Genomic DNA, 144,179 nt, shown 5'->3' on the forward strand with positions numbered 1-144,179 from the left:
CATTTGGGGTGTTATGTCTTCCCAGCATCTTCAACATATTGAGTCTATTCCTGCGGACTATAGGGAGTTGTGTGACGAACTTCTTCATGAGATCATGGCGTTCAAAGCACAAGAGGATTGAACCACTTCTCAGGGTGAAAATGTCCCTTGAACACTGGTTGGAGTTCTGGTTCTAGTCCCAAGGTGCATGGGATGTAATGGCGAGAGGCGCAGATTGCCAATGCCATCTCGCGGCCTTCATTCTCTACTTTGCATCTCACTTTCGTTTCCCTGGTCCTCTCAATTACGGTCTGCGCGGTTCCTTAGTACTGCTTACTGTGCTTGCTGCATATGGCCATCGATTTTCTCTGGCCTCAATGTTATAGGGTTATCTCTAAAAACAACTGGATGGCACTATGCAACAATTAGTGGACCCGTGCAGTAAGAGCCTTGTTAGCTGTCTCTGTGCCATTTCTCTGGATGTTTTTGTGCGAGTGATTTGAACTCGACGTCACCCCATGCCGTGTTTCACGTATCCGGGTTCCCATTGCTACTTTGTGAGAAGGTTTTTTACGTTTGTAGAGGGAAATGTTGGCTTCAAGGTGCTAGTCCTAAGAATTTTAAGATGGATGAGATCAACATGAGGTTGACTTTACTAGACGGGTTTTAATGGTGGATGTATGCTTACTTAGTTCGCAATGCGATTCCCTTTTGCGTTGGCATATCTATTCTTGTTGGCAGAGACCAGCAATGTGCGGTAGATATCAACAACCCTATTGCAGGTATAGTCTAATTGGTCACATGGCTTAGGGTGGTGGCTTATCTAGATCGCTCGGGCGAAACGCAAACGGCTGCCTATTGCACAGACCGAGTGATGCGCCAGTTTGGGTATGACGACCTGGGTGGCCAGTTTCTGCAATCTTCGGGAGAAGACATCTTTTGGGTTCATCGCCATGATCATGCTTTCTCGGGGTGTTTGCGTCTACTGGTTGCGGGGTTATTGAGGGTGCAGGGTTGTAGGGCTCTGCAATTTTCTTACCTATGCGCATTATTTGGGCGTTTCCAGGAGATAGTCAAGAGGTCCCTACAATTCCATCCGTCTTTGGCTTCTCCGAAGGGTCATGCTGCAAATCGAAGGGATGCTCCCCCTGTTGCTTTGTCGCTATCACCTGGGAAGATGAGGAATGGGCATAAAAGGAAGCTATAAATGCTTGAGGAGGGTGTGAGCAGCCACCCTCCCGTTGCGAAAAGGCCGAGGTCTGTAAGGGTGCCACATTGCTTTCAACCTCCATTGGCGACACAATTGGGTGGTTCAAATGCGGCCCTGTCGCGCATTCAGGAGTGATATGACGGGCGTTAGCAGGAGTTTCCATCAGCACCTCCTGCAGTGGAGACTAAAGCGACCGTGAAATCGTCAGATTTGCCGATTGTGGTGCCCTCCTTTGAAGGAACTATTGTTCACTTTTCTAGTGGGCAAATGAAGACAAAGGATCCCCCTTTCCTGAAGCGGGATCTCATAGATAGTGCTTTGGCATGTGACTCCTGCTATTATTTTCTACTTTTCCTTCAAATTTGTGTTATCGCGCTAAATCTGAGTTAGCACTCTTTGCTTTTCCTACTTGTACTCTGTAGAGGATGATGGCACACAATTTGACAGGGAGATTCTGGTGGTTCCTCCGGAGCAGTCAACGGGAGTCCTGGTTAACTCTCCTCATAAGGTGAACTTGGTGAGTAGTTTTGTGCGTATGTTTATTTGAATTATTGAATTCATTGCATGTTGTGAGGACTAACTGTTAAACAGTCTTTTGTTTTGAAGCGGGTAGACTGCAATGAGGCTCAACCTGATGAAGATATCACGGAGGTCGATGAATTGGGTCAAGAGGTAGGTTGTTTGTTCATCGTTATCCACTTTGTTGTCCTGTTTGAAGTCGAAACTTGTTATGACTGATCGTTTGTGTTTGACTTTATCGCAGGTACCTTTCACTGAGTATCCTCCCAGGGTGCCAGACACGCCTTTCTTTAGGCGTTTGGCAGAGGAATTGAGGGCGATGCAGCCCCCCAATCTTAGTTCAAGGGTTGTCGAGGGCGTTGCAACTAACAACATCATCCCTGATGCTTTTGGAAAAGGGGTACGATCGGCAGATCAGCCGGTTTTGAGGTCGGTAGCCCGATGTACAGAATCAACTACTGTCGTTATTGCCGATGTTGAATCCCCCGTGAATGCATAGTGTAGAGCTTCAGTTGAACCGGCATCGCCCATCATAATGGGTGGTAACTCTAAGGCTATGCATGATCAGTTTAGAGATGCTGATGTGATGCCTGAGGTTGATCTAACTGTTGAGTCAGAGGACCTCATTGTGGCAGGAGCTCCTAGACTATTGCGATAATCATGACATCCCGACTCTTTAATTCCCAGTTATAGACCCAGTTGTGGTTCAAGGTGATCGCAAGGGTGTCCAGTACAATCGCAAAGTTTATATGAACTGCTATATGCTCTGGGTGGCTGCTGGAGGGGAAACTGCATCCTGAGGTCATGGGTCCTATGTTGAACACTATTGCCATGCTGATGAGCCAGGTGATGACCCACCCGACAAAGGAGCTATCATGGTTTGACTTTGATTGCTGGCTAGAAGCTTGTCGAGGTTTTTCGTCAATGTATTTCTTCATCACACAGATCGCAGAGCGTGTTGTCACGTTTTTCCATGCCTTTTGGAAGGCTGGTCGGGACATACCGCAATCTGATTTGTTTCATTCAATGAAGGATGTTCATCCAGCACCGGACGTAGTCGAAGCGAGCGTTACTAGTCGCAGATAAGATTAAGAACCTTGAGGACGAGTGCGCGCGATAGAAACAGATCTTAGCAGATTATGAGGTAGAGTTGGATGGTCTGAAGAAATTTAAAGAGACTACCCAGGTGTTAGTGAGCATATATGTGATACAGGAAGAGTGGGCCAAGTGACCATTGATTGTGGTGGATTGTATTGGGCTATTCTAGAGTCTTCTACGATATAATGTGCATCTGTGACAGTTTTGATTTTAATTTTGGCAATTTTGTAATCTTAATATTGATGTAATATAAAGCAACTTTACGTTTTTGATAATTTTGTCAAAAGTTTCAGATTATTCGCTCTGTGTGTTTGTCCATATCGTGGCACGAGTGTTGTATGCTTTTATTCTATAGTGTATGACCTTAGTTCCAATCAGATTGATGTACTTAATGTCATTTATTATAAATGAATAAAGTGCATAATTGATTCATGTTATTATGGTGTGTTTCTATGTAATACCTTTAAACTGGACACTTATGAGACTCGTGGTTGGGGTGGCTTGTCTCAGCTGCCAGGGTTAGACCTAAGGTACATGTAGTATGGGTTTGCTTAAACCCTGAACTGGACCAAATTCTAGTATTGCCTTGGACTTTGGAGATAGATAGGCAAAACTGGATTGTTACACCTGACCCTTAGACTTCAATAAAGTACTATACTAGGTGCCAGATTGGGCAGTCTTTGATATGCCAATCAGTGAGATCCTTTACTGGGTCAAAACCTACGTTTGTTGGGGTAGTCCGAGAATTCACCTGGGTGGGTGATCATAGTGATAGGATCAGCCCCATTGTCGGACAAAGTGAATGACCGGAGAATGCACACTCTCTGATGGAAACCTAAACTGCCGGTAGTAGATACCAAATGTGTTTAAAATTTGTTTTTGCAAAATACATTAATATGGAGATATACTTATATGTTATGGTTTCAAAAATTGTTTGCAAAAGGTTTTAATTCCCAGGATCCAAGTGTGTAGAGAGTGTAGCACTGTATCATGCAACCGAGGGAAAGGTCCTCTCTTGTCGGCCAGTGTATGATCATTAAGGGCTGAGAGGTTAAGTGTAAGATCATTGTGGGTAATACCTGATGGGCTAATCTTGCATCTACCCACAGTCCTTAGGCCTTCATAAGGTGGCTGGATCAATGGACCATTTAGTGTAAATGTTGGGCCCCTTAAGAGCCCATGGTGGTGGACTCAGGGGTTCAATGTGTCCTACAGTGATTTCGGCCAGGCCTTGTAACAAAGGCTGTGCAGAACCCATGTGGTTGATGTGTACATCAATGCTATGGTCCCACGCTCTACAAAGAGAGCCAAGTTAGCCAGCATATTAAAGGGTAAGTGAGCTATGTGTCTTAATAAGCCTAAAGCCCATTTCGAACTAGGCTTAAGTCAATTAATTAAATGGGGTCGAAATTTGATTTATAACCTGATCAGGATTAGCTGGAGGACAAGATAAGTCTTATCCATTTGAGAGTCCGAATCCAAATATTGTATTTGGATCAAGAAACAATCTCCTAATTGGATTAGGAGGCTGATCCAAAGTAGGTTATAAGTAGGGGGCAAATTCCTCAGTTTATACACAGTCAGCAACCTACAGAATACTTCCCTAGTTCTTGCCGCCCCTACCCAGTTTGATTTCCACCTTGGAGCTAGTCATGAAAGGTTCTTGATATTGTTTCTTGCTAGAAGAAACAATTTAAAGTCATACTCACCAGCCCTTGTTCAATTCTTGTTGAAGAATTTAGGTTCTTGGTGAAGAACCATCATGATGATCCTGCCTCACCATACGCTGTGTCATCTTCAGTGGATTTGGGTTTTGGTCTTCTCTTTGGGCGTGAACACCTAAGTTGAGAGTTAATGTTACTTCCTATCAGATATATCACTCTCTTCCCTTTTGGTTTTAGATCTGGTCTGGTTTTGGTTCAAAAACGAACCTTGTAAATGCAATTTTCTAAATTAGGGAATACGATTCCCGAATGGGAGAGAGAAATTTTTTGAAATTTCGCCCAACCTTCCTGTAGGGTTCGGCCTTCCAAATGATGGATCTCCCATCCCTTTAGCTTTGTCATAATGCGTTGGGTAGTCAAGTGATGCTATTGTGAAATGTTGTCATGTGGGTTGGCATAGACTGTGTGTCAAATAGCGATATAATGAAAAAAAAACTTATTAGCAACACGTTGCTTTTGGCTTTCCCGGGATTGGGTGTGGGCATATTGTCGCTTTATCACAAATCATCAAGGGCACGAACACTATGAAATTTCCTCCTAAGGCGTGATCAGGAGGGGTTGAGCCCAATAATCTAATGTGAAGTAGTTAATCAAGGGCTTATGCTTGTCTCGAAATGTTATTAGGCACGAAATATCACCAAGACGAAGAGGCAAAGTGTGAGACTTGCCTATGTCTTGAAATGAATTTGTGGCTACCGTGGGAAAATGTAGTTTTGATTATCCTTTCTAGGGCTACATGGTGCCGTATCTTAAAAGAGTGAGGTCCTTAATGAGTTGCCACGGGCACTCGGTTTATTGCAACCAAATTTTGGGAACGTAGGGTGTTGTTTGTAAGTGGAGTGTCATTGTTGATGTTGGGGTGGGTGTAGTTTGTCCTCCTGGGATTTGTTACTATTAAACGGAGTATCTCCGTTTATGGATTTGGTAGGATCATACTTCCTACAAACGGAGCCCCCCAATGGTTGCACGGATACATGTCCCTGCCTGGGGTTACCAGGGCTTTGTCTGTGACTGGGCTTGTCTAGGCTTGTCTGTGTCTGGAGTTGTCAGGGCTTATTAAAGTGCCTGGGGTTGTCGGGGCTTATTGGAGTGTCCGGGGTTGGCGGGGCTTATTAGGGTGCCCAGGGTTGAAGGGGGCTTATTTGGGTGCCCGTGGATGCTCGGGCTTCTTAGCGTGCCCGAGGTTTCCGGGGCTTATTAGTGTGCCCGGGGTTGCCGGGGCTTATTAGGGTGCCTGGGGTTGTCGGGGCTTATTAGAGTGCCTGGGATTGCTGGGGCCGCCAGGGATTATTAGGGTGTCTGGGGTTTCCGAGGCTTATTAGGGTGCCCTGGGTTGCCCGGGCTTATAAGGGTGCCCAGGGTTGTTGGTGCTTATTAGAGTGCCTGGGATTGCTGGGGCCGCCAGGGATTATTAGGGTGTCTGGGGTTTCCGAGGCTTATTAGGGTGCCCTGGGTTGCCCGGGCTTATAAGGGTGCCCAGGGTTGTTGGTGCTTATTAGAGTGCCTGGGGTTGTTGGGGCTTATTAGGGTGCCCAGGGTCGGTGGGGCTTTTTAGGGTGCTGAGGTTTCCGGGGCTTATTAGAGTGCCTGGGGTTGCTGGGGCTTATTAAAGTGCTCGGGGTTGCCGGGGCTTATTAGAGTGCCCAGGGTTGTTGGGGCTTATTAGGGTGCCCGGGATGGTCGGGGCTTATTAGGGTGCCCGGGATGGTCGGGGCTTATTTAGGGTGCCCAGGGTTTCCGGGGCTTATTGGAGTGCCCGGGGTTGTCGGGGCTTATTAGTGTGTCCAAGGTTGCCAGGGCTTATTAGGATGCCCGAGATTGTCGGGGCTTATTAGACTGCCCGGGATTGTCAGGGTTTATTAGGGTGCCCAGGGTTGCTGGGGCTTTGGGAGCATGGTTAAACAGGTTATAGAATCAAAGACAAGATATTTTATGTAAACAAGTATGTGGAACATATTGGAACAAATTGTAGTGTAACATTCATTTAACTACTATCACAGTGTACAAGTACATGAAGTCTTAATCGAAGGGTGAAAAGGAAACAACTTCAACGCAATCATAATTCTTTCAAGAAGGAAATGGACTTTATCACAGAGCAAGTGGGTAGTTAATAAAGATTCCTAGATAATAAAACATTGAAGATTTTTTCATAAGGTATTTGTGGAATTAGAGAAGCACAAAATTAATCAAAGTAAGGTTTCAACTAGTTGCTGTTAATGGTTTAATCCTCTCCGCCTGTGTCTATAGTTTTTAATACATAGTAGCCTGAAGTATGGGCTTCTTTTATTAGGTATGGCCCCTCCTATGTTGGGTCAAAATTTCCAGCGAACTTGCCTTGCCGAATGTTGAGAGCTGTCTTTAGTACTTTATCACCCTCTTTTAAATTCCTGGGCTTCAGGTGTCTATTGAAGTTTCTGGCTAAGGCTTGTTTGTACTAGTTCTGTTTTTGTGAAGATATGTCTCTAGCTTCGTTGATTACCTTGAGCTTGTTTGCAACTAATTGGTCCATGTCCTCTGTCTTGATCTTTTTGCCCATCGCAAAGGCTTTCCTAGCGAATACAACTCTTATCTCTATCGGGAGTACTTCTTCTTGACCATACACCAAAGAGTAGGGTGCCACCTATGTACTCTTTCTGATAGATGTGCGGAAGGCCCAAAGAGTTTTTGACAACTTGTCTGCACAGTCTTTTTGATTATCGGCCATGGTTTTGCTCAACATCCTGAGTAATGTTTTATTAGTGGCCTCTGCCTACCCATTTCCCTATGGGTAGTATGTTGTACACGTTCAAGTCTTGCACCGTATTGCCCTAGGTGGTCATGGACTCCTTGATTTTTGAGGGACAGGTCATTATCCGTCAGTATCCACAATGGGACTCTGAATCTATGGACTATATTCTGCCTTTGGAAATTTGTTATGTTGTCGGCGCAGATCTGTCACAGGGGAGTGGCTTCTGCCCACTTGGTGAAATAGTCTATAGCTACTATGATGAAGCAATACCCTCTGGAAGGTGGGTGTATCTTGCCTATTAGGTCTACCCCCCAAGTATGGAATGGCCAGGGCATGATGTCCGGGTGGAGACCATTGGCAGGTCTATGTATCTTTTCACCATGTATTTGGCATTTGTGACATCTACGTACATGTCATTAGGTATCTTTCATCATGGTTTGCCAATAAAACCCTAAGTGTAGGATGTGATTGTGTAATGCCAGTTGACCTTGATGGGTTGCAAGTTCAGAACTATGGGCTGCCTCTAGCACCTCGTTGATCACTTCACTGGCCAAGCATCGCAAGGGTTTACTTGTGTGCGATTTCCTGTATAGCATTCCATCTTGGAGGTAGAATCGCTTGACTTTAGATAGCAGTTTCCTCCTCAGCGTAATGTCAATGGGCAACATGTGTTCCTTTTGGTGTTCTCTATATATCCTTCTCCAGTCCTCTTCGCATATATATATATATATATTTACATTAGATACACGTGCGTAACACATGCCCTCCTACTAGTAAACAAGGTTTAAATTTTTGATACAGGCTGATACGCCGATATGTAGGGCTGCAAGTCGGGCTAGGTTAGGTCAGGTTTGATTGGAAGTCGTGATCACGTGCCGTCCAGCTGATTCTTGTGAATGATATGGTTATTTGGAAGAAAACTGTTGATTCTGCTCCATCCTACACTGCGCCATTTTTAGTGGGAGTAGTCTTTGGTTCCTACCTTGGGCGTGAACACCTCCATTGGGAGATATTGTTTCTCCGTATCAGGTATATCTCTCTCCTGTTTCTGTTTTCATATATGGTTCGATTTATGGTTCAAGATTGATCATTGAAAATGCATATTTTATAAAACAAGGAATGTGATTCCCAGATGAGGGGAGAGAAAATTTTTGAAATTTCGCCCAACTTTTCTGCAAGGTACGGCCATCCATATGATGGATCTCTCATCCCTTCACCTTTTTTCTCTTTGAAACTGGTTTAGAGGGGTTGGTTTAAGGCTAGTCTACCCCCTGAACCAGGTCACACCCCGATACAACCCATGTAAGGGCGTATTGTTAAGCCAATTATACGATATTATATGCCCAATACAAGTCGTATGGTATAAAAAAATTGAACCTTGCTAGTAATATAAAAACACTATGATATGGTAAGGAAGGTTTAACATGATATACATAACTATGGCTAGCTTTATATTAGGATTCTATATATTAATTATTCCATTGTTTTTTTTTTCTTATAAGCCAATGGGCATCTTTTTAATATCTTTAAAAATGGTGTTAATTCCATCTTGCCATATGAGGTATTAAATATTGTTTTTTTTTCCTATTTAAAATATTTTTTTTCTCATAAATAAATTATATTAATTAGATCAATATCCAATACTTTAAATAATATAAAATTCATATTTAAAAAAATGACCTAAAAACAAAACTTCAGTGTGTCCATGTAATAAATAAGCAATTAAACTATAGAAGTCAAATGAATTAATACCATAATTAAATAATAAAAAATATATAAACAAAAAAACATAAATTTTATAAAACTTTTAGATACATTATTTTTATTAGTATCATCATCTAAGGTTGTCGTGAACACTTATAATAACATATAATAAATTCCTTTGCAGATTTATAAATGATAATCGGGTGAGACACGTAATGACGGGTTTAATGAATTTGGAAACGGATTTGGACTTAAAGGGTGAGCGGGTTTGGAAACGGGAGGTCAATTATCGCGGGTACCCGACGCGTTGCCATCCCTAGAATTGCAACTGCAGCAGACGACACGACCTTGCTAGCGTTGCTTCATACATTTGTGCGCTTTCGTAACACAATCTCCGTTTTCTACAGATACGTATAGAGAGAAAAAGACAATCGTATATACAAACTCGATCTCTGCTCTATCTCTCACATTCACCATTTTCCTTTCCCCCCTTTATTATTATTTTGCGTTATATTTTCCTCTTCGTCCCTCTCCCTCTCACTGATACCGACTGTGTCTCTCTTACATGTCGACGGATCCAACTGGAAATTAGGGCAGAAATCTATCATAATCGGTGCCAGAATCTGAAACGGAGATGTAATTTCATGAGGAGATTAGTCTGATTAGAAATCGAACCGTCAAATTTGTAGAAATTTCAGTTACTTTCAATATATTTCGAGGGTTTTCCAACGGAAGCTTTCACACATGAAGGATCCGTTCGATCGAACCAAAGTAGTGCTGCGGCACTTGCCTCCGACGCTCTCGCAGTCGGCGCTTACGGAGCAAATCGATGGCCGCTTTGCCGGCCGATACAAGTGGATTTGTTTCCGCTCCGGGAAGAACAGGTTAGGGTTTCGCGTTGTCTTTCTTTTGTCGTTGCCTTTTAATCTGATTATCCATTGTTTTACTATGCTTTCCCCTTTGTTTCCTGGTCTTTAGCTTCGTTTAGACTCGTTAACAATTGCGTTTTTATTGTCGAGTCTATTGCGTTCTGCTACCATTGTTTCCAGAATCCTTTGTTTGCTAGAAATATCATCAAGGATCATTTGTATCAGAACCGAGTTGAAGTTCTTTAGTTCTTTTCCTGACTATCTAAACTAGGAACTCAAGTAATGCAACTTTGTTGGATTCTGTTTGCTATGCTGGAGCTTTTCCGCCAAAGACGATGTTTGCAGTTGGGAAATAATTATTTTAGAAAAAAATTTTTAGTTTTGCCTCTATTTCGTTCTCATTGTCCATCCTTTGCTTTTTAATCATAAAACTATCTCATGGATATATAACTTGGTTTTGATCTTAATCTTAGGTAGTTGTTTAGAATCCTGAAGTTAGAAACATGTATCCATACAAATTTAAATACATTAATAAAGAGTTAATGCAAATACTATACTTTCTTTCAAACAAGCAGCATTTATTAGAGAAATTGCACTTAACAGATGTTACTGAAATGATTTTGCAGTCAGAAGCATCAGCGATATTCCCGAGCATATATTGATTTCAAGAGGCCAGAGGATGTTATTGAGTTCGCCGAGTTCTTCGATGGCCATATTTTTGTTAATGAGAAGGGTAATTCAATGAAATATATTCTTCCTTGCTTTAAAGGTTTTGCTTTTTAAAGCATTTTCTCTATTTATTTGGCTTTTGAATTGGTACTAAAGCTAAGCCACTGTTTTTGAGAGGGGGAAACCTGTATTGCAGTAGGAGTGAAACATGGTTGACAAAAAGTTATGGGATTTGAATTTGGTCTTATGGTCTGATCTTATCTTCTATAAGAAATTGTTTTTTGTTATTTCTTTAATATGACTGGGTCCAAATGGTTGATGTAATTTGCACAAGTTGCAATTTTTTTTGATCAGCAGAAAGGAAATTTTATTTAATGAAAAATTAGGAATTACAAGGCCTGGGTGTAGGTTCCACCCCAAATCAACAAAGATTACAGATTTTCCCAAAACATTTGCCATCTTACAGCCCCTTATTTGGCCAGAAAATCTGCCATTCCATTCACTGTTCTTCTTATCCACTTAAAGAAACATTTAGTTCCCTTGTTAGGCTTACAATCTCCCTGACTTTGTACTGGAATACCCAAGGAATCTGGGAGCTTTTTTCTGGTCCATGAGATGACTACTTGGGAATCCCCTTCCACCTCTAGATTGTGGAAGCGCTGTTGTTTCACAAGCCTTAACCCCTGCAGTAGACTAACCAGTTCAGCTTTCAATGTATTGCTATGCTCCAAGGGTCCTGAATATAGAGCCACCTCTTATGTTAAATATTTCTCTTTGTCACAATAGAACATCTTTGAGTCATCTAGTGATTCCTAAAAGCTTGGGTGGTGATTTCCATTCTTTTTGATAAAACCATATAGTTCAACTTTTATGCAAGTTTACAATTTTTAACCACTTGTCCTTTTTTTTTTACCCTCGACCCTAGGTTCTCAGTTTAAGACTATTGTAGAATATGCCCCTTCGCAACGGGTTGCGAAGTCATGGTCCAAGAAAGATGGTCGTGAGGGAACAATATTCAAAGGTATTTGTTTACTGAGCTGTTTATCCGGTTATCCCTTAATGTAAATTTCAATCTATTTTGTAGTTTATATGTTCATGGTGGCTTATGAATGTCAGCTGTTTTATTTTAATGACAAACAGTTTTTTGATGAATAACTAGATCCTGAATACCTGGAGTTTCTTGACCTTATTTCGAAGCCAGTTGAAAACCTTCCTAGTGCAGAGGTACAATTGGAAAGAAGAGAAGCAGAACGAGCTGGTTAGTTGCATTTCTACATTAAATATGCCCACATTTTTTGATATCTAGAGAATACTATCATCAGGAGTTATAAACCATCCTAAATAGGAATGCATAAATAGATGTTGAGATGACGGTTTTATTTTAATTTTGTTGTTTTATTGCTTTTCTAGGGGCTGCAAAAGAGGTTCCCATAGTTACGCCTCTGATGGATTTTGTTCGCCAGAAAAGAGCTGCTAAAGGTGGATCGCAGGTATATTACATATAGTATGCTTTTTTCCCCACTCTTTTAAGCTCTTTTGGTTGCCTTTACATTACATACATGAAGTCAAATGACCACTAAGAAACATGAAAAATTTAGATGACACATTTAATTTATCTTTTACACAGAGTTCTACATTGTGAATATATTGCGATTTTCTTTGAATCTTTAGCCAGAGATTCATAAAATTTTGAAGAAGTAAGGTGCCATTTGGCAAGTCTTTTTTGAAAGATCTTTTGACGGACCTGACAACCAAAAGACAGTGTGAGCTTTTGCATCAAGACCTTAGCAGCCTAAATACCGTTGGTTAAGGCATGTATTCCCGCATGTCTTTCCGCGCAAAGATGCAATGAAAAATGTTGAAAGTCTCTATTTGGAGCTTCCCAAAAATAGCCCAAAACGGGCTTCGTGCGTCTTGTCGGGGTGACATCTTTTGGCGACTAGATCTTTTCCCAACCAAACAGGAAAAGACCAAAACACAGGCTGTCGGACTTCTAAGCAGCCGGCAGCCTGTACGGAAAGACGCACCAAACAGAACCTAAATTGAAAAGCCCGAAAGGCCCATTTAGCAGCTTCTGGCTTTACGAGGTGGACAGCCTATAAGCAATGTTTGGGGGAAACCCATGAAGCCCAAAATAGCTGTCTTACAGCCAGAAATATGGATTCCCACTAAAGCTTCTTTGGTAGCTTCTTCAAATCAGCTCAGTTAAAGCTTCAGCCCTCCCAAGCGGGCCCAAAAATTAAAAACAAGAGATAGAAGCAATGGAGGAGCTGCTTGCAAAATGAACAATAGTGGAAGATGTTGGGGAATTCAACAAAATGTTCCTTGTACATTCTCATTCCTTGGGAAAATGATCCTTGGGAATATATCCATACATTTATTACTGTACTTCAGTTCTATGTGCTCTTTTATGGACACAAATATAAACATCTAGAATAACTATTTATATCTATGCTCCCTGGTGCAAATGGAAATCTATTGTCTTGGGCAAAGTTAAATTGACGGCAGTGTATCTCTCTTGGATGTGATGTAGTTTCCAAATCCATGCATTTCCCGACCATGAAAGATATTGGTTTGGTCATTCTAGTCAAAGTATGGATGGCTTTGGTTGTTGTGCCCATTGCTTTCATGCATATGCAACTTAGTGGCCTAATTTACTTTGATGGGTTATTTGGTCTTTGTATAAAATCCTAGCTAATTTTTTTGAGAGTGACTATTAAAATTTGGGATTTAAAGTCCATGGATGAGGTTTGTTAACTCGATTTCATCTTGTTCATTTGACACTTTATTATTTGAAATCAAAGAATAAGCTCTGCTAAATCCTCATGCTTCCCCTGTGACTCCTGCAACAGTGTCAAAATGTCCAACAATTTTGGTGCATAAATTACACCTGGATCCCTGGCTGCTTCTCCAACCAGTGTTTTTAAAACTGTTATTTTGTTTGATGAATGAATGATATTTTATTAAAAAGAGATAGAAATAGTACAACACCCTAAGAGGGTTTTCAAACCTATTGTTATGGTTGGTCTGTTTATATATCACCTAGAGGAAGAAAAACTAGGTGGTTGACTTCAAACCTTGGAAGTCTTAAAAACTATCGACTTGGTCAAGAACCATTGACCTGGATGATTCAACTGTTGAACTGTTTAAATAATCTACTGGATGACAGTTGAGTTGCAATTTCTAATTTTTTAATTGAAAACCTATTACTAACTGAATAAAATAATAAACCCAACCAACACAAATACAAGTTGGGCCAGCAATTGCCACAAACTGTTTTTTTTTTTTTTTTGATGAATGAAGATAATTTATTAATCCAGAAATGAGGCAATATAGGAGACCCAAGAGGAGGCACAAGTTGTTACCTCTTCTAGCAAGTATTACATCAAATTAAAAAACAGAAATACCCAGAAATAAAATTACAGAGCAGCCCAAAATAAACGTTCCCTTGAAGCCCCTTGCTTAGCTAACCCATCCACTAAGGTATTTGCTGATTTTCCCACCCAAAGAGAGGTAACAGTCATGTTTCTTGTGAGCCAGTTGACTTTCCTTAGCAGGTCTCTGTGTTGCCACATAGCTGAAGCTGGGTCTGTCAGCTATCCCACAACAATCTTAGAGTTTCTTTCAACTACCAAGTGCTGAACTCTTAATTGTTCTGCAATCTGAATACCTTGTACTGCCTCTAAAATCTCAACTCTATTGGAGTCTCCTATTCTCACGGGGCCTGAAAACAATGCTAAGATGTTGCTCTCCTTATCTCTCAGCACCCCTCCTATCCCCGATGGGCCTGGGTTTCCTTGGCTGATTCCATCAAAGTTCAGCTTTGCCCATCCTTCAGGCGGAGGCATCCACACTACTGATTCCCTGTCCTTCCTTGTATGGCTGTTAGCCACCGCTATCCAGTTTCTCCAAATACCATCAAAGGAGAATGTAAGAAATAAGTCCATAGTTCTTAGCCAATGAATGACCCTAGTCAAGATACAATCCTCAACAGCCTGAATGCTTCTTTCCTTTTCCTCGAATACCCTTGTATTCCTTTCTTCCTAGATTGTCCACAAGGCGGCTGCTCTAATACATCTCCACACCATTTTTCCTTTTTTTGTAGGCCACACAAAAAAGGAAGGATCAAACAACTGACTTAAGTCTGTGGATAGATTCCACCTGCTCCCAAACAAAGAAAAAATCCAACTCCAAATAGAAGTCGAAAAGGAACAAGATACAAGTAAGTGGGAGCAATCCTCATCACTAGCCTTGCAAAGTACACACCAGTTAGGGGACAAACACAAGGAAGGCCTTTTCTTCTGCAAGCAGTCCAAGGTATTAATCTTTCTATAAAACACCTCCTAGCCGAAAATAATAATTTTAGGTGGAACCAGTCTAGACCATATCTCCTTGGTTGGAAAACCCCACTGCCCTAGGGAAGAGCGAAGGGATTTAAAAAAGGAAGCACAAGTGACGTAGCCTTTTGGATGAGGGGACCATAATCTCACATCCAAACTAAGAGGGTCCAGAAAGACATTACCAAGAGACAAGAGATTTGAAACACTGTTAAGTTCATCATCCGTCAAACCTCTTTGAAAGCCAAAGTCCCAACTTAAGGAAGAGGGTGAAGTAGGAGATTGGAGAAAATGAGAGATAGCTTTTTCCTTGTTAAGGGAAAGGGAATAGAGAGATGGGAATTGGTCCTTAAGGGCAACGGTACCCACCCAAGTGTCTTCCCAAAATAAAACAGAGATATCAGAATTGACATCATACCTGACAAAGTTGAGATATTGAGGGAGGATACTCTGGATTGCTTTCCAAGGAGATCCCAACGTAGCTTGACATGATACACCTGCATCCGATCCATTTTCCAGTCTACCATGTATGCTAGCTATCACTTCAGGCCACAACCTCTCCCTTTCTCTAGGCCACCTCCACAACCATTTTCCTAAGAGAGCTTTATTCTTGAGAGGTATCTTTCCTAATCCTAAGCCACCTTTCCTCTTTACTCCTACAAACTATTTCCAGTTGATTAGGCGATCTTTCTTTTCCTTCTTTGGATCCCAAAGAAAATTTCATATTATTTTCTCCAACTTCTTAGCCTCCCTATTAGGAATCCTAAAAATGGAGAAAAAATAAACTGGTAGATTTGCTAGGGTAGCTTTCAATAAAGTCACTCTACCCCCTATAGAGATGTAGTTCTTTTTCCAAGAAGACAATCTTTTCTCCAACTTCTCCAAAACTGGGGTCCATAAACTACTCTCTTTTGGGTTAGCCCCTAGAGGGGAGACCTAGGTATTGCAAGGGCAAAGAAGAGATGGGACAACCTAAACAATCTGTCACAGACTGAATAATCCCCTCATTCATATTAACACTTACCAGACAATTCTTATCCAAGTTTATCTTCAAATTGGAGACCTTCTCAAAGTGTTGTAGTAATGCTTTGAGATTCCTCACTTTTTGCCTGTCACCCCCTTCATGATATCGTCAACAAATTGTGGTGGGTTACCCGGATATTGCTCCTTCCTATCCTCCATCCACTCACTTCCTCTTCCCTATATGTCTTAGAGATTAATCTACTGAAGACATCTGCAACTAAGGAAAAGAAAGGGGAGAGTGGGTTACCTTGTCTAAGGCCTCTACAAGCTAGGAAAAAATCTTTGACCACCCCATTCACCAATATTGAGTAATGGCAGGAGCTAATACAACCCTTTACCCAATTGCACCATGTATCTCCAAAACCATAGCACCCAAGAACCTCTAGTAAAAAACTCCAATCCACAAGATCATAAGCCTTCTCTAAGTCTAGCTTACATGCAAAACCTTGGTTCCTCGACTTTCGCATGTCCTCCACACACTCATTTGCTATTAGGATCTGATCTATTATTTGCCTTCCCTACACGAAAGCACCTTGTGCTTGACTAATTATGGAGGGTAGTACTACTCGAATTCTTAAAGACAACACTTTGGCCAGGATTTTATAGATGTTTGTCACCAGACTAATCGGCCTATAATCCTTAGGGTCCTTTGCATCTATCTTCTTTGGGATTAGGGCTAAGAAAGTGGCATTACTTCCAGGGCTTACCTTTTTTTATCTGCAAATTCCTGAAACACCCCAATAAGATCTTCTTTAACCACATCCCAATAGTCCTGATAAAAAGCCATTGTGAAACCATCTGGACCAGGTGCTTTGGATCTATCCATTGAAAATATCGCTTGTCTGATCTCTTCTTCACTGAAATCCCTTTCTAGCCACTTTACTTGTTCTTTAGATAACCTAGTCCACTCTAAATCTTCCAATGTTGGCCTATTATTCAATGGTTTCCTATAGATTGATTTGAAATGTTCCACAATCATTCTTGCTATCTTATCTTGATTTGTGACTTCCTCCCCATTCACCTCTAACTTAGCCACGAACTTTTCTTCTCCTCCCATTCACCAACGCATGGAAAGTTTTGTATTTCCATCCCCTTCTTTAATCCATTTGTGTCTTGACTTTTGCCTCCAAGAAATTTTTTCTCTCAGAAGAACCTCTTCCAAATCCTTCTTTAAGTTTCTTCTCAAAGTCCTTTCTTGCTCACTCATCATTCTTTGGAATCTAATTCCTCAATCCTAGACACCAAATTAATTTTTTGCTTCTCTATTCTTTCAAAATGTTCCCTATTCCACTCCTTGATTTTGGATCTCAACCTTTTCAGCTTTTTGTGGAATCTCACTCCCTTCCACTTCACCCCTCTTACATCTTCTTTCCACCAATCCCCAATCAAGTGCACAAAATCCGGGTGAGTCAACCACATATTTTCAAATCTAAATGGCTGTGGACCAGAGGCTATTGTTTTAGAACTTCACTGGATAGGGCAGTGATCAGAAATGACTCTGGGTAAGGCTCTAGCCATCAAGTTTCTCCAATGGTTGTCCCATTCTTCATTAAAGAAAAACCTATCTAATTTCAAACAAAGTGGGTTTTCTTGGAAATTAGACCAAGTAAAATTGGTTTGTAAGAGGGGTAACTCCTTTAGACCACAAGTATTAATGAATTCATTAAACTTTCTCATGCTGGTTGTAACTATTCGTTGGGGGTTGTTAGATTCATTACAAAACCTAATTACATTGAAATCCCCCCCAAGACACCAATGACCCTCCCATAGACCTCAAATGCCATACAATTCTTCCCACATCTCATTCCTTTCTCTATAAGTGTTTGGCCCATAGACATTGGTTAGAACCCAGGTGAAGCCATCCCCCACATTCCTTACCTTTAAAGACAGAAAATCTCCCTATTAGCTCCTCTACTGATTCTACAGTATCCTCCCTCCATAATGTTACTAGACCTCCAGAGGCTCCCCGAGGAGTTGAAGTTCAACAAACTCCTTTTGATTTCCATACACTTTTGACCCACCGTCTATCTGATTCTGCCAACTTGGTTTCCTGTATCAACACTATGTCCGATTTCTCTCTTCTTAGTAAGTCTTTAATTGCCCTTCTCTTTCTTTCACTTCCCAGTCCTCTCACATTCCAGCTGATGATCTTCATTGAACACTATTTTCAACAAACCCTTCCCAAAGGACTCCACCTTACAGCAAAATCTTTCTTCTTTCCCCTCTCCCACTAAATTCAATATCACCCTCAATATATGAAATTAATCTTTCCACTTCTGATCTTTTTTTTTTCTTTTTCCTTTTATTATTCCCCTCATTCTTCCTAGATAATAATGCATTAGCTTTAGCCACCTCTCCCCCCAAATTGGAACTTCTGTAGTAGTCCTTCTCTTGAGAAGTTGCTGCTCTCTCCCTTTTATCTAATTCCTCCTTCTCTTTGTAGTCCAACAATGCGCAGATCCTCTCCCATATTCTCTTTAATTCCTACTCCTGTCTCTCTCTAGGTGCCACTTCTTCCTCTCTCGGTTCACTCTCAGAGTTGCTATTCCCTCTTCTCTTCTCCCAGCTGGAACTTCCGCTTGGGATGCTGGAGTATCTGTTTCAAGCACAGAAAACACATTAGTAACCAAAACTGAATGGACAGTCATACCTTTGTTGTTGGGGACTGATGGAGCATCAATCATGGGAGGGGGACTCGCAAAAGGAGGTAGGCCTAAATCTGTTCCCTTCAATTGAGCTTGCCTTAGAGAGTCTACAGTTGGATTCAATACCCTGTCTGCTTTAACAGTTAAACTATTTTCCCGTGCTGCCCTTCATCTGGTGTCACATTACAGATCAATGTGTTAGAATTTTTCCCTACCGACCTCATATCCTGTTTTTCCTGAGCTATTGGATTGACTTCCCTTGCGAGTGCAGGCAGCACCTGAACCGCAACCTTTGTTGGGCGATCTAGAAAATTCACAAAGTCTTCCTCAACTATTTGTGAGTCATCTTCTTCCTTATTCTCTTGAAACAGTACCTCCGTACCCAAACTATCTTCATCAAAAACATTCCTCGAGCTACTCATGTCGATACTCCCTAAGCTTACTGTGTTGTCTGAATCAGTGTCGCTGGAATCTTCCTCTTTAGAGCAACCATACTGCTTACTCTCCTCTGGTTCACTTCGCTTGATACACCTCGGGTTTTGTTTTTCCGGCGACACCTGGTTAATCTCTCTGATGCAACCCATTCTAAAGAGATTCTAGGATTGGCGGAGTTTGCTCTTCGTGATTTTCGGGTCATTGTGCTCAACGAAGAAGACGAAGATTGTGCTTACCATTTATCGACGCCACCTGCCTGGTCACATGACCTTTTAAAACTTCCTTGGGTCCCTTCAATGGGCTGGTAAATCGCCACAAACTGTTTGAGCACCACTAGCTTATGATCTGACATAAAGAACGACAGAGCTTCTTGTATCATTTCATCTACATGCTCCTCCCAATCTCCAAAATAAAGAAATCTGTCTAACCTTATTAGACTAGGTAGATATTGCCCATTTGTCCAAGTAAGGGGCCGTTTGGCAAGTCTTTTTGGTAGCTCTGACAGTCAAAAGATGCATTGATCTTTTGCACGTAGATCTGAGCAGCCCGAAGCTAGTTTGGCTACCACGCGTCTTTCTGTGTCTTTCCACACAAGAATAAAGCGAGAAAGATGCAAAAAGTTCCATTTGGAGCTTCTCAAAATCAGCCCAAAATGGGCTTATCGTGTCTTTTTGGCGCACCGACTTTTGGTGGCTAGATCTGCTACGAACCAAATGGAAAAAGACTGCAGCGTGGTCTGCCCGACTTGTAAACAGCCAAAAGACGGTGCGGAAAGACACGCCAAACAAGGCCTAAATCTGCAGCCATACTGGAGGATCAAGTAGTCTGTGCCTCCTGATGAAATCTCCAAACCTCCTCATTCCCAAACTTTCTCTCCCATCCCTTCCCCCCTTCATCTCCCCCATTCTTCTTACTACGTTGAAATTCTCCTCAGGCACCAAGGGCCCCTTCTTTTGGACCATATATCCCAAATAACCACCAAACCACCTAAGAATCCCATTGCATGCACCTCCACCCATTCCCCACTATTGGAACCCCAAATTTCACTCTTTAGTATCAAATCAAAAGCCTCCAGCTTTGTTTCTTACCATAATACCACTTTAGGAGCATGTTTTCTAATGCTTTCTTCCCCCCTATTGACCCCTCCCTTCGCTCTTTGTTAGTTACACCCTCTTCTTTCGTTTCTCCTTCCTCCCACACCCCTTCTTCACAATAGGTAGCTTTTTTAATGTGTTCTTCCCTTTTGCTTCTCTCAAATTGTTCTATAGCGTTCTTTACTACCCTTTCTCCTCTTAGAAAAAATAAACCCAATGTTTTACCAACCTCTACTTCTCTCTCCACCAGCCTATCGATATCCACCCCTTCTTCTTCACAATAGGTAGCTTTTTTAATGTGTTCTTCCCTTCTGCTTCTCTCAAATTGTTCTATAGTGTTCTTTACTACCCTTTCTCCTCTTAGAAAAAATGAACCCAATGTTTTACCAACCTCTACTTCTCTCTCCACCAGCCAATCAATATCCACCCTTCCTCTTATTGTAGGTTGATCTTTTTTCCAATCTCCTCTTTTGATTCCTGGATTTTTTCCTTCTTCCCCAGCCCTTTTGCACCCTTTCTTCGCCTCTCATTCCTTACTTTTCTTAGTTCTTTTCCTTCTGTTGTAAGTTCTACTATTTTTCCCACACAGTCTTTTCCTTTTTAAACCAGTTCCCCTCACCTCCTGTACTTCTATGTTCGACCCCTCACAATCTCCTCCAATGTTCAAATCACCCTCACCCAGAGAAAAGAGATGGGGAAGGCAGAGAAGATGAAGTTGAAAGAAGGCATAGAGTTATCTGTCTTACCTCATCAATCGATTGTGCAATGGGACTTTGAGAATTCCCAGTAGCTGCCTCAGAAGACTTTCCTTTCTCACTAGTCGTTGCAGTTATTTTAGTGGGTATAACCTCCCCCACTGAGCTCTTCCTCTTTTCCATGCTACGATTCTTCGATTGGACTGCGACGAGGCCTTTGAATGAAGATGGACAGGTTCAATGTCAGGAACCTCTATCCTGCTTTGATTTGGAATTGAGGCCATGTTTTCCACTATAATAATTCTTCTTTTGAACTCAACCGACAACTTCTTAAGCTAGTGGGCCCCACCCCATTCTTTTGAGCAGCCCAACTAGTTGTTGCCTGTTCCCCAACTCCTCCATGTTCACCCCTACTCCCGAATCTTGAACTCCCTTTGGTTCACTCACCTTACCTGACACTTGTCTTCTCACCCGAAAGTTTCTATTTCCCTCTATCCACCTGTACTCCCCTTTTGACAAGTGAAGCTAGCTCATCCTCTTTTCCTCCCTGCAACCTTTTGACTCCCCTTCCTTCTTTGGCTCTTCCCCTGCTCTGCAACTGATACCCCCTTTGTCTTCCATTACCCCAATCCATCTCCTTCCACTCCCTTTTCTCCGGATGATCTCCTGTCCACCACGGCCTCCTCATCCCCTGAAAAGAACCATCAGCCCTTCAACTATTAGTCTTAACTCATAACTTTCTCTTGTGTAGTCCAGAACCAATTTTTTCTGGAATATCAGTTATGTTTTTGACCTCGGCTAGGATCCGATCCTAGCCATATATCCAATTTCTACCATGTGCACAGGAAGTAGCAATTTCTTCAAACGTGACGATACTCCAAGCATGTAGAGGAATTCCAACAACTCCAATCCATGCCATGTGCTTCGCTCTTACCTTATTTAACTCTCCAACCGCCGGGAACCACCAATCCAGTCTTAAGTCAAACTCCTTCACTTTTGTTTGTTCAGCTTCCAGCACCCACTCTGCGAACTGTCTGCTGTGGAACATGAGCAGCAAGACACCTGTATGCATTTCCCTCACTCCCATCACCTTCTCTCTTCCCCATTCTAACATTGCCCAAGTCTCAAAATCTTTAACCTCCACTTCTCCTCCTACTACCCTTTCTACTAAACTTGCATGTAAAACTTTCATCCTTTCTTCCATTTTCTCAGATTTCCTCACATCCACTACAACCTTTTTTCAGAGCACCTTCCCTTCTCCACCTTTTCATCTTTACTTGTGGGATAGGACTATTCATTTCCTAAAACAAAGAGTTTGCTTCAATGTTTGAGCGATCATAATGAATAAAGGAAGTAAAATTATAATTGGTCTCACTGCTAGATTCCAATCCCCTGGTTAAAATTTCACCAACCAGAGAAGAGGAAAGGTATAACCTCACCACCAAAAGAAGAATCTCTCTAATCAACCATAGACGGTTTTTTGAAAATCTTTCAATGATTGCCTTCCAAAAAGAATTTTTTATTTTTCTAACAGTAAGCTTAAGTATTTTAGAGGCCATGTTTTGACCTCACAACCGGAAACTACTACACATTTCTCATGATGTTATAGGTGAATCCCCAAAAAAGTTGCACACTTGCACTTTGATATGTTGATTTTAATATGGGAAATTTGGAGGATTTGTTGACCTATTATCTGTTGACATATTATCTTTGATGAAACCCTTTGAGAATAACAAAACTCTCCTATTCCTAGTGGAATCTCTGAAGAATTTGGAAGCATCAACTATCAACTTGCCATGGGGTTTGATTATTGTTGCTGCCAAGGATGGGGCCGAGGGCAACAAGGTAACTTTGCTTGTGTCCGAGGCCAATGAGTCCAACCCGAGAGTAGGAGAGGAGCACACGACAGAGGCCCCGAGTGTTATCCTAGGGGCAGAGACTTTGACGGTCAAGTTAGTCAAGTGCTTGGAGAGGTGTTGGACCAGGCTTGAGACGAGGGCTCAGATGAGGTCACTCTAGAGCAGGAATGCAAGAGAGCAAGAGTGAGCAAGATGGATTTACCTTGAGCTGGGCACCCCCTTTTATACTTGACCTTGCCATGGAGTGGTTGGAGGTAGTTAGAGATGAACAGACATGATCTGATCTGGCTGATGCCACGTGACGCAATCTGGGTCCTTGCCACATGCGCTTACATCAATTATGATCTTTGATGGGTCTCAAACTTGAGTTTGGTCTTAAATCACTCTTTTCTTGACACAGTTGCATTAGGGATTTGGAGGGATGCCTTTCAATCTGTGGAACAAATTGACTTTCATGACTATAGGAGACCTATGCAAGTGCTATTTGGAAAGCAGACAAAGGGTTGTTAACCCTTAAAACCTTAGGATGGCATAAATAATAGTGAAAGGAGGAGCAATCAAGCACAAACCAAGATTGATTGAGCTATTCTACAAAGGGATCTAACACAAGCTTTGGATTGCATCATTAGTTGAAGGCTTGTTAGATGGATCTATCCAAGGTTAGTGATGATGAGGACAAGAAAAAAGCAATGGCAAGCCCCTTAGAAAAGGTGCATGCGTGGTGCGCCTTGCACCTCAGCTCGGGTGTGTGCCTTGGCCAGTTGGTCCAATAGTGTGCCTTTTCAAGTTAAGTGGCTGGGAGGGCGTTTGTCTCTGGATCCCCAACCAAGCTCCTTGGCAAGCCTAAACAAGTTGATGTTAGGGTCCTAAATTCTTGGCCCATATATAAAGAAATTGGTTTTGTAATTTTAGTTGTAGTTCCTTTTCTTTTATGATTAGGAAACAAATGTTGTTTGAGGAAGAATATCTTATATTAACAAGGTATAAGAGAACAACACTAACCAAAGGGCAGGGGGTTCCCCATCGAGAACAATTCATTGTAGCATTTGGTTATTAGAACTCAAAGTATCTCTAGGAATCTCATCCTGAGGAGCCCTTGGAAAGCCATCATGTCTGTCTTGCCTACATTCTCAATTATTAGTGTTGATCCCCAATGTAGAAACAGGGTGAAATTCTGGGAAGATTTGTGGTGGGGAGGGACCCCTTTTTGCCCCACTTATCCTCGCCTTATAGTCTGTCTTTATTCAAAAATAAAACCATTGCTGACTTGGCTGTCCATGGAAATGGTAATCTTTCTTGGAATCTGGGTTTTAGGAGAGATTTGACTGGCTGGGAAATGATCTTGCTGGTTTCCTGCAAAATATCAACCCTGCCTTCATTCCTTTTTCTGGGAAAGACGAGAGAATTTTGGATCCCTTTCTCTTCTCGTACTTACTCTGTCTCTTCTTTTTTTCAAACTCCTAGATCCTGCCCTTTCCCAGTCCCACTCCTCCTTTCCTTGGGAAATCCTCTTGGGTTGGTCCTTCCCACCAAAGCTACTCAAAGACCATCCCATAAGCCCCTTATTGCATGGTTTTTCTCTTTATTTGGGTGCAGGTGGAACCCCTTGCCAAATGTACAAGGCTTTTTCGATTCTTCATTTGTCAATTGGAGGAAGAGAAGGGAGCGAATTCTGTGAGGTGTACAAGGGCAGCAGTTGCTGGACAATATGGGAAGAAAGGAATCAAAGAATTTTTCTGACTGATCCATTTGGTATAGTCTTTGAGTAGCTGTGGTGATATTTCCACAAATGATTTGCTTAAGAAGTGGAAGGAGGTGGCTGATTCTTCTCTTTCAAAAGCTGTTATCAGGCTGGTTTGGTTCCCACCTCCTTGTGGGTTTATTAAGTTGAATTTTGATGGTAGTAGTGAGGGGAATTAGGGCCCTTTAGGTATTGGAGGTGCTTTTCGGAATGAGGAGGGAAGAATTATTGCTCTCTACTTGGGGCCAATAGACGTGGGAGACTCATTGAGGGTAGAAGTAATGTCTGTAATCGGAAGGGATCCAAAAGGTGAAGGAGCTGAACATCAAAAGATTGATCATCAAAGGGGATTCAAAGTTGGTTGTAAACTGGCTTTGAAGAGAAGAGATTGGTTGGTGGAAGTGTGGAACTTTGTCAATGAAAGAAGGAAGTTCAAGTGTTTAAGACAAAATATAGAGATCAAGTTGCAGTTGGTTAAAAGGAGTGTAAATTCTTTTGCTGATGCCTCGGAAAAGCAAGGGGTGGGAAAGAATCAACTTTTCTGGGCTGTTATGTAATTTATGTAATCTTCTGTTATCTTGGAGAGAGCTAAGAGAGTTTGTCTCTCTCCGAGGTGCTTCTTTGTATCTTTTTCCATAATTAATGAAAATTTCTGGTTATTGATAAAAAACAAAAAAATCCCCTTGTTGCATAGAGCTTTTCCTGTTTTCTTACAACCCATTCCTTTCCCCATAGTTAGTAGGTCCAACATTTGTCAGCACTGAGTTATATCTATCTTCAACATTCTTGAGCTTAACTGATACTATGAATCTCCTTAGTAGTTCCTCTAATGATTCCTGGTTTCTCCTTCCTAAGAACTTCTTTAATTTTGACTCTCTAACTTACTCTTCTTCCTTTTCTCCACTCTTCCTGCAGTAGACTCTCAACTCAACATTTCTAATTTCGACTTCCAATTTATCTGCAATTTTATCAATTTGATCCAGTGATTTAAAAGGCACGCCTAGGCGCTCAGGCAAGGCGCATTTTAAGGTATGCACCTCACCTAGGTCCTAGGTGCAGCACTTTCAAAAGGTGCAGGCCTAGTGTGCCTAGGCGTGTGCCTGCTGTGCCTTGCGCTTTATCCCAAGCGTGCACCTTCTTAATTTTTTGCACCTTTTGTTCTTTTTGGAACCTAATGGGCCCCCAACCAAGCTCCTCGAGGTAAGCCCAAACAAATCCATGTTAGGGTTTTAAATTCTTAATCCTTATACAAAAATAAATGATTTTATAATGCTGTTCATTCATCATCCTAGTAAAATATCTTCTTCAATGGCAATTTACTTTATAAAATCATTTATTTTTGTGTAAGGATTAAGAATTTAAAACCCTAACATGGATTTGTTTGGGCTTGCTTTGAGGGGCCTAGGTGGTTTGTAGAATCAAGAATGCAAGATGTTTTACATCACATTAGCTATTTGAAGTAATGCAATTGAAGGGGACAGTGGCACCTTAAAAGTTAAATTTTTTGTATGGGTGGCTGCTTTGGAGAAATGTCTTTCCAAAGAGATGCTGGTAAGGAGAGGATTTATCTGCAATGACCTGAGGTGCAGCCTTTAGTGTGGGGACGGAATCAGTTAATCATCTGTTTTTACACTGCAAGTTTGTCTAGGAGCTACTTTACAAAGATTCTGATGATAAGTTGGTGCATGCCTGCCTCAGTTAAAGCATGCTTGGAGGCATGGCATGTACTAGGGATGACAAAGAAAGGAAAGGTTTGCTGATAAAAAAAAAAGAAAGGGAAGGTTTGCTCGTCCTCCATTCCTTTGGCAAGTCTCCTCTGAAGCCGAGGTCAACATGGCCATAGAGTTTGTTAGAAGTTGGTTGTCTATTTGTACAGATTTTAAAGATGATACATCTGATTGTACTTTTTTGAGGATGGCCTTTTTATTAAGGTCCTTCTGGTTTGTTTTTTGTACAGCTTCTCATTGTACAAAGGACCTATTGATTAATACTAATATACATTACCTTTGCTAAAAAAAAAAGTAATGCAATTGAGGAAAAAAATAAATTGTAGGCTTTACTTGCTTAAAAAATGTTTTATATGTTTAACTTTATTTTTAAATTTTCATTTGAATGCACTTTACAGTATATGCTTATGTATTTTAATTTTTGATAATACATTTGATTGTACTTTTTGAGGATGGCCTTTTTTTAAGGTCCTTCTGGTTTGTTTTTTGTACAGCTTCTCATTGTACAAAGGACTTATTGATTAATACTAATATACATTACCTTTGCTCAAAAAAAATAATGCAATTGAGGAAAAAAATAAATTGTGGGCTTTACATGCTTAAAAATGTTTTATATGTTTAATTTTATTTTTACATTTTCATTTGAATGCACTTAACATTATATGCTTATGTATTTTAATTTTAGATAATACATCTGCTTGTACTATTTTTAGGATGACCTTTTTTTAAGGTCCTTCTGGTTTGTTTTTTTTTGTACAGCTTCTCATTGTACAAAGGACCTATTGATTAATATTAATATACATTACCTTTGCTAAAAAAAAAGTAATGCAATTGATTATTGAGGAAAAAAATAAATTGTGGGCTTTACATGCTTAAAAATGTTTTATATGCTTAAAAATATTTTAATTTTAGATAATAGGTTTTTGAAAATATTTATTTTGAAATTAAGCTTATATTTTTATTTATATTATGATTAGTTATTTTTTAATATTTTGTTTTTGCATTTTTGCCTTTTCTTATTTTTTTGGCATTTCTTGAATTTTTTGTATTTTTGCCCCATTGCAAATTGCCCCTTGTGCTTTTTTTTTGTGCCTTGCGCTTTTAAAACTCTGATTTGATCTAATTCTTCTTCCATTCTCTTTCGTCATCCCCTCCATCCTTTGACTCTGGCTTGTCCTCTGATCTCTCACCATCCAGTACTTCCATGGCCTCCATCTTTCCATATACCTATTTCTTTTTTAATTCCTCTAGCAACTCAATTATTAGCTGCCAAATCCACTCAGCCAGTTCATTATCTGTTTCATTTGTCTTATGATAACCAGTTGTTTCCACCATCTGGTTCTCAGACGCCTCATGGAGAATCATCCTGCACAACTTGTTATAGGCATAGGAGAAACATTAATAATCAAAGCCAAATTGACACAAGTACCTGGAGACGTAAACATAAGGCTACATCTGAGGTATCAAATGCAATAACTTCTGTCTGGGCAGAAGGGGCATTTTTATTCTCCTTTCCGTTGGTATTCTACTGGGGAAATTCCCACAAAGTTAGACTATTCTCATTTGGACCAGCATGCTGCTCACCCCTTATTGGATTTCCTTCATTTGGCCTTTGGTAAGAGTTCTGTTCCATTATATGAATATCCTGTATTTGATGGTGAACCAGTATAGGTTCCTCCTCTCCCTGGTTCTTAGCTACGTCTACTTCTGTTGTCATCCTCCTCCAGGAACAACTTCTCTCTGTCAAGCTCCCTCGTCCTATTAGTTTTCACTCTCCCAATACTTCAAGTGTTGCTGGAATCGTAGCCACAGTCCAAGCATCATTCTTCCTTCTTCCCTTTGTCTATCATAGCTGGGATTTGGCTGATTGGGGGAACTACTTGTTTTGGAGTTGCAGGGCTGCCAAACCAAGCTCATTTTGCCCTTCTTTGTACGTTTCTGCTGCATTTGTTTTACACCAGGGAGAGTTGGGGTCAAAGTAGAAGATGATAGACTGTGTCTGTAGTCTCCCAATATCCCCAAATTCCTTGTCACCATGTGAGAGGTTAAGTGCTCATGTGGGGGGGCTAGTAGTGGGCCTCTCAATATTTTTTAGAGGTATTAAGGTTCACATTTGGCCCAACTTGTTTTTTTTTTTTTTGATCAGCAAAATGAGAATTTTATTCAAAATACAGAAATACGACAGATAGCAAGCAGACATTGCACCAACAAATGTTACAATAAAGCCCAAACTGTTTAGCTAGAGAATCGACCATCCATTTGCAGTTCTCCTGATCCATGTGGTCGGGGCATTAATTTCCCTTGCTATGCTTACTATCTCCCTTAATGGATGTTTGTAGATCCAAGGAACATTACTGCTTGAATTGGTCCAAGATATCGCTGTTTTTGAGTCCCCATGTTGGTTATTAATTCAGATGATGTGGTGTCCACCGAAGTGGATAGTACAATTGAGTATCATTTATCAAAAAAAAAAAATAGTACAATTAGTATAGACAATGCTCAGGAAACTAGACCGGGCATAGAACCAGAGAAGGGCGAGGTTCACGGGTCAGAGGTTCAGTCGGGGTTGAGTCGTGATGATGTGGCATATACCATATATATATACACTACAGGTCATGTAAATACTATATAGAATATATTTTATAACTTTTAGTATATTTAAATGTGGTAGTTAGATGGCAAGTTCCTTAATTTTTAAAGAAATGATGGGTTTGCGTCTCTGAATTTACATTTTATTTAAAATAAAGGTCAGTGTAGTGACTTCAATGTTACCAGGTTTATAGAAGAAAATAAAGGTCAGTGTAGAACAAGGGCAATGTGGAACTTCTCAGACTTTATAATCAGTTATCAGTTGGTAGATTCACCTCTCAGGTGCAAAATTTACTTGGTCCAACAATCAGGAGGACCCAATTTAGGTGAAGCGTGATAGATTCTTAATCTCTGCTGATTGGGAGGATAGATTTCTGGGTACAAAGCAAGAAGCTTTACCGCCCATTATCAGATCACTGCCCTATTCAGTGGGCTGAAGTTCAAGCGGAGGGAACAAGTTCATTTGTGCTGGCCAAGAAACTAGGGGAAATTAAGGCTGTCATAAAAATTGGAGAATAGGAAAATCCGTTTTGACAGAGCAAAAAAAGATAAGAGTGCCTGGAGCTGATAAGGAGTTGGATAAATTAGTGGAACGGAGAGTGCTTTCTGAAGAGGAGAGAAGAAAGAGAGATGAAGCAAAAATCATCTTTGATAAACTAGCCTGTAAGGATGAAATAAACTGGCGGCAGAAAGCAAAAGTGAAGTGGCTAAAGGTGGGGGCAAAAACTCCAAATTTTTTCATAGGATGGTTAATGCACGATACAGAGTAAACAATATTAACAGGCTGGAATTTGATGGTCAGATAGGGGAGCAGCCGAGTGAAATCCAAACCATTGCCACAAAGTTCTACAAATCTTTGTTTTTGGAGCCTTGGAAGAGCCCGACCTCTACTTGAAGGGATACAGTTTAAAATTTTAAATGAAGCTGAAAAAGAGGATTCGGAAAAACCTTTTTTGAAAGACGAAAATTGGGAAGCTATTAAGAAAATGGGTTTGGATAAATCCCCAGGGCCTGATGGATGAACAAATATTTTTTAAAAGAAATGTTGGAATGTTATCAGAACTGATATCTTAAAGGCCTTTTCAGGAATTTCATGAATCTGCTTCTTTGGTGAGAAGCTTGAATGCCACTTTCATTACTTTAATTCCAAAGGTGGAAGGGGCAATAAACCTCAAAGGCTTCAGGCCAATAAGCTTGCTGAATAGCTTCTATTAAGCTTCTTGCAAAAGTGCTGGCTGAGAGATTAAAAAAGAATCTAGGAAGTGTAATTTCAGAAAATTAGAGTGCTTTTGTTGGGGGAAGACAGATCTTGGACAGTGTTTTAATTACCAATGAAGTGATTGATTCAAGTAGGGCAGGAAAACCATGAATTCTGTGTAAAGTGGATCTTGAAAAAGCCTATGACCATGTTAATTGGAGATGCCTAAATTTCATTTTGAAAAATGAACTTCAGCCAGAAGTGGAGAAACTGGATGAAAGTATGTTTTTCTTCACCAAAATATCCTGTTATAATTAATGGAAATTCCTCTGGTTCTTCAAAAATTCAAGAGGCATTCGCCAAGGAGACCCCTTGTCACCTCTTCTTTTCCTTTGTGTGATGGAGGTCCTGACCCAATTCATCAATAGTGCGGGACAGTCTGGACTTTGGGAGGGCATTGAAATTAATCCAGGGGGTGAAGTGGACAGTTCCCAGTTACCTTTCTTGGTCTGCCATTGGGTGCAAAGTTCTCTTCTACAGCAATTTGGGAGCCAGTGTTGGAAAGACTCGAGGGGAAATTCACTTCTTGGAAGGCAAAATACTTCTCAAAAGGGGGAAGAGTGACCTTGATTAAAAGTACTCTTGCAAACCTGACAACCTATTATCTATCCCTCTTCCCTATCCCTAACTCAATAGCTAAGAGAATATAAAAATTACAAAGAGAATTTTTATGGAAAGGGTGGGAAGATGAAAAAAAAATTCATATGATCGCTTGGGATCAGATTTGCACCCCATGGAATTCAGGTGGTTTGGGGCTGAGAAGAATTAAAACCTTCAATACAGCCTTACTGGGAAAGTGGATCTGGAGATTTGGAGTGGAAGAAAACTGCTGGTGGAGGGAGGAGACTCATTGCATCTAAATATGGTCTACAACAAGGGGGATGGATGACTGCTATCAATTTGCCTTCCGTCGGATGCTCCATATGGAAAGCTATAATGAAAACACTTTCTAATGTCCTAAAAGGAGTGGGATTCAAGTTTGGAGATGATGGAAGAATCTGCTTCTGGAAGGACAAATGGCTAGATGAGGGGTCTTTGGAAGGGAAGTTTCCTCTCTAAGACTGGAAGTGGAAGAAGTTGTGAACTTGCTGAGTAGCCTAAATACTTTTCCTTTACACCCCAGTCAGAAGGCCAATGCATCTGGAATTGGACTGCTGATGGAAAGTTCTTGGTTAGGTCTTTTGCTGAAGGTCTAATTGTTAAATGGCAACTGACTTCCCATGTAAACAGATCTGGAGCCTTCAATCTCCATCCAAAATCAACTTCTTGATGTGGGCCTCAGCATTAGGGAAATGCCTAACAAGAAGCAACCTGGCAAGAAGAGGTACCAGTTTAGATGACCTTAATTGTGGAATCTGTGGTCTTGACAAGGAATCTGTTGACAATCTCTGTATTCATTGCAAGTTTGCTTGGAACATCTGGTCTCATTTCCTTGATGCTGTTGGTGTTTGTTGGGTAATGCTGGGCACAGTAAAGGATCTGTTTAAAAGCTGGTACTTTCCGGGTTTGTCAAAAAAAGGCAAATACATTTGGAGAGCTATGCCAGCAGCAGAAATCAGCACTATATGATCTGAGAGAAAAGACAGAATCTTTATAAAAGAGAAGAAAGAGTATGAGGTGTTAAATCCAGTATATTATGGCCAGACTTGCATCTTGGCTCTCTATCCTCCCCTTCTCAATGTCATTCCATGGGATGGCTGACAGATCCAGCTTCAGCCATGTGGCAGCACAGAGGTTTATTGAGGAAGGTCAATTGGCTCACAAGAAGCATGACTGTTACCTCTCTTTGGATGGGAAGATCAGTAAATACCTTAGCGGATGGGTTAGCTAAGCAAGGGGCTTCAAGGGAATATTCATTTTGGGCTGCACTGTAATTTTATTTCTGTCTATTCCTGTTTTTAACTTGATGTAATACTTTGTTAGAAGAGGTAATAGCTCGTGCCTCTTCATGGGTTTCCTGTAATGCCTTAATTTTCTGGCTTAATAAAATTATCTTCATTCATCAAAAAAAAAAAAGGAATGAATGATGGGGTAGAGCCCTTGATTCAATGTAGAAGAGATGATGCTCTATTTAGCTTATTGAAATGGACAAATGCAGAAAATGAGGCTTGTCGTGATGAATACCATGATTAAGTCTACTAGTTAGAGCCTTGTTATAGTATAGCTTATAGAGATTGCGCATGTCTAACTTAAGACCTGAACCTCCATGGAATATCTTTCTGTTTTTGTAACCAATATACTACTGTTTGGCAGCAAGTAAAATGGTGCTGTTATGATCTCTAATTACTCCCAAGTCTCCCTACACCAAAATCCCCCAGATTACCAAAGTTACAACCAATGTTTTAAACTCTAATTTCCCATTTGCATTTTTGAGGTTTATATGGATTTAGTGACATGGGTGGGTCGTGAAAACTGGTTGGATCATTGAAACTTGGCCAGTTTCCAATGGTTCTGCCAGGTTTTGACCGATTCTTCCGGTTTTTTCAAAAATATTAAAACCTGGGTTTAAAGAAACCTGAATGCTTTCCGGTTCTCAGATTAGAACCTGTCTTTGTGTTGGCATTGTAAATTAAATTTTATGTTTCTTTTTCAACTTAAAAATTATCTGCTGAGTTTTTATTTATGATTTGTGGCAGAGGTCATTATCTAATGGGAAGCTTAGCAGACGAGCCACAGGAACTTCACCTGGTAGTTCTGGGTCAAGTTCCACCAAAAGGGGTTCTGAGAAGAGAAGGGTCTCCACCTCAATGGTATGAAAAAAATTATTCTTATATTTGTTTTTCATATGTACAAAAATTGTTATAATGGAATTGGATGTATTAATACGTTTGTTTTTATTATTATTTTTTATTTTATGACGCCGAGTTCATATGCTTTTAGAGAAAACTTTTATTTAATATTTTACATTATTATTGAAAGATGTGACTATCACAAGGGGTGAATTTGCTGTTCAAAAGTTACCTAAGTAGGGTTTGAGAACCCAATAATTTGCTTAGGAGAATAGCAAAATTGCATGGGAGAAGACATGCTTTTCTCCTCAAGATTGATTTTGCGATTTGAACCAGATCATATTAGACCCAAAACTACAAGAAAGAGATAAAACTCTTCCTGATAGAGTGATCCTCACAAGTGTAAGAACTGCTGTAGAGTTCTCGTCCAAGAAATCAAGCTACCCTCTCTAGTAATTCAATCAAATTGAAGATGGTGCAGTCTTGGTTATTGGACAGCTCAATCCCTTGAGATTACACCATTGTATTGAAGCAACAGAAGAATATGGGAGTTAAGCTTATATAAGGGAAAGGAGATTAAAACCACAGAAATAATAAGAGAGATCTCATACTAGATGCTACTCTCAATGGCTAAACAAGTAGAGGAAGGTGTTCGGTTGAGTCTTAAGTTTTGAGAATGGTAAGTGTAGGAAGAATGAAGTTGGTTCCCAAGGATTATAGGTTTTAGCCCAAAGAAGGCTCTCATCCACCATGCTGTCAATAGTGGCATCACTTTTGTTTACGCCTCCGAAGTCTACGATTCCTTCAAGTCCACCATATTGATCTTTATTATCAGCATTGGATCAATGCCTGAGTTCCCATTCAAGTGTAGGAAGAATGAAGTTGGGTTCCCAGGGATTATAGGTTTTAGCCCAAGGAAGGCTCTCATCCACCATGCTGTCAATAGTGGCATCACTTTTGTTTACACCTCCAAAGTCTACGATTCCTTCAAGTCCCGTATTGATCTTTATTATCAGCATTGAATCGATGCCTGAGTTCCCATTCGAGTCATGGTTAGTCATTTTTCAAATTTTACTGCTACAAATAGGAAGAGTTTTGATGGAAATAGAGAGACACCCAGTTGGAATTTTATTTTATTTATTTTTTTCTGGAGAGAAGGTAAAGTATCATTGTATTAATATGAACAAAAAATTTTCAGCAAGATGATGTACTAAGGGAGCAAGAAAAAAACTGTTCCCTCTAACCTTTATCCCCACCCTGCTTTACATACAGCTTATCATGTACAAAAAAGGATTCAAAACCTACTTGACTAAATAGCCTTTGACCAGACAACCAAGAAAACGTTTTCCCCACAATTTTCTGAAAAGTGGAATCAACTGAACTTATCTTTTTCTTGAAGACCCAAGTGTTTCTTTCTTTCCAAAGACACCAGAATACCACTGTTGGGGTTAGATTCCAGACTAATTTTCCTCTTTTACTTGGTTCTTCCACCCTCCAACCCTTTACAAAGTCCTCTACTGATCCTGGACAACGGTTTTGCACTTCAAACAAGTTGGTAATTCTGTTTCAGATCTCTGAGGAGTAACTGCAAAGTCTGCAATGCATCAAAAGGTGATCCACTGTTTCCAGTTGTCCTTCGCAAAGAGTACAGCTAGTTGAATCCAGAACAGCACCTTTCTGATAGATGTTGCCCCTTGTAAGCATAGTTTTCAAGGTGCCAAGGCATGGTTAGGCTACAGGGGACTTGTTGAAAACATAGATCCTAGGGTAGTAGTTCCCTAGGTACCATAATCATATTTCCTTAATAAAATTCAAAAAATAGTTTTTATAAGAAGTATAAGGCTCATATTTAAATATAGAAAATCAGGATATTCATGAGAAGAAAAAGAAGGAAAATAAAATTCAAAAAATACAGGGGCTGAACCCTTATTTTTGTTATAGGAAAAGAAGAAAAAAATGTGTTGATCAGATAAAACTTTAAGTTCTTCCTTATTGGTTCAGGTTTTGAAGTGTTTGAGGGTTCAATACAGCATTTAGCAATGTTTGTGTTGATTAAACCCTAATAAATAAGAAAATAATAAAAAGAAATTAGTATATAAACACACAAAATGATTATTCTAGTTTAATAATGTCTATTATTAATAGACATTATAAACACACAAAAGAAATTATAATCTCAAAAAAGAATGAACAAAAAAGTATTTTATAGTAGGAAGTAAAAAGCTGCTTGGCGATTTGGTAAGGCAATCCTCAATGGGCGCCTTGTCGCCTAGGTGTCACCTTGACAACTATGCTTGTAAGTAATCTGTTGAGGTAGGCTGGCACTCAGTTGGAATTTCAAATTTAATGATTCATATTTTAGAGAGAGGTGTTTTGTAATAGATGGGCGAAGAGGTCCAAGTTTTTATTTGACCCAGATAAATCACACATAGTCATGTGTTGAGGGACACTTGAATACCCAACCTGTAATTTTCATCTTCTTGACCCCATTGTGATGCACAACAGATCATCCTGTTAGGGTCAATTAAAGGGCCCTTGTTGTTATCCAAAATATTCCTTGGAATTTTTTGTGAATACAAAATAGAATTCAACATTTGGAATGGCAATACTTTCAGCTGACATAGTGTCCAGTGTTCCCCTTCCCTATCTACCAATGTAAACTAGGAGATGAGGGGTGTACCTCGGTTAAAAATTGATGAGGCAGAAATGATTTTCTCCGTTCGAATTCTATTGATGAGGCAAAAGGGATTGATTTGTTAAACTCACAGTTTTATGAGGCAAAAACGTTTGATTTGAAAAATATTAGGTAGAATAAAAACCATGGAATCTGTGAGGGAGGAACAGAAAATATTATCTGTTCCATACCTGAGAGAGCCTTCTGCAGTTTTGAACATTACCTCTGTGTTGATGGCTCAACTTCATGAAAAATGGAAAGAATGGTAAGAAATGGAAAGTAAAAATGGGAAACATAGCAAGAGTAACACATATACTTAATTTGGGTTATCCAAAGGGGAAGAGATGGAGGAAAGAGGCTTGCCATGTGGCGTGGTTTAATGGGATGGCTGGGTGGAAGGGATGACTAAGAAAGAATGAATGAGAGAGCCAGGAATGGGTAAGGTAGAAAGGAGAGAGAATTTAAGGAGGAAGAAGGGGAGGGTGGTTCACGGGGACTACTTTGCGTTATATATAGTATAGATTATCATAATCCTCATGAAATAAGTATAAACCCTATATTAGAAGATTGAAAATCAACATATTTATGAGAAGAAAAACAAGAAAGGAAAAAGTCCTAAAGGGTTGACTATGTCACTGATTTGTGTGTTAATTGAATCCAAACAAATAAGAAAAAAATATAAAGAAACTAGTATGAGAACAATAATATTAATATATAAACCCATAGTATAATAATTTAGTCTAATAATATCTATTGTATTACTATTTTTTTCTGATAAATGATTGAAGATTTATTCATGATAATCAGAATGATATTACAATTCAGCCTGCCCAAAGGAGAGGCACGAGCTGGTACCTCTCCACAACAACAAAAAAGTACCACCTCAGACTAGGAAAAGAAAGTTTACAGTGCTGCCCAGAATAAATGTTCCCTTGATTCCCCTTGTTTAGCTAACCCATCTGCTATGGTATTAGCTGTTCTACCCACCCAATGATAATTAACAGTCATGTTCCTTGAAAACCAGTTAGCTTTCCTCATAAGATCCCTGTAGCACCAAATAACTGAAGCTGGATTTTTTAACCAGCCCACGACGACTTTGGAGTCTCCTTCAATAAGCAAATTCGGTACTCCTAACTGGTCTGCAATCTGAATACCTTGTACTGCCGCTAGAAGCTCAGCTCTAATGGAGTCTCCTATACCCACGGAGCCTGAGAATAAAGCTAATATATTACTATCTTTCTCTCTTAGCACCCCACCTATCCCTGATGAACCCGGATTTCCTTGGCTGCTACCATCGAAATTCAGCTTTGTCCAGTCTTCTGAAGGAGGCACCCACACAGCTGGTGCCCTGTTCTTCCTGTTACTGCTACTAGCCACAACAATCTAGTTCCTCCAAATGTCATCAAAGGAATGTTTTAAAAGAATCCAATGATCTCAGCCAATGGATTGCCCTGGTCAAAATGCAATCCTTTACGTTCTGAATATTTCTCTCTTCTTGGAAAATCCTCGCATTTCTTTCTTCCCAAATTGTCCACAAAGCAGCAGCTCTAATGCACCTCCACATTGTTTTACCAATTTTTGTGGGCCACACAAAGAGGGAAGGGTCAAAGATCTGATCTACGGCAACAAGATAAAATAAAAATTTAAAAAATGTTATTTAGTGTTTTATGTATAAATATGTGGGCTTTTGGGCAAGGTGACCATCCAAGAATGCCTTGTTGCCTAGGCATCGTGTAGTCCGAATATATGGAATTATCAAAAGAATAGAAAACATGTGTGGTTGTCTATGATGTGAAACAAACTAAGTAACCACTTGAACAACATAAGATATTTTTGGTCTAGTCATAGTGAGATAAATTAGACTACGAATTGTCTATATAGAGTAGCATTAGGAGGAGGGTCACCATCATCCTTGGATAGCTTAAAAATTAACCTCAATAGGAATATCCACTTGCTTACCATCTGTAGGATTAGTAAATTTGACCAAGTTGATTGCATACTTTTGTTAGTTCATGAAGTACCCTTGATAAGTATGAGTCCCTTCTAAATTCAAAAAGTAGGTTAGATGACCAAGATCTTTCATCTTGAAAGACTTACTCAAGAGCTCCTTTAGATGAGCAATCCCATGATAATCATCTCTTGTAATAAGGATATCATGCATTTACAAAAGAAGAGTGAGCCATGGGGGTTGTCTCAAAAGTAAATAGAGAAACCATGATTAGCTTTGGACCAATAAGGCATTTATGAGAAGCCTTACCCCTCAAGAGAAGCTATACAAGGTGTACGTGGGGTGGTAAGGTTAAGTGTGGTGATCTCCTCGAAAGACGAAGAAAGGTCGAAAGTTGTTTGGGTAGTGAAGGTAAACAGGGATCTCAGAATAGATAGAATCGTGTCTCGATCACAGTTTATTCCTCCTTTTATAGGGGGAGACCTTGAGGACATAAAGGCTAAAGGGAAGGAGCCAAAAAGGGGTTTGATTTCTGTTAGGAAAAGGGGATCTTCGATTTGATGTTGGTTGCTAGGACACAGTTGGGTGGTTTGCCATGTGTCGCATGAGGTCTTCCTAGGACGAAGTTTCGTCTGAGGATTCTCATGGTACACGTGCGCTACTTCCCCTCGTGGGTCTCCCGTGTCGACATGGCATAAATGACGTGTTTTGCTTAGTTTACAGGGTGTCTCATCGTGGGTTCCTTTGACTTGTTGCAATCTTGCGACGGTCCTTTAGTGCATCGCAGGTCTGTGATGGCCCTGAGCTCATCGCAAACCTGTGATGGGTTATGGGATCATCACAGGCCCTCGGTGGCTTCCGTATTGTCATGGGTGTTTTTGTCATTCTGGTTTGATGCCTTCATCACGATCACAGACGTAGTGAACCACATGTATTTACAATTAGTCCCCTGCTTATTATTGGGTAAGAGTATTCTTATCAATAAGCATTCTTGCAGTCGGGGCGTTTTCTTTGCTTCTTTTATCGCATGTTTTGCCATTGACTAGAGGGCTATAGCTGAAGTGAGGGGAGGTAATTTTGAGTTTTGTTTCGTTCGAGTGCCGGTTATCTCTTGAAGTTGGGCATCGCGTGTTGCTTTCATTTGATAGTATATTTGTTGGATGCCAAGAGTTCGTGGATTCTTTTCTGTTATTCATCTGCTGTGGAGATTGAAATTTTGAAAACAAGGAAAAAAAAATCTTGCTAGTGGTGTGTTTGTTTTGGGGTGCATTGTTTGTTAGGACTGGTCGGCTCTTATGATTATTAGCCCCCTTGTTTCTTGATAGGAAGCCTTTTGTTAGGAGACAAGTTTGTTGTATGCGGTTAGATTTGATTTTTTTAGCCCCCATGTGTCTTGGCAAAGTGCTTTCTATCAATAAACACTTCCAAGTGCCTGTTTGGTTACCTTGTGTAATTGGCGTTTGTTAGGTATTGATTCCAGCTCCCAGTGAGTGTTCAATTTTTTCTATGGGCGAGTATTTGCTCTGGCTTGGGTTTGATTTTTAGCCCCCCTATGGCTATTATAATTTGGGAATTAATGTTAGCGTATACCATTCGTCCTTCCCTCTACTCATAATGGAAACTTCTGTGGGTTGATGTGCGGCGTTTTTAGAGGTTAATCCTCTTGTAAATGGGGGTAGTCGGCGTCCGTTCGTTCTATCATGGAGGTGCCGTTTTTACCATTGACACGTTTGTGTGTGCGTTGTTTAACCGTCGAGTCCCGTAGTGATTGTGGGTATGTGACGACTCCATTTATGTTTGATTTTTGTCTGTCCCGCCTTTTTGAGGCCAGTTTAGTAAATTTCCTATTATGTGGGTGTTTCATTTGCTACTGAAGCGACGGTGAATGCTTAGTCAGCAGTGTTGGTGTATCGTGTGATATGATTTCGGGCTCGATTTTTGAGGGGTGATCCTGTTTAAATGCCTTTGGGGGTTTCCCTTCCTCCGAAGTTCTCATTTTGCTTCAAGTGTTTGCCTCCGTTGCATGTTTTTCTATGGGTTCTAGTTCTGGTTACTGCGTTCTTCATTGAAGGTTTCACGTTTCGTTCAAATGGCGTCTCGCAAACAGAAGAAGTCTAGTCAGCCTGGGTGCCCCTTCATTGATTGTGTCAGGGAGATGGACACAACCAAACTACTGTTTGAGTATGAATTTGCTAAGGTTAGCGACCTCGGAAAGGGTTTCTGGCCTACAATGCCGGTGCCGAAGGGGAAGGATGACATGTTTGATGCTGTGGAGGGGAATGAAATCCTGTGTTTGTATGGTTGTCCAAAGCACAGTGTTTCGTTTAGGTGTTTTGTACCCCTTCATTGATTATGTTAGGGAGGTGGACAAAGCCGAGCTACTGTCTGAGTATGAATCTGCCAAGGTTAGCGACCTCAGAAAGGGTTTTTGGCCTCCAATGCCGATGTCAAAGAGGAAGGATGATGCATTTGATGCCATGGAGGGGAATGAGATCCTGTGTTTGTATGGTCGTCCGAAGTGCAACGTTTTGTTTAGGTGTTCTAAGCCAAGGCCAGATGACTCCAAATCTTGTACTAATTTTACTTCGTGGGCTCTTTCCATTCTTGACAATCCCATGTATTGCTGATTGTTGCATAGTGTGGGGCTCCTGGGGTTCGTTGACTGTTTTATGAATCTCCCCGGTAGGGATGGTGCAAATTATGTGTGGCCATTGTTGTCGCATTGGTGCTGTCGTACCCACACATTCTTTGGCGTGTTTGATGACTTTGGTATTATTGTGGAGGATGTGTTTAAGTTGTTGTCAGGCCCCCCATGGGTGTTTAATGTTGCCTCAAGTCCGTGATGGACTGGGTATGTGATTGGTGCATTGTAGTGGTTTGTTGTGGTGTAGTCAAGTCATGATCTTGATCTATGGCTTGAGCCCCCCACTAGACAAGTCATAACCTGTGCTGTTTGGTAGGGTGAACATTGCCTCTTACATCTTTGTTTCTGTTTGCGATGAGCGACTCGAGCAGGATACGATTTATATGCTTGTTGTGTCATGGCCATGACCCTGTTCTGTTGTGTATTGTTTGGTTGTTTGGGGGTAGATGGCTGCTTGCGATCTTCGTACCTTCTATGGATTTTGTGGTTAGGTTTGTTGGAGCCTTCTTGGCATTGTTGATGATGAGTCGTCGTGCTTGGGATTGCCGAGGGATGTAAGATTGTGCTTGGGGTTGCCATGGTATGTAAGATTGCTCATGGGATTTTCAGAGTATGTAAGATCACTCCTAGGGTTTGCCAGGGCATGTGAGATCTTTCTTAGGGTTGCCAGGGTATGAGATTGCTCTTGGGATTGCTAGGGCCTTCCTAGGGTTGCTAGGGTATGTGAGATCACTCCTGGGGTTGCCAGGGCATGTGAGATCGCTCTTGGGGTTGCTAGGATATGTGAGATCGCTCTCGGGGTTGCTAGGGCCTTCTTGGGGTTGCCAAGGTATGTGAGATTGCTCGAAGGGTTTCTAGGTTATGTGAGATCACTCTTGGGGTTGCTAGTGGCTTCCTGAAAACTTTCGCTAGTGCCCTGACGACGAAGTCTCTGCATCGTGCTGCTTGCCCCTTGTTTGTTGAAGAACTGTTGGAGTTCGGTGCTCTGTTCGAACTACTATTATTAACATATCTTCGTCTTCGCTAGCTGGCACCCCGACCACATTGATGTTGATCCCCTGTGAATGTGCTGGGAGGGGACTGATTTCTATTTGGGCGGGCTTCCTCTTGACATAGTCATCTAGCTTGACTTTCTGTGTGAAAAGGCACTGTAGGGTGAAGCAGTCCATGAGATCATGTTTCGGTGACTGGTGGAAATTGCACCAGCACGGTCCGAGTATGTTCTTCTCTGGGTTGATCCAGACTGGTGGTGGCGGCAGGTTGATGACGTGATCTTCCACCAGGTTATTCATGATCATGATCACCTCACTCTTACTGCAGGGGAACGTTAGTGGTGGCGGCTGGGGCAAGTTGTTTCGTTGGCTATCGCTACAATAATATGGCGTTGGATTGGGTACTCTCGTGCCGTGGGGTTTGCGGTCTACCTTTACGCTTCTGGCTTAGTGTAGGGTAGCCTTTACGCGACGGTGGTTGCTCCGGGGGCAGTCACTGTTTGCGTTGTCCTCTTAGCGCACTTCTAGAGTTGACTAAAGGTCTTGACTTCCACATTTTTAATGTCGATTCTATAGGTGGGGTGCATCCCTTGTATGCATCGCTCTACAAAATCTTTTTCCGTCGTGTGTTCCTCTAAGACCGAGTGGGTCAGCTTCTAAAATCGCATGACATAGGCCAGGAGGTCCTCGTTGGCGTGTTGCTTCGTGTTGCGAAGGTCGGCCATGGTCAGTCTCCGCTCCAAGGTGAACAATTTAGACAACAATTTCTTCGTGAGTTCCGCCCACGAGTTGATGCTTCCTGCCATCAGGTTGACGAACCAGGAATAAGCCAATTTGGTTAGGGATTTGGAGAATTCTCGGACTTTTAGGTCTCCATCAAGAGCGAATGCGCCTAGTGCATCTTCGAACTTGTTGACATGTTCCTGTGGGCTCACCTTTTGCCTGTCATACTAGGGCCACTATTGTGGAGGGACGTAGTTGGTTGGGTAGGGCTTATACAAGATGCTGTTGGAGTATGAATTTTGTAGGGTAAGGGCCGCCCGAGTCCTGTTCTGGTTCTCCTCTATTAGGACTTGGTCATATTCCTTGATTTCCAATCGATTGACTGGTGCATCAATCATTACCAGGTTGCGTGCTGCCGCTTGTGTTTGTTCAACAGCAGAATGCTAGGTTCTTTGGGCTATAGTGGGTATAGTTGGGTGGTCGGTTTCGAATGAGTGCTGTTCAACCGCAGCCAGGGATGGCTAGGAGGGGTTGGTGCAAGAGGGTCTATAGGGGAGAAAGGAGGATGTTCGGGTGTTGTCCGACCTTTGTAGTAGTAGCTACAAGGTGCTTCTCATCTCCACTTGCAACTACTCCATTTGGTCGAAGCGGGACTCTATGCTATAGACTTTGTGGGACAGGATGGTGATGTTCGTTTGCTCTGCCGTTTCTTGGTTGTCCTGGTCTTAAAGTTCTATGTTAGAGTCATCGAGGTTCTCATGTTGCTCCTTTGGGATGGGGGCAAGATTGATTCTTCGGGCAGCCATTCTCAGTGATCAAGGACGACAACCAGAGATTCTAATGTAAGTGGGGTGATAAGGCTAAGTGTGGTGGTCTCCTCGAAAGATGAAGAAAGGCCGATGGTTTGAGTAGCGAATGTAGATAGGGATCTTAGAACAGACAGAACCGTGTCTCGATCACAGTTTATTCCCCTTTTTATAGGGGTGACCTCGAGGCCCTAAAGGGAAGGAGCCAAAAAAGGGGTTTGATTCCTATTAGGAAAGGGGATCTTTGATTCGATGTCGGTTGCCAAGAAGACACTGTTGGGGGTTCGCCACGTGTTGCATGAGATCTTCCTAGGACGAAGTTTCCTTTTGTTTGAGGATTCTCATGGTACACATGCGCTACTTCCCCTTGCGGGTCTCTCGTGTCGACGTGACACAAATGACGTTAGAGCTAGTTTGATGTGTTTTACTTAGTTTGTGGGGTGTCGCGCTGTGTGTGCCTTTGACTTGTTGCAATCTTGCAGCGGTCCTTTAGTTCATCACAGGTCCGTGATGGCTTTGAACTCATCGCAAAATTGTGATGGGTTATGGGCTCATCGCAAGCCCTCAGTGACTTCTGTGTCGTCATGGGCGTTTCTTTCATTCCAGTTTGATGCCTTCATCGTGATCACAGATGTAGTGAACAACCACATGTACTTACACAAGGGTCTCAAGAACTCATAAAGTGTGTGATGAACCCTAAATTTAATGAAGGCTATTTGAGTCTAAAATATGGAAGTCAAGTGTCATCGAAAACCTCAAGTAACTGGATACAAAGGGTCAGATCTTCCCTAGAGTAGAATAGCTGATCCATACCTGTGTCACAAGCAAGATTTGCTAGGGAATCCACAACCTTATTTTCTTTCCTTGTAGAGGCAGGCCATTTTTCCAGAGAATGCCCTAGTAGTTGAAGAAGCTAAAAGAATGTAGTGAATTTGTGCTTTCAATTTTTTTGGTATTTTGTTGCCTCTTTTGTCCTTATTGGGGCTGCCAATTTTTGTTGATTTTTTTCGGTATTTCAAAGGGTTATACTCTAAGGCTATGTTTGGTTTGAAGGAAAAGGTAGGGAAACCTATACGAGGTTTGTAAAGGTTTCCCTACTTTTTCCCTCAAACCAAACACAAACATAAGATTTTGTCTAAAATGATGATCCTACAGTGATTGGATGGGCTTTGTGGTTCTCTTTTTATTCCTTTGGTGTACATGAAATGTTTTGATCAGAGTAGAAAAAAGAGGTGATACTGTTAGGCTCTCTATTTGTTGGTGGTATGTATATCATGTAGTTTTTGTTTTGGTGATTTTCTTTTTAAGGATGTGGAGATGCAGTTAATTGGTCTCGGTCCCATTGGTTATTATTTTTATTGTCTTGTTAATTTTTAGCTTGTCTTTCTTTCATTATTGGTGACAGGGGTATTCCTATTATTGTATACACTTTTAATTAATTAATATAAGGACAAATTGATTCTGCGCCCCGTTTTTCTCTCATTCTTTCTGTCTACTACCTTTTTCTTCTTCTTTGTTTTCTCTTTTCTTTTGCTTTTTTCTTCTACTGTTTTGCTTACCAAAATAGGTCTGAATACTAATGGTTACAACCTACTAAGGACTATAGTAGGTTTTGTAAGATGAGTGGGATTTTAGTTAGAATGCAAGTGATGATTATAATTCTCAGAGAATAGGAAGTATAGGAAGAACATGACCATTATGTGTGGTGCTTACTTCCTATTTCTAGAAAAAAGGTTGGTATGGTTCTAGAATTATATACCAATCTTCTTTTTTGAAATGACACTTTTGTAAACCAATCAATGCAAAAGAGGCTGTTCTGTTTGTGGTTCATTTCTTGAGCGATGATATGAGAGCATTGATTGTATGATTCATTTGTACATGTACTTTTCACTATCTACTTTTGATGGTATGGTCAACATCAAAATGGCTATGTGAGACACACCATACAACTGCCATGACTTGCTTACATTAGCAAACCATGTTTCCTAGTGGAGAAAGCAATAAAAAGTAGTGTTAATGTTAAACAGTGTATGCCCTTGGCTCCAATCATATTGATGTACACAGATATTGAAGAGTAATTAAAGTGCATTATTGTTTCATGATCAAAATTGGTATATTTTTGTCAATTACTTCTTAAACTAGACATTTATGAGACTTATGCTAGTTTAGAATGTTCTTAGCCATTGGATAGACTTAGGGAGTTTATCCTGACAAGGTTAACACTAGTGTGTTGCCAAATTGGTGGAGCAGTTCGTGTTTGTAAGAAACATTGAACCCGAATCAATTTCCAATTATGCCCTGGACCTTAAAGATAGATGGGCAAAACTGGGATGTTGCACTTAACCTAGACTTGATTATGATATTGCACTAGGTTTTGGATTGAATTGTTTTTGATGTGTCAACCGGTGAGATCTATAAAGGGTCAAATAATTGGGCATGTTGGGGCAATTTAGGAAATTACCCGAGTTGGTGATCATAGTGATAGAATCGACCCTTTTGTTACACAAAGCGAATATCGGGGTTTACACTCTCTCTGATGGAAACTTAAACTACTGGTAGTGGATTTCAACTATATTTGAAATCTGATTTGCAAAATGTATTTATATGTTATATTACTATTTTATGAAAAATGTTTGCATGCAAAAGGTTTTAATCCCGGGATCCATCTGAGTAGAGAGTGTGACACTGCATTTTGCAGTCAGGGAAAAGATCCTTCCTTGGTGAGTAGTGTCTTGATGATTATGGGCCGAGAGATTAGGTGTAAGAGACCATTACAAGGCTGATTACCTGATGGGCTTCATCTTACATAAGTCCATTGTCCTTGGGTCTTCATAGGGTGACTTGATCTAAGGATTTTTTATATATAAATGTTGGGCCCAACTGAGCCCGTGCTGATTGGTTCAAGGGTTCACTGTCCAAGGGCAGTGAATTTGTCCTAACCTCTTCCAGGGGTGGGGCCGAATGCTTATGCACTTGTGTAAGACTTTTGTTGGTCCCATGCCATACAATGTTTAGGCCTATATGGCCTTGCAACACATAGGAAAGTGAGCCATTAAAGAAATGGGCCTATGTCCCATTACTAATGACATGGGGAGAATTTCGGTCATGTATATGGGTATGGATCACCTATTCTTCTAATAAGATAGAGTTTATCTATAAGGATGAATTCTACTCCAAATCAGATTTGCTTTCCAGCTCCTAGTAGGACTAGGAGAGTTCTCTATATAAGGGAAGAGAGGGATGGACAAACCAATGCATTCTCTACTCTCTCCAGCTCTCTTTCTCCTCCCTTGCGTTTGTGGACTCTGTATCAAGTATGATCAGAAATTTATTTGGGTTTCAAATCTGGTTCGGTTTAGTGCAAGATCGATCCTGAATTTTCAGATTTCAAAATCATGGGGAAACTGGTTCCTGGGTTGGGTTTGAAAAGTATTAAAAATCCTGTCAGTCTAATCTGATTTTTAACCTTTCCAACAGTTCAAAAATGGCCCTTTTGCTGGTTCTGGAACCAACAGTTCAAAATCCAGTCAGTCTAATCTGTTCGTGAACCAGAAGAAATACTAACACTACCACAAACTGAACACCCCCTGGATTGATGCTGATGATGTTTTATGGGGAAACAAGATGATAAAACTGAAGAGAAGGATGTTTCTGGTTTTTTTCCACTAAAGGAAACTTTCCAACAAGTATAAAAGTGTATTTGAAGATGCTGGTTGGCAAATTAGTTTAAATAGGAAAGAAGTTGGGTTGTTTTTGTTTTTGTTTTTTTTTTATTTTTTCCTTTTCTAGAAGGAAGTTTGGTTTATTCTTTTTGGTTGGGGGAGTTTGCTGCAAAAGTGTTTATTGAGTTAGAATAGAGAGATGTGCAAATGGAGATTAATTGTAAAGATAAAGATACATTGAAAGAAGTCACTTATTTAAGAGAGGTTCCTTGATAGGGTGGATGATGAGGAGGATTAGGTGGTCAGTGGTGGTTATATTAGGGACTCAGTGTCAGTGATTTCATGTGGGCATTGAAGATATGAGAAGTTTTAGGAGGAAGGTTTAATTTCTGAATTGTTTTGATTGCTGGTTTGCGTTTGTTATTGTGGTTCGTTGTGAGTGTTGTTTTCTGGAGTACTTGGAATGAGAGTAGAACTTTTCATGTTTTGCTTGTTGGTGGGCTATCACTATTTCTGGAGAGGATCATTTCTGGTTTAAAATTTGAAGCGGCTTTTCTTTCTCTTCCTCCCCCTGTTTGTTTTGGTCTAGTTTGTTGGTTGGCTTTTATGCATCTTCTTTGTAATCATATGTAGTTTTTACTTCTTTGTGATTTTCTATAACTTGTTCTTATATTCTCTTTGTATTTTAATGAAGACTTTCTTTAAAAACCATAAAAATGGATCTGCAACATATTTATCATTAATTTCCAGTTCTATTATAAGGAGTGCAGAGAATTAGTAACTTAGATAGGATAGAAATATAGAATGCTATGTAATATGAAGATAGACATAGCTATAAAGTTTGAATGCCTTGTGTTCGTGTTGACCTGATGAATGTTGACTTTGTATTTATTCATTATTTTCAATTATAATTTGGTTATTGGGTAGTTTTGAATACAAGGATTCCTTTGAAATAGTCAATAACTCCATTTCTACTATGTCTGCATATTATTTTATTGGTGATTTTTTTTTGAAATAGCCTATTGTATATTTGTTACTTCGTGTGCCTTCCTATTATTCATTGCTGCAGTTGCTAAATCTGCATTATTCTCCCTTTAGATATACTTACCTGATGCCAAGGAAGGGCCTAGTCCACTTTGGTGGGTTTGTATCTCTTCTTATGTCACATTTTTACCTTGAAGGTCATTTAAATGGAATAAGGACGTCAACAGATAAGGTGGCTTCCAAGCCAATAGAACTTGATAATCACAGAGAATGGTAGAAATTATATCTAGTAAAAAGGATAAAAAACCTGGACTTATTTCATTGACTTTCACTTTGCATTTTACCTCATCTTTTTTGGTGAGTATAATGTTGTGGTGATATCTTGCTTATGGTTATACCAATTACCGTTGGGGTACATTGTTTATCTACCTGTTATCTTTTTGCTATATCTTTATATATTTGCTTTCTGGCTTCCACCAGTCCATTTTCTTTTCCTTTCTTCTCCTTTCTTAGTTGGTATCCTCAATTGTTAGTCATGTGTTCTGGACATCTGGTGACTACATGCATAATCTATGACAGGATATGTTGATGAAATAAGGTTGTTTCTTACTCCTTTTTCCTGTGTCAATGACAGTATGTCCTAAGGGACAGTGTGAAGAACACAAGTGGAAAGGACAAATCAACCTACATTCTAGTGCCTCGGCGAGAAGATCAGGAGCTGACAGATAAGTCTGTTTCTTTGGTGATTGCAAGTGGAACAGAAACAGCAGAAGATGAAAAAGGTATGACTGGGACCTAACGCCTCTAAGGGGACAGATAAGTCTGTTTCTTTTGTACATTGTAGATGCAAAAGAAAACTAGCAAATGAGGTTTGTTCTAAATAATAAGTCAAAATGGTTTAGCCAACAGTTGTTCTGGGCGCAACTGTAACTCTTGTTTAATATCAACATTCATGTAATCTCTGTTGTAGTTTATATATTTTCTGTTTGGAGAGGTGGCACCTCGCGCCTCTAAGGGGATTTTCATGTAACCAATCTTTGAAATAACGGAAGATGATTTTTTTATAAAAAAAAAAAACAATTTTATTAAGTCATGGAATTGCTCGAGAGCATAATGGTTTCCATCTAACTCTCTTTATGGGCCAATTTTATAGCTAAGATTTTAGTTTCTTCTGTTCCAGTTTTAAAACTCTATTTACTTGGACATTGGCATTTGTTTTCAAAATTACTTAGTATTGAATTATATTGTGGAGCCATTTTTTGATCATTAGGAATTGACTTTACTGCAAAAATTTAGGAGAATTTACAGATCCAACCTATCAATTTTCTAAAGTCAATTGTCCAACCTATCACACTTTGACTTAATTTGTTCTAACTATCAAGTCAAGAGGTTTAGCTAACAAATTTTATTCACGGTATTGCTTGAGAGCATAATGGTTTCCATCTAACTCTGTCTTCATGGGCCAATTTTATAGCTAAAATTTTATTTTCTTCTGTTTCAGTTTTATAACTCTATTTACTTGGAAATTGTCATTTATTTTCAAAATTACTTAGTATTGAATTATATTGCGGAGTCATTTTTTGATCATTAGCAATTGACTTTACTGCAAAAATTTAGGAGAATTCACAGATCCAAACTATCATACAAAGAGTTATTGGCAGGCAACTCAAGAGTCAAGACCTCAACATCCATAAGCTAACAGACATTAAATAATCAAATAACCATTACAACTGTTTCCCCTGGACGTGGCATCCTTCCATTGCCCAATCCAGTGAGGCTGACTTCCGGGTTCTTGCTAATGTTACTACTGAAATTTTGTGGTTGCAAGTACTGCTCCGACACCTGGGTTTCGATCTCTCTTCTCCTGACACTTGGAGCCATTCAGTTCGTGAGGAGAAATTTGGATCATTCCCCCAGCACATTCAGTTCATTAATACATGAATCCAACATACTAGTGAACCTACAATGAAGGAGGTGGTTGTGGATTTGTCAGGAGATATCTACGATTGTCTCAAACTGCTGGATAGGAGTTTGGTGGGTTCCGTGTTAGAAAAATGAGTTGTGGAGTGGTAAGTTAGAAGGCCACTGATGCTATATTGGCTTGGGTTGTTTTCTTTCTTGAGGAGGAATCTCTGGCTAGCGATTCCAAGGAGATTCTTAATGAAGGATAGGTCGGGGAGAGGATGAAGGAAATTGTGATTGGTGATGCTGAATTGGGAAAGGTTTTAGGAGATGACGATGGAGGAAATGAGGATTACCACATGGTTTGCGAATCTTCCCAGGTAGAGTGCTCTAAGGCCATTCACAGTCCTGAGGAAGTGGTGATAGGAAAGTTTGGTGTGAATTTAGGAAGGTGGAGGAAAGCAGAGAGTGATGTGATCACAACTGAAGAGGTGGCTCCCAAGAAATCTCATGGAGCATGGAATACACGTTGTTCGCATTACCAAGGTCTTTTCTTGGGTGAAACTTGGTTTGGTGGGGGCAAGGCCTATAAAAAATTACAAAAAGGTTTAAAAGAGTGAGGGAGCAAGACAACAGTGCCAACAATTGTTGATGTTGGAGGTATGGACTTTCAAGTTAATAATAGTGCGGTTTCTCATATGGGAATCTTTCAGCATGAAAAGGACAATAGAATTGACTTCAGTTCTGGAGCGAGAGATCTTGATAGAAGTCTTGATGATCGGGTGGAGAGGTTTGGAAAGCTTCCTATTGAGAAGATTGCAGAGAAAAACGTTGTGGTTGGCAAAAGTCTTGGCTTGTTTATTTGGGAGGAGTTTGCTGGGAATGCCTTTGAGGAGTTTGAGAGGAGGGAAGAAAGTGGTAATTGGGGAGGGAGTAAAGATGTGGGATGAGGATATTGACAGACAGGAGGATGTGTTTGAAGGGGAGGGTTAGGAATTGGTTGCCTGGGCTTTGTGTGGTATCGAAGCTTGTGAAGGTGAGTGGGGGTGTCTGAAATTTGGATCTTCATTTTGTTGGTTGTCTTTAGTCTTGTGTCATTGGTTGCAAGTTTGTATTAGTGTCTTGTTATCTCTCTTTGGTGATCTCTTGTCACCTTCCTTTCATATTCTCTTTTTCTTTTAATGAATTTCTATTTAAATTTCCAAAAAAAATCTGGCTAGACCGTCTGCTACACTGTTAGCAGGCTAGGAACTGAAAGAGCAATTCAGATTGATAGATAATACTACTGCTTCTATGATTTGATTTTTTAAAACCCCAAAGTCCATCTCATGATAGAAACCAGATGAATGCTACTTGTCAATATCCTCTCTCAACTGTTCTATTCCGCTCGTATTTCTTTTTCTTTGCAGATCTCTGTCCACTAAGAAGAGCCTAGGATTAAGCATTTAAAGAGTTTCCAGTCCTTGCTGGACAGGAATAGCGTAATGACATATTGCCATAGCCCAAAGTAATTTCTGAACATTCCCATGCGTGACTGGCCTGGATTTCCAATAGAACTGGCATCAAAATTCAGCTTATCCTGAGCTGCTGCCCATGCCATACAGCTGATCGATCTCTGCGGGGAGAAACTAACCAACACCTGCAATTATGTTGCAGAGTTATCAAAAGATAATAATTCACAACCCATTCATATTCAGAATATTCACCTGCTAGGTTACAAATATGGTGTTTTTTGTTTCAATTGGGCTTAGTCTATCCTGATAGCTTTCTGCAATGCATTTCTTGGGACTTTGGACACAGGAAAGAGCAATTGCCTGAAGATTTTATTATTGCAATCTTTGGCATCTTTTGCACAAAGTGCTGCTCTGTCTTGAACTTACATTCTGACATTTGACACCCTAAGATTTACAAATTCATCAAGAAATGACCACTTGGACATACAGTTATCTGGATTTTAATTCACTTTTTAATCAAGACATAACAATTGAAATATATTGTTTTCTATTTTGCAAAGACCAAATTGATAAATATATTTTTTTTTTTGCAACTTGCTATAATGCAGACTCTGACTTTGTTTCTCAAGAAAATTAGAGCTTTAGTTATGGATCTCATTCTTTTAAACCAAAAGAATATCATTGATGGGAAAAACAATAAACAAGATGGATGCTCCTAAAATGTGGAATGTTTGTTGTCAAAAGGATATTATTGCATAAGGTGAAACTGTGAAAGAGAAACTGAAACTGTGGAATAAGGAAATGATTAACTTTATCAACGAGAAAGCTGCTATGAGATCTAAAATTGAGAAGATGGACAAGTTAGAGGCAGCAAAGGATATGAGTAGAAAGATATCAGAGATGGCAACTTGAAAAGGAATTGAATTAATCTTAGGTCTCGTTTGGTTTGTGGGAATAGGGGTCTTGAATCGGAATCGCTATTCTGATTCCAACTATTTGGTTGGGCAGAATTGGAATCCCATTCCCATTCCTGCTGGAATGGCCTCCCTTGGGAACGAAATCAAATTCCTGTTGATTCCAATTCCCATTCCCATTCCCTTTCCTGTCTGAACCAAACAGACTACGGGAATAGACTGTTCTGATTCCGATTCTGATTCCGACTGCTAACCAAATGGACCCTTAAAGAGGAAGTAAATAAGTTGGAGGCAGAAATCAAGGTGCAAATGGATCAAAGAAAGTAGGAAAATTTCATAGTTTTTTTTTTATCCACTCTAGCAAATGGAGAAGAAAGAAAATCCCTCTCAAGATTGGTAATATATGCAGTGGAAATAATTTACTAGGTGGAGTTATGGTAAGGGGCCATTGCTTGGTATAATGGTAAAATTTAAGGTTGACAATTTCGAGTCTGAGGGCTTCCACTTTGAACAAAAAAATACCAAAGGTTAGGATCAACATTGGATAATGGCCTTTGAGGTCCATCTTGTGGTTGTTTGAAAGCATGGTTTGCAATTTTAATATTGATTGACCCAATGGAACCTTCACTTGTGCTTCTTTCTTCAAGTCCATCTCTCAACTTTCTACTCACCAACCCTTTCCGTCAAAAGAAATTTGGTGTAGGCCAGTTCCCCAAAAATTATGGCTTTTTTTTGGGAAGTTTTCCACGGGAAAGTAAACACTTTAGACAACCTACAAAAGAGAAGACCTTTTCTTTGTATTTCTCCTAATTGGTGTATCCTCTGTAGAGCTCACGGTGAGGATTGTTACCATCTATTAGTATCTTGTCCCTTTTCTGTAGACCTTTGGGCTTGGCTACTTTCGTTGTTTGGGGGTAGTTGGAGTCTACCAACAGAAGTTCACATGCTCTTCAACCATTCTACCTTTTATTGGCCTACAAAAATAGGGAGAATTATGTGGAGATGTGCTCGTGCTGCCTTGACTTGGACTCTTTGGGAAGAAAGGAATCTTAGAATTTTTCAAGATAAGGAAAGGAACAACCAAGATTTGAAAGACTGTGTGTTAAACAGGGCAATACATTGGCTGAAGACCTTGGAAATCTTTCATCAATTATCCTTTAATGACATTTGGAGAAATTGGTCAGCAGTAGCAAGGTGTTCATCTCTAAAGGACAAATCAATTACAAGTTGGTCTCCTCCACCCGAAGGCTCAATAAAGTTGAACTTTGATGGAAGCAGCATGGGTAATCCAGGATTATCCGGAGTGGGGGGTGCTTTGAGAAATGAGAAGGGAGAGAACACCTAATAATCGGGAATTCCATCAGGGCTTTTAGCTGCTGTACAAGGGGTCCAATTTGCAAACCAGCTGGGGGTACAACACCTAATAATCGAGGGGGATTCCAAAGTGGTGGTGGGTTGGTTGAAAAATTCTGAAGAGGCTATGTGGCGATACAAGAATGAAATGAAGAAATTTAGTTGGTTGACAAGGAATATGTTGGTCACTGTACAGTGGGTGGGGAGATCAGCAAATACCTTGTCAGATGTGTTAGCTAAGCAAGGGATAAATAGGGAAGAATTATTTTGGGCTCAGTTGTGATTCTTGTTTTTCTTTCCTAGTTTACTTGTAAGTTTCAAGGAGGGGCTGCAGCTCGCGCCTCTCGTTGGGATGATGTATGAACTCACTCTAATTTGCTTCTGAATCAATAAACTTATTATTATTCATCAAAAAAAAAATTTTGATATTGATTGACATTTTGCCATGCAAACATTGGGAGTCAACTTTAAAAGAATTTCCGAGGATCTGGATATTTGGAGTGGAGAGAAACAATTGGAGGATACAGTTGGAGCTAAATACAACACAGACAGAGGAGACTGGATTACCATGTCCTCTCTCCCCTCCTTAGGTTGCACCCTATGGAGGAAAATAATGGACATTCTTCCTAGTTCCAGCAGAGGTTTATGTTCTAAACTAGGGAAGGGTGATGATGGCTTTTTGGAGAGATCCGTGGTGTTCGGAAATACCCCTCTGGCCCTCTATCAGATTTATTCCCACAGTTATTTCAGTTAGCTGACCTCCAAGATGCAGTGGTTGCGGACTGTTATGAGGCATTTGGTAATTCTGTGGTATGGTGTCCATTTAGAAGGAATTTCAGGATTGGGAAATTGCAAACCTAGCCGAGCTACTTGAATTGATCTCCCTCCAGCCCCTGGATCTGCTCAAGGAAGATAGTTGGATCTGGACTAATAGTACAGATGGCCTTTTCTCAGTCAAATCTTTTTCCATTCACCTGTCGGAAAGTAACTTGGAAGTCATGCCTGCTTCCAGAATTTGGAACCCGACCCTCTCCCTCAAAAATCAATGCCCTGGTGTGGGTTGCAGCTTTAGACAGGTATTTAACTAAAGCCCATCTATCTTAGAGAGGGATTCAACTCCAGGATCAGAGTTGTGTGATCTGTGGTCATGATGTGGATGATAACAGCCATATGTTTCTTCACTGCCCTATTTCTGATAGAATTTGCAATCATTCTCTCTCTGTGCTGGGCCTTTCTTGAGTTATGCCAGCCCCAGTGAAGGAGATGTTGTGGAGGTGGGTGTTACAGGGGCTGTCAAAGATTGCTTCTGCTGTGTGGGTGTTATTCCGGCTGCAGTAATCAGTACCTCCCAGTTGGGGGCTACTTATATCTGCAAGGACCTGGAGGATCTTATATCTATTTCTTTTGGAAAGCTGATTTCTTGTATATCGGCATCTGAGGGGATTCAGGCCCTCCCAGTTGGGGGCTAGGATGAATTTTAGGAACTTATCTTCTGTAATCTTGCATTGATTTGGCTGCTCCCCTGCCAAGTTGTTCTCCTTGGGGGGTCCCTTTGTACTATTATTTCTGTCTCAATAAAATTTACCTTACCTTTTCCCAAAAAAAAAAAAAAACTCTCTGTCTCGCTTTTATTCTTTATTTTTCCATCTTCTCTTCTTTATTTGTGTCACTTTCCATTTTGACTTGTGTCCTTTCTGCTACTAAACATTTTGATTAGATTGAGAATTCAGTTTTGTAGTCGTATGCAGTTTTCTTTTTCTTATTTCTTTTTTTTTAATTATAATGACTTAGTGAGTGAATCATGTTAAAATAGTAAACTAATCATCCAATCGCTGAATCCTCATTTGTTTTTTTTTTTCAGGAAAAGGTTTATAAAAAATATGGTGATTTTAATGAAATATCATAATGTTTCTGATGATATTCTAAAATTTTTACACCTTAAATTTATATTCTATCAATCAAATTTTAAATACTGCAAATGTATCAGCAAAATATCAGAAACATTAAGAAAAAAAGATTCTTGGAAAATTCCATGTCGCCCCCTAGCCAATTGTGGAAACTTTGGATTCGTAACCAAGGTAACTGTAATCTCCAATCTAATTGATTTCAGTGCCATTTTAATTGAGTTCAATTTAATACGCACTAATAAACTAGAGATTTAATTATTAATCTAATGTATTCAACCAATGTGCCAGAGGGTAGTTTGGTACTTGAGAATATTTTAAGGTACCATATAATTGACAAGGTTAAAATTGTTGTGGAGAAAGTTTAAATATATCATGGGGCACATGCTTTTTGGCAAATTGAGAGTTTCTGTAGTTACCAAATAATTTGAAGCAAGTCCATAGCAATTTGAAAAACCTGGGGTGGCTATTTGTTATTACTGGAAATCCTAGGTGTATTTGTAATTTACCCTTTTTGGGTGTTCTGTATATCTTTTCCTTCTATATTTTCAGTCCCTAAAACTGATGGAGCTATTTCAACAGCTACTGGTTCTGCTGATACTGGAAAGAAGAAGGTCCTGCTTCTGAAAGGGAAAGAGCGAGAAATTCCTAATGTAATCTCTCCGTCTCTGTTTCTCTCTCCATTTCTTACAACTTTTATGGTTAAAGGTTGCTTACTCGTCCATTGTGTGATTCAGTTATTGGCAGTACCTTGTTTTTTCCATATTTTTTGATGAAAATCTTTTAATACTTGCAAATGTCTTAATGCCTTGTATAGGCGCCTGAGGTGGGTGTATCACAACAACAGAGTGTAATATCTCCAATAAGAAACTCACCAAATTCAACTGCTTTCAAACAGAGCCAACGGCGTGATGTTAGTGGAAGGATGATCAGAAGTATACTATCAAAGGAAGCACGCCAGGGTCAATCAACTACAGCAATCCAATCTGATCAACAGTCCCAGACCATGAATTTAGAGAAGGAAAAGCGCCCACCTCGGCCCACCACAATGCGTTCTGTTTTGAAAGATCACCTTTCTAGCATTTCACAGGCTGCAAGTAGTTGTGATACTGAGATGAAAAGGATACAAGACGATAAGGTTGCTGTGAATGATGTGCATGGAGTTTCGTCAGTGAACGAGAAGCAAGAAAAACGTGCTAGAAACAAGGATAGACCTGACCGAGGAGTCTGGACACCTCTTCGTCGTTCAGATATATCACATGCCAGTGATGATTCATCATCATCCTCCTTTTCTGGACCCACACAAGTGCTGTCAGATTCTTTAGAAGGCATGACCATAAATCAGCTTGTGGCTCCTGGAGCTGGTAAACTTGGGGATGATGTGTTGGATGAGCCAGAATCTGGTAATAAATCATTTTTTCCCAGTGGGAAAGCACGAAGCCAGGAAGCATCTGTTCACAATTCTCGAGTAGGACGTGGTGGCAATGTTTCTTCTGCATATGATTCTTGTAGTCATGAAGTAAAATCTGAAATTCACCATGCAAGCAAAGGTGAAGTGAAAACCATTGGAAGTGGTCGGAGCAATTTTTCTTCTGCAGAGAACGGTTAGCTATGTTGTCAAAACCATAAGCTGAATACAATTTTTGAGTATAATTCTTTTAAGACAGTTGGTTTTTATGTTCTTGGTTGCAAGTGACATCTGCTTTATTATTCAGGTTCACATAGGCAATTTAGTCGCCGTGGATCAGTGCATGGAGGGAAGGATATTGATGGAAATTCCCTTAGTACGAGTGATGGAAAGCCTTCCAAAAGGGGAAATGCTACTGGCTATGGTTCCCATGAGGTGTCCTTACAACATATAATTTCTGTATAACATGCACCAATAATTTTTCTTTTTTATTACTTAGTATTTATTCTTTTACTTCCTTTTAAGTGGGAAATCTCTCTTTATCTTGTCACCTATTGTACATATATATTACCCCCACTTTGATTGGGCAAAACATGTTATTTTTGTTTCTAGGTTTTATTTTATTTGGTTAATTGGCTTTAACTTGCACCAAATTTTCTTGCAGAAACAAGTATGGGTTCAGAAGTTGGGTTCTGGTTCATAGTACTGTTAAGCTTGTAAGTGTATTTTTCTTTATGAATTTCATCTTTTTATCTTTTTTATTAATAACAGAAAATTTCATCTTTTCATGAACGAGAATTCTAAAGTTTGTCTTTAAAACAGTCATTTAAATGCATTGAAGTAGTCATGTTATTTGATTATTCATTCCAAGAGTATGTCTATTTTTCTATATGTGAATATAATCAGTAAGTTTTTCCATGATTGTCTCACTTCCAATCAAATTAGTATTATAGATTTTTTAATGGTCTGGGCAGGATAATTCTGGAGATGGTTAATTGTTGGATTTAAGCTTAGCCTCTTTCTCCTTGTTTATTTTCTGAACCCTGGTGAAGGCAGGATTTGATCCCGAGTCTCTGCTACAACTAACCTGAGACCTTACCAACTGAGTTGGCACCTAACATTTTATTAAAGCATGATTCTCACACTCTAACTCAGTTCTCTTCAAAGCCTCTCTCTTGATAACAAGAAAGAGAGGGAACATTATGTGGCGGTGCATGAGATGAACAACACTTTATGGAATGGATCAGATAAGCAGTTTTGGAAGTTATGTCAATAAAGTAGTGCCATTGTTGTCAAGGTGACACCTAGGCGGGCGCCTAGGCGACAAGGTGCCCTTGGAGGCTCGCCTCGCCTGGTTGAAAAGCAGTTTTGCATACTGTGTAATAAAATACTGTTATATTGTTATTTTTCTGAGTTATAATTATAAAATAGACATTATTAAAGAAAAATATTCATTTTTTTTGTGTTTATAAGCTTATTTCTTTTTATTATTTTCTTATTTGTTAGGGTTTAATCAACACAAACATTGCTAACTGCTGTATTGAACCCTCAATGACTTCAAAATCTGAACCAATAAGTAAGGGAAAAACTTAAAATTTTGTTTAATCAACACATTTCTTCTTCTTCTACTTCTTCTCCTTCTTCCACCTTTTCTTTTTTTTTTCTTTTCTTATAACAAAAATAGGGGTTCAGCCCCTTTATTTTTTGAATTTTCTTTCCTTTCTTCTTTTTCTTCTCATAAATATGTTGATTTTCTTGACTTAAACATGAAGTTTATAATTTTCTTATGAAAATTGTGGATAGTTATTAAAGAAAGTTGGTTATGGAACCTATGGAACTACCCTAGGATATGTGATTTTTACTTACAAAATCCATCGCCTAGGTGACTAGGCAACAAGGCGCCCCCCTGTCGCATGGCCTTGCCTTGGCGCCTTGAAAACTATGGGTAGTGCATTGGATTAAGACCTTAAAAGGATTTTTCTTAGATTCAGCAACGGGCCCTTGGGCTGTAGTCTCCTTTTGAGGTGGCCTTACATACATGCCTTTTAAGGTGATAGGTGTTCTCCCTTCCACAATGGTAGATATCCCTATCATACAACGAAGGCCTTCCATGCAATGTATGTAACATTCATGGGAACAATGTCACACCAATTAGAATTAGGATAACTACCATAAGAAATAGTAACAAGGGCTTGTTTAGTTACCGGGATTGTTGTCTTAACCTAAGCAATCTTGTATGGTTGTCGATGTGGTTGTGGTGCCAACTTTAGCCGATCCACAATGTCTTCAGAAATCACATTTATACTACTGCTACAATCTATGATAAGCTTACAATACTTGTCTCCACTCTTTACTATAGTTTGAAATATTGTTGTATGAAGCCAATCTTCCTTGATTTCTTTCTTTGGGGATGCAAGAATACACCGAACTACACCAACATAGTTGCTTTCTTCATCCAAATTATCATCATCATCAAAGAACTCCCTATTTGCTAATGTTGTTCATTCATTCATCTTAACAAAATATCTTCTTAAAAGGCAATTAAAATTATAAAATCATTATTTTTTGTGTTAGAATTAAGAATTTAAGACCCAAACATGGACTTGTTTGGACTTGCCTCGAGGGGTGTGGCACAATGGCGTACATAGAATCAAGAATGTAATATGTTTTACATCACATTAGCTACTTGAAGTAATGCAATTGAGGAAAAAAAGAGACTGTGGGCTTTACATGTTTGAAAATGTTTTATATGCTTGATTTTATTTTTAAATTTTCATTTGAATATGCTTTACATGCAATGTTTATGTATTTTAATTTTAGATAATAGGTTTTTTAAACAAATAATTTTAAAATTTAAGTTTATATTTTCTTATTAATATTATGTTTAATATATATATATATATATTGCATTTTTTTGCATTTTTTGAATTTTCTGACTTTTTTTTTTGATTTTTTAGCAATATTTTGTATTTTTGCGGCTTGCTTCAAAAAGGCACGCGCCTTGCCTTGCGCTTTTTTTGCACCTTGTGCCTTTAAAACACTGTGGTAGGGAAATCTATACAAGGTCCCTTCGTTTCCCTACTTTTTCCTTCAACGAAACACAGCCTTTGTGTATATATTTTCTTTTTTCTCTTTCCTTTCATAAGAATGCTTACTTGTTTGTGGTTGGTGAAGGTGACATCAGAATTTGATGATTTGATCCCATGCGTATATTGGAAAGGGTTTCTGAGTTGGATCTGGTAGAGAAGCTCTTTAGACAACTGACAACCTAACTAATATCCACTACATGGTGGAATCTTATGGCTACTTGAAACCATTTATTGAGTGAGTAATCTTTTGGATTACTGTGTTCACAGTTAACTTTCCCAGTCTACATCACCCTAAAACCCACTTTATAGTAGAGCTTTCCCAAATAATACGATCTTAAAATATCATAATCATCATCTAAGCCTTGTCCCTACTATATTGGGACAATTGAATAATTTCTTCACTTACATCCAAATCCAATCTTCTTAAAATATGTTGACTGAATAATTTATAGTTAAGCAGGGGGCTTAATTTGTCTTTTTGGCAAGGTTCTAACTTCTAAGCTGCAATTTGTTCCATGAATGGTGGATAAAGTAGGAGCATGTGGGGGTCAAGAACAACCCCATTGCCATGCGGAAGATTCTTTGGCTGTTTAAATCACTATTTTAGGGGGATGCTCAGGTTCACAGGTGAGGCTCATTTGTTGTGTGCGTTTCACCTGAACCCAGGCATTTCACCTTGAACTAGATGTTTGAATATGTAGCGTATTCTATTTTTGATCAATAGGAAATTTATGCCAGGAGGATCAATCATGGACACAAGCTAAAAAATTAATAGAGTTCCTAGAGAGGTAATATGGTGGGTTTTGGTAAAGAAAGGAGTACCAAATAGCTATGTGGAGCTAATTAAGCTAATTTATGGGTTGCAAAATCCAATGTTAGAGCACTTGTTGGACAGACATAGGATTTTGCAGTTACAATTGGGTCTTCATCAAGGGCCAGCTCTTGGTCTCTATTTATAGTATTAAATGGTGAAATTAATGGAAGATTACATGTAAAATTAGGTTTATGGATAAGTACAATAGAAACAAGAGGTTAAACTCGGTAGGACTAAAACAGAATATATGCAATGTAAATTTAATAATAATAGGAGTGTAAACCAGGATACAAAGGGGAGATTGAGGAGGATGCCACTCACTAGAATTGGAGCAGGATAGGCAAAATGGAGTGGTGCATCTGGAGTAGTCCTATGTGATAGGAAAATACAACTTTGGCTAAATTCATCAAAAACAAAAAATACAACTTCGGCTAAAAGAAAAATTCTATAAGTCCTAAGACAAACTATTTAGTTTGGAGTTACGAAATAGTATGTCCAAAAATGAGTGTGGCCGAAATTTGTATGCTTAGATGAATTACTGGTACAGCTAGAAAGAATAGAGTCAGAAATGAAGTGATATGAAGGAACCTAGGAATAGCTCCGAAAGGTGATAAAGTGAGAGAAAGTAGATTGAGGTGGTTTGGTCATGTTCATAGAAGACCATCTACAACACCTTTAAGAAGTGCTAGGGTTAGAACAAAAAATGATTTTGGTTGATACTAAGAAATGATTTAAATGCCCATAATTTGTTGAGGTATATGGCATTGGACAGAATGGAATGGTGAAACAGGATTTTTGAAGTTGATCCTATATAATTGGGACAAGGCTTTTAGATGATGTGGTAATTTATCTTGTATGTTGTGCTTGTGGTGTTTAGAAACAGTTTTAAACCTATGTGGGACTTGAACCTTCAAGACTACATACGACCTTGTATTAATAACTTGATGCCCTAACAATCGAACTTATACGCTTTTTAGTATTTTACTTTTATGAATTTACATTTGTGTTTTATTATACATTTTAATTTATTCGAAGGTTGTACCTCACTTCACTCAGGCACATTATCTTACCTTGCACTTATAGTTTGTATGGCTAACCAATTCATCAAATGAAACAAGTTTTTTGATTACTATACGTTAACGTGAATAATAGCTACTGACCTATATGTTTATGATAGGCAAGATCAAGGACTTGAATGTTGCATGTTGGTGTAAAATATGGTGTGGGTCAAGCTAACCATTTATTAATATGCACCTATTTGATTAGTGGAGACCTTTTTTCGTTTTCCAAAAGCCCTACCTAATTCATGCACTCTATCAAGTGGTACTACTTATCAGTGTTGTTGATTAGTGGAGAAAATTCTTTATTTCACCTGTATCAAATGGTCTAATTTTGTCTTTTCTGTATGTGTTGTGTATTTGGCGGGGGGGGGGGGGGGTGCTTTGTTCACTTTGTTTCTATGTATATTAGAACCCTCGACTACATTTTGTGTTTTTCCTGTACTACAAATTGTGTCAGTTGTGCTTGCTGGATGTTTTATGGCATAGAAAATCACATATACAAGTTATTTGGTAATTATTTTCTTATGTTGAGAGTATTGCTACTCGAGATCTTTTATCTGTGTGATTGCCTTGGTTGTTGTGGGACCATCTTATACTGTAATCTGCAAGTTATGGTTTGTTTTTCTTATTTCAATTTTAAGTTGGTAATATTTTGGTTATCTAGGCTTTGTATTGTATACATTATCAACTTAATGTTGTAAAACAAGGTGCTGTCAAAACCTTACAAACTCTCACCAGCGTGATTTACCTCCCTTGCAGCTTTGGACAAGCATGCCAACCTGATTTGGTGTTGGGGTTGCCTCTTTTACCATTTTGCAGTGTAACTGCTGGGTCTTTTCCTTGTTGGGGTACGCTGTTGTCGTATTTTCCAAGCTTCAAGGTCCAGGTTGTTTGAGTCCAGGGACTGGACAAAATCTCTTGTTTCTAGACAGATGATCAATGTAAGAAAGTAATAGCAGGAGAAAATCTTTCTTTTTGAGAAATCATAGAGGAAGTTGATCTGAATGATGCAGATAGTGAGGTTTTATGCCTGTTTGGTGGCTTGAAGAAGTTCCAATCCTTCTCTTGGCCAAAGATGACGACAGAGATAACAAATACCATCATCATCATCCTAATATTGCCATTTTTTATCACGGTGCCTCTGATGGAAACCACTCGATGAAGGAACTCTGGTTTTCTTGTTGGGTGATGTAAGATGAAAGCCCAGCTGAACTCATGTCTTCCATTGACTCAACTGGTTCTCAAGGTATTCTGGTTTTATAGGTGGATTTGTTCTTTTGGTCAAACTGTAAATATAACCTTAGATCAGTGAGTGCTGCTTGCTTTCACTGCTGTCTATATAGAAATTTCATGATGTGTGAGGCCATGGTATGTGGTAAGTTGGAACATGTTAGTTGTCAAGGTAAATAAGATATGTTTTGTACCTGGGTAACTTGGGGGACTCGCACCAGTTGTGTGTTGAGTTGGAGCTGGGGTCGCCCAACTGACTCGGAAGTTTGGGTTGGAGAGAATCACATCAATTTATTTTGGCTTGGGGTTGTTTTGTTGGGTTGGGATGTTTTATGGCACGTGATGGCTGATATGTTGGTTGTGTTATGTAACCTGTTCTCAGGTATTGCTGCTGTATATTTTGCTCAGCAGGACCTGAATATGTGGCTTGATATCGTTTTGCTTCATCTTTTCTCTGACTCACGTCTCCCCCCCATAAAAGAAGAAAAATAAACTGCCGATGATAAATAGGCTTATTTGTTTGCGCCTTTTGTAAGTATTTTTATTTTGTTTCTTGATTCAAGAACATCCGTGAGAAAAAAGGTTTCTGTTGGCAAAGTTTAATCCCAAAATATAGCCTAGGCATCTATCCGTCTAAGAGCAGGGACATAATACTAGTCCACCTTAGCACTTTGGTTGTCCATACACGCCAAATGTCTAGTCTGGTTCTGAGCAGTGACATTGTTGTACGGGCATCTAGTAAAGTGGCGTCTGGTATCCTATAAACTCGCTATGTCTGACACACTAGATTCAAAGTTCTGGTATAATGTATTGTATGGGAAGTTTGGATATGGGTCATATTGGGAATTTGAGATAAGGTTGAGATGAGTATGGAGAAGGTAGGATACACCATGACTGTGGACTGCAGTTTTGGAAGAGTACAAATGCAAATATGTACAGCGTAAATACATACAAAATATAAGGTTTTACACTATTCTTATTTGTACTCCTTCCAAACTCAGCCTAATGGATTGTATGGGATGCATTACAATCAGCCGAGAACATTTTGGCATCATAAAATATTGTTCGACTATGATACTGGAAAAACTTTAACCAATCAACCTGTATCATAGATGTGGTAAGCAATTACAGTGGGTTTAAAGGTTGAATAACTATGAAGAAGGTATCGGAAATGCCAATTTTAATGGTTTACGTGAAGAGATGCATTATAATCAACAATACCATGAGTCGAACATTTAGATATCATAAAATATAGGTTGATTTATGATATCGGAAAATCTTATAACCAATGAATTTATGTCAGACGTGGTAACCAATTAGGTGGTTATTTAACAAATTCATGTGCGGGTTTTTATTGATCAAAGCCCTTTATGATCCTGTCCTTTTGGTGGCATAGATGTTTCCCAGAAAATAACCTTACTGAAAATGTATCAACACTGATTAAGCATTCAATTTATATAAATAAATTGAAGCACCAAATTCTGATGTTTTCTGTACTGTACCGTTTATCAACACTAAACGGTAAAATGTTACTTAAAGCATCATAGATCTAACCAAAGTTTCAACAGAAATTGTTATTTATTTAGTATATTTAATTTATATAAATAATTTTATTTCTTCAAATAATCAATATGTTTTCTGTACTGTTGAAATTTTCTTTATATTTGTGGGGAAAATGCACAAATCTAATAAAAATAACAAATGCTACCATAAATATATAGGTAAGTTTAATCTATTTGTCCATGTCTTTGGGCATGAATATGATATGACATGTATTGTGTATCATGTGGATATTTTGAACCTTAAACCAATGTTCAAAGTATCAGAAATGCAAGGTGTATAGGAAAGGGAATTTTAAGAGACGTAATGGGATGCGCTTTGGAAACACAAAGATACAGACGAAGAATTAATGCACGCATGAATTCCCATAATCCACATGTGCTACTTTCTTTCGTGACCCATTTTATCAACGTGACACAAGTGACGTCATTGTTTAGTAGGCGCACCTTTAGTAGGTCCATGGGGCATCTTCTCACATGCGTAATTTAAAGATGCACATGTAATTGATATTTATTCCTAGTCTATAGTGATTTTGTGGTTCTATAATGATTTTGAACTTATCGCAACTCCACGTGTGTCTAAAGCTCATCGCAAATCTGTGCGTGTTTAAGGTTCATCACAGATTTGTCATGTCTAAAGTTCATCGCAGATTTGTTTCGAGTACGAGTTTGTTGCAGTCATGCGATGAGTTATATACTCATTGCAGACGTCCAATGAGTTATGAACTCATCGCAAGCGTTCAATGAGTTATGGAATCATTGCAAGTATCTATGTGGTATCTTCGGATGGAAATTGGAGTGTTCGTTTTGGGTTAGTTTTTCGTTCATTTTGTAATTCAGCCCCCTTATTTTTTGACAATTTGCTTTCTATCAGTAGGTAGTTTTATGCTCGGTTTGTTAGCAAAGTTCTCAACCCCCTTGTCTAATGGAGGAAGTAAATTGTCGAAAGACAAGTGATAAACATTAAAGTACAGGTGTCCATCCCCCCTGTGTTTGCCGGGATGATGCCATTCACGAATACACGGTGTGAGTTGGGAGTGTTTCGCTTGGTGGCTTTTTGCATTTGGCTACTGTTAGAGGGGTGGGAAAGCTGTTATGAGTTGATGACGTGGTGGTCATCATTAGGACTTTTTGTAACTGTCATAAATGCGATGCGTTCGTGCGTGTGGCTCAAAGAGGGGATGTAGAATTTAAAGTGGCGGTTGCCAACATGGCGCCACTATTAAATTAATACGCCGGTTTGTCCCCCCTACTAAGGGTATGATCGTAATTTTATATACTTTACTTTTCCATTAAGCGTCGGATGAGCAATTGTAATCATATCGATTCATCTTCCTCGACGGTGTTTAGCATTCTGGACACAGGCGACAGTTCTATAAGAGGGTGGTACGCTTACATCTTTTCATTTTTGTGTTTTGTTAATCTCGACCATTTGCTCTCTCTGTTTCCATCCTTGCCATTCTAGCAACTATTCTCAATCTCTTTCTTCATTTCTCCCTATCAATTTACCATGGCCCCTCGCAAAATGAAGACCGAATGCCTATTTCTTGAGTTTGTCAGAGTCATGGATTCAACATAAATGCTGTCCAAACGTGAAGCGGCTAGGGTGGCCGATGGCGGTTAGGGCTTCTGACCTCCTATGCTAGTGTTAGGGGGGAGGAAGGGGCTTTTGATGCCATTGATGAAGTGAGTTGGTCTGTTTGTATGGGCGCGTAGGCCACTCTGTGTCGTATAAGTGTTAGGAACCAAGGACCGATAATTCAAAGTCCTTGGTTAGTTATTCGGGCTGGGCTCGCTACATCCTAGAAAATTCGATGTATTGTCGTCTACTACGGGACGCCGGCCTCTTGTGCTTTGTAGATTGTTTCCTGGATCTTCCCGGGAAGGAGGGGGTAAGTCATGTGAAACCCCCCCTTTTGGAGCATTGGTGTTGCCGCACTCACACATTCGTGGGGGCATTCAGTGAGTTTGGCATAACTGTAGAAGATGTGGTTGCCTTATTGACATTATCCATCGGTGGGTCAGTGTCTGCCCATCATTTGCAATTCATTGAGTCTCTCCCTACCAATCTGTCAGGGCTTTGTGAGGAGCTTTTGGGCGAGATTGTTGCGTTCAAGGCCCAGGTGGATCAGTCAACCGCCCGGGGTAAAATGCCGCTTGAGGCATGGATTGTTTGTTGGTTCAAAACTAAAGGTAGGGGATGTGACGGTACGAGGAAAATAACCAGTGCCATCTTTCCGCATTTTCCGCATTCATTTTGTACATCATGTTCCGTTTCCTCTTCCCAGGTTTCTTGATTACGGTCTATGCACGGTATTGTTTCTGCTTGTCGTGCTCGCTTCCAGCGGTCTTCAACTCCCATTGGCATCGATGTTTTTGGGATATTTGTACGAACAGATGGATGACACAGTCCAGCAGGTGATGGATCCGAGTTGTAAAACACGGATCAATTACATTTTTCCCCCTTTTTGTACATGTATATGTGCGAGCGTCTTGACCCCAGTTTCACGCCCCGATGCCTTTCTCTTATGAGAGTTACCATAGCGACCTTGGATGGGGATGAAATAGAGGATCATTGATTGGAAGTCTGTTGGGGGAATTGTCGGCTTCGTGCTAGTAGGCATAAGCAAGTTGGGGTGAATGAGATTGAGCTCCAGCTGGCGTCCATTGAAGGTTTCATGTGGAGGCCCTATACCCAAGTTGTTTGGCATTGCATGCCGTTTTGCACTGGCACCGTTGTTCCTGAGGATGATGACTAGAAATGTATGGAGGTGACACATCCCATTGCGGGCATGGCACGTCTTATTCTTTGGCCCGGTGTCATCGCATACTTGGACTGCACCGGCGAAGCCCAAGTTGTAGCCTGTTGTCCTGATAGGATCCTCAGCCAACTCAGTTATGATGACATAGGCGCTCAGTGTCTTCAGAATGTAGGGGAGGATGTATTTTGGACCTGACGGCATGATTTGGCATTCCCAGGAAATTCACGGTTCCCTATTGTAGGGTATGGGAGGGGTTCATGCTTATAAGTCCCTCCAATTCGCCTACATGTGCTCGTTGTTTGGGGGCCTCCAAATGTTCATGTGGGCGAGTCCCCACCTGCGTTATGTTATGGCTCCTCCTCAGGGTCATGCAGTGGACCCGGAGCAGGCACAAGTTAATCGTCAACCAAGCTCACTGATTTTAGAGGAGTGAGAATTCATGGGTGTTGTTCAAGAGACCCCAACCTTGAATCCTGAAGTAAGAGACGTGACTGATACGGAATCAACACAATCTACGGTGCCGGTACCCCCATCTGAGGTTGTTTCTATCCATGTCTTAGGCGGACGTGTGAAGAAAATGTCTCCCCATTCGCGAAGGAGGGGAGTTCGAGAAGGTTGATTTGGTAATAATCTATATTTTTGATGCATTTATTTTACTACCGCTGCAATTAGCATGGCATTGCATTTACTAACTTGTTTATAGTCTTTTGTACTGAAGTGAGTGGAGGATGATGATGCTCAACCTGATGTAGAGGCCCCACAGGTCCCATCTAGAGGCATTGTGGGCGAGAAGGTATAGATAATATGGGTATTTGTGTGGTTTCCTTATTGCGATTATCTTGTTGTACTAATCGGTTGTGGTTTATCTCATCACAAGTGATTTTCTATGTGGATCCTTCCACCGTACCAGTCTCACCCATTATCAGGTGGCTAGTGCACGAGCTGCAGTCCTCGCATCCCCCCACAGAGGGTCAGGGAGTGACTAAAGACTCTTGCAACGACCTTGGGGATGCCTGAGTTGCCAAGGATGCTGCTGTTGACAACATAGCACCTTTCTTCGACGAGTTAGGAAGAGGAGAGACCCTAGTAGGTCTACAAAATCATCCCCCCAGTGAGCCAGTGGGCCAAACAATGTTCATCAAGAAGGATCTTTTGGCAGTCGGAACACATGAAGAGCCAGTCTCTAGGTCAAGACAACCTGCCAGGGAAGGGTAGGAAGAAGTTGTAGTGGAAGTGTCGTCTGAGCCTGTGTGAGGCGATAGTAGTAGACACCAGTTATAATGAAGAAACTGTGCCTACTGCTCTTGCCAAGGCTGAGACCATTGGGGACACACCTGTCGTGGACATAGGGGTTCAGCCCGAAGTTCAACTTGTGAGCTTAGACATAACATCGCCACCCAAGGTCATGTCAGAAGGAAGGTCAGATCCATCATATGGATGGCCGAACCAATAGATGGTTGGGTGAAATTTCAAAAGTTTTCTTGCAACCTTCTGGGAATCGTATTCCCAATTTTAGAAAAACTGCATTTTTTAAGGATTGTTCTTGCACCGAAACAGACCAATTTTGAAACCAAAAGAAGGGGAGAAGTATACCTGATACGGATTCCACAAGTGTAGCTCCCAAAGTAGTAGTTCACACCCAATGTGAATCCCAAAATCAGCCTCCACTGAAGATGGCACATCTTGAGATGAAGCTGGTTCAATAATGCAGTTTTAAGCAAAACTGCAATCCAACTGATTGGATCGTACAAGGGAGGTGAGTACGAAATATTATGATATTTTTTTGCAAAAAATCAGAAATTAGAACTAATCAAGACCAGTCACAAGATGGAAAACGAATTAGGGTTTGTAGGGCGGAAAGAGCAGAGAGAGAGAATTGAAAGAAGATGCGTAACTGGATCAGTTTGATCACTCCTTTTATAAGCCTTAAGTAGCACCACTCCTAATCGAATTAGGAGGCTCCTAATCGAATTAGGAGGCTCCTAATCCAAATCTTTATTTGGATTTAGACTCTCTAAATGGATAAGACTTATCATCTAATCCTAATGGGTGCTCCAAACCCTTATCCAAACCCATATTCGCTCATGTCACATGACTACTTAAGCTGTCACGTGACCACTTGATTAATCCAATTAATCATGGGCTTTAGGCCCATTAAAGAAGTGGCTCACGTTCCTAGGTAGTTGTTGGCCCATTTAGGTTCACTTTGTATGGCATGTGACCCCAATAATGACCTTACATCAGGCCACATGAGTTCGGCCTAGTCTCTGTGAAAAGGCCTGACCGAATTCATTGTCAAGTATATGAACCCCTGAGTCCATCAGTATGGGCTCTTGATGGGCCCAACATTTATAGTAAATGATTCATGAGTCCAACCATCTTATGAAGGTCCAAGGATAATGGACTTAAGTAAGATATAGTCCATTAGGTAAACAACCCTTAATGGTGTCTTACACTTAACCTCTCAGCCCATAATGTTCAAACATTGCCCAACAGGGAAGGAGCTCTCCCCTAGCTGCAAGGTGCATTGTTGCACTCTCTGCTCGGATGGGTCATGAGAATTAAAACCTTTTGCAAACACTTTTTATTAAAACATAATATATAAATATCATATAAATATATTTTGCAAAACAAATTTTAAAATTGGTTGAAATCAATTGCTGACAGTTTTGGTTTCCATCAGATGGAGTGCAGTCCTGATCATTAACTTATCCGACAAAGGGGCTGATCCTATCATTGTGATCACTCACTAAAGTGAATTCTCATACTACCTCAACATACCCAGGTTTTGACCCCCAAAGGATCTCATTGATTGGCACATCAAAGACAACCCGGTCCAACACTCAGTCCAGTACTATAATCAAGTTTAGGGGTTATGTGTACCATAATCAAGTCTAGGGCATAACTGGAAATTGGTCTGGGTTCTGTGCTTCAAACAAGCGCACACTACATGTGCTTCGGGTCTAACCCTAGCAGCTGAGACAAGCTGCCCCAACATCTTTGGTAGCACATTAGTGTTAGCCTTGCCAGGATATACTCCCAAGTCTATCCAACGGGTGAGAACATTCTAAACTAACATGAGTCTCATAAGTGTCCAATTTAAGGGGTAATTATACAGAAATATACCAATCTTAACATGAAAAAATTATGTACTTTTACTCATTTACAAATAAATGTATCAATACATCAATTTTGATTGGAGCATACTCTATTTAACAACTCCCACTTGCACTTAGGTCCTATTTGGTACAAGCCTCAGTACCATACTGTCCACGTGTTTCTCAAGCACTTTCTGTGGTAGTGGCTTAGTCAATGGGTCTGTCACATTTTCCGCTGATGCTACTTTCTGAATCTAGATATCCCCTCTTCCAACAATCTCCCAAAGTACATAATACTTTCTCTTGATGTGCTTTGACTTTGAGTGGGATCTTTGCTCCTTAGCTTGAGCAATGACTCTAGTGTTGTCTCACAACAGTGGAATGGGTGATGTGCTGGATAGAACTACTCCTAATTTGTGAATGAATTTCTTCATCCACACTACTTCCTTGCCAGTTTCACTTGTGGCAATATACTTGGCCTCGGTTGTGGAATCTGCTATGGACCCTTGTTTGTTGCTTTTCCAGCTAACTGCATAGAACCCCATCGTAAGGATGTAATCAGATGTAAACTTTCTATCATCTGGTTCTGACTAGAAGTTGGTATCAATATACCTGATCATCTCTAGGAAACTACCATCGAAGACAAAATAATACTCTTTAGTCCTCCGAAGGTATTTGTGTTTGTTTTTCACGGAAGTCCAGTGCTCCTATCATAGGTTTGATTGGTATCTACTTACTACACTCACAGCCTGAGCAATGTCTGGCCGAGTGTACAACATGGCATACATGATGCTCTCGATGGCTGAGGCATAGGGAACCTCTTTCATGCCCTTAATCCCCCCATGAGTATTGGGAGACATACCCTTAGAGAGGGTGACTACGTCACTAAAAGGGACGAATCCCTTCTAGGAGTTCTCTATGTTGTATCTATTGACAATCTTGTCAATGTAAGTAGGTTGGGGTAATCCTTTTATTCTCTTCGATCTATCTCTATAGAGTTGAAGTCCCAAGATGTAGGAGGCTTCTCCAAGATTTTTCAAGAAGAATTGCTACAAAAGCCGAACCTTCACCGTAGTCAATATTCCTACATCATTCATAATGAGCAGAATGTCGTCTACATACAGAACCAAAAATGTAATCTTGTCTCCTGATTTCCTGTAAATACAAGGTTCATTCGGATTCAACTCAAAGTCAAACTGTTTGACCATAGAGTCAAATCGGATGTTTCAACTTCTTAAAGCTTTCTTTAGTCCATAAATAAATCTGTTCAGTTTGCACACCATATGTTATTGACCAGATGCAACAAAGCCTTGTGGATGGTACATATAGATATCTCCAGTAATATCTCCATTCAGGATTGCGGTTTTGACATCCATATGAGAAATCTCATATTCATAGTGTGATGCTATGTCTAACAAAATCCGAATGGAGGTAAGCATGGCCACAGGAGGAAATGTTTCCTCATATCGACTCCTTCTTTCTGAGTGTACTCTTTTGCTACAAGATGAGCTTCAAGGGTCTCAACCTTTCCATCAGGGCCCTTCTTCCTCTTGTAGATGCATTTGCAACCAATTACTTTCACCCGGGGGGGGGGGGGGGGGGGGAGGGGTGGGTCTACGAGAGTCCAGACTCCATTGGTTTTCATTGAGTCCATCTCGACTTTCATGGCATTTATCCACTTCAAGGAATCTATGTCCAACATAACTTTCGCGTAAGTCATGGGATCTTCCTCACTGATCATGGCTTCCATCAAATAACTTTGTTGGTCATAGCAGTAACGAACTAGAGGTATAGAGACCCAGTTAGATCTCTTAAGTTGGGTATTATTTGGAATCTATGAAACATCTCTCACTACTCCTGAGCTCTCCTCATCAAGAACAATTTCCTAACGATGATTGTTCAAGATGTAATGCTCTTCCAAGAACCAGGCATTTTGACTACAAAACACCTTTTGTTCTCTTGGGTCATAGAAAAGGTACCTTACAAAGCTCTTGGTGAAGGGATGAGAGATCCATCATATGGATAGCCGAACCCTGCATGTAGGTAGGGTGAAATTTCAAAAATTTCTCTCTCCCATGTGGGAATCATATTCCTTGTTTTAGAAAACTGCATTTTCAAGGATCAATCTTGAACCTAAACCGGACCAGATCTGAAACCAAAAAGTAGGAGAGGGAAATACCTGATACAGAGTAACAGTAACTCCCAGCGAAGGTGTTCATGCCCAAGGAAAATGCCAAAGACTGCTCCCACAGAAGATGACACAGCGTAGGGTGGAGCAGAATCAGCAGGGGGTTCTTCAGCAAGAACCAAACTCTTCAGCAAGAATTCGATGGAGGGTGTGAGAGCACGACTTCAGATCAGTTTTTCACCAAAAACTGATATCAAGAACACTTCTTGATCACTCTTACTGGTGGAGAACGAACTAGAAATGGTGGCAACAATAGAGGGAGGCAAGATCAGAAGATGGCGTCAGTCTCACTAGAGTTGTCTTCTCTCTTGGTGAAGGGATGAGAGATCCATAATATGGATAGCCAAACCTTGCATGTAGGTAGGGAAAAATTTCAAAAATTTCTCTCTCCCATGTGGGAATCATATTCCCTGTTTTAGAAAACTATATTTTCAAGGATCAACCTTGAACCTAAACCGGACCAGATATGAAACCAAAATGTAGGAGAGGGAAATACCCGATTCAGAGTAACAGTAACTCCCAATGAAGGTGTTCACACCCAAAGAAAACGCCAAAGACTGCTCCCATTGAAGATGACACAGCTTAGGGTGAAGCAGAATCAGCAGGTGGTTCTTCAGCGAGAATCGGACTCTTCAGCAAGAATTCGATGAAGGGTGTGAGAGCACGACTTCAGATCAGTTTTTCACCAAAAACTGATATCAAGAACACTTCTTGATCACTCCTACTGGTGGAGAACAAACTGGCAATGGCAGCAACAATAGAGGGAGGCAAGAGCAGAAGATGGCGTTAGTCTCACTAGAGCTGTCTTCTCTCTTGAATCTGTAATCAACTTGGGTGAAGTAGGGTTCACCCTCCCCCTCTATTTATAGCCTTAAAGAGAGCTCCTCCTAATCCCATTAGGAGTTTCCTAATCCAAATGTGTATTTGGATTTGGACTCTCTTTAAGAGATAAGGATAAACCTTTATCTTATCTGCAGATAAAGATCAACCCTCCTAATCTTATTAAGAGTTTCCTAATCCAAATCATTATTTGGAACTTGACTCTCTGAGTGGAGAGGGATAACTCCTTATCCTATCTGCTGATCTAAATCCCCGAACCGCCCCGCTTTAATTAATCAAATTAAACAAGTTCAATTTGGGCTTTAGGCCATTTAAGTCCATGTGCTCATTCAACCCCCAAACTACTGCCTAGTTGGGTATCCTTGTATGGCGTGGGACCCAAACATTGATCTACACATCAGCCACATGGGTTCATCCCAGCCTCTGTTATAAGGCCTGGCCGAATTCACCGTTGGAAACAGTGAACCCTTGAGCCCATCACCGTGGACTCTTAATGGGCCCAACACTTACACTAAGTGGTCCATGGGTCAAGCCACCATATAAAAACCCAAGGACTGTGGGCAGATGCAAGATTAGCCCATCAGGTATTACCCTCAATGGTCTTACACTTAACCTCTCAGCCCATAATGATCAAACACTGCCCGACAAGAGAGGACCTCTCCCTCGGCTGCAAGGAACAGTGCTGCACTCTCTACTCACATGGATCTCGGGAATTAAAACATTTTCCAAACAATTTGACACCATAATATATATACCGTATATTAATATATTTTGCAAAAACAAATTTCAACGATCTAAATCAACTGCCGGTAGTTTTGGTTTCCATCAGAGAGAGTGCATCCTTGATCATTACCTTTGTCTGACAAAGGGGCTGATCTTGTCACTATGATCACCCACTCAGATGAATTCTCAGACCGTCCCAACATACCTTGCTTTTGACCCCCTCTAAGGATCTCATTGATTGGCATATCAAAGACAGCCCAATCCGACACCTAGTGCAGTATCATAATCGAGTCTAGGGATCAGGTGTAACATTCCAGTTTTTCCCATCAATCTCTAAGGTCCAGGGCAATACTGGAATTCTGGTCCGATTCAGGGTTTCATGAAAACCCACACTATATGTACCTTAGGTCTCACCCTGGCAGCTGAGACAAGCTACCCCAACCAACTTGGAGGCACATCAGTGTCAGCCTTGGCAGGGTAAATCTCCCCAGATCTATCCAACGGCTGTGAAGATTCTAAAATAACACAAGTCACATATGTGTCCAATTTAAGGGTAAAACATAGAAACACACCATAATAACATGAATCAAATATGTATTTTATTCATTTACAATAAATGTCATAATGCACATCATTTTTGATTGGAGCTAAGGACATACACTGTCTAACAGTTCCCACTTGCACTTAGGTCCAATCTGGTATTAGCCGGATTTCCATACTTTTCACGTGTTTCTCAAACACTTTCTGTGTCAGTGGCTTAGTTAATGGGTCCGCCACATTTTCCGCTGAAGCTACCTTTTAACATCAATCTCCCATAGATCCAGTGTTATCACACAACTATGGAATGGGTTATGTGCTGAATTCCAAATTCTAGAATGAACACCTTCATTCATTAGGCAACCTTACTTACGACAATGTATTCAGCTTTGGTTGTGGAATCCGCCGTGGACCCCTGTTTGCTCTTTTTTCAGCAAACAACACACAATCCTATCGTGAAAACATACCTAGATGTAGACTTTCTATCATCTGGATTTGACTGGAAGTCGGCATCAGTATACCCCTGGATCTGTAGTGAGCTACCATCGAATACCAGACAAAACTCTTTTGTCTTTCGAATGTACTTAAGTGTGCTTTTCACAACAGTCCAATGCTCCTGCTCTGGGTTGGCCTGGAATCTGCTTGCCACACTCACTGCCAAAGCGGTGTCAGGATGAGATCACATCATGGCATACATGATGCTCCCTACGGCTGAGGCATAGGGAACGCCATTCATGCCCTCAATCTCCTTGGGAGTCTTGGGAGACATGCCCTTGGAGAGTGACTCCATGTCTGAAAGGAACATTTCTTTTCTTGGAGTTCTCCATGCAGTATCTTTTGATTATCTTGTCAATGTAAGTAGATTGGGATAATCCTATTATCCTCTTCGATCTATCTCTATAGAGTCGAAGACCCAGTATATAGGAGGCTTTTCCAAGATCTTTCATGGAGAATTACTGTGAAAGTCAGGCTTTCACCGTAGTCAACATTCCTACATCATTCCCAATGAGTAGAATGTCATCTACGTACAGAACCAGAAATGTAATCTTATCACCACTGGATTTGCTGTAAGCAAAGGGCTCATCCGTGTTTTGCTCAAAGTCAAACTTTTTGATAGTAGAGTCAAACCGGATGTTCCAACTCCTAGAAGCTTACTTAAGTCCATATATGAATCTATTTAATTTACATACCATGCGTTCCTGACTCACAACTATGAAACCTTGCGGTTGCCGTGTATAGATATCTTTAGTAAAATCTCCATTCAGGAATGCAATTTTGACATCCATTTGCCAAATCTCGTAATCATGGTATGCTGCTACAGCTAGCAGGATCCTAATGGATTTATGCATGGCCACCGGCGAAAAGGATTCCTCATAATCGATGCCCTCTTTCTGAGTATACCCTTTCGCCACCAGACGAGCCTTGTAGGTTTCAACCTTACCATCGGGACTCTTCTTCCTCTTATAGATCCATTTGCAACCAATTGCTTTTATCCCAGGGGGCGGATCTACTAGAGTCCAGACTCCCTTGGTCTCCATCGAGTCCATCTCGGCTCTCATGGCATCTACCCACTTCAATGAATCTATGTCTGACATAGCTTCCGTATAAGTCACGGGACCCTCCTCACTTGTCATGGCTTCCTCCAAGTTGAAAGGATGAGAGATCCATCATATGGAAAGCTGAACACTACAGGTAGGTAGGGCAAAATTTCAAAAATTTCTCTCTCTTCCATGTGGGAATCACATTCTCTGTTTTAGAAAATCTGCATTTTCAAGCATCAATCTTGAACCAAGAACCGAACCAGATCTGAAACCAAATGGTAGGAGAGGGATGTACCTGATACGGAGTAGTAGTAACTCCCAGTGAAGGTGTCCACACCCAGGGAAAACTCTAAAAACTGGTCCCACTTAATATGACACAGCGTAGGGTGGAGTAGAATCAACATGTTCTTCACAAGAACCGAATCCTTCAGCAAGAATTCGATGGAGGGAATGTGAGCACGACTTCTGATCAGTCATTCTACAAAGACTGATATCAATAACACTTCTTGATCGCTCCTACAATGAAGATCAAACTGGAAGTGGCGGCAGCAGGAGGAAGGCGCAAGAGCAGAATATGGCATAGTCTTATTGTAACAGTCTTCTCTCTTTTTGTGATCTGAGATCTAATGAGATGATGTGTAGAATGGTTCGCCCCCTCCTCCTTTTATAGCCTTAAAGAGAACTCCTAATCTCATTACGAGTTTCCTAATCCAAATCTATATTTGGATCAGGAGTTCTCTTTAAGAGATAAGGATAAGCCTTATCTTATCTGTAGATTAGATCAGCCCTCCTAATCTCATTAGGAGTTTCCAAATCCAAATCTGTATTTGGATCTGGACTCTCTGAGTGGATAGGGATAACTCCCTATCCTATATGCTGATCCCAATCCCAGATCGGCCCCCTTCTTTAACTAATCCAATTAGACCAGTTCGTATTGGGCTTTAGGCCCATTAAGTCCATGTGCTCACTAACCTTCCAAATTGCTGCCCTGTTGGGTTTCCTTGTATGGCGTGGGACCCAAACATTGATCTACACATCAGCCACATGGGTTCAACCTAGCCTCTGTTACAAGGCCTGGCGAAATTCTTTGTTATGGGCAGTGAACCCATGAGCCCATCACCCTGGGCTCTTAACGGGCCCAACACTTACACTTAGTGGTCCCTGGGCCAAGCCACCTTATAAAAACCCAGGGACTGTAGGCAGATGCAAGATTAGCCCAATAGGTACTACCCTCAATGGTCTCACACTTATCCTCTCAGCCCATAATGATCAAACACTACCCGACAAGAGATGACCTCTCCCTCGGCTGCAAGGAACAGTGCTGCACTCTCTACTCATATGGATCCCGGGAATTAAACATTTTCCAAACAATTTGACACCATAATATATATATCAGTATATAAATATATTTTGCAAAAACAATTTTCAACGATTGAAATCAACTACCGACAGTTTTGGTTTTCATCAGAGAGAGTGCATCCCCGATCATTACCATTGGCCGACAAAGGGGCTGATCCTGTCACTATGATCATCCACTCAGATGAATTCTCGGACTGTCCCAACACACCCATCTTTTGACCCCCTCTAAGGATCTCACTGATTGGCATATCAAAGACAACCCAATCCAACACCTAGTGCAGTATCATAATCGAGTTTAGGGGTCAGGTTTAACATTCCAGTTTTGCCCATCAATCTCCAAGGTCTAGGGCAATACTAGAATTCTGGTCTGGTTCAGGGTTTCACGTAAACCTACACTGCATGTAGCTCGGGTGTCACCCAAGCAGTTGAGACAAGCCACCCTAACCAACTTGGTGGTACATCAGTGTTAGCCTTGGCAGGATAAATCTCCCCAGACTTACCCAACGGCTGTGAACATTCTAAACTAACACGAGTCTCATATGTGTCCAATTTAAGGGTATTACACAGAAACACACCATAATAAAATGAATCAAATATTTACTTTATTCATTTACAATAAATGTCATAATGTACATCATTCTGATTGGAGTTAAGGGTATACACCGTCTAACAGCTCCCACTTACACTTTGGTTCAATCTGGTATAAGCCGGAGTCTCATATTTTCCACGTGTTTATCAAACACTTTCTGTGTTAGTGGCTTAGTTAATTGGTTTGCTACATTCTCCATTGATGCTACCTTCTGAATCAGGACGTCCCCTCTTCCAACTATCTCCCGCAGTACATGGTACTTCCTCTCGATGTGCTTCGACTTCGAGTGGGATCGTGGCTCCTTAGCTTGAGCGATAGCTCCATTGTTGTCACACAACAACGGAATGGGTGATGTGCTGGATGGAACTACTCCCAATTCATGAATGAAATTCTTCATCCATACGACTTCTTTGGTAGCTTCACTTGCGGCAATGTATTCGGCTTTGGTTGTGGAATCTGTAGTGGACCCCTGTTTGCTGCTTTTCCAGCAAATAACACACGATCCTATCATGAAAACATACCCAGATGTAGACTTTCTATCATCTGGATCTGACTGGAGGTCGGCATCAGTATATCCCTGGATCTGTAGTGAGCTACCTTCAAATACCAGATAAAACTCTTTTGTCCTTCGAAGGTACCAAAGTATATTTTTCATAGCGGTCCTATGCTCTTGCCCTAGGTTGGCCTAGAATCTGCTTACTACACTCACTACCTGAGCAATGTCAGGACGAGTGCACAACATGGCTTTCTTGGCTGGTAGGTGCATCTTATGCTCCGTCCTACCAATTGTAGTAATGGTAAAATATTTACCCCATTTACTTAAACCTGAATTTTGGACTAGCTTAAAAGGAAATGGCTTCAGATAAGTCGTGCATTCCCTAATCATACCTCATTACTAGGTTCACAAGAATTTTCCAGAATATTGCTTCAATTGATTTCAAGAGAGTTGAGTTTTTTTTTTTTTTTTGAATTGAAATAAATACTACTTATCTAAAATCCTAAATCAAATCCGATACTCCCCCCACACTTAATCCATACATTGTCCTCAATGTATCAAAAGAAAGCTTACTAGAACAAAATTCTAGTAATACAGACATAAGGGATTTGTTGCAGCGGAAGGTGGGTGGGGAGGATTTTGCAATTCAGGATTCGATACAAACTCTTTTTCTGCTTTTTGTAATCCTTTTCGATCGCATCTTCATCTTCCAACTCAAAAGTTTGCTGCACTAAAGAGTCAATAATATCTATAGAAAAACATAATGTACATCACTAGGATATCTCATAGCATCATATATATTAAAGTTGATAATCTTATCATCAAATTCCATGGTAAGTGTCCCCTTATGCATGTCGGTTTTAGTCTTGGATGTCTTAAGAAATGGCCTTCCCAACAAAATTGGAGTTGAATTGGAAGAATTATCTTCTTCCATATCAATCACATAAAAATCAGGAGGAAAGACCAGATCATTCACTTGGACTAACACGTCCTCCAAAACCCCCTTTGGATATGTAGTGGATCGATCAACAAGTTATAGAATCACACCCGTTTCTTTCAATGGCTGATGAGAATAAAAATTATCATATTTTTATCCCTTAATATTCAGTATTTTACACTTAATTAGTACCTAATTGGACTCACTATTCTTGTATTTCGATTTAGGGCACGAAAGAAGGCATAGGGTGAAAAACAAGGCTAATCGGGTAATTTTGCACAGTTTCGGCACCGTGTAGTAATCTGGGCATAACTCTCCCATCCGGACTCCGACTGAGATGATTCAAGATGCATTAGAAAGCTCCCTCCACCTCAATCATTAAAGGATGCTAGGGGTTTTCTTGAGCATGCAGGTTTTTATAGGCGATTCATTAAAGATTTCTCTAAAATAGCAAGACCCTTGACAAATCTGCTAGTTAAAGATGTACCTTTTGAATTCGATGATAATTGTTTGCATGCATTCAACACTCTTAAGGAAAAATTGATTCAAGCCCCTATTGTATCAGCCCCTGTATGGGAACTACCCTTCGAAATCATGTGTGATGCAAGTAATGATACCTTGGGCGTAGTTTTAGGGCAAAGAAAAGATAAGAAATTTCATACCATTTACTATGCAAGTAGGATCATGACGGAAGCACAAAAAAACTATTCCACTACCAAAAAGGAATTACTTGCAGTAGTATTTGCTATTGAAAAGTTCAGATCTTATTTGCTCTTATCCAAAGTCATCGTATTCACCGATCATGCTACCTTGAGATATCTACTTGCTAAAAAAGATGCAAAACCTAGGTTGCTACGATGGATCTTGCTGTTGCAAGAATTTGATCTAGAAATTAAGGACAAGAAGGGTAGTGAAAATACAGTAGCTGATCATCTATCAAGGTTGGATGAAAATTATGTTGAAAATATTAATAATTCAGCACTGCATGATGAATTCCCAGATGAGCAACTGTATGCGATTAGCAGAAATGATGAACCTTGGTTTGCTGATTTGGCTAATTTCTTGGCAAGGAAATCTGCGGGGGAAGAAATTTTTCTCTGATGTAAAGCATTATTTATGGGATGAGCCTTACCTGTACAAAATCTGCGGGGACAGAATGATAAGGAGATGTATCCCTGAGGAAGAAGTGCGAAGTGTTATAAATTTCTGCCATGACAAAGAAGCAGGAGGTCACCATGGCGCATCAAGAACAACTTTAAAAATTCTCCAAAGCGGTTTTTATTGGCCTTCACTCTTCAAGGATGTCTACACATACGTAAGTGCTTGCGATCATTGTCAAAGGACAGGTAACATCTCCCGACGAAATGAGATGTGCTTGAACAATATTCTTGTTTGCGTAATATTTGATGTGTGGGGCATCGATTTCATGGGGCCCTTTCCAAAATCTGTTAATAATTCATACATACTTGTGGCTGTGGATTATGTGAGCAAATGGGTGGAAGCATGTGCATATCCCACTAATGATGCTCGGGTGGTCATTAAATTTATAAAAAAATTCATATTCACTCATTTTGGAACACCTTGAGCTATCATAAGCGATGGGGGGAAGCATTTCTGTAACAAACAATTCGAGCAATTGTTAAACAAGTATGGTGTTACGCATAGAGTTGCAACCCCTTACCACCCCCAGACTAGCGGTCAAGTAGAAGTCTCTAATAGAGAATTAAAACAGATTTTGGAAAAGACGGTTACCACATCTAGGAGAGATTGGTCCTTGAAACTAGACGATGCACTTTGGGCTTACCATACTGCATTCAAAACCCCAATTGGTATGTCCCCTTATCAATTAGTCTTTGGCAAGGCGTGCCATCTACCCATCGAGCTGGAACATAAAGCTTACTGGGTTACCAAATTTTTGAATTTCGATTTAAGTAATGCAGGTGATAAAAGAAAGTTTCAGCTCAACGAAATAGAAGAATGGAGGAAACAAGCATATGAGAATGCCCAGACTTACAAAGAAAAAATCAAAGCTTGGCATGACTCCCTTATTGCAAAGGAGGAATTTAAGGAAGGAGACAGTTCTGCTCTTTAACTCTCATCTCAAGCTATTTCCTGGGAAGTAGAAAACAGGTGGAGTGGACCCTTTGTAGTGGCTAAGGTATTCCCTCATGGAGCGATTGAACTGCATAATGGTAAGGGAAACACATTCAAGGTAAATGGGCAACGTTTAAAGCATTATATTGAAGGAGAGCAACCCATCCACCATGGGCCCATTCTCTCCTTGAAACAGCCATGAAAGAAAGGAGAAAGTCAAGCTCACGACTTAAAAGGAGCGCTTGTGGGAGGAAATCCATTGAGTTCAATTTTTTTTTCAGTTATTTTTTGTGTTCTTTGCTACTAAGGATTGTGTTTTTCTCTTAGGAACTTAATCGTGTGTAGCAGCTGATTTCACATCTGAAGGACCTCAACAAGGCGTTTAGGGAAGTCCCCTTAAATCTTTCTATCTTACGTACAGTCATATACATTGAGAACAATGTATACCTTAAGTGTGGGGGGATTAAGGGAAATTGATAATTTTTGGATTAACTCTAGCATGCTCCGATCATCACTTTTTAACCTTTCTTTTTGAAACTTCTGCTCCCTGGAACTTGTTTTTGAATGATTTCAAACTATCATAAAAAATGTGCTTAGGTTGAATAGACAAGATAGGATGCAAGCATGAATAATTGAATTTTTTTTGGGCTACGATAGGTACCTCATTATTTTGAATGATCAATAGGCAAGATTCAATACAAATTTAACCCTTATGTGAGCCTTTGAGCCAATGAGCATCTTGCTCTAGTTACTTTTCGATTGAGTGATTGTCAAAAACGGTTTGATTATTCTAGAACTTGCTTTGTTAGACATTTTGAGACCACATTAATGAGTTCATGAATTAGAATGAAAATGGTGGTGCTCCTGTGAAATTTGAAGAAGGATAGTTCAAGATTGTTATTTAAAAAAAAAAAATCGTGACTAGTGTGAGATGGAGCATAAAATGCACTCACACTAAAAGTGAAAGAGAAGGGTGAGATAGAGCATAAAATGCAATCACCCCTAGAAGCGAAAGAAAAGGGTGAGATGGAGCATAAAATGCACTCACCCCTAGAAGCGAAAGAAACGGGTGAGATGGAGCATAAAATGCACTCACCCCTAGAACCCCAAGCCCCATTTCACTTTTTGATTTTTAATACATTGAACTCAAGCTAAGTGGTGGAGATGTGAGGGAGGAGGACATCATGGCTGGAAACCGAACCTTGAAAGAGCTTGCTGCACCTGATTTGAATCAGCAATCTCTATGCATAACTTTTCCTACTTTAGATGCTGATGCTAATTTTGTATTGAAATCTGGACTAATACATCTTTTGCCCACTTTTCATGGTCTTGCAGGTGAGGATCCTCACAAGCATTTGAAGGAGCTGCATGTGGTATGAACGAGTATGAAACCCATGGGGGTAACTAAAGAGCAAATCAAATTGAGAGCCTTTCCATTTTCTTTGAATGATTCGGCTAAGGATTGGCTCTATTATCTACCCTCTGGGAGTATTGCCACGTGAAACGAAATGAAGCGGCTATTTTTAGAGAAGTACTTCCCAGCTTCAAGGGCGGCCAACATTAGAAAAGAAATATGCAGTGTAAGGAAATACAACGGGGAGTCCCTACATGAGTACTAGGAATGCTTTAAAAAATTATGTGCAAGCTGCCCCCATCATCAAATCAATGAGCAGCTACTTATCCAGTATTTCTATGAGGGTCTTCAACCCATTGATAGAAGTATGATTGATGCTGCTAGTGGAGGAGCTTTAGTGGATAAAACTCCCGAGGCCGCAAGAAATCTGATTGCAAATATGGCGGCCAACTCTCAACAATTCGACTATAGGCTCAACCCTTCATTATAACATGCTAATGAGGTAAATATCTCTTCCCTAGAACAACAAATTGCAAGTCTGACTTCTCTTGTTCGTCAAATGGCTGTAGGTAACATGCAAACGGTGGAGGCTTGTGGGATATGTTTGACAGTAGGGCATCCAACTAATATGTGCCCAACTCTTTAAGAGGAACCAGTCGAGCAAGTAAATGTGGTAGGTGGTTTTCTTGGGAAACCGCAAAGGAAATATGATCCGTATTCAAACACGTATAATTCGGGATGGAGGGATCACCCCAATCTAAGCTATGGGAATCCACAGAACCACCCAAGTTTCCTGCAGTATCATCTGACTTTCAAGCAATATTAGCCGCACCCCCCTAGACAACAGCCAACCCAAACTTCTGATTCAGGTATGTCATTAGAGGATATTGTTAAATCTCTTGCCACTAATACTTTGTTATTTTAACAGGAGATGAAACAATTTCAGCATGAGACAGGGGCTAGTATCTAACGATTGGACAATCAGATGGGCCAAATGGCGACCACAATTAATCGGTTAGAAGCGCAAAGTTCGGGGAAATTACCCTCTCAAACAGTTGTGAATCAAAGAGAAAATGTAAGTGCAATCGTTTTGAGAAGTGATGAAGAGGTTGAAACTCCAACAAGGCATCCCCCGCATTTCCGAACCAAGAAAAGGAGAAAGATATCATTCCCGATGATGAAGTACCTAAGCGTAAGTTTCCACCTCTTTCTGATTATAAATCGGTACCTCCTTTTCCTAATGCTTTAGCAGGTTCTAGAAAAGATGATCAGTATAAAGATTTTTATAAGACTTTTCGTAGATGCGAGGCAAATATTCCCCTTTTTAATGCTCTTAAACAAGTACCTCATTATGCTAAAGTTTTGAAAGAATTGTGTACACACAAGAGGAGATAGAAACTAAAATGATGTGAAAAGGTGAGAGTAGGGGAGAATGTTTATGCAATTATTCAAAGAAAACTCCCTACAAAGTGCAAGGATCCAGGTATGTTCACTATCCCCTGCATGATGGGTAACACTAGAATTGAGAAGGCCATGTTAGACTTAGGAGCTTCTATTAATGTCATGCCATATTCTATATATGCTTCTCTAAAGCTTGGACCTTTAAATAAAACTGGTGTTATGATTCAATTAGCTGATAGATCTAATGCCTATCCTAAGGGTGTAGTTGAGGATGTTCTTGTAAAAATAAATGATTTGGTTTTTTCTGTTGATTTTTATGTGCTAGATATGGATAATGGTGATCAAACCATTCCTATTCTGCTAGGAAGACTTAAAAACATCCAAGACTAAGATAGATGTTTATAGTGGCACACTCACCATGGAATTTGATGGTAAGATTGTTAAGTTTAATATTTATTGTTAGACAGTTTTGTATGCCCTTAGCTTCAATCAGAATGATGTACTTTATGAGTTTATTGTAAATGAATAAAGATACATATTTGATTCATGTTCCCTTGGTATGTTTCTGTGTAATACCCTTAAACTGGACACTTAATGAAACTCGTGTTAGTTTAGAATGTTTACAGCCAGTGGGTCGGTCTGGGGAGACCTATCCTGACAAGGCTGACACTGTGGTGCCACCAAGTCGGTTGGGGTGGCCGGTCTCAGCTGCCAGGGTGAGACCCCAGGCACATACAGTGTAGGATTAATTGAATCTTTGAACTGGACCAGATTTCCAGTATTGCCCTGAACCTTGGAGATTGATGGGCAAAACTGGAAAGTTACACCCGACCCCTAGACTCGATTATGATACTGCACTAGGTGTCGGATTGGGCTATCTTTGATGTACCAATCAGTGAGATCCTTAGCGGGGGTCAAAACCTGGGTATGTTGGGACAGTCCGAGAATTCATCTGAGTGGGTGATCATAGTGACAGGATCAGCCCCTTTGTCGGACAAAGGTAATGATCGGGGATGCACTCTCACTGATGGAAACCAAGACTGCCGGCAGCCGATTTCAACCGTTGAGATTTTTTTTGCAAATATATTTTATATAGGTATATATATATATTATGGTTTCTAAAATGTTTGCAAGAAGGTTTTAATTCCCGGGATCCATATAAGTGGAGAGTGCAACACTGTTCCTTGCAGCCGAGGGAGAGGTCCTCTCTTGTCGGGCAGTGTATGATCATTATGGGCTGAGAGGTTAAGTGTAAGACCATTGAGGATAACACCTGATGGGCTAATCTTGCATCTGCCCACAGTCCCTGGGTGTTACATGGTGGCTTGGTCCAGGGACCACTTAGTGTAAGTGTTGGGCCCATAGAGCCCATTTGATGGGTTTCAGGGGGTACACTGTTTTCAGCAGTGCATTCGGCCAGGCCTTGTAACAAAGGCTGGGCTGAACCCATGTGGCTGATGTGTAGATCAATGTTTGGGTCCCACGCCATACAAGGAAGCCCAACTGGGCAGTAGTTTGGAAGGCTTTTTGAGTACATAACCTTAAATGGGCCTTAAGCCCATTTCGAACTGGGCTGATTTGATCAGTCATTTAAAGGGGGCGGATTCTGAAGTGGGTCAGCTAAAAGGATTGGGCTTAGACCCTATCCACTCAGAGAGTCCAAGATCTAAATGAGATTTAGATCTGGAAACCTCCTAATTAGATTAGGAGATAGCCGATCTGATCTGCAGATAAGATAAGGATTATCCCTTATCACTAAGGGACTTCTAACCCAAATATGATTTGGATTAGCAACTCCTAATCTGATCAGGAGCTGATCCCTTTGAGATTATAAAAAGGGGAATGGGGCGGCAGCCTTTTACATGATCAATAGCATTCTTCTCTTTGAAGAAAGAGAGATTGAGAGATTTCCTACATACTGCGAATTCTCTCCTGCCGCCACCTTCCTGCCATTGCCATTCCTTCAGTTCGATCTCCAGTTCTTGGGAGCAATCAAGATTTGATCTTGATCTCAATCTTTTGGGAAAACATTGGTTGGAGCTGTACTCACAAGCCGTCCAGTTGATTCTTGCGAAGGGTCAAATTCTTTTGAAGAACATTGTTGATTCTGCTCCATCCTTCACTGCGCCATCTTCAGTGGGAGCAGATTTTGGATCCTTCCTTGGGTGTGAACACCTCCATTGGGAGATAGTATTTCTCCGTATCAGGTATAATCCTCTCCCACTCCTTTTGGTTCAAATCTGGTTCAGTTTATGGTTCAAGATTGATCCTTGAAAATATGATTTTCTAAATAGGGAATACGATTCCCAGTTGAAGGGAGAGATAAATTTTTGAAATTCGCCCCTTATTCCGCAATCTTTGGGCGTCCATAGGATGGATCTCTCATCCCTTCATTTATGATGCCATGAAATATTCTACTGATGATACTCCTATTTGTTCTGTTGATGCGAGTGATTCTTTGGCATAGAAGCCTCCATTAGTAAACATCTTGAGAAAGAGGAGCCAATGCTGAATGCTGATTTGTAGGAAACGGTTGCAACATCGGATGATTCTCCAGAGTTACAACAGTCAGGTAATGCTCCTTATAGTATGTTGCCGATTTCTGACAGGAAGCTTTTACCCTCTGTTTTGCAGGCCCCTCGTTCCAGAATTGAAGCCTCTCCCTAGTCACCTCAAGTACGTATTCCTTGGAGACGAAGAGACATTACCTGTGATCATCTCTAGTAGCCTTAGCACACCACAGGAAGAGCATCTTGTGCAGGTTCTCAAGGAGCATAAGACGGTTATCGGTTGGACGATTATGGATATCAAAGGAATCAACCTGTCTACATGCAAACATTGCATCTTACTTGAAGCAAAACTTCCTGTCAACCACAAAGAAGGCTGAACCCACCCATGATGGATGGAAGGGGAAAACACTGAAAGTTGCAACCACAAGAGTTAGAGGATCCGATTTATGCTGATTAAAAATAGGGAAGTTTGTTTTTTCTTTTTCTTCTTGTTTTTGCATTTATAGATTAGTTATTTCCACCTTCTCTTTGCATTTTACCTTACATTGGGGACAATGTAAGTTTTATGTGTGGGGGGAGGGGATTTAGGATTTAGGTTATGTTTTAAAATTTGATTTAGGTCGTGTTTTTCTGCATTTAAAAAAAAATTCAACTCTTTTGAAATCAATTGAAACAATATTCTAGGAAAATTCTTGTGAACTGAGTAAAGAAATATGATCAGGGAGTAACCATTCATCTAAAACCATCCCTTTTAAGCTAGTCCCAAATTCAGGTTTAAGAAAATAGGGTAAATATTTTACCAAGCAATTCAAGTGGTAGGATGGAGCATAAAATGCATCTACCAACCAAGCAATTCAATAGTAGGATGGAGCATAAAATGCACCTACTAGCCAGCAATTCAATCAGTAGGACAGAGCATAAAATGCACCTATTGACCAAGTAATCCTAACAGTGGGATGGAGCATTAAATGCACCCACTGACTAATTCCTAAAAGTGAGATGAAGCATAAAATGCACTCACTTCCACCAAGGAAAAAAAAAGAGAGTTTAAAGATCGGTAGGATAGTTGTTTGTTTTGTTTTTGCTTGAATTTTGTCTTGCCCAAGGACAGGCAAGGTTTAAGTGTGGGGGGATTTGATGAGAATAAAAATTATCATATTTTTATCCCTTAATATTCAGTCTTTTACACTTATTTAGTACCTTATTGGACTCACTATTCTTGTATTTCGATTTAGGGCACGAAAGAAGGCGTAGGGTGAAAAACAAGGCTAATCGGGTAATTTTGCACAGTTTCGACGCCGTTCATTAATCTGGGCATAAATCTCCCGTCCGGACTCCGATTGAGATTATTCAAGATGCATTGGAAAGATAAAGAAAAATTTTACAAATTTCATGTTTTGAGTTTTTATAAACTCGGACTGAATCGAGGTAGAACTCGAGCCCAAAGTCTAAGCCAATTCGTAGAAAAGCCCAGTTCGCAGCAGAAGTCCAATTCGCAGAGAAGCCTTGCAGATGCCCAATTCGTTGAAGAAGCCCAATACGAATGCAAGAATAAGAGACATCAAAGAGTCCTATCAGATTCAATTTTCTATTGTATTTCTAGAAGGATAAAAGAGATTAATATTACTAGTTAGGAGATATGAGTAGATTAGATCTAATGTAGGCATTATCTATTAGAGACCTAAACTCCCAATGAAAAAAGAACTCCTTAGAGGAGTAGGAGACAGCTCCCTCCTAAGTCTATATAAAGGGGGCGGACTAGCACCCAAGGCACCGCTCAACCTTGGGGGAGAAGAACTCTGCAAGCCAAGGAGAAAGAAAGCAGATTTGGAGGCCGGACCTCCTCTCTTCTTCTCTCTTCCTCTCTTCTTCTCTCTTCTCCTCTCTTCTTCGTTCTCTGATTTTCTTGGAGTTTGCACCATGACCATGCGTAGCTAAGCTCTTGTACTTGGTCGAAGGAAACAGAAGTCTCAGAATCCACCAAATTGTGAGATCTAATTTAGTTTTTATTGTCTGATTCATGCTTTGGATATCAAATGTTCTTCTATGTTTATGCCTATGATTGTTTTGTTTGATTGATAGGAAGGCCTACTAGTTTGTTATTCATTACAATCTATTGCTAGATTAGATATCAAATCCGTAATTATTTGATCCCTCTAATATGCAAAGCAACTAGGGTTTAACGATTTGCTGTGTTAGAAATTGTTAGATCTTAGGAAGAACACTGGACTGAATTAAATGCAACCGCTTGTGTTTGTGTTGTTCAGCTTCATCGATCTCTAGTGCTTAATGCTATTGCTAGATAAATCTTTAACGCTTGTTTAGGGGTTGTTCAATAGTAAGGATTAAGCGGATCGCTTGTTTTCTGATTAACTGATAGTTGGAAGAAGCAGGAAATTAATTCCTATGATGAATATTCAAAGTCTGAATTGATTTATCTTTGCATCGATGAGCAAGATTTGTTCCTTGATTAATTTCAGCACTCAAAGTTACCTAAATTCTCATTTAAATTGCGTTCTTTATTAATTCTGATTTTCGTTACATACACCCCCCTCCATCTTTGATTCACGTAGCTGAAGGGATTAGAGATCCATCATTTGGGAATCACATTCCCTATTTTAAAAAATTTGCATTTCCAAAGATCAATCTTGAACCATAAACCAAACCAGATCTGAAACCAGAAGCAGGAGAGGGATATACCTGATATAGAGAAGCAGTATCTCCCAATGGAGGTGTTCATGCCCAAGGTTGGAACCAAAGACTGCTCCCAATGAAGATGGCGCAGTGTAGGATGGAGCAGAATCAGTAATGTTCTTCCAAAAGAACCGAACCCTTCACAAGAATTCGATGGAGGCAGTGAGAACACCTTCAGATCAACCTTTCTCCAAAGACTGATATCAAAATCCAATCTTGATCACTCCTGCTAGAAACAGGAAATCAAACGGCAGTAATGGCGGCGGTAGGAAGGAGGCGGCAAGGAGAAAACAACTCAGTCTCACAGGGTGTTGTGTTCTCTCTCTGAATTTCGAATGTGATTGATCTTCTATAGCTGCCACCCCCTTCTCCTTTTATAACCATAAATGGATCAGCTCCTAATCCCCTTAGGAGTTGTTGATCCAAATCATATTTGGATCTGAATTCCCCTTAAGAGATAATGATAGATCCTTATCTTATCTACAAATTAGATCAGCCCTCTCCTAATCTGATTAGGAGGTACCTAGATCTGAATCTGTATTCCGATTTGGACTCTCTGAGTGGATAGGGTAAGACCCTATCCTATCTGCTAATCTAATCTCAGATTCACCCTTTCTTTAACTGATCAAATCAGCTCAGTTCGAAATGGGCTTTAGGCCCATTAATAGTATGTGCTCACTTAGCCTTCCAATTTGCTGCCCAGTAGGGCTCCCTTATATGGCGTGGGACCCAAACATTGATCTACACATCAGCCACGAGGGTTCGGCCCAGCCTTTTTTACAAAGCCTACCCGAATTCACTGGAAAACCCAGTGAACCCCTTGCGCCCAGTGACGGAGACAGCGACTTGTCTCGGGAAATGTGGGAAACCACATAGGGTGCATGGAGCCAACTGTTTCAGCTGCAAAACCCCACCACCTTTCTGTGAAGAATCACATCCACTCGTCATATGAGCTTTCCCTTTGGCCTCTGTTAGACAAGGTTCATAGCCATTTTAGGTTAAACCTTTTCTTCTAGTGAGTGCTCACCCATCATGTTTGTGAACACCAAGGTACCGTGAGAGAGTTCCCATTTTCTTGGGAAGCCCCTCCCACATCAGTCTATGACGCCCCTATCATCTTATGAAACACTCAGACAAATCCAACAGTAAATGGATAGCCCATTTTCTGGTGTTTTCCTCATTACTGAAGGACCCATCTTCATGCTAATGATGGAAGTCTTTTAGAGAGTTCATCATATGAATCTCCCTATCACATGCACTCATATTGCTGGAGGGAACAAAAATTACGCCCTAGTTTAATTTAGGTCAAACCAAAGTGGCTCCCACTGACTTTCATAAAGCCAGATTTTGGTGGGCCCTAATCGGCTAGGGTTCCGCACATATCCTCTTCAGGAGGTGTAGGGCCCACCACAGAGGGAGATCATCCAATGATCTTTAGGAACACCATGGCAATGATGTGCATTCAGCCATGGTGTGTGCAAGAGTCACTATCGTTTCTGCATGGACCAAGTACTTATGACCCATGTACGTAGCACATCACACATCCATACATCACATGTAGGGATAAATTGATCTAATCAATTAAATATCTGTAAGGCCAACAATTAAAGCCCATTTTAATCCATAACATTAACAATTAACATTATCTAGGTATATGGCCTGAATTAGGGTTAAACTCTTAATTAATTATCAATCCTTAGGTCCATCAATGGGAAATTAGGGCTAACAATCAGCCTCCATCGAACCCTAGATTTAGTCCAACCAGTTTGGACCAATCTGGTTCGAATGTGTCTAGGGTTTGATCTTTAATTAAAGATTTAATTCAAGAAAATGATCTGAAATTAAATACTGATCAAAGAAAACCAAGAATCAGTCAAGAAGGGTTGTTCGCACATCACATCCTGCAAAACAGAGGTTAGATCACAGAATGCAGTTTCATAAACTGTAAATTGCAGATTGCGATAACCCCATCGACGAAATCTCCTTCCTGCGCCACCATCTTCGATAAAAAAAAATAGAAACCCTAAAATTTCTATTAATATTACATCAGATCGAATCCAATACATTCAGTCTAAAAATAAAAAGTTATTTTACAGACCAAATGTAATAAATAAATCAAGAAACTACAAAATCACAGTTTTCTGCGCCAATCATGCTCGATCTCCAGTTGTACGAACAATCCATAAATCAATAAAACTATAAAGAACAATTCTAAATAAAATTCAGATTTATAAAATTTAATTTCAGATCAATCGCCCTCCATCTGGGAAACTATTTTCCAGATAAAACCCTAATTTGCGTAAATCGGGTAGAACGCCTTCTGCCCATTTGCGCAGGTTCAGATCTGCATCAATTCGGTTCAAGATTTGAACTTGGCTCTGATTCCACTGGAGGGATTAGAGATCCATCATATGGATGGCCCGAACCCTATAGGTAGGTTGGGTGAAATTTCAAAAATTTCCTTTCCCCTCATCTGGGAATCATATTCCCTGTTTTAGAAAATCTGCATTTTCAAGGATCAATCTTGAACCATAAACCAAACCAGATCTGAAACCAGTAGCAGGAGAGGGATATACCTGATACAGAGAAGCAGTATCTCCCAATGGAGGTGTTCACACCCAAGGTAGGAACCAAAGACTGCTCCCACTGAAGATGGCGTAGTGTAGGATGGAGCAGAATCAACAATCTTCTTTCAAAAGAACCAAACCCTTCACAAGAATTCGCTGGAGGCAGTGAACACACCTTCAGATCAGCCTTTCTCCAAAGACTGATCTCAAGATCCAATCTTGATCACTCCTGCTAGAAATAGGAAATCGAACTGGCAGTAATGGCGGTGACAGGAAGAGGTGGCAAGGAGAAAACAACTCAGTCTCACTGGGTGCTGTGTTCTCTCTCTAAATTTTGAATGTGATTGATCTTCTATAGCTGCTGCCCCCTTCTCCTTTTATAACTTTATAGGGATCTGCTCCTAATCCCATTAGGAGTTGTTGATCCAAATCATATTTGGATCTGAATTCCCCTTAAGATCCTTATCTTATCTGCAGATTAGATCAACCCTCTCCTAATCTGATTAGGAGGTTTCCAGATCTGAATCTGTATTCAGATTTGGACTCTTTGAGTGGATAGGGTTAGACCCTATCCTATCTGCTAATCTAATATCAGATTCGCCCTTTCTTTAACTGATGAAATCAGCCTAGTTCAAAATGGGCTTTAGGCCCATTAATAGTATGTGCTCACTTGGCCTTCCAAATTTCTGCCTAGTTGGGCTTCCTTGTATGGCGTGGGACCCAAGCATTGATCTACACATCAGTCACAAGGGTTTGGCCCAGCCTTTTTTACAAAGCCTAGCCGAATTCACTGGAAAGCCCAGTGAACCCCCTGAGCCCATCACATGGACTCTATGGGCCCAACATTTACATTAAGTGGTCCTTGGGCCGAGCCACCTTGTAACACCCAGGGACTGTGGGCAGATGCAAGATTAGCCCATCAGGTATTACCCTCAATGGTCTTACACTTAACCTCTCAGCCCATAATGATCATACACTGCCCGACAAGAGAGGACCTCTCCCTCGGCTGCAACGAACAGTGTTGCACTCACTTCTCACATGGATCCTGGGAATTAAAACCTTTTGCAAACAATTTGAAGCCGTAGCATATATATACTTTTATATCTCATATAAAATATATTTTGCAAAACAAATCTCAATGACTGAAATCGGCTGCCGGCAGTTTTGGTTTCCATCAGAGAGAGTGCATCCCTGATCATTACCTTTGTCCGACAATGGGGCTGATCCTGTCACTATGATCACCCACACAGATGAATTCTCAGACTGTCCCAATATACCCAGGTTTTGATCCCCTCCAAGGATCTCACTGATTGGCACATCAAAGACAGTCCAATCCGACACCTAGTGCAACATCATAATCGAGTCTAGCTGTCCGGTGTAACTTTCCAGTTTTGCCCACTAATCTCCAAGGTCCAGGGCAATACTGAAAATCTGGTTTGGTTCGAAGTTTCAAGTAATCCTACACTGCATATGCTTTCGGTCTCACCCTGGCAGCTGGGACAGGCCATCCCAACACTTGGCAGCACACCAGTGTCAGCCTTAGCAGGATAAATCTCCCCAAACTTATGCAATGACTGTGAACATTCTAAATTAACACGAGTCTCATTAAGTGTCCAGTTTAAGGGTAATACATAGAAACACATCACAAGAACATGAATCAAATATGTACTTTATTCATTTACAATAAATGTCATAATGTACATCATTCTGATTGGAGCTAAGGGCATACAACTGCTTGATAGTAGCACATAATTTGGGTTAGATACTCTCTGTGAGAACGATTCCTACTCGCACTACTACATTCCATCTTTACCAGTAGAGGTTTATTTTTGGGTGCCTACGACAGCGCACCAATGGCTCAAGGTTCAAAGTAGTGTAAATAGAGCGGGGCATGACATTTATCAAAGCTCCTAGATCTAACATTGCTCTTTCAATCTTAACGTTTCCTATTTCACAAGGGATAGTAAACATACTTGGATCCTTGCATTTAGGAGGTAATCTTTTTTGGGGAATTGCTGAAACATTTTCCCCTATATGGATTTTCTCATCACCTTTTAGCCTTCTCTTTGTAGTGTAAAACTCTTTGAGGAATTTAGCATAGCGGGGTACTTGCTTGATTTTATTGAGGAGGAGAATGTTTACCTCAACCTTGCGGAAAGTCTCGAGAATATCCTTGTCTTGCTCCTCCTTCTGGATTTTGCAAATCGGCTAGGAAAAGGTGGAGCGGTGACTACAGCTTGGGGTTGCTTTCCACTTGGATCTTGAGTTTGGGGTGATAGTGTCTCCTTTTCTTTATCTTCTTCAATTGTATCTTTAGGTACTTCCTTGCTAGGTTCATTCAGCACCTTTCTGCTTCTCACGGTGATTGCACTGGCATTCTGTTTTGGATTAGCTGTGGTCTAGGAGGGTAGCCTTCTCGATCCTTGAGATTCTAATCGACTCATAGCAGCTGCCAATTGGCTGAATTGATTCTCCAGGTTTCGGATGCTTGTCCTTGTCTCCTGTTGAAATTGTTGGGTGTTAGTCGCAAGTGCTTTAACCATTTCATCTAGAGACATACCTGGGTTAGACAATGAATATTGTGGAGCCGATGGCCTAGACTGATATCGTTGTTGGAACCCGAAGGGCTTGTGTCCATAACTAAGGTTAGGATGATCCTCCATCCTGCATTGTAAGTTTTTGAATAGGGATCGGAATTCGGATGGGAGAGTTATGCCCAAATTACCACGCGGCACCGAAATTGTGCAAAATTACCCGATTAGCCTTGTTTTTCACCTCACGCCTTCTTTCGTGCCCTAAATCGAAATACAAGAATAGTGAGTCCAATTAGGCACAAAATAAGTATAAAATACTGAATATTAAAGGATGAAAATATGATAATTTTCATTCTCATCAATCTTTCATGGAGAATTGTTGTGAAAGCCATGCTTTCATCGTAGTCAACATTCCTACAACATTCCCAATGAATAGAATCTCGTCTACATACAGAACCAGAAACGTAATCTTATCACAACTGGATTTCTTGTAAACATAGGGCTCATCCGGGTTCTGCTCAAAGTCAATTGTTTTGACAGTAGAGTCAAACCGAATGTTCCAACTCCTAGAAGCTTGCTTAAGTCCATATATGGATCTATTTAATTTACATACCATGTGTTCCTGACCCGCAGCTATGAAACCTGTGGTTGCTGCATATAGATATCTTCAATAAGATCTCCATTCTAGAATGCAGTTTTGACATCCATTTTCCAAATCTCGTAATCATGGTTTGCTGCTACAGCTAGCAGGATCCTAATGGATTTATGCATGGCCACCAGCGAAAATGTTTCCTCATAATCGATACCCTCTTTCTGAGTATACCCTTTTGCCACCAGATGAGCCTTGTTGGTCCCAACCTTACCATGGGGCCCTTCTTCCTCTTATAGATCCATTTGCAACCAATTGCTTTTACCCCAGGGGGCGGATCTATTAGGGTCCAGACTCCATTGGTCTCCATCGAGTCCATCTCGGCTCTCATGGCTTCTACCCACTTCAAGGAATCTATGTCCAACATAGCTTCCGTATAAGTCACGGGATCCTCCTCACTGGTTATAGCTTCCACCAGGTAACTATCCTAGTCATAGCTGAGATGAACCAGAGGCTTGTAAACCCGGGTAGATCTTCTAGGTTGGTCATTACGTGGAACTTGTGGGACACCTCCCACTGACCCTGAGCTCTCCTCATCAAGAACAACTTCCTGACGATGATTGTTCAGGATGTAATCATCCTCCAAGAAATGGGCATTTCGGCTACATAACTTCTTTTGTTCTCTTGGGTCATATAGGTAACCCACAAAGCCTTTGGGGTAGCCTATGAATAGGAAACGACTGGTTTTGGATTCCAATTTGTCCGCACTCATTCTTTTAACATGTGCCGGACAACCCCAAATCTTCAAGTTTCTCACACTTGGTTTCTTTTCGGTCCAAAGCTCATAGGGAGTCTTCAGAACTGGTTTGGTTAGAACCCGGTTTAGCACGTATATCGCAGTCTCCAATGCGAAACCCCAAAAGGATGTGGGTAACTCTGAGTGTACGAGAAGTGACCGGACCATATCCAATAAGGTCCTATTCCTCCTCTTTGAAACACCATTTAGTTGTGGTGTAGCAGGAGGAGCTAGCTGTGATACTATCCCATTGACCTTCAAGTAGTCCCTGAATTCGTCAGAGAGATACTCGCCACCTCGATCTGATCGATGGGTCTTAATTTCTCTCCCTAACTATTTCTCGACCTCTTGTCTGAACTCATGGAACTTTTCAAATGATTCAGACTTGTGTCTCATCAGGTACACCTAACCATACCGAGAATATCATCGGTGAATGTAATAAAATACACGTGCTGGTTACGAGTCCTAACACTCATGGGACCACATACATCAGTATGTATAAGGTCAAGCGTACCTGTACATCTTTCAGGCTTACCGTTAAATGGCCGTTTCGTCATCTTACCCTGAAGGCAAGGTTCACAGGTGGGAAGATCTTCTACAGTTAGAAAATCCAAAGAACCATCCTTTATCAACCTTGTGATAGGATCTATATTGATATGGCTAAGTCGGTAATGCCACAGGCACGTGAGATTGACTGTATCACAGATTCTTTTCTTGGGGATATCAACCGACGTAGTTTTGGCTATGTTAGTTTCTAGAGAAGGATGGAGAATATAGAGACCATTCACAAGTTCTTCGTATGCGATGAATTTGTTATTTCTTTTAACAGTAACCGCATTACCAAAAGGAATAGAATATCCATCCACACACAATTTTGAAACAAAAATCAGATTTCTTCTCAAATTTTGTACATAAAGACAATCTTTTAGTACACTTATTTCTTCTCTAAAAATTAACTCTACGGTTCCTATAGTCGTAACTACAACATTAAGGAAGTCCCCAAGTAAAGAGTTACTTCTCCACCACTCAGTCTTCTACTTATCCTGAACCCCTACAGTGGATAGCCCAATTTTATGGTGCGTTTCCTCATTACTGAAGGACCCGTCTTCATGCTAATGATGGAGGGCCTTTAGAGAGTTCATCATATGAATCTCCCTATCACATGCACACATATTTTAGGAGGGAACAAAAGTTATGCCCTAGTTTAATTTAGGTCAAACCAAAGTGGCTCCCACTGACTTTCATAAAGCCAGATTTAGGTGGGCCTTAAACGGCTCGCACGGTTCCTCTTTAGGGGAGGTGTGGGGCCCACCACGAAAGGGAGGATCATCCAATGATCTTAAGGACACCATGGCAATGATGTGCTTTCAGCCATGGTGTGCGCAAGAGCCACTATTGTTTCAGCATGGGCCAAGTACTTATGGCCCATGAACGTTGCACATCACACATCCATACATCACATGCAGGGATAGAATTGATCCAATCAATTAATACCTATAAAGCCCATCATCAAAGCCCATAATGATCCATAATATTACTGATTAACATTATCTAGGTATATGGGCTGAATAGCAAAGTGCAGTTTGGCCCATATAACTTTTATGCGGTTAGTGGGCTTAAGCAGTTTTAACACTTTAAAACTAGGCCTTACAGGTGTGGGCCGAATTAGGTCTTGCAATTAAATATCAATCTCTTGACCCAAGAGTGGGAAATTAGGGCTGAGAACAGCCCCCATCGAACCACAGATTCTATCCCACCAGTTTGGTCCAATCTGGTTGGAATGGGTCTAGGGTTTGATTTTTAATTCAAGAATTGATCTGAAATTAAATTACTGATTAAAGGCAATAAAAAATCAGTACTAGGGCTGTTTGCACATCTGCTACCTATGAAACAGATGTTAGATTACAGTTTGCAATTTCACCAACTGCAAATCGTAGACAGCGAATTCTCAAACTACGAAATCTCCTCCTTCTGCGCAATCAACTTCGATCTTGAATAAAATAAAATAGAAAAAACCTAATTTTATATTAATATTACATCAGATCGAATTCCTATACATTAAGTCTAGAAATAAAAAAAAATTAATTACAGACCAAAAGTTAAAGAACTACAAAATCGCAGATTTGCTGCGCCAATAAAGACTTCGATCTTCACCGTACGAACAACCCATAAATCAAGAAAAATATAAAGAACTATTCTAAATATAATTCATATTTGTAAAGATTTAATTTCAGATCAACAACCCTTAATCTGGGAATCGATTTCCCAGAAAATCAATTATTTGCACAAATTGGGTAGGACGCCTTCTGCCCATTTGCGCAGGTTCAGATTTGATCTAATTTTGGTTCAAGACTTGAACCTGGCTCTGATACCACTGAAGGGATGAGAAATCCGTCATATGGATAGCCGAACCTTGTAGGTAGGTAGGGTGAAATTTCAAAAATTTCTCTCTCTCCCATGTGGGAATCACATTCCTTGTTTTAGAAAACTGCATTTTCATGGATCAATCTTGAACCTAAACCGGACCAAATCTGAAACAAAAAAGTAGGAGAGGGAAATACCTGATATGGAGTAACAGTATCTCCCAATGAAGGTGTTCACGCCCAAGGAAAATGTCAAAGACTACTCCCATTGAAGATGACACAGCGTAGGGTGGAGCAGAATCAACGGGTGGTTCTTCAGCAAGATCCATACTCTTCAGCAAGAATTCGTTGGAGGGTGTGAGAGCACGACTTCAGATCATTTTTTCACCAAAAACTGATATCAAGAACACTTCTTGATCACTCCTACTGGTGGAGAAGGAACTGACAATGGCGGCAGCAATAGAGGGAGGCAAGAGCAGAAGATGGCGTCAGTCTCACTGGAACTGTCTTCTCTCTTGAATCTGTAATCAACTTGGGTGAAGTAGGGTTCGCTCTCCTCCTCTATTTATAGCCTTAAAGATAGCTCCTCCTAATACCATTAGGAGTTTCCTAATGCAAATCTGTATTTGGATCTGGACTCTCTTTAAGAGATAAGGATAAACCCTTATCTTATCTGTAGATAAAGATCAGCCCTCCTAATCTTATTAGGAGTTTTCTAATCCAAATCATTATTTGGATCTGGACTCTCTAAGTGGATAGGGATAACTCCCTATCCTATCTGTAGATTTAAATCCCAGAACCGCCCCTCTTTAGTTAATCAAATTAAACTAGTTCGATTTGGGCTTTAGGCCCATTAAGTCCATGTGCTCATTCAGCCTCCAAACTGCTGCCCAGTTGGGTATCCTTGTATGGTGTGAGACCCAAACATTGATCTACACATCAGCTACAAGGGTTCAGCCCAGCCTATGTTACAATGCTTGGCCGAATCCGCTGTAGGAAACAGTGAACCCTTGAGCCCATCACCATGGGGTCTTAATGGGCCCAACACTTACACTAAGTGGTCCCTGGGTCAAGCCACCTTATAAAAACCCAAGGACTGTGGGCAGATGCAAGATTAGCCCATCAGGTATTACCTTCAATGGTCTTACACTTAACCTCTCAGCCCATAATGATCAAACACTGCCCGACAAGAGAGAGTGCATCCCTGGTCATTACCTTTGTCCGACAAAGGGGCTGATCCTGTCACTATGGTCACCCACTCAAATGAATTCTCGGACTGTCCCAACATACCCATGTTTTGATCCCCTCTAAGGATCTCACTGATTGGCATATCAAAGACAGCCCCATCCGACACCTAGTGCAGTATCATAATCGAGTCTAGGGGTCAGGTGTAACATTCCAGCTTTTCCCATCTTTCTCCAAGGTCCAGAGCAATACTGGAATTCTGGTCCAGTTCAGGGTTTCAAGAAAACCCACACTGCATGTACCTCAGGTCTCACCCTGGTAGCTGAGACAAGCTTCCCAAACCAACTTGGCGGCACATCAGTGTCGGCCTTGGTAGGATAAATCTCCCCAGATCTATCCAATGGTTGTGAAGATTCTAAACTAACACTAGTCTCATTTGTGTCAAGTTTAAGGTTATTACACAGAAACACACCATAATAATATGAATCAAATATGTAATTTATTCTTTTACAATAAATGACAATAAGTACATCAGTCTGATTGGAGCTATGTGCATACACTGTCTAACAACTCTCACTTGCACTCAGGTCCAATCAAGTAAAAGCCGGAGTCCCAGACTTTTCACATGTTTCTCAAATACTTTTTGTGTCATTGGCTTAGCTAATGGGTCTACCACATTCTCCGCTGATGCTACCTCTTAACATCAATCTCCTATAAATCTAGTGTTGTCACACAACAGTGGAATGGGTGATGTGCTGAATTCCAAATTCTAGAATGAAAACCTTCATTCATTAGGCAGTCTCACTTATGACATTGTGCTTGGCTTGGGTTGTGGAATCTCCAATTCTTACTACATAGGACCTCAACATGAAGATGTATCCAGATGTAGACATTCTATCATTTAGGTCTGAATGGAAGTTGGTACCAATATACTTGACGATCTTTAGTGAACTACCATCGAATTCCAGACAAAACTCTTTTGTCCTTCAAAGGTATTTTAGTATGTGTTTCATAGCTATCCAGTGCTCTGGACCTGGGTTAGATTGAAACCTACTTTCCACACTCACTGCCTGAGCAATGTCGGGCTGAGTGCACAGCATGACATACATGATGCTTTGTATGACTGAAGCATAGGGAGTCTCTCTAATGCTCTCAATCTCCTCAGGAGTCTTGGGAGACAGGCCCTTAGAGAAAGTGATTCTGTGCCTGAAAGGAACATTTCCTTTCTTTGACTTCTCCATATTGTATCTTTGGACAATCTTGCCAATGTAAGTAGACTGGGACAATCCTATTATCCTCTTTAATCCATCTCTATAGAGTTGAAGTCCTAATATGTTGGAGGCTTCTCTAAGATCTTTCTTGGAGAATTGCTACAAATGCCATACTTTCACTGTAGTTAACATTCCTACATCATTCCCAATGAGTAGAATGTCATCTACATACATAACCAAGAACGTAACCTTATCCCCACTAGTCTTCCTGTAAACACATGGCTCATCCGTATTCTCCTCAAAGTCAAACTGTTTGATGGTAGAGTTAAACCAGATGTTCTAGTTCCTAGAAGTTTGCTTAAGTCCATATATGGATCGATTAAGTTTGTATACCATGTTTTCTTGACCTACAGTAGTGAATCCTTGCGGTTGCTGCATGTAGATATTTTTAGTAAGATCTCCGTTCAGGAACGCGGTTTTGACATCCATTTGCCAAATCTCATAGTCATTATATGTTGCTACAGTTAGTAGGATCCTAATGAACTTAAGCATGGCCATGGGTGAAAAGGTTTCATCATAGTCAATTCCCTCTTTCTGAGTGTACCCTTTTGCTACAAGACAAGCCTTGTAGGTCTCAACCTTACCATCATGGCCCTTCTTCCTCTTATAGATCCATTTGAAACCAATTGCTTTTACCCCAGGGGTGGATCTACTAGAGTCTAGACTCTATTGGTCTCCATTGAGTCCATCTCAGCTCTCATGGCATCTACCCACTTTAAGGAATCTATGTCCAACATTTCATATAAGTCACGGGATCCTCCTCACTGATCATGGCTTCGATCAAGTAATTTTCTTGGTCATAGTTGTAACGAACTAGAGGCCTAGATACCCGAGTAGACCTTCTAGGTTGGTTATTTTCTGGAGCTTGTGGGACATCTCCCACTACCCCTGGTCTCTCCTCATCAGGAACAACTTGATGAAGATTATCCAGGATGTAATCTTCCTCTAGGAAATAGGCATTTCAACTGTAAAACACCTTTTGCTCTTTTGGGTCATGGAATAAGTAATCTACAAATAGGCAATGGCTGGTCTTGGATTCCAATTTGTCAGCATTAGTTCTTTTAACATGTACTGGACAATCCCAAATCATCAAGTATCTCACACTTGGTTTCTTACTGATCCACAACTCATTTAGAGTCTTAGGAACAGATTTGGTTGGAACCCGATTCAGCACGTAAATCGTAGTCTCCAATGCGTAACCCCAAAAGGATATAAGTAACTCTGAGTGGAGAAGAAGTGAATGGACCATATCTAATAGAGTCCGATTTCTCTTCTTCGATACACCATTTGGTTGTGGTGTAGTAGAAGGAGTCAATTGTGATACAATCTTATTTTCCTTAAGTAGTCCTGAATTTGTCAGAGAGATATTCGCCTCCCCGATCTGATCAAAGGGCCTTAATGTGTTTCCCCAAAACATGAAAGTTGTGTCTTTTTCTCTTATCTATCCAGTGGGTCTTGAATCAGCCCAATTGGAGTTCGGATACGCGAGTTAGGCCTTGATTACTGAACGGTGCCGAAACTGTGAAAAATCATCCCATTTGCCTTTCTTTGCTCCTGATGCCTTTTTTCATGCCCTGAACCGAAATACAAGAAATATAAGTCCAATTAAGTACTAATTAAGTATGCAAGACAGAATATTTGGGGATAAAAATGTGAATAATTCTACTCTCATCAAATCCCCCCACACTTAAACCTTGCCCGTCCTTGGGCAAGACAAAGTTCAAGCAAAAATAAAACAGGAACAAGCTGACTGTCTACTGATTTTTAAACTCAACTCTCCTTCATCTTTTTCCACAAATATTCTAGGTTAACTATTGTAAACCGTTAAATCAACACAACCAATTCATACACGACTCATTCTTCAGTCACTCCAATTCTTGCTACTACAAACCAGGTAGTAAACCAGGGAAAACATTTTTATCTCCTCTCTCTCTCTCTCTCTCTTATTTTTTTCTCTTTGGTGGAAGTGAGTGCATTTTATGCTCCATCTCACTTCTAGGATTACTTGGTCAGTAGGTGCATTTTATGCTCCATCCTACTATTTGAATTGCTAGCTAGTAGGTGCATTTTATGCTCCATCCTACTATTGAATTACTTGACTGGTAGGTGCATTTTATGCTCCATCCTACCAAAAATATTCACCCTATTTACTTAAACCTGAATTTAGGACTAGCTTAACTGGAAATGGCTTCAGATAGGTCATGTACTTCTTAATTTTACCTCATTCTAGGTCCACAAGAATTTTCCCAGAATATTGTTTCAATTGATTCCAAAAGAGTTGAGTTTTTTTTTTTTTTTTTTTTTTAAGCAAATGCAGAAAGCAAGACCTAAATCAATTTTAAAACACAACCTAAATCCTAAATCCCCTCCCCCACACATAAAACTTACATTGTCCCCAATGTGAGGTTAAATGCAAAGAAAGGGCAGAAAAGCTAAACTAGAAATGTAAGAACAAAAAGAAAAAGAAAAAGAAAAAGAAAAAACAAATTCCCTATCATAAACCGGATCCTCCAGGTCTTGTAGTTGCAACTTCCGGTGTTTCCCCTCTCATCCATCATAGGCGGGTTTAAATATTGAATAGGGGCCTGCAAAATAGAGGGTAACAGTCTCTTATTAGAAATCGACAACATCATATAATGAGCATTACCTTGTCTTGGCTTGGACCCTTCTTGACTGGCCTCCAAATTGTTCAAAACCTCCTTAACTTCCTCATCCAAGTTATCTTTCAAAACTCTTTCAGGGTAAGGGAGAGGAAGTTTAATAGCATCTAAACTCAGTTTAGGTGTACTCCCTTCGATCTCCATTTGAGAATCGGCTGCCTCAACTTCCTTGTCATCATTCTGGGTCTCACCAACTGTCTTCCCACTTCTTAAGGCTATGGCATTTACTTGCTCTCTGGGATTTTTCTCCGTGTTGCTGGGTAGCCGTCCCTCTTTTCTTTTCAACAACAGATTTACAATCTTCCCCATTTGAACTTCTAAGTTCTTGATTGATGCTTCCTGTTCTTGGAATTTTGCTTCAGTAGCATTGATGAACTTAGAAATCATCTCTTCCAAATTACTCTTTTTTTCTTGTGGGGGCGGCTGTTGTTGGAATCCCATGGGTTCCTTTTGCTGATTGTTGCTCCATGAAAAGTTTGGATGATTCCTCCACCCTGGGTTGTATGTGTTTGAGTAGGGATTGAAATTCGACCTGCCAGCATGAGAGATAAAATTAGCATTCTCATGTGAAGTAAAAGGACTACTTAATGAACAATCAGAATTAGTATGTCCTATTTGACCACAAAAATCACATGGGATGCTAGAAGATGTATTAATTTCTGCAATATTAAAAGTATCCAATTACTTATTCAGATTAGCAAGTTGAGCAGATATGGCTGCAAGGGAATCAATGTGGTGTACTCCCCTCTGATTGGTTCGGTCATTACTCCATTGGTAGTTGTTTGATACCTTATCTTCCACTAGATCATAGGCTTCCTCTGGAGTGTTACTCATGATTGTGTCTCCTGCAGCTACACCGATAATGGAGCGATTAGATGGAGTAATACCATTATAAAAATTTTGAATTTGATGCCGAACTAGTGTTCCATGGTGAGGATACTTCCTAAGCATCTCTTTAAATAAAGAGCAAAATCCAATTTAACCAAGGTTAACAAGTTCAAATATTATTTTAGGATTAAATCCCCGGCAACGGCGCAAAAAACTTGATAGCTATAAATATAACCCTAGCAAGTGCACTAGTTATCAAGTAGTATAAAAATATCGTTCCCACGAGGATTTAACAAAATAAGTATTAGAACTACAACCTTCCTTAATTATTTGGACAATCGAATTTCAGATTTGAGAATAAGAACTAATGAAAAAGCGGAAAAAGGAAAACAAGAGCAGAAGTAACAATGCTGAAGTATGTAACGATTGGTTGAATTCCCTAGGGTTTTCGGTCCACCTAACCATTCCAATGAAGATTAATGGATGAGATTATCCAAGATAGATTGTCATTCCCATAAGCTGAAGTCTTTCCAATTTTATTTAATATTCTCTCTCGAGATATCCCAAAACTATTTCTATCAGGTAACCCCTCGATCTCTCGACTAAAGTTCTGAAGATAGAAGCACATTAAGTCCAAGGAAAAAACTATTATATTCAGATGAATCATGTGTATATACCCCTATATACCATTCAATTCACACCATGAATTATGTGGTCAGCTATGTGAATTCCTCTCTCGATTCATTCACATACGCCTGATCAATTAAGAGATGGTCACTCCTAATAGCATTAAGCAAGATAATTCATACACTACATGGAAATCACATTCTTGAATAAATCAGAATAAAAATATATTCATTGATATGATTACGCTTTCCACAACCCTAACTACAGATAAATTAGTTCATACTAGCAGAAATGAAACAAACAAGAGGAAAGAAAGAACTCATGGTTTCGCCCTTGGAGTTGAGATCTCCTCTTCTCCTTGCCACCACCTCCTTCTTGAAGACTTCTTGCTTGATAGATGGATTGCTCCTTTGCTTCTTGATGCCTCTCTAGTCCGCCCCCTACCCCTTTATATGGCTTAAGGGGAGGGGGTGGTCTCCTACTCTTTCTTGATGTTAATTTCTCAACAATAGAAAGTCCTAGTCTAATCCTACTCTTATCACTTCATCTAATGAACTCAATCTCTTTAACTTTATGGGATTATATCATAAATTTAGATCTGATAACATTCTTCTCAGTTTCTTGTTCTTGGATTCGTATTAGACCTCTTTTTCGAATTGGGCTACTGCCAGGCTTTTTTGCAAATTGGGCTTCAGCTGCGGATTCCTATGAATTTGCCCTGACTTCGGGCCCAGATTTGACTTTGGTGTAGGACGAATCTACGAAAGACCAAAACATAAACGTTGTGGATTTTTCTCTTATCTATCCAGTGGGTCTTGAATCAGCCCAATTGGAGTTCGGATACGCGAGTTAGGCCCAGATTACTGAACAGTGCCGAAACAATGAAAAATCATCCGATTTGCCTTTCTTTGCTCCTAATGCCTTCTTTTATGCTCTGAAGCGAAATACAAGAAATATATGTCCAATTAAGTACTAATTAAGTACGCAAGACAGAATATTTGGGGATAAAAATGTGATAAATTCTGCTCTCATCAATAATCGAGTCTAGGGGTTAGGTGTAACTTTCCTGTTTTGCCCATCAATCTCCAAGGTCCAGGGCAATACTAGAAATCTGGTCCGGTTCAGGGTTTCAAGTAAACCTACATTGCATGTACTTCGGGTCTTACCCAGGCAGCTGAGACAGGCCACCCCAACATTTGGCAGCACACCAGTGTCAACCTTGGCAGGATAAATCTCCCCAGACTTATCCAACGGCTGTGAACATTCTAAACTAACACGAGTTTCATAAGTGTCCAGTTTAAGGGTATCACACAAAAACACACCACAAGAACATGCATCAAATATGTATTTTATTCATTTACAATAAATGTCATAATGTACATCAATCTGATTGGATCTAAGGGCATACAACTGTCTAACAGCTCCCACTTGCACTTAGGTCCAATCCGGTATAAACCGGAGTCCCATACTTTCCACGTGTTTCTCAAACACTTTCTGTGTCAGTGGCTTAGTTAATGGGTCTGCTACATTATCTGTTGACGCTACCCTCTGAATCAGGACGTCCCCTCTACCAATAATCTCCCACAGTACATGGTACTTCATCTCGATGTGCTTCGACTTTGTATGGGCTAGTGACTCCTTAGCCTGAGCAATCACTCCATTGTTGTCACACAACAACGGGATGGGTGATGTGCTGGACGGAACTACTCCCAATTCATGAACAAACTTTTTCATCCACATGGCTTCCTTTGCAGCTTCATTTGTGGCAATGTATTCGGCTTTGGTTGTGGAGTCTGCTGTAGACCCCTATTTGCTGCCTTTCCAGCAAACAGCACACGATCCTATTGTGAAAACATACCCAGATGTAGACTTTCTATCATTTGGATCCGACTAGAAATCGGCATCAGTATACCCCAGAATTTGTAGTGAACTACCATCGGATACCAGGCAAAACTCTTTTGTCTTTTGAAGGTATTTGAGTATGTTCTTCACAGTAGTCCAATGCTCCAGCCCTAGGTTGGCCTGGAACCTGCTTACCACACTCACCACCTGAGCGATGTCAGGGCGAGTGCCCAGCATGGCAAACATGATGCTCCCTACAGCTGAGGCATAGGGAATGTCCTTCATGCCCTTAATCTCCTCAGAGGTCTTGGGAGACATCTTCTTGGAGAGAGTGACTCCATGCCTGAAAGGAACATTTCCCTTCTTGGATTTCTCCATGCCATATCTCTTGACAATTTTGTCAATGTAAGCAAATTGGGATAATCTTATTATCTACTTCGACCTATCTCTATAGAGTCAAAGACCAAGTATATAGGAGGCTTCTCCAAGATCTTTCATGGAGATTTGCTGTGAAAGCCATACTTTTACCGTAGTCAACATTCCTACATCATTCCGACTGAGTAGAATGTCATCTACATACAAAACTAGAAACGTAACCTTATCCCCACTGAACTTCCTATAAACACAGGGCTCATCCGGATTTTGCTCAAAATCAAACTTTTTGATGGTAGAGTCAAACTGGATGTTCAAATTTCTAGAAGCTTGCTTAAGTCCATATGTGGATCTATTTAACTTACATACCATGTGTTCCTGACCTGCAACTATGAAACCTTGCGGTTGTTGCATGCAGAAATTTTTAGTAAGATCTCCATTCAGGAACGCAGTTTTGACATCCATTTGCCAAATCTCATAGTCATGGTATGCTGCGACAGCTAGCAGGATCCTAATATGTATTTAAGCATGGCCACGGGCGAAAAGGTTTCTTCATACTCGATGCCTTCTTTCTGAGTATACCCTTTTTCCACAAGATGATCTTTGTAGGTCTCAACCTAACTATCAGGGCCTTTCTTCCTCTTATAGATTCATTTGCAACCAATTGCTTTTACCCCGGAGGGTGGATCTACTAGAGCCCAGACTCCATTGGTCTCCATTGAGTCCATCTCAGCTCTCATGGCATCTACCCACTTCAAGGAATCTATGTCCAACATAGCTTCCGCATAATTCACGGGATCCTCCTCACTAGTCAAGGCTTCCACCAGGTAACTATCCTGATCATAGACAAAACGGACTAGTGGCCTGGATACCCAGGTAGATCTTCTAGGTTGGTCAATACCTGGAACTTGTGGGACTCCTCCCACTGATCCTGAGCTCTCCACATCAAGAACTATTTCCTGGCGATGGGTGTCTAGGATATAATCATTCTCCAAGAACTGTGCATTTTGGCTGTAGAACACCTTCTGCTCACTTACGTCATAGAATAGGTAACCCACAGAGCCTTTTGGGTAGCCTATGAATAAGAAACGGCTGGTCTTGAATTCCAACGTATCCGCACTCGTTCTTTTAACGTGCGCAAGACAACCCCAAATCTTCAAGTGTCTGACACTTGGTTTCTTTCCGGTCCAAAATTCGTATGGAGTATTCGAAACCAATTTGGTTGGAACCCGGTTTAGCACGTATATCGCAGTCTCTAATGCATAACCCCAAAAGGATGTGGGTAACAATGAGTGTACGAGAAGTGACCGGATCATATTTAATAAAGTCCTATTCCTCCTCTCTGATTCACTGTTAAGTTGTGGTGTAGTTGGAGGAGCCAACTGTGATACTATCCCGTTGACCTTCAAGTAGTCCCTAAATTCGTCAGAGAGATATTCGCCTCCTCGATCTGATTGAAGGGCCTTAATTTCTCTCCCTAACTGTTTCTCGACCTCTTGTCTGAATTCTTTGAACTTTTCAAAGGATTTGGACTTATGTCTCATTAGGTACACGTAACCATACCGAGAATAGTCATCGGTAAATGTAATGAAATACACATGCTGGTTACAAGTCCTAACACTCAGGGGACCACATACATCACTATGTATAAGGTCAAGCGTGCTCGTACATCTTTCATGCTTACCGTTAAATGGCTGTTTCGTCATCTTACCCTGAAGGCAAGGCTCACAAGTGGGGAGATCTTCTATAGTTAGAAAATCCAAAGGACCATCCATTACCAGCCTTGTGATATGGTCAACACCGATATGGCCAAGTCGGTAATGCCACAGACACGTGGGATTAACTGTATCACAGACTCTTTTCTTGGGGATGTCAGCCGACGTAGTTTCGGCTATGTTAGTTTCTAGAGAAGGATGTAGAACAAAGAGACTGTTCTGTAGTTCCCCGTATGTGATGAATTTATTGTTTCTTTTGATAGTAATCGTGTTACTAAAGAAGACAGAATATCCATCCGCACATAGTTTTGAGATAGAAATCAAATTTCTTCTTAAATTCTGTACAAAAAGACAATCTTTAAGTACAATTATTCATTCTCTAAAAGTTAACTCTATGGTTCCTATGGCCGTAGCTGCAACATTTGCAGAAGTCCTCAAGTAAAGGATTACTTCTCCACTCAGCCTTCTACTTACTTTTATCCCCTGCAGTGAGTTACAGGCATGAGTTAAAGCCCCGGAGTCAATACATCAGGATGCAAAAGCTACCAACAAATTAGTTTATATGAGACAAGATTCGAAATTACCTTTCTTGGATTCCAGGTATTGAGGACAATTCCTCTTCCAGTGGCTGGTCTGCTTGCAATAGTGACAGGCATCTAATGCCTTGTCTTTCCTCTTCTTCTTGGGTTTGGTGGCCTTCTTTTGGGGCTTCCTCTTTTCCCTCCTCTTCTTGCCCGATTTGCCTGCTTCAACAAGCATGGCAATGGGCTCATCCTTCTTAATCAATTCTTCGGTCCTCTGCAACATATTGCTGAGTTCCTACATGCTGACATTCAACTTGTTCATGTTGTAATTCATGATGAATGGATTGAAGGACGGAGGCAAAGAGTTGAGAATAATGTCTATCTGGGTCACCAGATCCAGCCCGGATCCAAGAGCCACCAGTTTGTTAATATAACCGATCATCCGAAGACAATGGTCGTGAACTTGTTGTCCCATGGACATCTGCGCGGTCATGAACTACTTCAAGACCTTCTGTTGAGTAGAACAGTTCAGCTCTTCGTACATTGTCTGGAGATTGTCCAATATGTCTTTGGAAAGTTTGATCTGATCGAACTACCTCTATATTGGATTGTCCAACGAGGGAATGACATAGCAGCGGGCCAAGGAGTTTTTCTCCTCCCATTCTTGGTATTCCTTTCTCCAGGCCTCAGAAGCCCTATCTCCCGGACGATCCGGGGCAGGATTCTTGGCCACCTTATCCAACTTCTCAGAGGTCAAGACTAGCATGAGGTTACGATACCAGTCGACAAAGTTTGGACCCTTAAGCTTGTTGTCGTCAAGAAGCTTTGCAAATTGTCTGTTTGCCATTTTCTGATAAAAGAGCAAACATCAGTCCACAACCTAATTTGATTCATGTTCATTACATAGATATGGCTTTTAATCTATGTTCCATTCCCATTTGTTCATCTCTAAGATTTTCCTCCTATCTCAGTGATGGAGATAGCGACTTGTCTCTGGAAATGTGGGAAACCACATAGGGTGAATGTAGCCAACTGTTTCAGCTGCAAAACCCCACCACCTTTCTGTGAAGGATCATATCCACTCATCATATGAGCTTTCCCTTTGGTCTCTGTCAGACAAGGTTCATAGCCATTTTAGGTTAAACCTTTCTGTCTAGTGAGTGCTTGCCCATCATGTTCGTGAACGCCAAGGTACCGTGAGAGAGTTCCCATTTTCTAGTGAAGCCCCTCCCACATCGGTCTATGACGCCCCTATCATCTTATGAAACACTCAAACAAATCCAACAGCAAATGGATAGCCCATTTTCTGGTGCGTTTCCTCATTACTGAAGGACCCATCTTCATGCTAATGATGGAAGGCCTTTAGAGAGTTCATCATATGAATCTCCCTATCACATGCACTCATATTACTGGAGGGAACAATAATTACGCCCTAGTTCAGTTTAGGTCAAACCAGAGTGGCTCCCATTGACCTTCATAAAGCCAGATTTCGGTGGGCCCTAATCGGCTAGGGTTCCGCACGTATCCTCTTCAGGAGGTGTGGGGCCCACCACTGAGGGAGATCATCCAATGATCTTAGGGACACCATGGCAATGATGTACATTCAGCCATGGTGTGCGCAAGAGCTACTACCGTTTCTACATGCACCAAGTACTTATGGCCCATGTACGTAGCACATCACACATCCATACATCACATGTAGGGATAAATTGATACAATCAATTAAATATCTGTAAAGCCCATAATTAAATCCCATTTTAATCTATAACATTAACAATTAATATTATCTAGGTATATGGGTCGAATTAGGGTTAAGCAGTTCGGCCCATATAGCTTGTCTATAATTGTGGGCTTTTAGTAGTTTTAACAATTTAAAGTTGGGCCTTACAGGTTGGGCAAATTAAATTCTTATTTAATTATCGATCCTTAGGCCCACCAGTGGGAAATTTGGGCTGACATCAGCCTTGATCGAATCCTAGATTCGGTCCAACTAGTTTGGACCAAATCTGGTTTGAATGGGTCTAGGGTTTGATCTTTAATTAAAGATTTAATCCAAGAAACTGATATGAAATTAAATACAAATTAAAGAAAAACAAGAATCAGTCAAAGAGGGTTGTTCACACATTCCATCCTGCAAAATAGAGGTTGGATCACAGTATGCAGTTTCACAAACTGCAAATCGCAGATAGCGATTTTCCCATATGCGAAATCTCCTTCCTGCGTCGCCATCTTCCATCCAAAAATAATAAATAAAAATCCAAAAATTTCTATTAATATTACATCAGATCGAATCCTATACATTCAGTCTAAAAATAAAAAAAAAATATTTTACAGACCAAATGTAATAAATAAATCAAGAAATTGCAAATCGCAGATTGTCACGAGCCAGAAAAAGATTTCGATCTCCACTTGTACGAACAACCCATAAATCAAGAAAATTATAAATAACAATTCTAAATAAAATTTCAGATTTATAAAATTCAATTTTAGATCAATCGCCCTTTATCTGGGAAACAATTTTCTAGAAAAACCCTAATCTGCGCAAATCGGGTAGAACGCCTTCTACCCATTTGCGCAAGTTCAGATCTGGTTTAATTCGATTCAAGACTTGAACCTGGCTCTGATACCACTGAAGGGATGAGAGATCCATCATATGGATGGCCGAACCCTGCAGGTAGCTTGGCCGAAATTTAAAAAATTTCCTCTCCCCTCATCTAGGAATCACATTCCCTGTTTTAGAAAATCTGCATTTTCAAGGATCAATCTTGAACCATAAACCGAACCAGATCTGAAAACCAGAAGCAAGAGAGGGATATATCTCCTAATGGAGGTGTTCACACCCAAGGAAGGAACCAAAGACTGCTCCCACTGAAGATGGCGTAGTGTAGGATGGAGTAGAATCAATAGTGTTCTTCCAAAGAACCAGATCCTTCGCAAGAATCAGTTGGACAACACGTGAGTAAGATTTCCAATCAGCCCTTTCACAAAGGATTGATATCAAGATCCGTTCTTGATCACTCCTATGGTCGTGGAGATTTATTGGCAATGGTGGTGGCGGCAGGGAGAAATCAACGTAGTCTTACTAGATGCTGTTTTCTCTCTTCTATAATCTTTTCTCTATAGGTGAGAATGTTTTTGGAGGCTGCCGTCCCCTCCTCCTTTTATAACCTTAAAGGGATCAGCTCCTAATCCCATTAGGAGTTGCTGATCCAAATCTTATCTGGATCTAAATTCCCTTTAAGTGATAAGGATAAACCCTTATCTTATCTACAGATTAGATCAGCCCTCTCCTAATGTTATTAGAAGGTTTCCAGATCTAAATCTCATTTAGATCTAGACTCTCTAAGTGGATAGGGTTAAGACCCTATCCTATCTGCTAATCTAATCTCAGATCCGCCCCTTAGTTTAACTAATCAAATCAGACCAGTTCAAAATGGGCTTTAGGCCCAATAAGTATATGTGCTCACTTAGCCTTCCAAACTGCTACCCAGTTGGGCTTCCTTGTATGGCGTGGTACCCAAGCATTGGTCTACAGATCAGCCGCAAGGGTTTGGCCCAGCCTTTGTTACAAGGCCTAGCCGAATTCACTGGAAAGCCCAGTGAACCCCTTGAGCCCATCATATGGAGTCCATGGACCCAACACTTAAACAAAGTGAACCCTGGGCCAAGCCACCTTGTAACACCCAGGGACTGTGGGCAGATGCAAGATTAGCCCATCAGGTTTTACCCTCAATTGTCTTACACTTAACCTCTTAGCCCATAATGATCAAACACTGCCCGACAAGAGAGGACCTCTTTCTCGGCTGCATGGAACAGTGCTGCACTCTCTGCTCACATGGATCCCAGGAATTAAAACCTTTTGCAAACATTTTGAATCCATAACATATATGTATATTCATATATAAATATATTTTGCAAAACAAATTTCAACGGTTGAAATCAACTGCCGGCAGTTTGGTTTCCATCCGAGAGAATGCATCCCCGATCATTACCTTTGTCCAACAAAGGGGCTCATCCTGTCACTATGATCACCCACTCAGATGAGTTCTCAAACTGTCCCAACATACCCAGGTTTTGACCCCCTCTAAGGATCTCACTGATTGGCATATCAAAGACAGCCCAATCCGACACCTAGTGCAGTATCATAATCGAGTGTAGGGGTCAGGTGTAACTTTCTAGTTTTGCCCATCAATCTCCAAGGTCTAGGGCAACACTGGAAATCTGGTCCGGTTCAGAGTTTCAAGTAAACCTACACTGCATGTACCTCGGGTCTCACCCTGGCAGCTGAGACAGGCCACCCCAACATTTGGTAGCACACAAGTGTCAGCCTTGGTAGGATAAATCTCCCCAGACTTATCCAACGGCTGTGAACATTCTAAACTAACACGAGTCTCATAAGTGTCCAGTTTAAGGGTATGACATAGAAACACACCACAAGAACATGAATCAAATATGTACTTTATTCATTTACAATAAATGTCATAATGTACATCAATCTGATTGAAGCTAAGGGCATACACTTGTCTACCACAATGATGCCCTATCATCTTATGAAACAATCCAACAGACCCAAAAGCAAATGGATAGCCCAATTTCATGGTGCATCTCCTCATTACTAAAGGACCCATTTTTGTGCTAATGATGGAAGTGTTAGACATTGTATGCCCTTAGCTCCAATCAGAATGATGTACATTATGACATTTAATGTAAATGAGTAAAATACATATTTGATTTATGTTATTATGGTGTTTTTTGTGTAATACCCTTAAATGGGACACATATGTGACTCGTGTTAGTTTAGAATCTTTACAGCCGTTGGATAGATCTGGGGAGATTTATCCTGTCAAGGCTGACACTGATGTGCCGCCAAGTTGGTTGGGGTGGCTTGTTTCAGCTGCCAGGGTGAGACTTGAGGTACATGCAGTGTGGATTTTCTTGAAACCTTGAACCGGACCTGAATTCCAATATTACCCTAGACCTTGGAGATAGATGGGAAAAACTGGAATGTTACACTTGACCCCTAGACTCGATTATGATACTGCACTAGGTGTCGGATTGGGCTGTCTTTGATATGCCAATCAGTGAGATCCTTAGAGGGGGTTAAAACCTGGGTACATTGGGACAGTCCGAGAATTCATCTGAGTGGGTGATCATAGTGATAGGATCAGCCCCTTTGTCGAACAAAGTGAATGATCGGGGATGCACTCTCTCTGATGGAAACCAAAGCTGTCGGCAGCTGATTTCAACCATTAAAATTTGTTTTGAAAAATATATTTATATAGAGATATACATATATATTATGGTTTCAAAACGTTTGCAAAAAGTGCAACAATGTTCCTTGCAGCCGAGGGAGAGGTCCTCTCTTGTTGGGCAGTGTTCGATCATTATGGGCTAAGAGGTTAAGTGTAAGACCGTTGAGGGTAATGCCTGATGGGCTAATCTTGCATCTGCCCACAGTCTTTGGGTTATTATAAGGTGGCTTGACCTAGGGACCATTTAGTGTAAATGTTGGGCCCATTAAGAGCCCATGGTGATGGAGGCAGGGGTTCATTGTCTCCTATAGTGAATTCGGCCAGGCCTTGTAATAGAGGCTGGGTTGAACCCATGTGGCTGATGTGTAGATCAATGTTTGGGTCCTATGCCATACAAGGATACCCAACTGGGCAGTAGTTTGGAGGATAAGTGAGCACATGGACTTAATGGGCCTAAAGACCAAATCGAACTGGTTTAATATGATTAATTAAAGAGGGGCGATTCTGGGATTTAGATCAGCAGATAGGATATAGGATTGTCCCTATCCACTCAGAGAGTCCAGATCCAAATAGAGATTTGGATCAGGAAACTCATAATCAGATTAGGAGGGCTGATCTTTATCTACAGATAAGATAAGGGATTATCCTTATCTCTTAAAGAGAGTCCAGATCCAAATACAAGATTTAGATTAGGAAACTCCTAATGGGATTAGGAGAACCTCTCTTTGAGGCTATAAATAGAGGAGAAGGGCAAACCCTAGTTCATCCTTCAAGATTACTGATTTAAGAGAGAAGACAACTGTAGTTGGACTGACGCCATCCTCTTCTGTTGCCTTCTCCTGTTGTTGCCGCTATTGCCAGTTCGATCTCCACCTGTAGGAGCGATCAAGAAAGGTTCTTGATATCAGTTTTGGAAGAAAAACTGATCTGAAGTCGTGCTCACTCGCCCTCCATCAGATTCTTGGTGAAGAATTTGGTTCTTGCTGAAGAACCATCCTACTGATTCTGCTCCAACCTACGTTGTGTTATCTTCAGTGGGAGTAGTCTTTGGTGATCTCCTTGGGCATGAACACCTTCATTGGGAGTTACTACTATTCTGTATGAGGTATATCCCTCTCCTACCTTTTGGTTTCAGATTTGGTCTGTTTTAGGTTCAAGATTGATCCTTGAAAATGCAGTTTTCTAAAACAGGGAATGTGGTTCAACATGGGAGAGAGAAATTTTTGAAATTTTGCCCAACCTACTTGCAGGGTTCGGCCATCCATATGATGGATATCTCATCTCTTCAGTGGCATCAGAGCCATGTTCAAATCTTGAACCAAAATTATCCAGATCTGGAACTACGCAAATGGGCAGAAGGCGTTCTACCCGATTTGCGCAAATAAGAGATTTTCTGGGAAATCGGTTCCCAAATTTAGGTAATTTCGAATCCTTTGTCATAGAAACCAATTTTTTGGTATCTTTTGCTTCCTGGTGTATTGACTTCGGGGCTTCGACTCATGCGTGTAACAACTCATTGCAGGGGTTCAGGATAAGCAGAAGACCAAGTGACGGAGAAGTGACTCTTTACTTGGGGACTTCTACAAGTGTTGCAACTATAGCTATAGGAACTGTAGAGTTAATTTTCAAAGAAGGAATTATTGTACTGAAAGATTGTCTTTATGTACAAAATTTGAGAAGAAACCTGATTTCTGTTTCAAAGCTGTGTGCGGATGGATATTCTGTTCTCTTTAGTAATATGATTATTATCAAAAGAAATAACAAATTCCTCACATACGGAGAACTTGAGAATGGTCTCTATGTTCTCCATCTTTCTCTGGAAACTATCATAATTGAAACTACGTCGGATGATATCCCCAAGAAAAGAACTCGTGATACAGTTAATTCCATGTGTTTGTGGCATTACCGACTTGGCCATATTAACATAGATCGTATCACAAGGTTGGTCCTTTGGATTTTCTAACTATAGAAGATCTTCCAACCTATGAACCTTGCCTTTACGGTAAGATGACAAAATGGCCATTTAACGGTAAAATGATGAGAACATGGTGCATGTCCCTGAAAATGTGGGAAATCACATAGGTACATGGAGCCAACTATTTCAGCTACAATACACCACTACTTTCTGTGAAGGATCAAGTATCTACCCATCCAATGAGCTTTCCCTTTGGCTCCATCAGACAAGGTTCATTTCCATTTTAGGTTAAACCTTTCTGTTTGGTAAGTGCTGACCTGTCATATCGTGGACCCCAAGGTACCATGAAAGAGTCTCCCATTTTAGGGTAGGCCTCTCCCACCTCGGTCTATGACGTCCCTATCTTCTCATGAAGCAATCCTATCGGCTAGACCAGCAAAACGGATAGCCCAATTTTATGGTGCATCTCTACCCACCAATTTATTCAATTTTCATGCTAATGATGGAAGGCCTTTAGAGAATTCATCATATGATATTCTTTATCTCTTTGTACTTATATTAAACTAGAGAGAATGAATAAAGCAGTGCCTAAGTCTGATTTAGGTCATACCAAAGTGAAGATGGAGATCACGCAATCATCTTAGGGCATCATGGCAATGATGTGCATTCAACCATGATGTTCACAGAGAGCCACATACGTCTAAACATGGGCCAAGCACTTATGGCCGATGAATGAACCACATTCATTCAACACATCACAAGAACAAGCATAAACAAAAATTGATTCAATCAATCAAAAAGCTTGTAAAACTCTAATTAATTTAGGTTAACACACAATCATCCCATTAAATTCTGAAAAATTATACAATAATTTTATCTTGGTATATGGGCCAAAGTGCAAAATGCATTTCAGCCCACATAGCAAGTATGCTGAAAAGGGCCAATGTTGCTTTAACTTAACATAAATTGGGTTTTCAAGGGAGTGCCGAATTGCTCTATGTGATGGGCCATCAAACCCTCAGCCCATAACCAATTTTGAGCCACCAAAATGTGATCCATGGGCCTGTGATTGGACCCCATCGAACCATTGGTTTGACCCAACTGATTTGGACCAAATTAGGTCAAATCGGCCTAGGGTTTGGTGTCCAAAACATAAATAATTCATGTGAATCTGATTTGAAATTTTAACAACCAAAAATTGACAATCAATCACAGCAAATAAACAATAATCTAGGGCTGCAAGTGTCATGGTCCGAATCTGATCCAGACGAACTATGAACCTACAAAAAATTGTTAATCGCAGATTGCAGATTTTCTGCAGAAACTTCCTTCTCCTTCTCTGTGCACTCCAACACGTCTTCCAATGTAAAAAAATTAGAAAAGCCCTAATTTTCTATTACTTACATCAGAAAAACCTAATACATTTTTTCTAAAAAGAATAATTATTTACAAACCAATAATCAAATAAATAATTTCTCGGGTACGCAGATCTTGGCACCAATAAGGAACTTGGTCTCCATCACACAAACAACCCAAGAACCAACGATATCACAATAGAAGAATTCAAAATAATATCAGAATATAGTCCTAAAAATTTCAGATCAATTCGCGCAAAACTGAGAGCCGATTTCTTAGAAAACTACAAACTGCTCAAATTCGGCCAGACTAGTTCTTCCGATTCAAACCTTGGTTCAGATCTGATCATTTTTGGTTCAAGATTGAACCTTTGGCTCTGATACCACTGAAGGGATGTCAGATCCATCATATGTATGGACGACCATGCTAGATGGTTGGGCAAAATTTCAAAAATTTTCTTGCAACCTTTTGGGAATTGCATTCCTACTTTTAGAAAAATTACATTTTCAAGGATCGCTCTTGCACCGAAACTAGGCCAATTCTGAAACCAAAAGAAAGGGAGAAATATACCTGATATGGATTCTACAAGTGTATCTCCCAAAGTGGTTGTTCACACCCAAAGTGAATCCTAAAACCAGCCTCCATTGAAGATGGCGCAGCTTGAGATGAAGCCGGTTCAGCAATGCAATTTTTTGCAAAACTGCAATCCAAATGATTGGATCATACAAGGGAGGTGAGCATGAAATAGTTCTGATATTTTCTTGAAAAAAATCAGAAATCAGAACTGATCAAGATCAGTCACAAGATGGAGAACGAATTAGGGTTTCTGTGGCGGCAAGAGCAGAGAGAGAACATAAAAGCAGATGTGTAACTGGAGCAGTTCGATCTCTCCTTTTATAAGCCTTAAGTATCACCACTCCTAATCGAATTAGGAGGTTCCTAATCCAAATCTTTATTTGGATTTGGACTCTCTAAGTGGATATGACTTATCCTCTTATCCTAATGGGTGCTTCATACCCATATCCAAACCCATATTTTCCCAAGTTACATGACTGCTTAAATTGTCATGTGACAACATGATTAATCCAATTAATCATGGGCTTTAGGCCTATTAAACAAGTGGCTCACTTCCCTAGGTAGTTTCTGGCCCATTTAGGTTCACTTTGTTGGCGTGGGACCCCAACAATGACTTTACATAAGCCGACATGGGTTCAGCCCAGCCTCTGTGAAAAGGCCTGGCCAAATTCATTGTCATGTACAATGAACCCCTGAGTCCATTAGTATAGGCTCTTAATGGGCCCAACATTTACAGTAAATGATCATTGAGTACAACCATCCTATGAAGGCCCAAGGATGATGGACTTAAGCAAGATATAGCCCATCTGGTAAATAACCCTTAATGGTGTCTTACACTTAACGTCTCAACCCATAATGTTCAAACACTGCCCGATAGAGGAGGAGCTCTCCCTTGGCTGCAAGGTGCGGTGTTGCACTCTCTACTTGGATGGGTCTCGAGAATTAAAACCTTTTGAAAACACATTTTCTGAAAACATAATATATAAATACCATATAAATATATTTTGCAAAATAAATTTCAAACACAGTTGAAATCTATTGTTGGCAATTTTGGTTTCCATCAGAGAGAGTGCAGTCCCAATCATTCACTTTGTCCGACAAAGGGGCTGATCCTATCACTATGATCACCCACTAAAGTGAATTCTTAGACTGGCCCAACATACCATGGTTTTGACCCTCAAAGGATCTCACTGATTGGCACATCAAAGATAACCTGATCCGACACTCAGTGCAGTACAATAAGAAAGTCTAGGGGTTATGTATAACTTTCCAGTTTTTCCCATCAATCTCTATGGTCTAGGGCATAATTGGAAATTTGTCTAGGTTCAGTGCTTCAAACAAGCACGCACTACATGTGCTTCGGGTGTAACCCTAGCAGCCAAAACAGGCTGCACCAATCTCTTTGGCAGCACATTAGTGTCAGCCTTGGCAGGATATACTACCAAGTCTATCCAATCGCTGAGAACATTCTAAGCTAACACGAGTCTCATAAGTATCCAATTAAGGGGTAGTTACACAAAACCCACCAATCATAACATGAAACAATTATGTACTATTACTCATTTACAATAAATGTATTAGTACATCAATTTTGATTGTAGCTAAGGGCATACATTGTCTAGCATTGTCGCGTGACGAGGAACTTGTGTTAGTGTGACAAGAGTTCAAGGTGTATTGTGAGAAACACGAGACCACTCCTCTCAGGTATTCCATCATAGACCCAATCGCTATTCAGGGCCTCCGTCGAAAGGACAAGTACATTGTTACAAGTTCTATTTCGAAGGCCACTCTTGTTATTATTCAAAATGGCTGGTTGCTGTCTGCTGACAATCCTCCAGTGGTTATTGGAATGTCGTTGAACACAATCACGGCCATGATGAACTCCATCATGGATCGTTCTATAGAGGAACTGTCGTGGACTGCATTCGCCCAATGGTTAAGGACTTGTGAGTCGTTTGTTGTGCTAGGTTTTTGAATGGTTCGGATTGAGGAGTGAGTTGTGCTAATAGCTCACGTGTTCTGGAAGGTTGGTTTGAGGGGGTCACAGTCCCTTTCTACTCGATCTTTGAAGGATGCATGTCTGCATCTCAAGGTGGTTGAAGTGAACCTCTTAAAGGTGACCAAGAAGTTAAGTGCTCTCCTTGAGGAGTGTGGTCGTCAAAGGAAGATAGTGTCACAATACCAGGCGGAATAGAATGAGCTGTTAGATTTTGAAGGGCAGAAGTAGTGTTTGGCAAAGATAAGCGAGATGAGGAACGAGTGGTACATGACATGAAGTGTACACTTATTAGATGTAAGTTGCCCAAATTATGTTATGAAAAGAAATCATTTTGTTATACTTTCATGTAGTCTAACTCAAATATTCTGTTAATTGCAATTTTTCGATTAGAGGAGTTTAGGTTCTTTTAACTGAGTGCAGTGCCGGTAGGGCCTTGGTGGGCTGGTCATGATGACAGTTAGGCCACTCGGACCCTATATGAACTTTGGCAGTCCTTGCAAGGTCGTTCATAATGTCTGAGGTTTTAGCACAACTAGACGCAAAGAGGATTAAACATCATTGTAGGCAACAACTTTAGTGCAATCCCTTTCTTAAAAAAAACTTAACTTACAATGTTTTGAAAAGGGTTACATGTTTCCTACAAAGAGCAAATTGTACCTCAGTTAACATAAAAGAAAGTAAAATTAGAGATTGTCGCATGCGATGGGTCATGAGTAGTATTACGTAAGAGGAGTCGCGTAAACACCATTGTGTGTGTCAAAGTTAGGCATTATTTTAGAAATATTATGTCTAGTGACAAAACTAAAGCTAACTATGTTGTAAGGAAAAACAAATGTTATCGCAAAATCCCAAGTTAGGTTCTTAAACAAGCAAAGAACGATTTCATTACATAAAATTTAAAGTTTGTTGTAATGAAGTGTTAGACAGTTATGCCCTTAGCTCTAATCAGATTGATGTACTTATTGACATTTATTGTAAATGAATAAAGTGCATAATTGGTTCATGTTATATTGGTATGTTTCTGTGTAATACCCTTAAATTGGACACTTATGAGACTCGTGCTAGTTTAGAATCTTCGTAGCCATTGGATATATCTAAGGAGATTTATACTGCCAAGGATGACATTGATGTGCTGCCAAGAGGGTTGGGGTGGCTTGTCTCAACTGCCAGGGTGAGACTTGAGGCACATGTAGTGTGGGTTTTCTTGAAACCCTGAACCGGACCAAATTCTAGTATTGCCCTAGACATTGGAGATAGATGGGCAAAACTGGAATGTTACACTTGACCCCTAGATTTGATTATGGTATTGCATTAGGTGTCGGATTGGGCTGTCTTTGATATGCCAATTAGTGAGATCCTTGACCGGGTCAAAATTTGGGTATGTTGGGGCAGTCCGAGAATTCACCTGAGTGGGTGATCATAGCGATAGGATCAGCCCCTCTGTCAGACAAAGTGAGCGATCGGGTAATGCACTCTCTCTGATGGAAATCTAAACTACTGGCAGTTGATTTCAAAATGTTGAGATTTGTTTTGCAAAATATATTTATATAGAGATATACATATATATGATGGTTTCAAAAAATGTTTGCAAAAGATTTTAATTCCCGGGATCCATGTGAGTAGAGAGTGCAACACTATACCTTCCAGCTGAGGGAGAGGTCCTCTCTTGTCGGGCAGTGTTTAATCATTATGGGCTGAGAGGTTAAGTGTAAGACCATTGTGAGTTATACTTGATGGGTGATACCCTTGCATTTTGATGCCTTAAGGGCATCAATTCAGGGGTATTTTCGGCCTAAGTAGTCAAATTGTGTCCTTTTCCTAGTTATTTTCAATGTTGTGGCCTCTAAGGGTCTCTGTGCAAATTTTGTGCAAAAATGGGAAGTTTTCATGGCTGAAATGCAGATTTTGCGAAGCTAGTGTGAAGTCTAGCTGAGAGAGGGGGTGTTTTTGTGAAAAACTGAAAGCAGGAGGGCGCTTCCTAACTGCTAAACCCAGTTTGGCGCCCCTCCTACTGTATTAGCATTCTTCCCACACCTTAGCAAACCCTAGGGCGCCTTTTAACCCACTCATTTCACTCTTAACAAACCCTAGCCGCCCCTAACTACTAAATCCTCACCTTCCATCCCTTCTAATCTCCACCATCCATTCTAGGGCACTCTCTTTTTAGCATTCTAACCCTAGGAGCCACCTAATTTCTAATCTTAACCATTCAGCCTTTAGCCATTGAATGTCAGCCTAACATAATATTGGGTACTATGATCCTCTCTCTACATACCCAGGCTAGCCTTCTGAAACTCATGACTAACCAAAGTATAAAACTCCATTGTTGGACACAGGCCTGTACCAAATTCTTCATTGTATTCCACTTCCTGATTAGCTTTATGATTGGCATACAAATCCACCATCCATGCTATAGAATCTAGAATGTGGCTTCGGCGAACTTGGAATTTCTTACGAGACAACAGAACAGCATGTTGTTGTCTATCATTAGAGGTATTAGAGTTACTGGTGGCTGATTGCGGCCATGGATGGGGTTGAACTCGTGAGGAACCAAATGACATCAATTGGAAGTACCTGCATTTTGACTCAAAACTGAACAGAAATGGGAATCCTTTGGAGGGGACTCGTGAGTTTACATGTGCGACAAGCCAACTTGTGTTAGTGAGAATCAAGCAGATTCACCAAAATGCCTATCACATTGGCTCTCCGAAACTATGAATCTGCACTTTAAATGCCTCCATGTAACAGTAGTTCGACCATTCAAATTGTCCAGTAGGAGACCATGGTATTTGTATTTTCCCAATTTACACATAACTTCTGACCTTTTGTTTATTGAATCTTTTCTAATTAATATCAAAATTAATAAAAGTTTAAAAAAGAGGTGAAATTAGGAGCAGCAAGTCAGGGTTCAAGTTTGTTTCTTATTGTTGTTTGGATCAGCATGATGATTTCTTTTGTTTAACACATCATGTGCTAGTTAAAGTGGGCTAGTGGCAACATCTCTGTATTAGTTTAGGTTGCATTTGGATAAGCTTCAAGACTTGTGCTTTCAAAGCCCGAGCCCCAAAGCTTTGCGTTTTGGGGCTTAAAAGTGTTTTGGCATTAGATTATTGTGTTTTAAAAGCAACATTGCCTTCACTTTTAAAAGAAACTTTAAAAGTGTTTTTGGCTTATTTTTGTTTCCTACAGCCCAAAGGCAAAAGCTCAAAGAAAGCCTTAATTTTGGAAGACTTTTGTGCTTGTGCCTTGTTGGGGCCTTTGCGTCCAATGACAATCCTCCTTTGCCTTCACTACTTTTTTTCTTGCAATAAATTGCATCATTATTGTGGGAAAAATATTTGTACTTTGGTGCAAAGATACCATTATGGCTAATCAAACACAGATAAACGAAGAAGAATCCAAACCTTGGAAGTTCAGTCCACGTGTTTCTAGGTCATAATAGCGATAATACTTCGGAGACAACTCCGCCATAGTGAACACTCTGGGATGGTTTCCCCATGTTAGTTGTGGAATGTATACTGAATGCTGCAAGCAAGGTGGATGGTGAAATCAAAATTATCCTTCAAATCATCATCTTACAAAGGCAACAAATTAAAAAGGATTAGCAATTTACTTGGTGGTAATGTTTTGCCAGAAACTCAGCTCCAACCCTCAGAGAGCTAGTACTAGATAAATACTGGACAGTATCTACCCTATTTTCTTGAATAGCAGGGCTATTTTCAAAGCAAGCAGAAATTTCAAAAATTTCCTTACTCCCATCCGAGAATCCTTTTCCCAATTTAGGAAACTACATTTTCAAGGTTCGTTCTTGTAACCAAATCAGACCAAATCTGAAACCAAAATGAGGGAGGGATATACCTGATATGGAACCCACGCAATAATGCTCCTCCCAACATAGGTGTTCATGCCCAAAGAGAGTACCAACATAGGTGTTCTTGATCGAATCCAAGAACTGGAGATAGAATAGGGTGGGGCAGCAAAAGCAGGAAGAAAAAGGGCAGAAGGCAAGAACAATCTAACTGTGTTGTTTTTTCTCTATATTCAACGAATGTTTGTTTGGAGGTTAGTCCTACTCTCTTATTTATAGCCTTAAAAAGAAAACTTCCTAATCCCATTAGGAGTTTCCTAATCCAAATCTTTTATTTGGATCTAGACTCTTTAAGTGATAAGGATAATCCCTTATCTTATCTGCAGATAAAGATCAACCTTCCTAATCAAATTAGGAGTTCCTTTGATCCAAGTCTTTATTTGGATCCTGACTCTTTAAGTGGATAAGAATAATCCCTTATTTTATTTGGACCCTGACTCTTTCACCGCAATCAACATTCCTAAATCATTTCCAAAACCAAGAATGTAACCTTATCCCCATTGGTTTTCCTGTAAACACAAGGCTCATCTAGATTCTGCTCAATGTCAAACTATTTGACAGTAGAGTCAAACCGGATGTTCCAGCTCCTAGAAGCTTGCTTAAGTCCATATATGGATCGATTAAGTTTACAAACCATGTGTTCCTGACCTGCAACAAGGAAACCTTGCGGTTGCTGCATATAGATATTTTCAGTAAGATCTCTATTCAGGAACATGGTTTTGACATCCATTTGCCAAATCTCATAGTCATGGTATGCTGCTACAGATAGCAGGATCCTAATGGATTTAAGCATAGCCATGGGCAAAAAGGTTTCCTCATAATCAAATCCTTCTTTCTGAGTGTACCCTTTCGCCACAAGACAAGCCTTGTAGGTCTCAACATACCATCGGGGCCCTTCTTCCTCTTATAGATCCATTTGCAACCAATTGCTTGTACCCCAGGGGCGGATCTACCAGAGTCCAGACTCCATTGGTCTCAATTGAGTCCATCTCAGCTCTCATGGGATTTACCCACTTCAAGGAATTTATGTCCAACATAGCTTCCGTATAAGTCACGGGATCATCCTCACTAGTCAAGACTTCCACCAAGTAACTTTCTTGGTCATAGCCATAATGAAATGGAGGTCTGGATTCCCGGGTAGATCTCTTAGGTTGGATATTAACTTGAGCTTGTGGGACATCTCCCACTACTCCTAAGCTCTCCTCATCAAGAACAACTTCTTGACGATGATTGTTCAGGATGTAATCTTCCTCCAAGAAATGGGCATTTCGATTACAGAACACCTTCTGTTCTCTTGGATCATAGAATAAATACCCTACAGAGCCTTTTGGGTAACCTACAAATAGGCAATGACTGGTCTTAGATTCCAAATTGTCAGCACTTGTTCTTTAAACATGTGCCAGACAACCCCAAATCTTCAAGTTTCTTACATTTGGTTTCTTACTGGTCCAAAGCTCATAGGGAGTCTTCAGAACAGATTTGGTTGGAACCCAGTTCAGCACGTATATCACAATCTCTAATAAAGTCTGGTTCCTCCTTTTTGACACACCATTTAATTATGGTGTAGTAGGAGGAGATAGTTGTGATACTATCCCATTTTCCTTTAAGTAGTCCCTGAATTTGTCATAGAGATATTCGCCTCCTCGATCTGATCAAAGGGCCTTAATGTGTCTCCCTAACTGTTTCTCGACCTCTTGCCCGAATTCTTTGAACTTTTCAAAGGATTCAGACTCGTGCCTCATTAGGTACACATAACCATACCAAGAGTGATCATTAGTGAATGTTATAAAATAAATGTGTTGGTTACGTGTCCTAACATTCAGGGGACCACATACATCAGTATGTATATGGTCAAGGGTGTCTGTTGATTTTTCAGGCTTACTGTTAAATGGTCATTTCGTCATCTTACTTTGAAAGCAAGGTTCACAGGTTGTAAGATCTTTTATAGTTAGAAAATCTAAAGGACCATCCTTTACCAACCTTGTGATACGATCTATGTTAATGTGGCCAAGTCGGTAATGCCACGGACACGTGGGATTAACTGTATCACAGGTTCTTTTCTTAGGGTTATTATCCGACGTAGTTTTAGTTTCATTTGCTTCTAGAGAAGGATTGCAATCACATTACTAAAGAGAACAAAATAACCATCCACAAACAGTTTTGAAATAGAAATTAAATTTCTTCTCAAATTGGGTAGATAAAGACAATCTTTTAATGTAATTATTCCTTCTCTGAAATACAATTCTATAGTTCCTATAGCTGTAGCTGCAACGCTTGTAGAAGTCCCCAAGTAAAGAATCACTTCACCGTCACTTAGTCTTCTACTTGTCCTAAACCCCTGCAATGTGTTACATGCATGAGTGGAAGCCTTGGAGTCAATACACGAGGAAGCAGAAGTCACCAACATATTGGTTTCTATTACAAATGATTCAAAATTACCTTGTTTCTTGGTCTCTAGGTACTGAGGACAGTTCCTTTTCCAGTGGTCAGCCTGTTTGCAGATGTGACAAGCATCTGATGCCTTGTCCTTCCTCTACTTTTTGGGCTTATTATTTTTCTTCTGAGGTTTCTTCTTTGCCTTCCTCTTCTTCTTGCCTGATTTGCCACATTTGACAAGCATGGAAATGGGCTCATCCTTCTTTATCGGTTCCTTAGCCCTTTGCAACATATTGCTGAGTTCTTGGAGGCTAACATTTAGCTTGTTCATATTGTAATTCATTATGAACTGATTGAAAGAAGGAGACAAAGAGTTCAGAATGGCATCAACTTTGACATGATCTAGCCTAGATCCAAGAGCCTCCAGTTCATTGATGTACCCTATGATTTTAAGACAATGGCCATGAACTAGCTAGCTCTTGGACATTTGTGCAGTAATAAACTATTTTAGGACCTTCTGACGAGTAGAACGATTCTGCTCCTCATACATTATCCTTAGACTATCCATGATATCTTTGGACACTTCGATCTGATCGAATTGTCATTGTATTTGATTATCTAAGGAGGCTATGGTATAGCACCGGGCAAGAGAGTTTTTCTCCTCCCATTGATATTCCCTCCTACGGGCCTCAGAAGTCCTATCACCCAAACGATCTGGAGCAGGGTTCTTAGCAACCTAGTCCAATTTTTCGGATGTCTGGACCTGCATAAGGTTACAATACCAGTTAGCAAAATTTGGGCGCTTAAGCTTATTATCGTCCAACATTTTGGCGAATTGTCCATTTGCCATTTCTTATAAAAGGTAAAGAAAATATTAGTCGACAACCTGATTTGATTCATGTTATCTACATAGATATGACTTTTAATCTATGTTTCATTTCCATTTGTTCATTTATGAGATTTTCCTCCTATCTTAGTGACGGAGACTACGAATTGTCTCTAAAAATGTGGGAAACCACATAGGGTGCATGGAGCCAATTGTTTCATCTTCATAACCCCACCACCTTCTGTGAAGGATCACATCCACTCATCTCATGAGCTTTCCCTTTGGCTTCTGTCAGACAAGGTTCATTGCCATTTTAGGTTAAACCTTTCAATACAGTGAGTGCTTACCCATCATAATCGTGAACGTCAAGGTACCATGAGAGAGTCTTCCATGACGACCCTATCATCTTATGAAACAATCCAACAGATCCAACAACAAATGGATAACCCAATTTTATGGTGCATTTCCTCATTATTGAAGGACCCATCTTCATGTTTATGATGGAAGGCCTTTAGGGAGTTCATATGAATCTCCCTATCACATGCACTCATATTTCAGTGGAGGGAACGAAATATTACACCCTAGTTTTATTTAGGTCAAACCAAAGTGGCTCCCACTGACTTTCTCAAAGCCAGATTTAAATGGGCCCTAAATGGCTAGGGTTCCGCACTGTTCCTCTTGGGGAGGAAACTGATCTTATGGACACCATGGCAATGATGTGCATTCAGCCATGGTTTGCGAAAGAGCCACTATTGAAATAATCATGGGCCAAGTACTTATGGTCCATTTACGTAGAACATCACACATTCATACATCACATGCATGAAATAAATTGATCCAATCAATTAGAATATCTGTAAAAATCTTAATTAATTAGATTAAATCAGTATCAGCCCAACAGAGCCCATAATGTTATCAGATAACATTATCTAGGTACATGGGTTATACTACAAAAAGCAATTCGGCCCATGTAGCTAATTTAGGGCTGATTCAGTATTATCATATTAAAATTAGGTTTTACAGAGGTGGGTCAAATTAAAGATTGAAGTGGGCCATCAACTCTCTGGCCTGAATCGAATTAGGGTTAGAAAAACCAACCCCATCGAACCAACAATTTGGTCCAACTAGTTTGGACCAAATCTGGTGTAAATCGGCCCAAGTTTTGGTGTCTAGTTCAAGATTTAATTCAAGAATAATGATATGAAATTAAATTAATTCAAGATAATCAAATTATCAAGATACTAATATCAGAGGGCTGCACTGTGATTTTCTTGGATATCCTGCAAACCTGCAAAGAACAGTTAATCGTAGATTGTAGAATCAATATCTGCAAAACCGCAGATCGCAGAACTTGTTTTTGTGAAAATTTCTTCTCCTCTGGTACATGCTCCAGCGATCTCCAAATGGAAATAAGATAGAAAAACCTAATTTTTCTATTATTACATCACATCAAATTCCTATACAATTTGTCTAAAAAAAAATTCCAACCTTGGCACCATAAAGATTCGATCTCCATCACATGTGCAGCCCAAAAATTTAAGAAAAATTCACAGAACAATTCTATAAATTCCGGAGAATAATAAACATTTATTTTCTAGATCATCTGCCCATAATCTGGGAACCAATTCCCAAAAAAAGCGCTAACTGTGCAAATCGGTTAGAACGCCTTCTGCACATTTGCACAAGTTCAGATCTGTTCTATTTTGGTTCAAGACTTGAACCTAGCTTTGATACCACTGAAGAAATGGGAGATCCATCATATAGATGGCCGAACCCTGCAGGAAGGTTGAGCAAAATTTCAGAAATTTCTTTACTCCCATACGGGAATCCTATTCCTAATTTAGAAAACTGCATTTTCAAGGTTTGTTCTTGTAACCAAACCGGACCAAATCTGAAACCAAAATAAGGGAGGGATATACCTGATACGGAACCCACACAAGAATGCTCCTCCCAATGTTGGTGTTCACGCCCAAAGAGAGTAACAAATCCTCCCTCCATTGAAGATGACACAACTTAGGGTGAGGCAGGATCAGTAGGTAGTTTTCACCAAGAACTACTAATTCTTCAACAAGAATAAAATGGAACAGTGCGCACAGCTTCTAGATTGTTTCTTCTTGCAAGAAGCAATATCAATACCCAATCTTGATCCAATCCAAGAACTGGAGATCGAATTGGGTGGGCCGGCAAGAGTAGGAAGAAAAAGAGCAGAAGGCAAGAGCAATCTAACTATGTTGTCTTCTCTCTGTATTCAGCGAATGTGTGTTTGGAGGTTTGCCCTGCTCTCTTATTTATAGCCTTAAAGAGAAAATTTCCTAATCCCATTAGGAGTTTCCTAATCCAAATCTTTTATTTGGATCTGGACTCATTAAGTAATAAGAATAATCCCTTATCTTATTTGCGGATAAAGATCAACCTTTCTAATCAAATTAGGAGTTCCTTTGATCCAAATCTTTATTTGGATCTGGACTCTTTAAGTGGATAAGGTTAATCCCTTATCTTATTTGCTGTCCAAATCCCAGATCCGCCCCTACTTAATTAATCTAATTAACCCAGTTCGAAATGGGCTTTTAGGCCCATTAGGCTTTCAGCCTCACTTCCACTTTAATGTTGGCTAGCTTGGCTCTCTTTGTATGGCGTGGTGCCCTATCATTGATCTACACATCAGCCACATGGGTTCAGCCTAGCCTCTATTACAAGGCTTGGCTGAATTCACTACTGAATACAATGAACCATTGAGTCCATCACAATGGGCTCTTAATGGGCCCAACATTTACACTAAATGGTCCTTGGGTCCAGCCATTTTATGAAGGCCTAAGGACTGTGGGCAGATGCAAGATTAGCCCATCAGGTATAGCAACAAATTGAGGGGCTAGTGAGCACCTAGACTTAATGGGCCTAAAGCCCAATTCGAATTGGCTTAATGAGATTAATTAAAAGAGGGCGGTTCTGGGATTTATATCAGTAGATAGGATAAGGGATTATCCCTGTCCACTCAAAGAGTCTAGATCCAAATAAAGATTTAGATCAAGAAACTCTTAATTTGATTAGGAAGGCTGATTTTTATCTACATATAAGATAAGGGATTATCCTTATTTCTTAAAGATAGTCGAGATCCAAATAAAAGATTTGGATTAGGAAATTCCTAATGGGATTAGGAGAACCTCTCTTTAAGGCTATAAATATAAAAGCAGGGCGAACCTCCAAATCGACTCACATATCTGCTGAATTGCAGAGAAATACAACACAATTTGACTACACTGTCTTCTTCTCTCCTGCTCTTGCCGCCCTACCAGTTTGATCTCCACCAGTGGGAGTGATCAAAAACAGTTATTGATATTGCCTTTTGGTAGAAAAGGTAATCTGAAGTCGTGCTCACTTGCCCTCCATCATATTCTTGCTAAAGAATTTGGTTCTTTCTGAAGAATCGTCCTACTGATTATGCTTCGCCTAACACCTTAATTGGGGGTTTGTTATTACTCTGTATCAGGTATATCCCTCTACTCCCTTTTGGTTTCAGATCTGGTCTGGTTTGGTTTCAAGATTGATCCTTGAAAATGCAGTTATCTAAAATAGGGAATGTGATTCCCACATGAGAGAGAGAGAAATTTTTAAAATTTCGCCCAACCTTCCTGCAGGATTCGGCCATCCATATGATGAATCTCTCATCCCTTCAAGATTTGGATTGGGAACCTCGTAGTTCGATTAGGAGAGGTGCTTCTTAAGGTTTAAGAAAAGAGAGTTCGATATGCTCCAAATCACTTTGCTATCAGCTCTTTCGTTTGCTCTTGCCGCCCTAGAAACCCTAATTTGCTCTCCACTTTTGTGATTGATCTTGATCAGTCTGATTTCTACAAGAAAATATCAGAATTATTTTGTTCTTTGTACAGTCCAATGGATTGCAGTTTTGCTGAAAATTGCATTGTTAAACCACCTTCATTCCAAGATGTGCCATCTTTAGTGGAAGCTGGTTTTGGGATTCAATTTGGGCGTGAACTAACACTTTGGGAGCTATGTTTGTGGAATCCATATCAGGTATACTTCTACCTCTTGTTTGGTTTGAATCTGGTCTAGTTTCAGTGCAAGAACGATCCTTGAAAAGTGTAGTTTTTCTAAAATAGGATATATGATTCCCGGAAGGTTGATATAAAATTTTGAAATTTTGCCCAGCCATCTTGCATGGTTCAGCCATCCATTCAATGGATTTAACATTCCAACACTTATTATTTGCTTATTATCTACTGTCTTGATTGTGAATCTTGATTGAAAATTTTAAACTAAAGATTTCCATCACTTATTATCTTGTGAATTGCTGCATGTTTTGGACACCAATCCCTAGAAAGATTTGGCCAAGTTTTGGTCCAAACTAGTTGGGCTGAACCTATGGTTCTTTGGGGTTTGATCACAGCTCCTTGGGTCACATTTTTGGTGGCTCAAAATTGGATATAGGCCAGGGGTTTGTTGGCCCATTGCATGGAATAATTCGGCCCATACTTGAAAACTCCATTTGCATTAGGTTAAAGCAAAACCAGCCCATTTCAACATGGACTACTATATGGGCTGAACTGCTTTTTACAATTTAGCCCATATACCAAGATAAAATTATTGGATAATTTGGGTTCATTATTGGGCTGATTCTGTGTTAACCTAAATAAATTTAGGTTTTACAAGCCTTTGAATTGATTTGGACCGATTTGTCTGTGTGCTTGTGATGTGCTAAAAGAATGTGATTCGTTCATGGGCCTTAAGTGCTTGGCCCATGTTTGGACTTATGTGGCTCTCTGTGAACATCATGGTTAAATGCACATCATTACCACAATGCCCTTAGATCATTACATGATCTCCCTTTTTCGATGGGCCCCTGATCAACTTCCTCCCCAAGAGGAAGCTCGTAGAACCGAAGTTCGTTATGGGCCCATTCGAATCTGACTTTATAAAAGTCAGTGGGAGCCACTATGGTATGACCTAAATCAGACCTATGGACTATTTTACATGCTCCCTCTGGATTAATATGAGTACAATGAGATAAGGAATATCATAGGATGATTTCTCTAAATGCCTTCCGTCATTAGCATGAAAGCGGGTTGTATCGGTGGGTGGAGATGCACCTTAAAATTGGGTTATCCATTTTGCTGATGTAGTTAGTGGGATATCTTCATGAGATAATAGGGGCATCATAGATTGAAGTGGGAGAGGCCTATCCTAAAATGGAAGAATCTTTCACGGTACCTTGGGGCCCATGATATGACGGGTTTGCACTTACTAGACAGAAAGGTTTAACCTAAAATGGCAATGAACCTTGTCTGATGGAGGCCAAAGGGAAAACTCATTGGATGGGTGGGTATTTGATCCTTCATTGAAAGTGGTGGGGTTATGCAACTGAAGCAGTTGGCCCCATGCACCTATGTGATTTTCCACATTTCTAGGGACATGAACTGTATCCTCATGACTGAGATAGGAGGGAAGTCTCAAAGATGAATAAATGGAGATAGAACATAGATGAAAGTCCTTTCTATATAAGATAACATGAAACAATATTCTGCTCATGGACTAATTGTTATTGCATTTTATTAGAAATGGCACACAGATAATTAGCTAAATTGTTAGACAACAAGTTAAGAGGACCTAATTATGCAGACTGCTACTGTAACCTTAATTTGGTGCTTACATCCGAGAAACTAGATGAGGTTGCCAAGAACCCAACATCGAAACGTCCGGGTGACAGAGCTTCTGAAGCATGAAGGAGGGAGGAGAAAAACTCTCTTGCCCGATGTTACGTCATAGCCTCTTTAGACAATTCTATCCAGAGACAATTTGATAAAATTGATTTCTACAAAGATATCCTAGATAGTCTAAAGATGATATATGAGGAGAAAAATCATTCTACAAGACAAAAAGTCCTCAAATTGTTAATGACCATGAGGATGGACAAAAGCCAATCGGTTCATGACCATGTCATGCGAATGGTGGGTTATATAAATGAAATGGAGGCTCTTGGATCCCAACTTGATGATGACACCAAAACTGATGCCATCCGAAACTCTCTTCCCTCGTCCTTTAATCAGTTTGTCATGAACTACAACATGAAAAAACTAAAGATTAGCTTGCAAAAGCTCAACAATATGTTATAAAGGGATGAGGAACTAATAAAGAAGGACAAGCCGGTTGTCATGCTTGTTGAATGTGGCAAATTTGGCAAGAGAAAGAGGAAGGGTAAGAATAGGGCTCAGAAGAACGTAGGCAAGCTGAAAAAGCCAAAGAGAGAGACAAGTCAACAAATGAATGTCACTTTTACAAGTAGACTAGGCACTGAAAGAGTAATTGTCCTCAGTATCTAGAATCCCACAAGAACAAAGAAGGTAATTTCAAATCTCTTGTCATAGAGACCAATATGTTGGTCACTTCTGCATCCTGGTGTATTGACTCTAGGGCTTCCACTTATGCGTGTAACACATTGCAGGGGTTCAAGGAAAGTAGAAGGCTGAATGATAACGAGGTGGTGTTGTACTTGGGAACTTCTGCAATAGTTACAGCTATTGCTATAGGAGCAATAGATATAATTTTTAGAGAAGGAATTGTAACATTAAAAGATTGTCTTTATGTACCGTTACTTAGAAGAAATTTGATTTCAATTTCTAAGTTATATAAGGATGGTTATTCTATTTTATTTAGTCACAAGATTACAATTAAATTGGATAACAAATTTCTTACTTATAGAGAACTTGAGAATGATCTCTATGTCATCCATCCATCTCTAGAAACAAATATAACCAAAACTACGTCGAAACACCCCCCCAAGAAAAGAATACGTGATACAGTTAATCCTACGTGTTTGTGGCATTACCGACTTGGCCAAATCAATATAGAACGTATCACAAGATTGGTAAAGGATGGTCCTCTAGATTTTCTAACTTTAGAAGATCTACCAACATGTGAGTCTTGCCTCCAAGGTAAGATGACAAAACAACCATTTTACAAGTAAGCCTGAAAGATCTACAAGCACACTTGAACTGATACATATTGATGTATGTGGTCCCAAGAATGCTAGGACTCGAAACCAACACTGTTATTTCAGAACTTTCACCGATGATTATTCTCGGTATAGTTATGTGTACCTAATGAGACATAAGTCTAAATCCTTTGAAAAGTTCATGAAGTTTAGACAAGAAGTCAAGAAATAGTTGGGGAGACACATCAAAACCCTTTGATCAAATTGAGGAGGTGAATATCTTTACAATGAATTCAGGGACTACATAAAGGATAATGGGATTATATCACAGTTGTCTCCCCGTACTACACTATTAAACAATGTATTAGAGAGAAGAATCCATACTCTATTAGATATGGTCCGATCACTCCTTGTCCATTCAGAACTACCTATATCCTTTTGGGGTCTTGCATTGGAGACTGCAATATACGTGCTGAACGGGGTTCCGACCAAATCAGTTCCTAAGACTCCTTATGAGATTTGGACCAATTGGAAACCAAGTGTAAGACATTTGAAAATATGGGGTTGTCTAGCACATGTTAAAAGAACAATTGTAGAAAAATTGGAATCCAATACCAGTCATTGCTTATTTATAGGCTACCCCAAGGGCTTCATAGGGTATATTTTCTATGACCTGAGTGAACAAAAGTTGTTTGTTAGTCGAAATGCCTACTTCTTGAAAGAAGACTATATCCTGAATGATATACTTGATGAAAGAAGAGTATTTGGAGATAACCCACAGGTTCCAGATAACACCCAACTTAGAAAATCTACCTAGGTGTTTAGACCTCCAGTTCATTATGGCTATGATCATGAAAGTTACTTGATGGAAGCTACAAATAGTGAGGAAGATTTCGTGACTTATACGGAAGCTATGTTGGACATAGATTCCTTAAAGAGGGTAGATGCCATGAAAGTTAAGATGGACTCAATGAAAACCAACGGAGTTTGGACTCTCGTAGACCCACCCCCTGGGGTGAAAGCAAACGATTGCAAATGAATTTACAAGAGGAAGAAGGGCCTTGATGGAAAGGTTGAGACCTATAAAGCTCTGCTTGTAGTGAAAGGGTACACTCAGAAAGAAAGAGTCGATTATGAGGTAACCTTTCCACTAGTGGCCATGCTCAAATCCATACGAATTCTGTTAGCCATAGTTGCTCACTATGACTATGAGATTTGGCATATGGATGTCAAAACCGCGTTCTTGAATGTAGATCTTATTGAAGATATCTATATGCAACAGCTGCATGGCTTTGTTGCCTCGGGTCCGTAACATATGGTGTGTAAAGTTAACAGGTCCATATATGGGTTGAGGCAAGCTTCTAGAAGTTGGAACAGCCAATTTGTCTCTACGGTTAAATAGTTTAACTTTGAGAAGAATTCGGATGAACCCTATGTTTTCAGAAACACAGTGGGAGAAAATGTTACGCTTTTAATTCTTTATGTAGATGACATTCTACTCATTGGAAATGATGTAGGAATTTTAACTAGGGTGAAGGTATGACTTTCACAGCAATTCTCCTTAAAAGATCTTGGAGAAGCCTCTTACATCTTGGGACTTCAACTCTATAGAGATAGATATAAAAGGATAATAGGATTATCCCAATCTACTTAGAAGGGATTTGTTCCTTTCAGACATGGAGTCATTCTCTCCATGTGTATGTCACCTAAGACCCCTGAGGAGATTGAGGACATGAAAGAGGTTCCCTATGCCTTGGCCGTAGGGAGCATCATGTATGCTATGTTGTGCACTCGACCAGACAATTCTTAGGCTATGAGTGTGGTAAATACATACCAGTCAAACATTGGATAGGAGCATTGGACCATTGTGAGAAACATAATAAAAAACCTATGGAGGACTAAAGACTTTTGTCTTGTCTTTGATGGTAGTTCGCTAAAGACTATTCTATTCTGACCCAGATGGTAGAAAGTCTACATCTGGTTACATCTTTACGGTGGGGTCCTGCGTAGTTATCTTGAAAAACAACAAACAAGGGTCCGCAACAAATTCCATGACTTCTTGTTGTCATTGGTATGTTTCTGTGAAATTACCCCTGAAACTAGACACTTATGAGGCTTGTGTTAGTTTAGAATGTTATTAGCCATTGGATAGACTTGGGAAGTTTATCCTACCACGTTTATCACTAATGTGCTGTCAAAGAAGTTAGAGCAGCTTATCTCAATTGCTAGGGTTAGACCTGAAGCACATGTAGTGTGTCTTTGATTGAAACACTGAACCCCTTGGAGATTGACGGGCAAAATTTGGAAAGTTACACATAACCCATAGACATGATTATGGTACTGCACTGATTGTCGGATCAGACTGTCTTTGATATGCCAATCAGTGAGATACTTTGGGGGTCAAAACCGGGGTATGTTGGGGCAGCCTAAGAATTCACTTGAGTTGGTGATCATAGTGATAGGATCAGCCCCTTTGTCAGACAAAATGTGATCGGGAGTGCACTCTCTCTGATGGAAACCTAAACTGCGGGAAGTGGATACCAGCCATGTTTGAGATTTCGTTTGCAAAATATATTTATATGATATATATATTATGTTTTAAGAAAATTGTTTGTAAGATGTTTTAATTCTTGGGATCCATTTGAGTAGAGAGTGTGACACTACACCTTGCAATCAGGGGAGTGGTCCTTCCCTATCGGGTGGTGTTTGATCATTGTGGCTTGAGAGGTTAAGTATAAGAGACCATTAATGGTTGATTACCTGATGGGCTATATCTTACTTAAGTTCATTATCCTTTGGCCTTCATAGGATGGTTGGACTCAATGATTATTTAATTCTAAATGTTGGACCCATTTTGAACCCATAGTGATGAGCTTAGGGGTTCACTATATGATGGATCCTAACCTTCCTTCACTTGTCTTAGCTGCTAAGGTTTAGGCCCTGAGCATAGCTAGTGGGTATTTGGAAGAAACACTGAACCCTAGACATTGAAGGTGGAAGGGAAAAATTGGAAAGTTGTGTTGGAAGGGTTTGGATCCATCATATGGATGGCTGAACCATGATAGATGGTTGGGCGAAATTTCAAAATTTCCTAATCCTTCTGGGAATCAAATTCCCTATGTTTTGAAAAACTGTATTTTTCAAGATCTGTCTTCCATTGATCTGAACCATATTTGAAACCAAACAATGAGGGAACTTTGTACCTGATACAAATACCACAAATGCAGATTACAAGGTGGAAGCTGAATCAACAACAAAGTTTTCAACAAAATTGAGATCCAACTGCTTGGATCAAATTGAGGATGATGGCCCTGATATTTCTTGAATTTTTCTTGCAAAAAATAAGAGGAAAAATGATCTAAATCAGTCATAGATAGCTGATGTCAAACTAGGAAAAACTGGGAGACAAAAGGGTGTAGAGAGAACCAATAACTACAAAAATATGAACTGTCTTGGACTAGTCTACCCCCTCCCCTCTTTTACATTCTCTTATGGAGCTATCTCCTAACCTAATTAGGAGATAAACCAGATCTAAATCAGATTTGAGCTATAATTAAAGATAGACCTTACCTTTTTATAAAATTAGGTGCTCCATACCCAGATCCAAATCCAAATTTGACCCATGGTACATGACCCAAGGATGTTGCATGGCCAACATATGCATGATTTGTATGGCATAGGACCCCAAAATAACCTCACATAAGTCCACATGGGTTCGACCCAACCTTTGTGAAAAGGCTTGGCTAAATTCACTACTATACACAGTGAACCTTGAGCACATCACTATGGGCTCAATATGGACCCGAAATTTAGACAAAAATGATCATTGAATTAAGACATCCTATGAAGATGCAAGGATAATGGACTTATGTAAGATAAATCCTATAAGATAATCAGCCCTATATAATGGTCTCTGACACTTATCCTCTCAACCCATAATGATTAAACACTACCTGACAGGGAATGACCTCTCTCCTGGTTGCAAGGTGTAGTGTCACACTCTTTACTTAGATGGATCTCAGGAATTAAAATCTTTTGCAAACATTTTTCACAAAACATATATATATATATATACCCGGGTTTTTACCCTTCTTGGATCTCATTGATTGGCATATCAAAGATAGCCCAATCCAATGAAGGGATGGGAGATCCATTATATGGAAGGCCGAACCCTACAGGAAGGTTGGGCAAAATTTCAAAAATTTATTTCTCTCCCATCCGGGAATTGTATTCCCTAATTTAAAAAACTGCATTTTCAAGGTTTGTTCTTGAATCAAAACTAGACCAGATCTAAAACCAAAAGGGAAGTGAGGGATATACATGATACAAAGTAACAGTAACTCCCAATGTAGGTGTTCATGCCCAAGGAGAAGACCAAAACCCGCTTCCACTGAAGATGACACAGTGTCTGGTGAAGCAGGATCAGAAGGGTGGTTCTTCAACAAGAACCTGAATTCTTTAGTAAGAATCGAACAAGTGCTGGTGAGCACGACTTTAGATTGTTTCTTCTAGCAAGAACCAATATGAAGAACCTTTCTTAATAAGTTGCACAGGTGGAAATTGAACTAGGTAGGGGCAGCAAGAACTGGGGAGAATTTTGCAGGTTGCGGAATGTGTTTAAACTGAGGAATTTGCACCCTATTTATAGCCTTCATTGGATCAGCCTCCTAATCCAATTAGGAGAGAGTTTCTCGATCCAAATTTGATATTTGAATCTGGACTCTTAAATGGATAAGACCTATCTTATCCTTTAGCTAATCCTAATATAGTTATAATTCAGATTTTGCCCCCTTTTAATTAACTAACTTAAGCCTAGTTCAAAATGGGCTTTAGGCCCATTAAGTCACATAGCTCACTTACCCTTTAATCTGCTCGCTAACTTGGCTCTCTTTATATGGCATGGGACACTAACATCGATCTACACATCAGGCACATGGGTTCAGCCCAACCTCTGTTACAAGGCCTAGCCAAATTCATTGTAGGACATAGTGAACCCTTGAGTCCATCACCATGGGCTCTTAATGAGCCCAACATTTACACTAAATGGTCCTTGGGTCTGGCCACCTTATGAAAACCCAAGGACTGTGGGCAGATGCAAGATTATCCCATCAGGTATTACCCTCAATGGTCTTGCACTTAACCTCTCAGCCCTTAATGATCAAACACTGACCAACAAGAGATGGCATCTCCCTTAGCTGCAAGGTACAGTGTTGCACTCTCTACTCACATGGATCCCGGGAATTAAAACCTTTTTTGCAAACAATTTGTATATAAATATATTTCTATATAAGTATATCTCTATATAAATATATTTTGCAAAACAAATTTCAAACACTTTTGAAATCCATTGCCGATAGTTTAGGTTTCCATCAGAGAGAGTGCATTCCCCGATCATTCACTTTGTCTGATAAAGGGGTTGATCCTGTCACTATGATCATCCACTCAGGTGATATCTTGGACTGTCCCAACATACCCAGATTTTGATCCCCTCTAAGGATCACACTGATTGACATATCAAAGACAGCACAATCCGACACCTAGTGAAGTACCATAATCGAGTCTAGGGGTCAGGTGTAACATTGCAGTTTTTCCCATCTATCTTCAAGGTCCAGGGCAATACTAGAATTTGGTCTGGTTCAGGGTTTCAAGAAAACCCACACTGCATGTACCTCAAGTCTCACCCTGGTAGCTGAGACAAGCCACCCCAACCAACTTGGCGGCACATCAGTGTCAGCCTTGGTAGGATAAATCTCCCTAGATCTATCCAACGACTGTAAAGATTCTAAACTAACATGAGTCTCATAACTGTCCAGTTAAAGGGTATTATACAGAAACACATCAAATCACATGAATCAATTATACACTTTATTCATTTACAATAAAGGACATAATGTACATCAATCTGATTGGAGCTAAGGGCATAACACTGTCTAACATCCAACACCTAGTGTAGTACTATAATCAAGTCTAGGGGTTATGTGTAACTTTCCAATTTTACCCATCATTCTCCACAATCCAAGGCATAGCTAGAAAATGGTTTGGGTTTAGTGTTTCATCTAAACACACACTACATGTGCTTCAAGTCTAACCCTAGCAACTGAGACAATCTGCCCAAATTTCTTTGGTAGCACACCAGTGTCAGTCTTGGTAGGATAAACTCCCAATGTTTATACAATCGCTGAGAACATTCTAAACTAACATGAGTCTCATATGTGTCCAGTTTATGGGCTAATTACATAGAAACATACCAATATCAACATGAAATAATAATGTACTTTTATTTATTTACAATAAATGTATATGTACATCAATTTGATTGGAGCTAAGGGCATACACTGTTTAACAAGTTGCACTTAACCCCATACTTGATTATGATACTACACTAGTGAGATCCATCAGGGGTCAAATATCTGGGCATGTTGGGGAAATTTAGGAAATTACTTGAGTCAGTGATCATAGTGATAGGATCAGCCCCTTTGTTAGACAAAGTGAATATCAGGATTTACATTCTCTTTATCATAAATCTGAACTACTAGAAGTGGACTTCAATTGTATTTGAAATCTAATGTATCTGTACATCAAGTTGATTAGAGCTAAGGTTATACACTATCTAACAACTCCCACTTTCAGTTAGGTCCAATTAGGTACATGCCTCAGTCCCATACTATCCACACATTTCTCAAACACTTTCTGTGTTAGTGGCTTTGCCAATGGATCTGCCACATTCTCTGCTAATGCTACCTTTTGAATTTAGGTGTCCCCTCTACTAACAATCTCCCATAGCTCCAGTATTGTTACACAATAGTTGAATAGTTGATATGGTAGGATTACAAATTGTCGGATGAATTTCTTCATCCATACTACTTATTAGGCAGTCTCACTTATGGAAATGTGTTTGGCCTTAGTCGTGGACTATTTTTCTTACTACATAGGGTCTCAAAGAATCTAGGTATAGAATTTCTATCATCTAGGTTAGGATGGAAGTCAGCATCAATACAACTAGCCATCTGTAGTGAACTACAATCAAGGATAAGACAATAGTCTATGTATGCTACTACCTTTCACACCTTACTTAACCAACGTGGCGCTAGTGATGTCATTGCATAGTAGTCGACCTTTTACTAAACCTATGTGGTGCCTTATTATGCATGCTATTTAAAATTACATGTGCTGTCAATATTTAAGCCCAGGTCATAACTAACCGGGATTCCATAATGGTCTAGTATTTTTCGTAGATCGCGCTCCTCCGGAGTTCATTGCTGGTCCATGTATGTCTAAGGTTTATTGCAGAGTCGCACACATTTAGGGTTCATTGCAGAACCGAATGCGTATAAAGTTTATCGCATGTTTAACTAGATTCTGTTTTAGACTTGTGTTGAGCATAAGTCCATCGTGATCATGCAATGAACCGTGTGTTTATCATGGGTGCGCAATGCATCGTAAGTTCATCGCAGACGACTGATGAGTTGCAAGCTAATCATAAGCGTCCACGTGGTATCAATTTGGCATCTTCTATACTCTAAAGGATTGAGCGAGAACTATGTACCTGAAGGAAGGGAAAATCCATCATATGGATGTCCGAACCATGCTAGATGGCTAGAAAAATTTTCAAAAATTTCTTTTCTTCCTTCTGGTAATCATATTCCTAGTTTTAGAAAAACTACATTTTTCAAGGATTGCTCTTGAACCAAACCAGACCAAATCTAAAACCAAAAGAAAGGGAGAGGAATACCTGATATGGAATCCACACGTGTAGAGGGTACCAAAACCAGCTTCCACTGAAAATGGCGTAGCTTAGGATGAAGCAGGTCCAGCAATGCAATCCTTCAGTAAGAATTGCAATCCAATAGCTTGGATCGAACAAGGGAGTATGAGCATGAAATCTGATATGATTTTCTTGAAAAATCAGAGGTAGGAACTGATCTCTATCAATCCAAAAGGTGGAGAATGAATTGGGTATGTATGGCAGCAAGAGCAGAAGGAGAGAGGGAGAACTGAGAGTAGTGATGTGTGTAAACTGGAGCAGTTCGCCCTCTCCTTTTATAGACCTTAAAGAGCAGCTCTCCTAGTCCAATTAGAAGTTTCCTAATCCAAATCTTTATTTGGATCTTGACTCTTTAAGTGGATAAGACTTATCTTCTTATCCAATCTGCTGATCCAAACCCAAATCCATACCCAAATTCGCCCATGTCACATGATTGCTTAATCTATCATGTGACACCCTGATTAATCCAATTAATCTCTTTGGGCTTTAGACCCATTAAGGAGGTGGCTCACATCCCTTATTAATTGCTGGCTAACTTGGCTCTCTTTGTATGGCGTGGAGCCCTAACAATGACCTCACAAAAGTCCATATGGGTTCAGCCTATCTTCTATAACAAAGCATGACCGAATTCACTGTTGACATAGTGAACCCTTGAGTCCATCACTGTGGGCTCTTAATGGGCCCAACATTTACAATAAATGGTCCTTGGGTCCAGCCATCCTATAAAGACACAATGACAATGAACTTAAGTGAGATATAGCCCATAGGTATATAAGCCCTAAATGGTTTTACACTAAACCTCTCAACCCTTAATGATCAAACAATGCATGACAAGAGAGGACCTCTCCCTCGGTTGCAAGGTATAGTGTTGCACTCTCTGCTTGGATGGATCCCGGGAATTAAAACCTTTTGCAAACCTTTTCATAAAACATAATATATGTATACATTTTTATATAAATATATTTTGCAAAACAAACCTCAAAACAGTTGAAATCGACTGCCGACAGTTTTGGTTTCCATTAGAGAGAGTGCAGTCCCTGATCATTCGCTTTGTCCGACAAAGGGGCTGATCCTATCACTATGATCACTCACTTGAGTGAATTCTCAGACTGCCCCAACATACCTAGGTTTTGACCCCTGAAGGATCTCACTAATTGGCATATCAAACATAGCATAATCTGACATTTAGTGCAGTACCATAATCTAGTCTAGTGGTTAGGTGTAACTATCCAGTTTTTCCCACCAGTCTCCATGGTCTAGGGCATAACTGAAAAATGGTCTACGTTCAGTGTTTCAAACAAACACATACTACATGTGCTTCAGGTCTAACCCTAGTAGTTGAGACAAGCCACCCCAATCGATTTGGTAGCACATTAATGTCAGCCTTGGCAGGATAAACTTCCCCAAATCTATCCAATGGCTAAGAACATTCTAAACTAACACGAGTCTCATAAGTATCCAGTTTAAGGTTAATTACACAGAAACCCACCATATATAACATGAATCAATTATGTACTTTTATTCATTTACAATAAATGTTTAATGTACATCAATTTGATTGGAGCTAAGGGCAAACACTATCTAACAACTCTCACTTGCACTTAGGTCCAATCGATTACAAGCCTTAATCCCATACTATGCATGTGTTTCTCAAACACTTTCTGTGTTCGTGGCATAGTCAATGTGTCTACCACATTCTCTGCTAATGCTACATTCTGAATCTAGATGCCCCTTTTACCAACAATCTCCCATAGATCCATTGTTGTCACACAACAGTGGAATGGGTGATATGGTAGGATTCCAAATTCAGGATGAACAACTTCATCCATTAGGCAGCCTCACTTACGGAAATTTTCTTGGCCTGGGTCATGGACTATTTTTCTTACTACACAGAACCCCATCATGAAGATGTAACTAGATGTAGACTTTCTATAATCTGGGTTTGAATGGAAGTCGACATCAGTATACCCGATGATTTGTGTGATCTGGAGCGTGTCATTTACCACTTCGGAACACCAGTTTAAACATTTATAAATTTTTCCGATTCTCAACAAATATGCATGTCCCTAGAAATGTGGGAAATCACATAGATACATGGAGTTAACTATTTTAACTGTACAACCCCACCATGTTCTATGAAGGATCAAATGTCCACCCATCCAATGAGCTTTCCCTTTGGCCTCCATCAGACAAGGTTCATTGTCATTTTAGGTTAAACCTTTTTGTCTAGAAAGTAGTGACCCGTCATATCATGGACCCCAAGGTACCATGAAAGAGTCTTCCATTTTAGGATAGACCTCTCCCACCTCAGTCTATATGTCCCTATCATCTCATGAAGCAATCCCACCGACTGGATCAGCAAAATGGTTAGCCAAATTTTATGGTGCATTTCCACTCACCGATACAATCCTATTTTTGTGCTAATGACGGAAGGCCTTTAGAGAATTCATCAATATGATATTCCCAATCTCATTGAACTTAAACTCATCTGGAGGGAACGAGTAAAATAGTCCTTAGGTCTGATTTAGGTCATAACATAGTGGCTTCCACT

The 144,179-nt window shown here is 40.2% G+C and overlaps 1 protein-coding gene across 4 annotated transcripts; it reads left to right on the forward strand.

The window, feature by feature from the left end:
* Window positions 1-9,405: 9,405 nt before the first annotated feature.
* UPF3 (Smg-4/UPF3 family protein) lies at window positions 9,406-62,640 on the forward strand. 4 transcript variants are annotated; one of them, XM_010248458.3, is made up of 12 exons: window positions 9,406-9,846; window positions 10,458-10,564; window positions 11,426-11,521; window positions 11,660-11,758; window positions 11,911-11,990; window positions 32,540-32,653; window positions 47,700-47,847; window positions 55,145-55,245; window positions 55,410-56,196; window positions 56,308-56,435; window positions 56,665-56,716; window positions 61,724-62,640. In XM_010248458.3, the coding sequence occupies exons 1-11, from the start codon at window positions 9,707-9,709 to the stop codon at window positions 56,701-56,703; spliced, it is 1,839 nt and encodes a 612-aa protein (XP_010246760.1). In that variant the 5' UTR covers window positions 9,406-9,706; the 3' UTR covers window positions 56,704-56,716; window positions 61,724-62,640. The 4 variants fall into 4 exon arrangements, with proteins under 4 accessions (XP_010246760.1, XP_010246762.1, XP_010246761.1 ...); XM_010248460.3 differs by having other exon boundaries at window positions 55,491-56,196; XM_010248459.3 differs by having other exon boundaries at window positions 55,175-55,245.
* Window positions 62,641-144,179: the final 81,539 nt, after the last annotated feature.

The sequence above is a fragment of the Nelumbo nucifera genome, chromosome 5, assembly GCF_055504915.1.
Source record: "Nelumbo nucifera cultivar China Antique chromosome 5, China Antique-T2T, whole genome shotgun sequence".
Taxonomy (NCBI): domain Eukaryota; kingdom Viridiplantae; phylum Streptophyta; class Magnoliopsida; order Proteales; family Nelumbonaceae; genus Nelumbo; species Nelumbo nucifera.

Bases quoted from the DNA above. Each gene is read 5' to 3' on its own strand.
- UPF3 (XM_010248458.3), top strand. From the start codon at position 9,707: ATGAAGGATCCGTTCGATCGAACCAAAGTAGTGCTGCGGCACTTGCCT. The intron at 11,522-11,659 runs GTATTTGTTTAC...ATGAATAACTAG, and splicing joins TGAGGGAACAATATTCAAAG to ATCCTGAATACCTGGAGTTT. The intron at 11,991-32,539 runs GTATATTACATA...GATTTGTGGCAG, and splicing joins CTGCTAAAGGTGGATCGCAG to AGGTCATTATCTAATGGGAA.